The 115277-nt window shown below is 51.1% G+C and overlaps 5 protein-coding genes across 13 annotated transcripts; 1 reads left to right on the plus strand and 4 right to left on the minus strand.

Annotated features, from left to right (window-relative positions):
- The first annotated feature begins 727 nt into the window (after positions 1–727).
- Bin3 (bridging integrator 3) lies at positions 728–41413 on the plus strand. The gene is made up of 9 exons (XM_036199231.1): positions 728–827; positions 23002–23050; positions 28724–28764; positions 29087–29148; positions 32218–32354; positions 32863–32903; positions 38003–38144; positions 38279–38413; positions 40604–41413. Exons 1-9 carry the CDS (start codon positions 820–822, stop codon positions 40748–40750), a joined length of 762 nt encoding a protein of 253 aa, XP_036055124.1. The 5' UTR covers positions 728–819; the 3' UTR covers positions 40751–41413.
- Positions 41414–41641: 228 nt separating this feature from the next.
- On the minus strand, positions 41642–57012 carry Ccar2 (cell cycle and apoptosis regulator 2). 3 transcript variants are annotated; one of them, XM_036199199.1, is made up of 21 exons: positions 56831–57012; positions 55895–55985; positions 55613–55704; positions 55109–55200; positions 54796–54910; positions 54500–54629; positions 54224–54320; positions 49556–49675; positions 47228–47450; positions 47036–47149; positions 46566–46729; positions 46022–46193; positions 45576–45803; positions 45263–45481; positions 44540–44684; positions 43934–44016; positions 43455–43601; positions 43233–43344; positions 42957–43145; positions 42636–42841; positions 41642–42424 (listed from the first exon to the last, which is right to left on the minus strand). In XM_036199199.1, the coding sequence occupies exons 2-21, from the start codon at positions 55950–55952 to the stop codon at positions 42380–42382; spliced, it is 2751 nt and encodes a 916-aa protein (XP_036055092.1). In that variant the 5' UTR covers positions 55953–55985; positions 56831–57012; the 3' UTR covers positions 41642–42379. The 3 variants fall into 3 exon arrangements, with proteins under 3 accessions (XP_036055092.1, XP_036055091.1, XP_036055090.1); XM_036199198.1 differs by lacking the exon at positions 56831–57012 and adding an exon at positions 56279–56802 and having other exon boundaries at positions 41678–42424; positions 43934–44013; XM_036199197.1 differs by lacking the exon at positions 56831–57012 and adding an exon at positions 56279–56802 and having other exon boundaries at positions 41678–42424.
- A 605-nt stretch (positions 57013–57617) lies between these two features.
- C9H8orf58 (chromosome 9 C8orf58 homolog) lies at positions 57618–63598 on the minus strand. Of its 2 annotated transcripts, none has more exons than XM_036198600.1 (7): positions 62453–63598; positions 60474–60922; positions 59979–60119; positions 59740–59836; positions 59481–59593; positions 59163–59269; positions 57618–58500 (listed from the first exon to the last, which is right to left on the minus strand). In XM_036198600.1, the coding sequence occupies exons 1-7, from the start codon at positions 62709–62711 to the stop codon at positions 58392–58394; spliced, it is 1275 nt and encodes a 424-aa protein (XP_036054493.1). In that variant the 5' UTR covers positions 62712–63598; the 3' UTR covers positions 57618–58391. The 2 variants fall into 2 exon arrangements, with proteins under 2 accessions (XP_036054493.1, XP_036054494.1); XM_036198601.1 differs by having other exon boundaries at positions 59163–59266; positions 62453–63597.
- A 3165-nt stretch (positions 63599–66763) lies between these two features.
- On the minus strand, positions 66764–78835 carry Pdlim2 (PDZ and LIM domain 2). The gene is made up of 10 exons (XM_036200078.1): positions 78684–78835; positions 77201–77295; positions 76314–76465; positions 74210–74279; positions 73958–74109; positions 73714–73792; positions 70373–70455; positions 70071–70198; positions 68471–68588; positions 66764–67307 (listed from the first exon to the last, which is right to left on the minus strand). The coding sequence occupies exons 2-10, from the start codon at positions 77291–77293 to the stop codon at positions 67130–67132; spliced, it is 1053 nt and encodes a 350-aa protein (XP_036055971.1). The 5' UTR covers positions 77294–77295; positions 78684–78835; the 3' UTR covers positions 66764–67129.
- Positions 78836–82853: 4018 nt separating this feature from the next.
- On the minus strand, positions 82854–110535 carry Sorbs3 (sorbin and SH3 domain containing 3). Of its 6 annotated transcripts, none has more exons than XM_036199063.1 (21): positions 110391–110535; positions 106076–106220; positions 105729–105846; positions 104088–104281; positions 101459–101522; positions 97941–97979; positions 97381–97474; positions 95440–95530; positions 95136–95222; positions 94981–95034; positions 94023–94109; positions 93505–93566; positions 92849–92991; positions 92553–92608; positions 92409–92455; positions 92128–92242; positions 88346–88471; positions 85927–86235; positions 85075–85178; positions 84744–84850; positions 82854–83631 (listed from the first exon to the last, which is right to left on the minus strand). In XM_036199063.1, exons 1-21 carry the CDS (start codon positions 110495–110497, stop codon positions 83570–83572), a joined length of 2211 nt encoding a protein of 736 aa, XP_036054956.1. In that variant the 5' UTR covers positions 110498–110535; the 3' UTR covers positions 82854–83569. The 6 variants fall into 6 exon arrangements, with proteins under 6 accessions (XP_036054956.1, XP_036054955.1, XP_036054959.1 ...); XM_036199062.1 differs by having other exon boundaries at positions 94023–94124; positions 110391–110512; XM_036199066.1 differs by lacking the exon at positions 110391–110535 and adding an exon at positions 108587–108886.
- Between the last annotated feature and the right edge of the window lie 4742 nt (positions 110536–115277).

The raw sequence follows: 115277 nt of genomic DNA on the forward strand, positions 1-115277 counted from the left end.
CTTTTGCAAGGTTGTATCCCCCAGGTTAGCACCGTAACTGGCACATTTTTGTTAAATGAAGAAATAGAATTTGGGGTCTTTTCTAACATTGTTGCAGTTCTCCATACACCCTCCTCTTTTGTTGTTGTTGTTTTGTTTGGTGGGTTTTGGTGTATTGTTTTGTCTTGAGACAGGGACTGATTATGAAGTCCAGATAGGCCTTGCATTTGCTACATAGCCAAGACTAGCCTCGAACTTATGACTCCCCTCTGCCACAACCTCCAGAGTGTTGTGATTCCAGGTACATGTCATCACACCGATGCTCTCTTCCCTCTTGAATAGCTGCACAGAATATTCTACCCTGAAAAGCACCTACTCTGCTTCCATTTGAGCCCTAAACCACTTTGAAAGGCGGAGTGTGGGGGGGGGGGAACGACACGGGACACCCTCCTGTTGTTACAGGTGATGCATGTGAGACATGCAGTATTTTATAGATATTTATAGTATAGAGTAAACCCAAGCTTCTCTTCCACTGCGTCTCCTCTAGCTCCTTCCCCACGACAGTTGCTACTTCTGTCCCCATATCAGACAGAGAAACTGCGGTGACTAGCCCGTGAAGGGCTCTGTGTAGACAGCCTCACTGCCCGATCTTGCAAAGGAAACTCCTCCTCAAACAGCAAGCGAACAAAGAGTTAACGCGTAGACCCGCCTCCTTCCCGCCCCTTCCGGGTAGAGGGGGCGGGTCCTGCATCACTTCCTGGAGACTGACCGAATCCGGAAGTGATCCTCGAGAACCAACTTTCTGCAGAGGACCCCGGTAGCAGGCGTGGGTTTGGGACCATGAGCTGGTGAGTGAGGCCGGGTGGCGTCGGCTGGAGCCAAGGGCAGCCCGACAGCCCCGCTCCTTAGTGGTTCCGGGAACCTCCTCGGTGCCTCCCGGAGGCTCCATCTCTCGGCCGGACTCCCGGGAAGGCAGGCTGGCTGGAGGATCCCCTAGCCTGGGACCCTGCTCCTCCTGCTCCTGTTGCCTGCTCTCTCTCCCAACTCGTGTCTTTCCAGCTCCTTGGTGTGAGGACTCTCTCTTCCCTCTTCTCTCAAGTATCCATTGAGGTGGAGTCAGTGTCTTCCTTCGCTGTCGTGGGCATCTCTCCGCCGCGCCCGTCCGCTCCGGAGCTGTGTCCCTCACTGAGGCAGTCTAGGCACAGTTCTCTGTTCAAAAAATCCATCTGCTTTCAGACAACTGAAATAGTACCACCCAGACAGTCCTCAAAAGACAAAATTGTTTTTAAAAATTTAAAAGTTGATTCTCACATGGAAGGGGCCAGAGTCACACCGCACACACCCTTTTAATGTGTGACTGGACCGTTTGACTCTTTCCAGGGCTATGAACCAATGCCCGCCCTCTAAAATAGACATAGTTTGCTCAAATTTTAGGGGATTCGTCAAACCAAGAAGCCCTAGAGCTGGAGTGTCGCAGTTGCAAGTGGTGAGGAGCTCACGGTGGACACTTCCTAATGTTTGTGTTTAGCTTGTTGTGGAAGGTTCGCTTTTCCCCAAAGCCTTATTTATTCATTGCTCTGAATTTTTTTTTTTTTTTATGTTCACAAGAAAAAAGCTATGAATTTTCTGCCTTCCCAGGGCTTCTTTAAAGGCTGTCCATGTCAAGGACTTTACTGTTAGGCCCAAGAGCCTGTATGCCCACAGTACCCCGCCTCACAAACTCCAGCTGTTTATAATGCATTTGTGTGAATATATTGGCTCCCAGAGAGGTACCAGATGAACCAGCCCTCTTTAGAGCCCAAGGTCTATTAATATAGGGGCCATCCTTGCTCAGAGTTCCTAGCCTGTTACGCAAAATAAGTACATGGTGGTCAGCTATGAAGGAATGAAATTAGCTTGTCACCCTCTGGGAAGGCTTTCACGCTTGACCACCAGTGGAGACCAAGCTTTGGCCACAAGCAGCTCATGTCAGTCAATGTCAGGGGTAGCTCTCTCATGTATGGTCTAAACCATTTCTGCCCCTCCACCAGCTTCTCGGACTGAGATTAACTTGTGGCCAGATGTCAGGCAGCTGGAGAAGCAGTGAAGGGACACCCCCACGATGCTCTGATAAGCCCCAGTTTCCCTGTTCAGTTCCCCTCAACCTTTCCTTCCAAGAACTCAACAAAGGGCCGGAACCCCCAAAAGCTAACTTCCCCATCTTTTTATAGCTTAGCTCCTGACAGGGCAGGTGGTGCTTTCGCAATTCCCTCTCCTAAAGGAACTGCTTCTTGGAAACCTCAGTCTGGGTCTCCCAGCCTTATGAACTCGTCTTGTGTTGTACACCTTGAATCTTTAAATCTCTCTTGCTTTTTTTTTTTTTTTGAAGTAGAAAGCAGAAAATACATGTGCTTTTTTTGTTTAGACTAGCATTTATACTTTTAAAAAATGGAATGTTTTTTTTTTTTTTCTTCCTCTTTACTAATTGGGAAGAGAGTACAACAGAGGTATGGATTCTCTGGATGAGCTGGCACAAGTTGTTTTCATCTGTCTTTCAGAATGTTTCTTTTTCTGAAAAACTAGCGACCCATTTCCTGAAGCCCATCAGGTTGGAGAGAATTAAAATTGGCAGCAACTAACAGGAGCTGAGGTTTTTACCAGTACGGGCATATCTTAGTACCTCCTCAGATTGAGGGTCACGACCAAAAGGGTGGCTTTGTCCCTGAACGCTGAGATTCTTTTCTCTTCCTGTTTAGAGGGCTTCTACGTCATCTCTTGCGTGGACCCTGACCCTCTCTCCCAGAGAGGAGACCCACACCAGCGCCTGGGTACACAATCACACTCAGTTCCCAGCTCAATGGCTGGCAAAGGAGCGAGGGTTGGGTCCTTCTGATTCACTTCTAGCGTGGTTTTCCTGCTCCCACAATGAATCCTTCCATTCATCTGGGACTGGAATTTTCGCTAGGGGAAGAGACCAGAGTGACGTAGAGCCATCATGGGAGGCTGATGCCCAAGGTCAAGTTCACCAAGTACATGGACTATGCCAAGCATCGTTAAATAAGGCCTAAGGCTACCATGGTCCGTGGTGCCCAAAGGGTATCCATTGTTCTGGGCTAGGCTGTACTTTCAAAATGTCACAGTGAGAAATGTCTAATATTGATGCCCTTTGCATACTGTGGACTTTGCGTGAAGAGTAAGAGGTCTTTGTTTTCTGCTTCCTCTGTGCAGGCAGCCTGCCTACCCCCTGTTTATTTAGTGAGTACCTGCACTACCACCCACCCACCCATTAGCTTCCCATCAAGGCTTTTATGACCAGTGATCTGCCTATTAGGAAGAAAGCATTGGATATTTGCCTCTCAGAGCACTAACTCCCTTCTTGGCTCCAAATCAAATGCCAGCCCCCACTTCTTCCCTATCCCTGCTCCACCAGTTTCTGCATAAGTGTGTTCAGTATGGCACAGAGAGAAAATTAAGTACAATTAAGAGTAGTTACCAGGTGTGGTGGCATACACCTTTAATCCAAGCACAAGGGAAGCAGAGGCAGGTGGATCTTTGTGAGTTTGAGGCCAGTCTGGTCAGCATTGTAAGTTCCAAGCCAATTAGGAATACATAGTGAGACCCGGTATCCAAAACAAACAAATATAGTGACTTTAATCAATTGTCTCCAGGAACTGTAGCTTTCCCTAGATCTACGTATCTCGATAATCTGAGGTTTAGCTGATGAGAGCTGAGAGCGGAGGGATGCTGAAGGTGTCTAGTCATTTGAGAAGGAAGGAAATTCAAAGTGTAGAGGTAAGTTGGACTAGGGAGTTGAGTACTGTGTTCAAGTCCAGGTTTTGCTGCTCACAGGGTGGCTGGTCAGCCTTTCCAGGTTTGTTTTCTCCCTCTGTAACGTGGAATAGATAATCCCAGAAGATACTCTCCCACAGGAATCTTCTGGTAAGCATGAAGAGTGTGTGCAGAAGGACATTCAGGCTTCTATCATCCACCTTCCTCTCAGATACTGCTAGTCCTCAGACTCAGTCTGCAGTGTTTGGAAGGGGAACAACTGACGTTCCACAGGCTGTGTCTGGGAGGTTAGGTGTCAGTAAATGCCTTGCCCTCCTAAGACCTGTGTAAGTTCTGATGGGTTTATGGAGCTATGTAGTGTGATACATGCAGATGGTACTCAACCGATATGTGTTGATTAAATGCTGGTAAACATTGACAGTATACAAGGGTGCTAAATGTTGAGGGACATTTGGAAGGCTGTAAGAGTCAATACTTCCCTTTAATGAGTGCCTGGAAAGTACTAGCGAGCACACGTCAGGATGATGTCAAGAGCGATTCCAAGCAGATTTTAATTGAACTTTGACCTAGCAAGTGCCTACTGTTTCCATGGGGACCTGAAAAACAGATCCAGGTGAAGAGTGTGGGAAAGGTGGTTGGCGAGGGTGCATGGGGGAGTATTTGGTAGCGACTGTCAGGAGGGAGGCCAATACAGTAAAGAGTGGCTGGTCAGAGGCTTCCCTGGTGGGAATTGGCACTCTAGTTTGGAGTCACTTCTTGTACTCCTCTTGTGCCCTGCTGAGGAATTGAAATTGAGCCTGGCCTTTGGAAAATGGAAGGCTTTTAAGCAGGGAGGTAGGAGAGTGAAAGCAGTGATTCCTATTATTGTGGCTATGGCCTGCAGGATAGCTCAGAAATGAGAAAGAATGAAGTCTTGAAAGGCTTCTTGTGTGATATCTTCCCAACAATTTTATATTTATAGCTAGAAACACACACACACACACACACACTCCATATGTGTATAGAGTGTGTGTGTGTGTGTGTGTGTGTTGGCCAGAGGTCACTCTTGTATGTTGTTCCTCAGGTGCCCCTCACCTTGTTCTTTGAGACAAAAACTCTCACTGGCCTGGCAGTCCCTGCTAGGGCAAGGCTGACTGGCCAGCACCTCCACCTGTCTGCATTGCACTGCATCCCAGGCACTGGCCACCTTACCTGACCTTTTACATGTGTGCTGGGATTTAAGCTCAGGTCCACATGCTTGCAGAGCAAATACTTAACCAACTGAGCCATCGCCTGCGCCCTAGAAATATCTTTGACCCCCCCCCTCTCTCTCATACACACACACACACACACACACACACACACACACACATACACACATAAACACACACATTCTCACACATGCACACATGTGTGCACACACGTTCGTGAGCAATAAAAGTTTCACATAATATATATATATATGTGATATATATATGTGTGTGTGTATATATGTGTATATATATATATACATATATATATTCCAACATCTTCTGTTATTTTCTCTTTCATGTTTTAAAGAATGAGTCATCTCCATTGATTTTTGTGGCTACTTTATATATATGTGTGTGTATGTATATGTATATATATACACACATATACATATATATAGTGTGTATGTGTATATGTTGTGAAACATACATAGTTTGATCTGCATGCCCTGGATTAGAAACATAAACATAAATTGATCTGTGTGCCCTGGAACCAAGCACCCCAGAAAGAAATTTGATAGGTTTTTCCATGGATTCCAGTTTGAAAAATAAACTGTGCAGGAATATGGTCACAAATATTCAGACTACAAACTAGCACTGGTGACTTCAGCAACCTAAATATAGGTGTTTATTTGGCTGGTTTTGCTTGCTTATAAGACCTTGACTAAAAATAACATTCTTGAAGGGAGTAGGCTGGGGATGTAAATTAGTGGTAGAGCACTTGCTCAGCATGCCAAAGGCTCTCAGTTCAATCCCCAAAACCAAAAAAGAGACAGAGACAGAGGAAGGAGGGGGAGAGAGGAAGGGAAGGGGAAAGAGAAGAGAGGAGAAATCCCGAGAAAGAAAAGGGAGCCTATGGAAATGCTCGGCCTTGCCAGATTCCAGGCAAACAGATTCGACCACCCGTGCCATCTCACAGCCTTCAGGGGGGCAAAAAGGATCTGAGGGAGAGGAGTAGAGGGAACTCACTTGGGAGTTGGGGGCTGGAGGGGTAAATTGGACTCTGGTTCCCACTACAATGGGAGGAGCCACAGCAGCCTGAACCCCAGATGACACATATGCCAGAAGCCAGCTTTGTCACTGTAGATAGAGGTCCAGCAACTGTAATACATGTACATAGTGAAGTGGTATGTTACATGAGCCAGGTAGCCAGGCACAGTGGCACACGTGTGTAATCCCAGCACTTGGAATGCTGAGGCAGGAGCATCATGAGTTTGAAGCCAGTCTGGGATACAGATTGAGAGCAAGGTATAAGTCTATATAAGAACATGGATGAATGGGGTTGGGGATTTAGCTCAGTGGTAGAGTGCTTGCCTAGCAAGCACAAGGCCCTGGGTTCAGTCCTCAGCTCCGGAAAAAAAAAAAAAAAAAGAGCATGGATGAGTCTCAGAAGTGTATACCACTGAGTGTAAAAGCTGGCATCTAAATGGCATTTGCTATTTCCATAAAGTTTAGACCAAGAAAATGATACTAGGTTTTGCTTATGGACACATGTAGTTAAAATGTGAGAAAGGAGGTAAGAAATCCTGGATTCAGAATAGTGATTACTCCAGGGTAACAAAAAAGACAGCAGTGAGGCAGGATCCTGGGGGAGCTCCAGCGTGTCTGGACAGTTGGGCACCCTCCCTTTCCTACCCTCGTGTCTTACCAATTAGAATGAGAGGAGATAATGGCCTGTCTGTCAAACACTCCAAGTTCCTTAGAGCACCGTCACCAAACACCTTGAATTTTCTGTCTTCTCTTTTCTTGGCCTTCAAGCATGTGTCAGCTTCTTAGACCGCTAGCACAAATCCTCCCACACTGTTTAAGGAGAAGTCCCCCCACACTGGGCTAGGCCGAGGGATACCTTGGCCCTGGTTGTGGTACAGTCTGCTACAGGACAGCTGCTTGCCTCAAGAACAACACACAATTTCCAGCTTTCTGACCCCTCCCTGGGTGTTTTTGTTTCTGTCACTTTGTGCAGCCCTCCCTCTAGGCCTCAGTTGGATCTTCACCACAGTAGCTCAGCCACCACCACCCCAGCAAATGTCTCCACACCACTGGCTACATGTCAGGAGCTGTTTCAGGCATTAAACTCACTTAGCTCCCTCAGCAGCCTTGTGGGATAAGTAGATGCTTGCCCTATTTTATAGTTAGGGGAACTGAGGAAGTTGAAGTGACTTGTGTGAATGTCATAGCTGCTGGGCACCGCCAGGATTTGAACCCCAGTATTCTGATGCCAGGCCTCCTCCAGTACTGCCCCTGTGAAGCACAGGAACAGAGCGCTTCCTGTAAGTTGCTGTATCAGAAGCACCTAGAATCTGGCTACAGTAGATGCTTAATAAATGCTCACTTTAATGAGGTGGCGTCCTTGCTTACATGATCTAACACCATGTGACTCATTCTGTCTCCTCTTCAGTGGGCAGCTTGGGGAGCACCGGGAAGCGGGGATCACAGCTGAGCTACTGGATTGTCCTGGTCCCACTTACAAGTCAGCCAAGTCACAGTCATGGCTTTTATTTTGAATTGTGCACACACCCTCTTCAAATGACTAGCAGGCCAGGGGTCCTGTCCCACGTCCTCTAGTTTGGGATGCAGCTAATTCGTGTCAAGCATATCAAGGTCATATAGGCACTGAGGTGGAGGATTTTAGCCCAGGTTGTTACCCTCTGAGGGAGACTGCCCTGCCCTTTCTCAGGCTGACCTTTCTCTGGCCTTCAGCAGAGCAACTAGAAAAGACAGATCCACTGAGCACCTGTTCTAACAGTGCCGCATGACTTGATAAGCCCTGCCTGGCCTTGACCCAGGCCCTGAGCCTCTACTTTTCTGATTGTTAAGGTGGTGATGGTGGCCTTGTGGGCCTCAAACCAGAGCAGGCAGGACTCCAGGACTCTCTAAAGGCTGGGAACAGGGACAGGGCCTGGAGAAGCTGCTGCCTCACGCCCACCTTCCTCTCTCACTGAGACAGTGACTCAGGCCCAGACCACTCCCTGGGGAGCCAGGGTTTCAGCCACTATCAACCACCGCCCACTCCTGCTCACTGCTCCTCTCTTCTCACCCCCACCCCCAGCTCTGTGTGTCCGTGTGTCTCTTGCCCAGCTGGTCATATCAAAAGGTACAGCATGGGTAAGCCTGAATCGTTCTCTCCACCCACAAGCCTAGATTCCCATTTACTAGAAACAAATTTTGGAAAGCCAGGGGAAGCCAAGAGAGTGCATGAAGGTTTGAACTCCCAGCTTGCATATGATGAGCACAGGGGATGCTCCCAAGAAGGCAGGAATTGAGTGATGTGCTGGGGTGACCCAGGGGATCCCCACCCAGCCACCATCTGGGTCAGCCTGTTGTCTCTGCCTGCCCCTGCAGTAGAGGCGGGTGAGGAAACCAAAGATTGAGTAACCTACCAAATGGAGAATGCAAAAGAGCCGTTTTGTAAATAGATGTTGTTACACAAGAGCAGGAACTTTTTTGGAAGGTTTCACCGAGACAGACAGAATTAGCCAACTGGCATCATGCTGCTAATAGAGATATTTACTGTTTGGAAGAAGTATATTTGTAGCTTTGGAGAACATCCTGTTGACTTTTCTTTATTGTGAAAAAAAAAAAAGAAGAAGAAGAAGAAGAGGAGTCCTTTCCCTCTGTACACACACAGAACCTGGTTTTTTTTTTTTGTTGTTGTTGTTTGTTTGTTTTTTGTTTTCTTTCTGAGGTGAGGCATGTGAGAGGTTGAGGACTATTTTCTCCATTTTGTTAGTGAGACCAAAATATCCCTTCCCCTGGCCTCTGGTGCTTGTGTTTATAGGGTGCCAGCAGAGCTGAGGAGTGACTCCCATTCCAGAGAGAACCACAAACCTCTTGATTTCTCCCAGAACACAGAGATAGATTCTCTAGGGAGCAAGCCTTACTTTCTCTCTGGGCTACTGCTTGCCCCACTGGTCCAGCAAGAAAACTGGGCCAAGAGGAAGAAACCCCATTGGCCATCTTGTCCTTGAGAGCACAAGCCTCCTGTGGCCCAGCTGCACCCTGGCTGTCACCCATGCATGCCACCACCCCCGAGAGCAGCTGCTTCTCCTAGCCCGACTGTGCCATGGGGATGGAGAGGCAGAGAGCCTGGCACAGTGGCTGGTAGAGGCAGTGGCTGGGCTAGAGTCTCTTCTGTCCCTCCTTGTCATCTCCCACTGTGCATTGGGAGTGTGCCCCGTGTCAGTGCCAGGGGCAGCCCATCTGCCCCCCCCCCCCGTTTCTAGCCTTTTCCTGGGCACAATGGGGTTATATATCCAATAACCTAGGAGACTCCTCTCCCTTTGTAGTATCCTCAAAAGCTCTTTAGAATACCTTGCCTGGGGGACTGGAGAGATGGCTCAGTGGTTAAGAGCAGTTGCTGCTCTTGCAGAGGACCTGAGTTCAATTCCCAGCACTTAAATGGTGCCTGACCACAATCTGTGACTCCACTTCCAGGGATCTGATACCTTCTTCTGGCTTCTGCAGGCACATGGTATACATGCATACATGCAGGCATAACACTCATACACATAAAATAATAATAATATATACATATATACACTTGACTCAGGCTCTGGAAACTTCTCCAGGCCTTGCTTCTGAGGCCAAAGGCCAACTCTGGTCTGTCACTGGCTAGTGTCATACCTTTTCCATTTAGTTTGATCCCACATCAGATTGGAAGCCCAAAGGCTGTTCCCTGTTTGGTTGTTTATAGATCCTTGTCTAAGAGTGCTTGTGTCAGCCGAGGGGTGGTTTGTGTGTTTTTCAGGAACCCTAAATCACAATGTAGTATTTCGCAGGACCCAAGCTTGGGACCGTGCATTCCTTTTGCTCACTCATTTAATCATTCATCACTGTGGGATGAAATAAAAGCTCCGTGAGGTCATGGCATGGGTTTTCCTTATTCATCCTGATGTCCCCAGAACCTAGCATAGCACTTGGCACAAAAGGTGACCCTTAATAATGATGCATTAAACATTCACCAAAAGGCTGAGACCATTGCACTATGCCTAAAATAGCCCCTGCCAGGGCTGCAATGAAAAAAGCATTCAGTCCCTGTCTTTGATAAGCTATGTGTCATGATTGGAAAGCAAGTTATAGACACATGGAGGTTAATTAGCCTGTGCCCTTTACCAAGCATAACACTTCAGTAATGACAGGATGGTTCAGTATTCGGAACCAGATTGATCATTTTATTACAGTGGTACATCTTAGGAGAGTAAACTGCTCACTCAGATGCATGCTGCCAAGACATTGGCTTGCCAAAAATGCAATCTTTGTGCCTTCTAGTAATCTAGCAACAGAAAACGATTTCTTTCCTCTGCAGGCTTTCTGGCTGAAGTCAGTGGCTCCCTTCATATTTCATAGTGAAAGATCAAATGTAAAACCATCTTATTCTTACAAAAAAAAAAAAAAGCCACTTCTAGCTAACACAATCACTAGACAAGAAGTAGGTATAAGTATTGGTAAAGAAAGGGAACATTTATCATTATTTTCCTGTATCTATTTGGAAAACGTAGTTTCCCCTTCCACAGTTGAATTTCTTTATTTTTTTTTTAAATAAATGCATTTCTTTTTTTTTTTTTTTTAAGATTTATTTATTATGTATGCAGCATGTATGACTGCAGGCCAGAAGAGGGCACCAGATCTCATTACAAATGGTTGTGAGGCACCATGTGGTTGCTGGGAATTGAACTCAGGACCTCTGGAAGAGCAGTCAGTGCTCTTAACCTCTGAGCCATCTCTCTAGCCCCAAAGTTGAATTTCTTAGGCTATATGTTAAGTATGTGGGTATGGTGAGTGATTGCAAGATAAATTATCGAGCAAGATAAAATGAAAAAGACTCCCATTTCCCTGGGGGCAGGGAACATTAACCACCATGAAACCTATCTAAGACATATAGAGCTAGAAGTTTCACATTTAAATACTACTTTGGGCTCTTAATGGCCAATGAAATAAATGTAAAAGCCCTATTCAAGAAAGAAAGGGAGGGGAGGGGAGACAGAGAAAGAGAAGAAAGGAAAAGAAGCAAAGAATGAAGTCTTAAGGCTGAGGGGCATAATAAAAAGACTTGAATGAAGCCGGCCCTTGGCAGACCTTTAATCCCAGTGCTTAGGAGGCAGAGACATGTGGATCTCTGTGAGTTCCAGGCCAGTCTGGTCTATAGAGTGAGTTCTAGGACAGCCATGACTGTTACACAGAGAAACCCTGTCTTGAGAAATTAAAAAAAAAAAAAAAAAGATTTGAATGAGCAGATGGAACTGTTGCTCCCTGAGTGTAAACTCCTGTGTCTGTGGGTGTGGGTCCTTCACCACTTCAGTCCTAGGAGTGCGATGCATTTCTGATGATACTCAATGTATTTATAGGGTTTTAGTGTGGAGGGAGGACATAGCAGATGATTCATCTTGAATAATAAAACAAAAATGCTCTAAATATTACCTGGGAAAGATGTGCAATGAGAAGGAATCACTTTTACTTGATGTTGAGGTTTTTGTAATCCTAAATAGTTAAGTCCATGTTATTTGTCTGTGATATGGAACAGCAGAAAGATTTAACACCAATGTCTGATTTTTTTCAAAGACATTTTTAAGTCATGCATGCTGGTGCATGCCTGTAATCCCAGCACTTAGGAGGCTGAAGCAGGAGGATTGCTGTGAATGTAATGTCAGCTTGTGCTATGGAATGAGTTCCAAGCTGTTGTGGGCTACAGAGTAAGAACCTATCTGAAAAAAATCATAGCAACACATGCCAAAAAAAGATTATATAGTACATGTTTGAAAGTGTGTCAGGGCCAGAAACAACCCCAGCTGTTGTCTCCAGGTGCTGTGCGTCTTGTCTTCTCTCCGGCCTGGAACTCCAAGTAAGCTGAGCGGATTGGCCAGCAAGCCCCAGGGCTCTGCCTGCCTCCATCTCTGGGGTTATAAATTGTTAAGTGTGTGCCAGCATACCCAGCTTTGTAAAAAAGATAAATTTTAATCCCTGTTACAGCAACTGTCCAGTCACACACTTAAAATAAATTCTAAATGGATACAAGATTTAAGAGTGAAAAATAAACCACTAAAATGCATGTGGAAAGAAAGGGGACACAGAATAATCAAACTACCCCTGAGGAGAGTAAAGGTGGAAGGCTCCCAGCTCCAGAGCTTACTCCAGAGCTGCTGGAAGATGGGCGCGCCCGGCATGCAGGCTAATGGAGTGAAACGGAGGGTCCAGAATATACCTTTGCGTTTGTGACCAGTTGGCATTTCTCAAACGTGTCAAGACAACCCAAAGATCAGGCTTCTCAACAAACTGCTGAGATAAAAGACAGCGTTTGCAGAGCAATGAGCTGCACCACAGCATATACAAAAATTAATTCAAAATTGATCAAAGACCTATAATGTGAGAACCCAACTATAAAACTCTCAGAAGAAAACATAGGGATTAATCCATACAGTACTGACTTTGGCATAGATTCTTAGACAGGACGCCAAAGAAGCATCAACATCAGAAGAAGAAAAAAGTCAGGTAAATTGAACTTGTCAAAAGTTTAAACTTTAATACTTGAAAACATTTACTCAGTTACTTTTTTGAAAAAAAGAAATCCATAGATGAGAGGAAAAGTCATGTATCTGATTAGGAACTTAGACCCAGAGTGTAAATAGGCTTCTCACAACTCAACAGAACGAAAGAAAGCCCCGTGTTTCTCCAGTGGTACATATTAGTCAGTGAACACACAAAGATGTCTGGCATCTTGAGGGAGATGTAAAGCAAAGCCACAAGGAAATACTACCTCACACCCACCTGTGTGGGAGGAAGAACCTGAAACTGGCATTGGGCAATACCAAGAACCATGCCACTCTCCATTCCAGAACCCCAGCAGCTCGGGACCTGGTCGCTCTAAACACCTCCAGAGTGGGGTGAAGCTGGGCTCAAGGCCAGGATTGGATGAAATGTAGAGTCCAGCCATCTTCCTCCTTTCCACTACTCTGTCCTGACAGAAGGATGAAAGCTCCGCCTCCCACAGAGAGCGCTACACTAGGGGACATAGAGGTGGCTTTACTCTGTAACTAACAAAACCTCACTTCAGGAAACCTCACTTGCATGAACTTTGTCCAGCCCCTCTAGGAGGAGCTCTGCACTTGTGGTCATGTGGTCCTGTTTTTCTAAACTGAAAGCATTTCTACCATAATTAATTTTTATTGTTTTTTTAAACTTCTGACTTCTCTTTTTTTTACGATTACCCTTCATGCCACTCAGCTTTGGCATGTCTGTGCCTTTCTCAGGGTGGGACTGAGGGGTGAGTTGAGATTATAGTGTTTTTCCCACCATTTATAAAGGCAGTTTGGGACACTTTTGAGACAGGGTTTCTCTGTGTAGCTTTGGTGCCTGTCCTGGATCTCGCTCTGTAGACCAGGCTGGCCTTGAACTCACAGAGATCCACCTGGCTCTGCCTCCCGAGTGCTGGGAGATGTGCACCACCACTGCCCCGGCGATATTTTTAATAAAACAAATGAGAAATGACTAGCTCTGGCTTAGAAGTATACAATAAATATCTTTGAAATCACCTTTAAATTTATTTTTAAATTAAAGGAGAAACTGAGGATCATAGCTCACTGGTAGAATGCTTGCCTGGTAGGCTTGGGTTCGATTCCCAGCATTACAAAAAATGAGAGGAAATTGGATTTTAAAATGATAAAGGTTAAGGTGAGCAATTACATCAATGGAAGTCAAACAATACAACAAAGTATTTTCAGTTTGTACCCAAAACTAGTCATCAGTAAGGGAACAATATCGATTTTAAATATTAATGGTAATTGTTTGAGAATGCATTTAATGAACAGGAGCAATTCAAATGAACACATAGGAATTTCTGGTGGATTTAATGTGAAAGACACAACAAAGGTAACAGAACTCATGATGTGTCACCTACAAGGACATCAATGACAAAATGTTGCTGTCACTAACTCAGAGTTGAGATTAATCATTGTACAAGAAATCTTGAACTGTGCCCTGAAGTCTTAGTTTACTTATAAAAGAAATATGAGATTTTCCTAAATCTTACATCAATCTTAAAATTTATACTTATGCTTTACCAGTTAGCAGGGAAATGTGATTTCTTCCCAAATTGTGAGTAGGTAGAAAACAAATTTCAGTGATCTCTACTAGAGAAAAGACTGAGTTCTCATTTTCCTTTGAGAAAATGATACGGACTGTCATGTGAAAAGACAAAGACCATGCAGTCAGAACAGTAGGAATAAAAATACAGAGGTCTATCAAGCTGCATGATTATTCTTGATATCACATATCCTACATAGCAGATGTTTACATTATGATTCATAGCAGTAGTGAAATTACAGTTAGGAAGTTGCAATGAAATAATTGTATGGTTGGGGTCACCACACCATGAGGAACTGTATGTATTAAAGGGTCCCAGCATTAGGAAGGCTGAGAACCACTGGTTACATGATCAACCAACGTCCTGTGTGCCTCAGTTTTCCTTCGTTCCCAAGTCACATATGCAGGGAGGGCACTGAAGCCAATGCGTGAAGACTAGAAAGAGAGACGTGAAGACTAGAGAGAGAGACGTGAAGACTAGAGAGAGATGTGAAGACTAGAGAGAGAGACGTGAAGACTAGAGAGACGTGAAGACTAGAGAGAGACGTGAAGACTAGAGAGAGAGACGTGAAGACTAGAGAGACGTGAAGACTAGAGAGAGACGTGAAGACTAGAGAGAGACGTGAAGACTAGAAAGAGAGACGTGAAGACTAGAAAGAGAGACGTGAAGACTAGAGAGAGACGTGAAGACTAGAGAGAGATGTGAAGACTAGAGAGAGACGTGAAGACTAGAGAGAGACGTGAAGACTAGAGAGACGTGAAGACTAGAGAGAGATGTGAAGACTAGAGAGACGTGAAGACTAGAGAGAGACGTGAAGACTAGAGAGAGACGTGAAGACTAGAGAGAGAGACGTGAAGACTAGAGAGACGTGAAGACTACAGAGAGAGACGTGAAGACTAGAGAGAGAGACGTGAAGACTAGAGAGAGAGAGACGTGAAGACTAGAGAGAGACGTGAAGACTAGAGAGACGTGAAGACTAGAGAGACGTGAAGACTACAGAGAGAGACGTGAAGACTAGAGAGAGACGTGAAGACTAGAGAGAGACGTGAAGACTAGAAAGAGAGACGTGAAGACTAGAGAGAGACGTGAAGACTAGAGAGACGTGAAGACTACAGAGAGAGACGTGAAGACTAGAGAGAGACGTGAAGACTACAGAGAGACGTGAAGACTACAGAGAGAGACGTGAAGACTAGAGAGAGACATGAAGACTAGAGAGAGACGTGAAGACTAGAGAGAGACGTGAAGACTAGAGAGAGACGTGAAGACTAGAGAGACGTGAAGACTAGAGAGAGACGTGAAGACTAGAGAGAGAGACGTGAAGACTAGAGAGAGACGTGAAGACTAGAGAGAGACGTGAAGACTAGAGAGAGAGACGTGAAGACTAGAGAGAGAGAGACGTGAAGACTAGAGAGAGAGACGTGAAGACTAGAGAGAGAGACGTGAAGACTAGAGAGAGAGACGTGAAGACTACAGAGAGAGACGTGAAGACTACAGAGAGAGACGTGAAGACTAGAGAGAGAGACGTGAAGACTAGAGAGAGAGACGTGAAGACTAGAGAGAGAGACGTGAAGACTAGAGAGAGAGACGTGAAGACTAGAGAGAGAGACGTGAAGACTAGAGAGAGACGTGAAGACTAGAGAGAGACGTGAAGACTAGAGAGACGTGAAGACTAGAGAGAGAGACGTGAAGACTAGAGAGAGAGACGTGAAGACTAGAGAGAGAGACGTGAAGACTACAGAGAGAGACGTGAAGACTAGAGAGAGAGACGTGAAGACTAGAGAGAGAGACGTGAAGACTAGAGAGACGTGAAGACTAGAGAGAGACATGAAGACTAGAGAGAGAGACGTGAAGACTAGAGAGAGACGTGAAGACTAGAGAGAGAGACGTGAAGACTAGAGAGAGACGTGAAGACTAGAGAGACGTGAAGACTAGAGAGACGTGAAGACTAGAGAGAGAGAGACGTGAAGACTAGAGAGAGACGTGAAGACTAGAGAGAGACGTGAAGACTAGAGAGACGTGAAGACTAGAGAGAGAGAGACGTGAAGACTAGAGAGAGAGAGACGTGAAGACTAGAGAGACGTGAAGACTAGAGAGACGTGAAGACTAGAGAGACGTGAAGACTAGAGAGAGAGAGACGTGAAGACTAGAGAGACGTGAAGACTAGAGAGAGAGAGACGTGAAGACTAGAGAGAGAGACGTGAAGACTAGAGAGAGAGACGTGAAGACTAGAGAGAGACGTGAAGACTAGAGAGAGAGACGTGAAGACTAGAGAGAGACGTGAAGACTAGAGAGAGAGACGTGAAGACTAGAGAGAGACGTGAAGACTAGAGAGAGACGTGAAGACTAGAGAGAGACGTGAAGACTAGAGAGAGACGTGAAGACTAGAGAGAGACGTGAAGACTAGAGAGAGAGACGTGAAGACTAGAGAGAGAGACGTGAAGACTAGAGAGAGACGTGAAGACTAGAGAGAGAGACGTGAAGACTAGAGAGAGAGACGTGAAGACTAGAGAGAGAGACGTGAAGACTAGAGAGAGAGACGTGAAGACTAGAGAGAGAGACTGCCAAGGGAGAAGGGAAGTTAGGCTGTCCTTACGCTCCCCAGCTCCCCAGAGAGGAGACAGTGGGGATCAAAACAGCACCACAGAGGGCAGCCCAGAAAGGCATGCCCTGAAATCCAAAGCAAATAGAACAGAAGGAAAATCCGGCTTCAGCCTCAGCCTGTAGTGCTTTGAGGTGGAGTGACCAGGTGCTTTTAAAGTCATTATTAACTATTGAACTTCCTTTGCAAAATGTACTAAATTAAAACCATCTCATTGGGATTAAAGTCATGAAATTTAAGAAAAACCTGATAGCAGAAATGCAAAAAAAAAAAAAAAAAAAAAAAAAAAACCTCTCTACAAGTATTAGAAGATAAAATTAAGCCAGATGTAGTGGCTCACGCCTTTAATCCCAGCACTCAGGAAGCAGAGGTAGATAGACCTCTGAGTTTGGGGCCAGCCTGGTCTACAGAGTGAGTTCCAGGGCTGTTACACAGAGAAAACCTGTCTCAAAAAACCAAAACCAAACCAAACAACAAGATAAAATTTTTTAAAATGTTGAAAAGCAGAGAAATCGGAGACCTAGAGGGATGGATCAGCAGCGGCAGAAGACAGGACACGAGCAGAGTCAGCCTGATCAAATCGGAGATTCCCAGACTGAAACTTCGCAGTGAGAAGTCAGCACAGTGGATGGAAACAGATCCAGGAGGTAGACTGATGAAACACCCAGACAGCCTACCATCCTTTGGACTTGCACAAAGAAAATGAAAAATGGACCACATGAAAAGGGTAGAAATCGGGCTGGAGAGATGGCTCAGCGGTTAAGAGCACTGACTGCTCTTCCAGAGGACAGGGGTTCAATTCCCAGCACCCACATGGCAGCTGACAACTATCTGTAACTCCAAGATCTGACACCTTCACATAGATATATACATGCAGGCAAAAGCACCAATGCAAATAAAATAAAAATAAATAAGTAAAAATAAGTCAATGAAAATTAATACCTTTAAAAAAAAAAGGGTAGAAATCAAGGTGGCTTCAGACTTCATGGAGACTTCATACTGGGACATTGGAAGACAAAAAAAAGTAATGCCTTTGAAATTCAGAAGGAAATTATGGCCATGGTCGTGACATATGCCTGTAATCAAAGCCCCAGAGGGTGAGGCAAGAGGCTCATACTTGGGAACATAGAGAAACTGTGACTTAAAACAATCCGCTCTGCTGACATGACTCAGCGACAAAGGCCCTTAGCTCCTATACCTGACAACCTGAGTTCAGTCGCTGGGACCCACACAGTAGAAAGGGAACTGACTTCAGCAAGTTGTCCTCTGACCTCCACACAGGTACCAGAGCATGCACATGTGTACACATACACAATAAATAAATGTATAACATTTTTAAAAACAAAAACTGATGATGAAAACCGTATTGGCATATTGCATGAAAATGAATAATAATAAATGCTGGTGAGAATGTGGGGGAGGGGAACCTGTGTTCTCTGCTGATGGGGGTGTAAATGTGTCCCACCACGGTGGAAATGAGGATGAAGGCTCCTCAACATACTGAAAACAGAACCAGCATGTGAGCCGCTATCCCTCTCTTGGGTCAGTGTGCCAAATCGATACCTGCAGTCCACGTGAATAGCTGTACTAGTCACAAAAACCAGGAAATGTAGCCAGCCTATGATTCTGTCAACAAACAAATGGATAATGAGAATGCGGGACATAGACGCAAAGGAATTTTTTGCAGCCATAAGGAAAAATGAAGTCGTGACATTTGCAGGCAAAAGGGGTGGGGGTGGGGTTGCAACTGGAAGTCATTATGTTAAGCAAAAATAAGCCAGTCTCCAAAAGACAAATCCCATGTGTGTGTTTTCCCCGTGTAGAAGCTAAATCTGAAAGGGTGTGTGCTTGTGTATGTATCACAGAATTAGAGAAGGGATCATAAGAAGAAAAGATCTTAAGGGAAGTGAGTGCTGGAATCCATGGAACAGGAGAGCTGAAGCAAGGCTAGGTGAGGAAGGACAGTGGGAGATGTGAGCAAGTAAGACCGAAGTGTCATGCCACAAATGCGCGAAGATGCTGCAGTGAAGCCCATTACTCTGTCTACTAACGTAATGGTTTTTAAATACGAGGTTAAAGACTGTGTTGACATATGAAGACATTCATGTTACATATTTCCTTTATTTTAAAAGGTTATATCAATGCGTATGTACATATATACATATACGGTTAAAGGAAGTACTGCATAACATGTATAGACATATACATATGTGTGCAGATGCATACCCATGTGGTAATTCAGCATCTCACTGCTTCTTTTTGCCTTTGCGGTGTGTATGCATTCAGGTGTTCTTCATCGTTTGTGTTTTCCATGTCTTCCAAGTTTCTAACACTAATCAGGAGCTATTTTTGTAATTAGGAAAAAACTGAAGGGTTGGTTTTGGTTTGTTTGGTTGGTTGGTTGGTTGTTTGGTTGTTTGGTTGCTCTTTTTCCCCCCCTTGGTTTATTTGAAGAATTACAGCAGGCACAAAGAGGAAAACAGTAACCACATCCTCACACCCAGGGCTGAGGCTGCCAGCACTTGCTATTTGCCTCACCTGTTTTTCTGTCAGTCCATGTAAATATATATATTTATTTAACACCACTGAAATATTGGTCATCTTTAAGACAGAGATAATGGCTGGCAGGGGAATCTTCTTCCCTTCTCTCTCACCCTTTCTTGAATTTTCAATGAAAGCTTTCTAAGTAAGCAAAGCTGTAGATTTAAGAGCTCCTCATAGTAAGCTAAGAAGTGGGAGAGCTCCATTTGGTTGGTGTGGCTGTGGACCCATTTCTTGGTATGATCCAACAGCATAATCCCCCCGTCTGGGACAGGAAATAAGGAGTATAGACTCAGAATAACTAAGAGAGAGACATGTGTTGGCTATGTAGGAAAGAAGACCAAAGAAAAATCAAGGTCACATTATCGGGGCACATTGGAATGGAAGTTTCTCCTCCAAAACAGGACCTAGAGCAGGAAAGGTGAGCCAGACTGTCATATAGCTAAAGGAAGTACCACACAGCCCAGGCATGTGCTCACACACTGATGGGAACATGTCAGAGCATCATATAGCTAAAGGAAGTACCACACAGCCCAGGCATGTGCTCACACACTGATGGGAATATGTCAGAGCGTCATATAGCTAAAGGAAGTACCACACAGCCCAGGCATGTGCTCACACACTGATGGGAACATGTCAGAGTGTCATATAGCTAAAGGAAGTACCACACAGCCCAGGCATGTGCTCACACACTGATGGGAACATGTCAGAGTGTCATATAGCTAAAGGAAGTACCACACAGCCCAGGCATGTGCTCACACACTGATGGGAATATGTCAGAGGGCCACAGAAACTAACTGCTAAGCTGTCAGTGGCCAGACTGAAGCAGTTCTTAGTATCAGAGTAAAGCAGTATTGGATTGTGACCCTGAGTATAAAATACCCACGAGTCTATGCTGATATGAATGTCAGACCAGAGGAGTAAAGTAAATGGTGGCTCCATAGTGGAAAGGGGGGGGGCACAGTGAGGAGCCTTTGAAACACAAACTTCCTCAGCCTGTGGCTCAGTTGGGCGCAGCAGGGGTGTATCATGTCTGCAGTAGCTCTGTGAGGAGAATGACTGTCTCCCTTTTTTAAGATTTATTTATGTTATGTCTGTGTGAATGTATGCCACATGTGTGTGTGGGTGTCTGCCAGGGCCAGAGGAAGGCCTCAGATCCCCTCGAGCTGGAGTTGTAGGTGGCAGCCAGCCGCCCCACGTGGGTGATGGGAACTGCACTCTGGTCCTCTGAAAGAGCAATCAGTACTCTTAACCCACCAAGCCATCTCTCCAGCCCCCAAATCCCAAGGAGTATGGGGGACGCATTCTAGCTATAAAACGCCTGACCAGGGCCCCTTAAAAAAGGGGCCTCAAAGCCAAGAGAAGTCTTGACATGGTCACACCGAGAGGCAGTTAAGGAGTAAATGTAGTGTGCTAACCTGCATGGGATCCTGGTTCTGCAAAGGTCATTAGGCAGAGACTAAGGTGGCTGAATAAAGCAGACTTTAATATGTCACTCCAGGGACATTAATCATGACTCACGGACCGTAATAATATAAGATGTTCATAAGAGAGAACAGGACAGGAGACACAGTAATTATGATACTTCACAATTTTTCAGAAAATCTAGAATAAAAGTCTATTTTATTTAAAAGGTGTTGTAACGGGTGCACATGTGTTTGGAGCTGGCAAGCTGAAAAATAATGGTCTGATGAAATCCTGTCTGTTCATTACTGTCAACAGTAACTACAGTGGAGCCTGGCTCTGTCTGCGTATAAATGGTTTCCCTTGTGCTAAAACACCCAGTTCCACAAGGCTCTCCTTCATTTGTAGGCTCTTAGCTATCAGCCCCAACTGATCCCACAGACTCTGAGACTGAGCATCAAGTACCTAGAACAGTTCATGAGAAGGACACTGAACTGTGAGTGGCAGAGAGAAGCAGGGACCCCAGTGAAGTGACGCAGTGACTCTGGGCCCATCATTGAGTCTTTCAGGAACTTTTCCTTCCTGCAGCACGGGTGGGTTAAAGTGGGAAAAACTCTGATACCATGCTGCTCTAAAAGGCCTGTGACTCTAAGGTGAGGTTTGCAGAGGCCATGACCCTGCAGATGACAGCCACCAACTCGAGCTTCCTTGCCTGTGGTCTATTGTTCCAGACTCTGAGGCCACTCAGGGTTCTTCAGGATCCTCTGCACACTCCTCACATTCCTGGGGTGTAGTTCCCTTGTAGATAAGCAAGAGAGCCAGCTAGCCCAGCAGGCTTCCTAGTAGAAGAAACTGAGTTTCAGAGAGACTCACTCTTTCAGTGGTAAAACCAGTGGGGCAGAGATTGGACCTGCTTCCTGGTTCTCGCTTGTCCCTCTGCAACTTCTTCCCCACAGAACCCAGGTGTGTGTGGCCTCCAGAGTGGCACTGGGGGACTTGTTCATCTGCCAGCAACTCCAGTTCCCAATCTTAGGAAAATTGATGGGGACTGGGACAGAGAACCCAGCTCCCCACTGAGCGTTTTCCCCTTTAGGTCTGAAAAACTGACAGCTCCCCCACCACCACCCTTTCAGTTCCACAGCAAGCCTTTTCCCGTCTGATGATGACACAGCCCAAGACACTTCGTTTTCAGCCAGACCCCAAAGGGTTAACTCTCCCAAATTATGGGGCTGGGTTAACAATAAACAGGATGTCCTCCAGAAATTAAATTTAAACCACCGTGACTCAGGCCAGCCCATCCCCTCAACCAGATCGCTGTCTGGGGGTTATTATCGGTGGTTAATTATACCGTTGGGGTTAGCGGCAGTGTTGGTCAGCTTGGGCCAGGTGGAGGCGGGCGCGGGAGAATGAGTGAAAGGAAGGATGGGAACGGAGCCTTAGGGTTGGTCAGAACGGCACTGGCACCATCGGCCCAGGAGCGAGGAGAGTAAGGGGAGGCTGTTGGGGGGCTTCTAACCAGAGCTGGTCCCTAAGTCACTTCCGGCCTAGGGACAGGCCAGTTAGGGGAGACACATTACCGTTTCTTTCACACTGGGACGAACCGTGTCCGTGTTCTCACCTGGCCACCAGCACAGACTAACAGCGTCCCTGTCCTGTCCTCAGGACCTGGACGAGATCTCTCAGTTGCCTGTGTCAATCTGCTCACTCCTGAGAGCAAGAAAGGGCCCCAGGGCAGCCGCTAGAGGCATAGAGCAGCCTGCTGGAGTAGATGGAAGCTGGCCTGAGGCTCCACTCCTGAGCCCCAGCCCCATGATCTCCTTTATGTGAGGTCTAGCCTCTTCCAAATTAACATGGGAACCTGGTAAGCAAGCTTCTTAGCAAGTTCAAGGCAGGCTTGGGCAGATTCTTTACCAAGTCTGCCACATTTCATCCTGTCCAGTTTTTAGCCACTTATAAATGCTCCTTGATTTATCCTCTCTCCTTAGCATCCCCAGAAACCCTACAAGATACATTGTAGCCCCTGTGGGGACGCTGAATCCGCCTTACAGACGATGAGGGATGTTGTTTGTGGCGTTTTTTGAGGACATGTTTTCAAGAATGATAGCTGTTACAGGGAGCCATGTTTCTCACTCACTAGCTCCTCAAAGCAAGGGTTGCAGAGCCTCAAGATGTCTCCCTCCCCCACTTTCCCAGTGTGTTCAAGTGACAGACTGCTAATGGGAATGACCAAGAAAGCTGGCATGGAGCATGATCTGTCCCAGAATCAAACTGGGTACTGTTGGCTCACATGCCCCATGAGGATGGGGGGGGGGGGAGACACCAAGTGTTAATCCCTTCCATGCACCCTTCCTGCCATCCAGCCTTCCCCATGTCTCACGGCGTCCCTCTGTCTCTCCCTCTTACAGGATCCCATTTAAGATCGGGCAGCCCAAGAAACAGATTGTCCCCAAAACAGTGAGTAACGCAGTTCTTATGCCCTGGGATTCAGTTGTGCCTCACATCACCTCTGCATGGAACCTCCGCCTTCTGGGTTTTTCTCTCTCAGGACTGGAGATTGTGAACTAGGCCTTGGGCATGCTAGGCAAGTACTCTGTCAGTGAGCTAATTCCCAGGCCAGACCCCGAGCACTGACAATGCACCTTTGGGAGCTGGAAGGTCAGCACCCTGGGTCTTGTTCCCAGTCATACGGTTCTAGAACCAGAGTCCTTGTTGGTTGCTTCCCCGACTTTGGAGCTGTTCTGTTCCTCGGAGAACTCTGGAGCACACACTACTCCCTGAATATTCATACCATGATAGTACCCAAAGCCTTTCTTTGTCCCACCTCAACTACCTAAAAGACCAGGCAGCTTCTGCAGGTGGCCCACACCTTTCTGTTTGCACAGATTGGTATATCTGCCATGATTCAGTCACTCTGTGCAATGGTAACACCTACCCACCTTTGAACCCATGGTGTTTATTCCTGTTTTCTGTCTAAAATGGGAGGGGAAGAGCCACGGATCCTGGAACGTTAGCGCTAAAAGCCCATGGACCTCATCTGGCCCCACTGTCGGTTTTTCCATAGAGTGGTGAAGGTGGTGTCAGATCTGAAAATCCCCCCTGGAGAGCTGCAGTTAGCATCCGGGTCTGTGGCTCTGGTCACTCTTCCTCTATGCTCTGGGCTGCTCCTGCAATGCAGCCGTCTGTCCCGAGTGACCTCTGCAGCCACTTACACACAAGTGAGGCCTTGGGGTCTTTTGGGTTTTTTTTTTTCCTTTTCTTTTTAAGATTTATTTTATGTGCATTGGTGTTTTACCTGCATGTATGTCTATGTGAGGGTGTCAGGTCCCCCAGAACTAGAGTTATAGTCGTGAGCTGCCATGTCGGTGCTGGGGATTGAACCTGGGTCCTCTGGAAGAGCAGCCGGTGCTCTTGACCCCTGAGCCGTCTCTCCAGCCCCCATACTCTGTCCTGATAGCTCAAGGTCCAGGACTGCCTCTGCAGTAGAGGCCCCTGTGCCCATCCCCTGAGCTCCAATGGCTACCCTCTTTGTCTCTCCCCTCCTCTCCTCAGCTCCTCCGCAGAGCTAGAGAAAAGAGCCCGCGTTGGTTTGGCAGGAAGTCCAGCTCATGTGACCAATGCCTCTATCTTCAGGAAGTCCAAAGCTGGGTCACAGGGAAGGAGCTGGGCTCAACTTAAAAGAGTCGCCCTCTGCCTCATGCAAAGGCCAGTTGTAACAGACTCGGTGTCGCCTCCATGACTGACCATCTGTGGAGCCTCCCAGCTAAACCCTGGAAGTCTGGGTGTGCAAATGCTGGGCTCCAAGTGGAGGGTGTGGCTGTGAGCCTCCAGAGAGTAATCCCAGCAGACCCAAAAGAGAAGTGGTTTTGAAAAGTGTCTTTTTTTTTCCCCCAACTTTGTTCACCACCGCAAACAAGAAAACAAAAATCCCTCCCTCCACCAAGACTTTCATCTTTCCTCGATGGAGCTTTGATCCCCACAGAGCAGGATGGACCACAGTGCACTTCCCAGCTCCTTGCCAGAGAATGTTGGTGGAAAAGTCTTGGTTCCTGGGGGAAGGGGGCTAAAAGGGAGGAATTGTTTATTTTGGCTTATGGTTCCAGGGATGTCAATCCATCATGGTAGGGGATCCTAGATCCTTTACTTTGAGGAATAGCAAAGATTCCCAGGAAAGAACAGGACCCTCCCCCACCCCATAGCTTCCCTTGACCCTTCCCTATGCTGTCTGTGTTCTTGCTGGGGACTTGTCATCCTTTAGTCTGTGCTGTCCCCTCCCCCAAATGGAGCAAGTGTCCAGTTAAGGAGCTAGGTTAGAGACTGACTTCCTGGATTCCTACCTCTGTGTTATCTGTGACTTTTGGCACATGCCTTGGCCTCTCCGAGCCTTAGCTTTCTCGTGTACAAGGTAAAGGTAACCCCAGTTCCTTGGCCACATAGGAAGAGTCTCACACAAGCCAATGCATATAAGACACTTAGTCCAGGGTCTGGACTGTAAGGAGCTGTAAGGAGCTCCCCCGACAGCTGGTCTGGCTTTCTCCAAAGCCATCAAGGACTCAGCCTGTCCCAGCAGCTCCACTCCGAGGTGCAGTGAAGTTGTGGGCTAGGCCTTTGATCTTTCACCAACAATGAAAGCTGAGGGATGGCTTAGAATGGAGTTTTCATCTGCTCAGCCTATTCTCCTCAGCTCCCAGGTGCTTCAGCATAGGTAGCAAGATCCTGCCTTTTCTGGATTGGTTCTTGCTCACCTCTCTAACCCTAGCACAGGCCTGGCTGTGCAGATGTCTCCAAATCTCTGGCAGCTGTCCCTGGACGCTGGTGACGCACTATGGGATAGGAACAGATGTAGCTGCCCAGGTTATTAGAAGTTATGGCACCCCTGTCATGGGAAGAAATGTTCATGTTATCTTGAGGGAGTTTTGGGAGGTTTTTGGCTCAGAGTACCCAGCTGCCAGCCACAAAGAGAACATTGTCTTTGCTCTTACTCCCTGCCTGTGTTCAGGTTCCCAACATGCATTCCATGATTGTTGAGGCTGGGGCAGGAATGGCGTGTTCTTTGCTAACCATTGACACTGTGACAAGGACCATAGCTCCTACCTCCTGATCCAACTTCTGTTAGTCCCCTCTGGAGCCTCAGAGTGTCTTAGCATGGAGAAAGAACACAAACCCAGAAACACACACATACATATACACTTACAGCATGCATACATACTCACCACAGACACTATACATACATACACACACACACACACACACACACACACACACACACACACACACCACATACATATACATCACATGCACATACATACCACCACACATACATACACCCACACGCCACATACACACACACACACACACACACACACACACACCCTCTCATGGAGGACAAGGGAGCTCTTGGAGACAGTTTCCCATGCCCTCCAAACAAGGGTTCCCTGGGTCTTGTGCACATAGAAAGACACAAGCCAAGGTTCCTAGCCAGGCAGATGCATTGCAAAACCGGGGCAAAGACAAGTAGCCACACTGAGCCTGTCCAGTGGGGGAAGATTCCAGACTTCAGCCTCTCTAATTCCTGTTAGCCCTGGAGCGTTTGTCCACCCATAACATCCTCGTGTGGCTCTCAGACTGCTTTCTCTGCCTCACTTTGACCTGACACACCTTAGCCTTGGCATCCAGCATCCCAGGCCTGCCCGCGGCCTCCTTTTCCCCTTTACCAGGAATTCGAGTTTGGAAGGAACTCAGCTTGTTCCCTCACTTAGCAAATGCCGAGCTCTTGCTGGGCAGGCTAGCCTAGGCATTGCCCTTGCACCCTGGACCCAGGAGAATGCAGGGAGCATCATCTGGGGCTTGGTGCTCCCTCGGCTGCCCTTCAGCAGCCCGACCCAGCCCCAGCCCCTGACAATCCCTGCACATGTTTTTACACTTGCATTGTTGACTGGCCTCCAGCTGCCTTTTGGCAAAGGTACCAAGCATTCAAAAATGTTCAGATCTTTTCCACTTGGCTCTTAGAAGACCTGCAGCTCGGAATGTAACTCCATTGTGTCCTTTATTCTATCAGCCGTAATCTGAGGGCCTTGAATTCTGGTCCTACCCCAAGTGGTTCTGTCTTCTGGGGAGAAAGATGAGGGACCCATGAGCTGCACCATGGCTCCTGGAATCAGGAGAGGTAGTGTTTCCAAGCTCCTGTGAGGTGGCCTGGATTGGCATCAAGCAGAAAGAGCATGTGGCCACCCCGACAAGCTTCTGTTCCCAGAGACTGGGAGCTTCTGCTCCCCCTGAACAACCCCACCTGGCTGGGAGCTTGAAGGCCCCTTTGTACAAGCCCAAGCAGTCCCCAGCCAGGCAAACCAGGTGCTCTCTGACATCCCACACACATCAGCACGCTCAGGCATTGCAAAAGAGAAGGCTGGGAGCCAAAGGCAGCATTGCGGGGCTCAGCCCCCACCACCCCAAAAGAGCAAGGGCCTACTGTGTCTCCAGGAGAGTTTGGTTCTGGCCAAGAAACACTTAGTTTTCATTTTATCCTTTTGGAAGTAATGCTAATATGAAGAAAAATAAGACACTCAGCAGCCACATCCTCTGGGCTATGAAGGCCACAGCTATGCCGTACTGCCTAGCATGAGGTTCCATACTTAGCCACATCGGCTGCCATTTCTCAAGTCCTTTTGGCTGCTACTCTGTGCATCCCGGTCTGCATCTCCAGGCTGCTGTGGCCTTCCCATGCCCAGCGAACGAGACGAGAACATGGATGTGCGTTCTGTAATCACCGCTGTGGGCTGGGCACCTAGCCATGTATTACCTTCCCCCGAGCAAGTGAGACAGCAAGGCTATAGCAGTGGCAAGTGCTCAGATGACCAATGAGCAGTGAGCACACAGCTCAAAGGTACCAGACTGTCCATTTCCAAGTCCGTCTCCCAGCTGCCTCTGTTCCCTCCTCTCTACTGCCTTCCTGTACCACATGCTGGGGAGAGAGAACTAGGCTAGGTCAACCTTTTGATCTCATGACATGGCATTGTCATCTGCAAAGTTCACTTTCAAAAACCACACACTTAAATCACTGCTCCCCACGTAAAGTGCAGGCCAGCGCGGTGGCTCTGTAGGTAAAAGCACGTGCTCTGTAGGCTTAAGAGCCTCTTATCACCAGAACCCACCGGGCAAAGAGAACCAGTTCTTAAAAGTTGTCCTCGACCTCCATGGGTACACTATGCCTACATTCACATATACATCATAAACACAACAATGATAGTAATAATGAATTGGGGGGGGGGCGGATTGTTTGTTTGTCTGAGTCTGTGTAGCCCTGGCTGTCCTGGAACTTGCTTTGTAGACCAAGCTGGCCTTGAACTCACAGAGATCTGCTTGCCTCTGCCTCTCTGGTGCTGAGATGAAAGGCGTGTGCTACCACTGCTAAATTTTTTTAATTACAAAAATATTCATAACTTCATAAGCTTACAATTTTGTGCCAGGCTACATTCTTATCTAGCCTTGCATGTGGGCCACAGGTTGGACACTCCCAGAAATGCACACCTTGAAGGCTCAGGTGCAGGGCCCCTTCATTCTGAAACAGGCTCCCACCAGATGTCCTACACAAGATCTTTTTCGATGTGCCTGAGGTCCAACAGCAGATTGTCTGTTGGACAGTCTGTGAGATTGTCTGTGGGTCTATGAGAAAGCTCTGGCTAAGAAGGGAAGTCACTTGCTCAGGCCTCACAGCTAACACGTGACAGAACCCCCGCTACTCCAGACTTGCCTCTTCCTTGGTGCCCTGCTGACTCCTAGGTGGGGTCTCGTCTTGTCAATCACCTTGATGGCCATCCGAGTTGGGATGAGGAAAGGGCACTAACAGTACCTTCACTCTGGGGTGACAGAGCCAAGGCACAGTCCGCTGAGACTTGCCAGCTTGCCTGCTTGGCCCCTCTGGGAGGAGAGGCCTTCTCCCTAAGTCAAACACTTCATTAGTTTGGGAACACAGGGACACTGTTGCTAATGATCCGCTGGAGCGTGTAGGGACTGGACAGTGCGGTTGCTGCAGGCTGCGGGGGAGGGCGTGGAGCGAGTTTCAGTGAGCTGGGAGATTTTTTCCGTCATGCTGTCATTACCCCACTGGTTGAGCTATCTCTCTCCTTACAGGTGGAGAGAGACTTTGAACGGGAGTATGGAAAAGTGCAGCAGTGAGTAAACCCCACAAGGGTGAGATGGGAGGTTGCTGGGGCACACGCTTCTTGCCAGGCCTACCTGCCCTGCCCCCACCTGGCCAGGTCAGGCTCAGCCAGGGAGCCTCTGTACCCTTTGTCCATTTGCAGCTAGGAACCGAAGACAGCTCTGTAGGAGCCTGGCTCTGGGAAGGTCGTTAGTGCAGAGGCTCTGGGTGATGGGCCTCTGTGGCAGACACTGCACAGAGAGCGGCTTCCCTCCCTGCTAGGCTCACCTGTGGCAGAGGAGTGAGGCCCTAGCGCGGGGAGGCTAGGTACCCACGTGCTCCTTGCCTTTCAGGCTGGAGGAGCAAACCAAGCGCCTGCAGAAGGACATGAAGAAAAGCACAGACGCCGACCTGGGTAAGCGGCCCTGCCTTGCATCTGCCGAGGCCGGTGGAGCAGAGGATGCCCTGTTTCCTCAGACCCTCGGGGCCAGCTCACAAGTCACTGTGCTCAGAAAACACCACACCTAAGAAGAAGCCGGAGAGAGGTCTTTCTCTCTAATTCACCCCTGCTTGGTTGGGCATGGGAGCAGATGCTCCAGGGTCCTGTTAGGATGGTATTACAGCCAGCAGAAGCTGCTATGGCAAGTCCCTTCCCTGCCCCGGTGGCAGGGACGGAGAGAAAAGGCAGCATGACCTTCCTGGCAGAAGTGGGCAGTGTGGCTCTCCCACGGCAACAGCAGGGGCTGAGCCGCAGAGTCGCCAGGGAAAGCCAGACAAACTTCAGGACCATTCCGTCACGACAGAGGGCACAGAAAGGCCTGGGTGAGGGGCCAGCAGGGGCCAGCAAACACTCAGGACTAGGGAGGGCTCTTGGCTGAGGAGACTTGTTCAGGAAGAGCTAGGCCCAAGGGCCCAGTGACTGAGGCTCTGTCACTGAGTGTCCCCTTACTGTCCTCGCCAAGCACAGGCCCAACAGTCCCTAAGCCAACACTGCCCCTAACCTCACGGTGCCTTGTCTGGGAAATACCCTCATTGCTGGTGTCGGCCCCGTGGCTTGTGGTGATGGTGCAGTTGTGTGTTTGGTATAAAGCTCTGACTGGGAGCAGCATGATCACTGGTACTAGGCCTCAGCTGGTTGCTTACACCGTCTTTATTCCTTCAATAGACACTTTGAACAGCTTCAGATCAGAGAGAGAAATAAATGTCTTCCTGGGGAGCAGCTGCTACTGCCAAAGGCCTTGCAGAAACTGCCCTCCCATGCTCAGAAGGCCAGCCTTCTTGGTCTGTTCCCCAAAGCTTCCCTGCCAACACCAAGGTTATGGGCTGGGCTGAACATGACTCCCACCTCACTTTCTGGATCCCCCTGTCTCCAGAGTAGGCCTGTCCTGAGCCAGGGGTCAGGTTTGGGAGCTGGTCTGTTAGATGTATTTTGGGTCTGACTTACATGGAGGGCCTTTGCGTCACTCCCCACTGCCTTCCAGCAAGGGAGTGACAGGACCTGCTCCCCAGACAGCTGAGTATTAGAGTAGAAATGGAGTGCAGGATTTGGTTTCATAGTGAGACATGACAACCAAGTAGACGCGGTCTGCATTCAGGGTCTGTCACATGGATGACAGCAGTGTCGCCAATGGGCTGGTGATGGCACAGGATATCCAGGCCTGGCCTTAGCATTCTGAAGCCCAGAACAAGGCCTGGAAATGTGTCTCCACTGAACTGTGACTCTGGTACAGTAAGACTAGGAACATACTTAGAGCCACCGACCCAACAGCTGAGGAAAATGAGCTATGCCTTTTGTGACCTCAGATTCTCCCAAGCCCCAGGACAGGCTCTGAAAAGAGAATCTTCCATTTAGAAAAATTATATGACTTCCAGAGTTTTCAGAGTGATTGGTTTCTGAGGACTTTTGGGGGCTTCATCTGAAAGCTGTATTGGGACCTCAGAAACACAAGAGAAGGTCTTAAGATTTTTCCCTAAAATTCAAAGACTGCTGATCTCAGGAGCTGCCATATGGGCCACGGACCCAGCACCACCCAGTCTGCAGGGGAGAAAGGCTGTTACCTGGAACAGGGACCAAGAACGGGTGTATGGGATTAGATTTCAGACCTAGCTATGCCCAGGGCAGTGGCCTAAGCACATACAGCGCATTGGCTTCGTGTGGTTTCAGAAATGTTTGCAGTTCTGTGCAGATCTTTACTGTCTTCTGACTATGCTGCTTGTGATCACTTCATAAATGTTTCTTCTTCCTCCATTGAGTCAACGTTTCTGGCAAGTTCACCTTTCCCCTTTGCTTGGTGACTAACCCCTACCAGCTTCTATGGCATTCTGGGCAGCCCAGTAGGCACAGCCTCTTATGGGAGGGCCCGGGTGTGACAGGCACCTCTGGCAGGGTCTGGGCTTCTCTCCCACATTAGAGTGTCAAGGCCCTCCCAGAGAGCTGCCACTGGGCATGAGCTGCCTGTTCACTGCTGGGATGGCAAAGAAGGCCCCACTTGTAACCAGCTGGGAGATGGCTCCCCTTTCATGTGCTCTAAGACCCTCCTTCAGTTGAATGTCCTTGAGACCACAGTTCTCAAGGTTGGCATCTTCTTTTTTTTCTTTCTTAGTGGTTCATACAGTATCCGTGTGCCTTAAAATCAATAGCATCTCAAGTGCTGTGGCACTCAAGTGATAATAAACAAAATAAACTCCAGCCAAGTGTGGTAGGGCATGCCTGGAATCCCACCACTGAGGAGGCTGAGGCAGAGGTCACTGCAGATTGGAGGCCATCTGGGCTGCAGTGAGGCCAGCCTAGGCTACAGCACACAGCACAGTGTAAAACTACAGTAACAAAACTCTGTCTTCTGCCGCTCCTCGGCCTTTGGACTGAGATCACGTGCAGAATTGTCTTCTGCTCTGGTACTCAGAAACTGGTGTGGACAGTGTTGAGCCAGCCTGGTCCTTCTCTAGGCCCTCGACCTACCCCTCTACAATTTCATGTGCACATAGGGGAAAGCTAAAAGCAAGCCCAAGATCCAGAGCCTCAAGGCTAGCAGTGGGTCTCCATTCTCCTCAGTGTTGCCTGTGACTTCCAGACAGCCCACAGCATCTCAGGTGGTCACCCTCTGCCCAGTCCTGATGAGTGGACTGGCCCTGGTGTACAGGAGAGGACAGGAGAGGGTCCACCTACAATACAGGTTCTTGTAGTCTGGGACTATTGAGTTAGCGTCTTTGGAGCAGAAATGTGTTATACAGCTTCCAGCCACCTGGTCCTGGAACAGCCTAGGAGTTTTTGCTATCCAGTGATAGTGTTTCATGGCTAGGAGTTGTGGGAAACACTGAGGAACATGTCACATGGCTTTCTGGAACCTCAATGTTCTGGTAGCCGTGGCATAGGAAGAGGTGACCAGGTCAGACCTCTAGGCCATAGGAGGTCAAGGAAGGCCAAGGAGACCTTGAAACCCGGCCCTCTGGGAACTCACAGAGCTTGCTTCCACCTCTTTAACAGCCATGTCTAAATCTGCTGTGAAGATATCCCTGGACCTCCTCTCCAACCCGCTGTGCGAGCAGGACCAGGACTTTCTGAACATGGTGTCAGCCCTAGACACAGCTATGAAGCGGATGGACGCCTTCAACCAGGAGAAGGTGACCAGATCTTGTGGCCTGTGGCCAGTGCTCAGCCCTTCCTCTTGGCTCTACCTAGATGCAGTGCCCATGGGTCATAAGCAGTGCTGGGGTTTCCCCAAGCCCAGCTCTTCCCAAACCAGGCTGGTCAGTTGCCCATGTCTCCTGTGAGGCATGTCACTGAGGAGCCACAGTGAAGCCAGGAGGTGCTTACAGCAGCCACGCTCTGTAGGGCAGCTCTGCCCACCCAACCCTCCACACTGAGCAAAACCATTACAAACGTGTGCCAGTAGCACTGACAGGAAGAGCATGGCCTGAGACCAGACCCAGCCCTAGATGTGGCCTTCAGGTATCCTGGTTGGCCTCTCCACCCCCTCTGGCTGGAGAATACAGATACTATATTGCCTATCCCACCACATCCCCCTTGTCCGGCTCTCAGGATTCGGACTTCCGAGGAACCTGGAGCCTCCTCTTTTAAGAAGAGTCTCGATAACTCAGTTCGGATACCATTTGATTCTTCTTTCAACAGGTGAACCAGATCCAAAAGACAGTGATTGAACCCCTGAAAAAGTAAGTAAGGTTATCCAAGGAAATGGGCCTCAGGGCACTTGTGGGGAAAGCAGATCAGCTAGCCCCTTGGGAACCAAGGAGCATGTCTAGCAGCATGTCCCCACCTTCCCATGACAAGAAACAACAGGGACACCAGCCATACATCGTGTCCCATGGTTGAAGCTCCTGGTTGCTCCAGAGCACCAGCACGGCCTAGTCGGTGTGTAGGGGAAGGGATCTGCCAATGTCCATGGTGCCAGACACTGCCCCGGTGGTCTTTAGGCTCCTTCCCCTTTGCCTTTGGTTGGGCCCCGTGAGGCCCAATGCTGGCTGATTTCAGCTAGCAGAGAGCCTGGCCAGCACTCAGCAGACATGATCAAGGCCTTTCATCTCACAGCCGGCCTGGGATGCAGCTGCCTGCAGCACTCTGGAAACATGGGGGTGGCCACACATGGGGAAGGGCACAGCAGCAGCAGCAGCAGCAGCCACCGCATCCTGCTTGGGAAGGTCCTCTCACTCGTGACCTGCGGGAGCAAGGAGTTCTGTGAGAGTCTGCCTTTGGTCCTGCAGGCCCTGGTCAAGGATCAGACAGGCTTGTCCTGTGGGTCCCCAGGGGAGGAGGCTGGCCCAAGCCTTGCCTTGAAGCTCCTGAGTGCTTCCTCTCCCAGCCTCTCCCAGCCTGCTCTGACCCAGAAAGGCTCCCGCTCTGCGCCAGCAGCTGCACTTTATTACCTCTTCTGTGGTGGTCCCTGGCAGCTGCCTTGCCAGGGCTAAGCAGTGAGCCTCTGCTTCATTATCATTAGGCCAGGATCAAGCTGGAGGGAGATGAAGAGTAGGTTTTGATCGTACAGTCTTGGGGTGTTGGGGAATGCTGTTATTCTCCCCTGTTCGGGCCAGGGGTGGGATTAGGAAGAGCCTCCTAACCTCGTCCGTGCTTCTTCCCAACACTGGGCCTGCAGAGTACCTGCAGCTGCCCTGAGGCCACGCCTGGCCCATGCCCACCACCCCAGCCTCATCAGCTTGGGCTCTCGGACCCCTGCCTCATGGTCAGAGCTCATCCCCAAACCACAGGACCTGCATGGGGCCCTGAGTACAGAAGGAGCTGTTCACTTGGTCTGCTCTCCAAGACAGGTTCAGAGCTGGGTGGAAGGATTTCAGAGACAGAGAGAAGATCTCTGGCACGGAGAAGTCTGCTGTGCCAGAGATGCAGGGGGCCCAGCCACAGGCACCCAGAGTTGGCAGAGTCTAGCAGGACTGCCAGCTCAGAGAAGTAGGGGGCTGACTACCTTCTCGATTTCACAACCAACGAGGCGGCATTGAAATCGGATCCCTGGCTTCTGCAGCCAAGTAGAGAAGAGAAACCCCGGCTGCTTCCCACCATGCTAGCAGCCCACCACCTGCCAGGAAGGTGGGGGCGTGGCAGAGGGGGCGGCCACCATCTCCGCCATGGATCCGCTGACCTCTGTGTGAGCCTCAGGCCTGGCTGGCTTGTGCAGCCCACAGCCAGAATACAATCCCCCATGACCACATAAACCACCACTGCCTGTTCCCTCCTCCCCACTTGCTGCCTTGTGCCAGAAGAGACGCTCCCAGGGACCCCAGCACCGGAAACAGGAAACTGCAGCTTTCCTGTCCTCTAATGAAGATCATGGCCACCCTGTCGCCCCCAGTATCCCCCGCAAAGGGGGCTTGGTCTCTAATCCCCCAGTCCCTGGGTTGTTCACATGTCGGATGGGGATGCTTTCAATTTCCCTTTCCTGGTGGGTGGAAGATCCCGGCTGTGTGGGCACAGATGAGGAATGGCAGGCATTCCCCACCAGGCCGGCTGCTCCCAACCCACCTCCCAGCCGGCCTCTCTTTCTCCCCACTCTCTCCTCACCCCACGCTTTACCTCCCTGGGGAGCAAGCCTGGTGTTGAACCCTGTGCCAGGCAAGAAATGGGTACCTCCTAGGTTGAGCTCCCCGAAGCCCTGGTGTAGACCTAGCGCCCCCCCCCCCCATCTTTGAAGATCAATGTGCATCAGTCTTAGGCACTTACAGACAGGGGACTCAGGCAACTGAGCCCAGGCGTGTGTACTGCCATATTGAGCAGGGACAATGTCCCAGCCACTCCCATGGCCTAAGTCCGTCTGGTCCCTTAGTGTGGTAGAGTTGGTACCTAGAAGCAGTGTTAGTGTGCTTGAGGATGTATGATTTGAGCAGGGCCAGGAAACAGAATACGGCCTGTCTCTTTCCACTAATTTGTCAAGGGGCAGCAGAGGATCTGGCTTCTCTACTGTGTGTCTTTGGAGCAGGCCAGTAGAAATGGAAGCTTTGTGCCTTGAGGAGAGCTGAGCCCATGCATCATCGTTGCCAGGAGGTCAGCAGGAACCCTATTAGGTCCCATTAGCATGCTGGGAAAGCCCACCACAGGGGACCAGCCTGGAGCTGTCCTCACTTCTGCACCAGCACCCAAATTAGTCCACATCTGGAGTGGATCCTGCTATCAGGTAACTGGCAACATTGGTCCAAGGCTGAAAAGTAGAAAATACAAAATTGAGGCTTGGTGGGACAGTGAGCAGGAGTTCTGCCCTCCATCACCTTAGGATAGGCACTCTTCCTATGACATTAGTAGCCCCCTGAGATGAAAAGAACATGACACCTGTCCCTTGTCTCAGGGACTCCCAGTCCTAGGCCCAAAGCTACCCAGATTTCCCTCTGTGAGCAATTCATCTACAGGAGCCTAGGCTACTAACCAAGCTCAGATCTCGGGCAGATCTTTGTTCGATTGGTGAGTACTGCTGGAGGAGACAGATATGAGGAAGACATGTGAGTTCCCAAAGAGCCAGGATTCTCCAGCAGGACAGCAGGACCATTTGCACCTGCACACGGTGGTGGTCTTGATTCCTGCAGGCTCCTAAGCAGGAATCCGTGCTTTTAGGTAGTGAATGATGTGTAAAGACCACATGCCCCAAGGCTGTCACCCCTGGTCTGTGGTGGCCGTGGTCTCCCAGCTCTGCACTTTGACCTGTGCTGCCATTGTGGGTCCTTCATGAGCTGGCCAGGTCATGAACTAGTAGTGTTACTGTTCCTGGTAGGTGTGACTTGGTCTTGAAGATGACAACCATGGAAAGGGACTGGGACCATGGGCCAATGTCCAGGTTGTGCTGAGACTAGCTAGCATTGCACCAAGGTCATTTCACACCTGCAGGATCCCAGTCACACATTGCTTTGTTTCTTGTGATGCCCACCCCACCCCTGTCTCCCTTGTCCCCAGAGGTGAGTTCCAATGAGCAAAAAGAGTGTGTGGCCTGGGCAGGAAAGTACTTCACCTCTGCCTCTTGCCTGTCTCTCTTTCTTGGCCCTGAGGCCACCCAAGCAGCAGGCATCAAGGATGCCAACTTGACAACAGGATCAAGCTGCTGGGACCCTTTGTTCTCTTGGGATAGAGGGAGGGGCGGGGTGGTAGGTTCTCAGGCCCAAGGCACCTGTTCCCTTGAGCCACACACTGCTCAGCTGCCCAGGAAGGGACAGGGGCTCCAGAGCAGCTGAATGGCCAGGCACAGCTGCCTTGACGTGGGCAATGTGACTGGCTCCTCCCAGTGTCACCTGGTGGTGCCTGCTCCCCACATCCATTTTGCACAGAGCCACACGGGTTCACATCTTCTCCCTGTTAAAAGCACCTCATCAAGTCTTGATTACTATACAGAAGGTCCTGTGGCTGAGGCTTCAGAGAAATTCTGATAGTCTTGGACTATTAGCATTTTCAGGAAAATGATGCGCCTGCTTAGAAGGTTAAGTTACAGGAACCGGTTTTAGTGACCTTTGAGACAAAGCCCTTGGTTCCACCCGGATCTGCTCCCTGAGTCTGTTGCATGTTTGGGTGCCCTGATGCCTGGCTGAGTTTACACTCTGTTCTCTAGCAGGAGTATGCTTTACTCTCATCTGTGTGTCCCTGACTTACTGGAAGCTTTTAAGTACCGAATTCATAATCATTTCCTATAAGGAGGAGAGGTTGGGAGTAGTTCCTCCTGTGGTGTCAGAACCTACCCTGACATTCAGATGTTCTCTAAGCGCTGGTGTGTGTGGAAGGCTTGCCTCAGGCACTGACTGGGGGCCCAGTGACAAGATCCCATCCCCCTGGCTTCTGTTTGCCTGGGCTCTTCCTGGATTAGCTGACTCTTCTAGTCCCAGGTCACCAACAGTGTCTCTCCTCCTGAGTGACCAGAGGCATTGAATCCATATCGTACCAGGCTGTCAGAGCTCCTGGCTGGCACAGTGGGCACCTCATGGTGTGGTAGGAAAGCCTTGTACAGCACCACGGTCAGCTACAGCCCCTCAAGGCTTTGCATACCCCATTTTCTCACTGCCAGAAGCGCTGCTTACAGGGTGGCCTCGCCCGCACCCTTCATCTGTGTCAAGAAGAATGTTTACTCTTGCCTGGGCCCCCGAAAAGTGGCTCTCCCCTTGACTGTCTAAGATACAGTGGCCCTCCATGGGGAAAAGGTGGCTCTGGTGATGATAGTTACACTCAATTGCCAAAACATTTCAAATGCAGCCCTCTCCAAATGGCCTCTGAGTGTCATGCTCCTTTTTAGGCATGTTGGGAAGAGGGGCTAGGGCTGTCTTCCTAAAGTGTGGTTTTTCCTTTGTTCTTTTAGTGGGAAGACCAAAGCATTTGTGTTTCTGCAGTGTGAAGGGACCCTTAGCCAGACTCTAATTCTTTTTTCTCACCTGTCAGTGGCACTGTGATGTGGTAGGATAGGTGCTGGCAAACTTGGACACTCGGGCCTTCTGGACCATTACTACCTGATTGTGGCCTTGGCCTTCCCTTTTTGTTTGGTTTGGTTTGTTCTTTAGTATATTCAGGAGTATCCCAGGCCTGCCGTTCTCTGTGATGGGGCTCAGGGTGTGTAGGGAGACAGCCACAAGACAAAGAGCACCCTTCTTCTTCACAGCCCACCACTGGGGTCAGTACTGTCTGCTGCTCCCCATAGCGTCTACCAGCACGAGGCCCAGAGCTTCCAGGCCTAGTGGCTCTGGCACATAGTAGGTCTGTCATGCACATTCCTAAGTAAGTAGTGACTGTCAGATAGACCTCCACATGACAAGCCTGTTTCCAACCAGGCTGTGCCCAACAGGTTTGGCAGCGTATTCCCGAGCCTCAACATGGCAGTGAAGCGGCGGGAGCAGGCCTTGCAAGACTACAGGAGGCTGCAGGCCAAGATGGAGAAGTATGAGGAAAAGGAGAAGACTGGCCCAGTGCTGGCCAAGCTCCACCAGGTACCGAGGGAGAAGGCAGGAGGGTAACAGAACCACCATTGCCACGAGGGCCTCGCTTGGGGACCAGCAGACCCTGGACACTAGCTGTCCCCACACCCTGCCCTCTTCAGTGACACCAGGGTCTTGTTCCCCAGGCCCGAGAAGAGCTGCGGCCTGTACGGGAAGACTTTGAAGCCAAGAACAAGCAGCTCCTGGATGAGATGCCGCGGTTCTACAGCAGCCGACTTGACTACTTCCAGCCCAGCTTCGAGGCCCTGATCCGGGCACAGGTGAGGCAAGGCTCTTCCCTTGGAAATGATCTTTGTAGGAACCCATTAGATGTAGCTGTGCTCTGCACAGACAGCAGCACCTCCCCGGCCCAGGCACTATGAGAATTCATGTCAGCCCTGGTGCCCAGCACTGATGTTGTGCTGGAGTTTCTCTTGGGCGTCCTCCATTGCCAAATCCACTTAATCCCAGCCCTATGATGGACAAAGTTCCTTCTTGTTTAACCCTTTACCCCTTGAGTTCTTCCTACATTCAAGCAGCAAGACCCCAGGCTGCATCTTTAGCCACCCTTTAACTGGGCAGGTCTTTTGCAGAGGTGTTTGGGGGGCCAGTAGAGTGAATGCCTGAGGACACAACGGGAGACCTCCATTAGCAGGAGACCCTAACTCCATTAGTAGGAACCCTAACTGAGCTTCCCAGGGAGGAGTCCTGGACCAGCTCTGAGATTCTGGCCACTAGGTATAATGCTCCCCCTAGTGGAAAGACAGTGGAGTGCAGGCTAGTATGGGAGTGGCCGCCCGAGAGAAGACACGGCCCAGTGTCTCCTCCACTGGGGTGGAGGGCCCAAACGGGATGCTGTGCTGCTCCTGCTCCCTCCCCATTCATCTTCAGGCAAACTTTAGCTAGGATTGTTCTCCCCACTGGCGTGGTGGGAGAGCCAGTGGTACCAGAGTGAGGAGCAGGTCTCCACGTGGACTCCCGCAACAGGTCACAGGTGCTGGCTCAGGACCCCAACACTAACTGGTTCCCAAGCTAAAGGTTTCCTGTCCCCAAGCTCTGCCTGCCCTGCTTGTCTTGCCTGGACCTCTGGTGCCCTCCAGTGGACACCATCATTTCCTTGTTGCTCCCTTGGTCACAAAGGCCTGAAAGGTCAGAAAAGCCTGATTCCCACTTCCCAGCCTTCACTTTTGGGTGACACCCAAAGCCATGGGCTAGAATGCTTGACATCAAGAAGTCCAAGCAAGGTTTCCTGGAGCCTAGACTTGCTAGTGACCCCTGTTTCCAGTCCGGTGCTCTCTAGGGAGTGAGGCTGAGACAGAAAGGGGCTGCTGTCCCTGCAGACAAGGGCCACCCTCCAGCTGCCGCACCTTTGTTTGGATGAAGAGTGGATTTAGAGGGGAGATGTTGGCCTGCCCTCTTTTGCCATGACACCTACCTCTGCTTCCAGTGACCTTTGTCCACCATCCCCACCCCAGACCCTTAGAGGAAGCCAAGCAGCAGGGTAGCCAGTGTTGTTTACCACTTTCCCTGTGCCAGCGTCCTCCTCAGGCGCGGCTGCGGCGGCGGCTGCTATTAGTCATTGGAGAAGTGAGCATCCCAGTGACTCACCAGGCAAGGAATTGGGGGCCCCCAGCTGCGGTTTCTGGGGAGACTTCCTAGGACACCTCTCCCACCCTCTGGTCACCATCCTCCAGTTTCTCAAATGGAGGACGACCCTGGAGACAGTCTCAAAGTTGAGGTGCTTGAAGAATAGAACGTGGGACACTTTGATGAGTGTGTGCTGTCATGTCAGGGAGTGGAAACTGAGGCAGAAATGGCCTCTGACCTCTGTAGAAGTCATCATCTACCATCTGGAGAAAGCCCTCCACTCTTGGACCTGTCACTCACACCCCCTCACTGGGGCTTTTCATCTAGGCAGCTTAACCTGGATGCGATCAGGAGCGAAAGCAGGGAGAGGTGGAGTCTGGGAAGCTGTCACCTCCCTTGACTTGACTTCCAGAACCAGCTCTCAAGGCTTGGGGAACTGTGTCTGCCATGTTCTTTTTCCATGACAAATAACCCCTGGCTCCTTCTAGCTTAGGAAAGGCAGTAAACCCAGGCCTGCCCTCGGCCACCTTCAGATGCATAGTCCCCTTTCCATACTAGCTGTTTTGGGGAGCCAGGAGTTTAAAGGGCCATGCTTCCATCACAATCCCACCCCCCAAGGAACTACTGACTCCCCTACTGTAAACCTTTCTCTGCAGTACACGTTCCCAAAAGCCTCAGCTGTGGTTCACCCATCCCCAGGCTGGCGGGTGATAGAGTGAGATCTGGGAGGTGGTGATGGAACAAGGGAGAGCCCCCAACCCGCTTCAACAAGAAGCAACCCATAGCCCCAGACTCCGGCCCTGCTTGTACTCCGGCTGCTTCAGAGTGGGTGCTGTGGAGAACCGAAGTCCAGTGCCTACCCACAACTCTGTCTTCTTCCCCAGGTGGTGTACTACTCAGAAATGCATAAGATCTTCGGAGACCTCACCCAGCAGCTTGACCAGCCAGGCCACTCAGACGAGCAGCGGGAGCGGGAAAATGAGGCCAAACTAAGTGAGCTCCGAGCCCTCTCCATCGTGGCTGATGACTGAGCCCGTCCCTCAGGAGTCCTCAGACTCCTTGGAACACAGATGACGTCTCTATACTCTTTGCTGTTAGCAGGCATGGACTCATGGACCTCCCGATGGTCTGCCAGTTGGAGACAGGTGGCCACTATTCTACCTTGCCAGTCCTTCGACTTAAATGTCTCCATTTCTTTGAGCCTGATATTGGGAGCCTCACAGGCTGCTGTTACCCACTGCCCAACGCTGATAAGCTATGTAGAAAAAACCCCAGGGGCCTGTTTACTTCCAGAACCGTCCAGAATGTGCTATCCTGTCTGGCCAGCAGGAGCTTCAGCCTTTAGAAGGGTCTGTGCTTCCTGTGTAACTTGGGGGCCTTAGCTCTACCTCCAGAGGACCTACTCTAGGGAACCCACCATCCCCTCCCCTCGTGACGGGACGCTTCCCCTGGGGAGCAGAACTCTGGTCCCTCTGCTGCGGTAGGCCCCTCATGCCAACATAACCCAAGCTGGTCCCCTGCAGGTCCAGCTAGGGACAAGCCCTGGGTGTTTAGCTTTCCCTGGTACACGGACTTTGTTTCTAGCTGTCTACTACACAGAATGTCATACGTTAATCCACAGGCCTCAAAGCAAGGCTTGTCTTACCTGTGTTGTTGGAATTTTATTTTCAAGTAAAGTTTCCAGTAAAACATTAGTGTGCTATAACTGATGCCATGGGGGAGCTGCCACAGCTTTGCCAGAGCCCTGCCAACTTGGCAGAGGGCCTTCATTCAGTCACAACCCGTGGCAGCTCACTGCCTGCCTGCCTGCCTTCTAGAGCCTTCTGGAGCCTTCTGGAGAGAACTGAGGATTGGCAAGCAGGGAGAGCACAGGCAGCTTGGAAAGAGAGGAAAGCCACAAGGACACACTTGGTTTGTTTTTGACTTTGGTTTATTTAAAAAACAAAAAGCCAAAAAAAAAAAGAAAAGAAAAAAAAAAAACAACAAACAACTTTATATACAAAGTCAAACTGAAACCACGGATTATGGAAAGAGGCAAGAATTATGGGAAACGGAAGAGGGCTGGGCCAGAGCCAATACCACATTCTGAACACAAGAGCTAGAGAAGAAGTGCTGGTTCTTCTGGCAAGTTGGGGGGGTGGCTGGAACACAGTGTTCTGTTGGCAACCTTGACCCAACACCAAGTGCTTCCTAGCATGGGCTCCATCACCTACGGATGCTGGAGCCTACAGGACTCGGGGCGTCGAGAGGAAGGACATTCTGGGCTGTGCCAGGCTCTACACCCGTTCCTTCCATTTATTGGCATCAGACCTATTCCAGGCTGGAAATGCCTTTTCCTCCCATCTTGCTCTAAAGTGGACGAGGACAGGAGACAGCACAAGACTACAAGGGCCCTGGAGAAATTCCGAGGTTGAGGGCAAAATGACAGTCTAGGGGTGCAAAAGATGTTGTATTTAGTTGTAGCTGGAACTGAGGTTCCGTACACATCCATCCACATAGCACAAACCCCATTCTGATAGCTTGATCACCCCTGCAGAGGCTGAGCACAAACTCAGCCACCTCTGCTGTGGCTCCCAGGCTCTGCTCCAGCTGCTTTCTGGTACCCAAGAGGCTCTAATGTATGTCATCCGGCTCCATCGCAGACCTCACTAGACAGCCACTCAGTTGCTGGGTGCTGGCTCCTCTTTCTCTACCCAGCTGTCAGCCTGTGTGAGCACACGTAACAATGGTGAGGATGAGGCTTCTGCCCGTGTCCTACACTAGAGCACAGAGCACTGGGAGCAGCTGAGTCCCCTAAGATCCCGGGGAACGGAGGACCAGTATGGCAAGGAAGGGCTAGCGCTCTCCCAGACCTCTCCAAACAGACACTAGCTCTACTCTGAAGTTCTTGAGGCGGCCACCCTTCAGCCATCCTACCTTTTCAACCATCCGCTGCATCTCAAGGTGCAGCGGGGTCAGGCGTCTGCGGAAGTCCTGCAGCTGCCGCTGAAGCTGGTTCTTCTGTCGTTCCGCTGTCCGGGCCGTCTCCTCCGCCTCTACCAGCCGGGCCCGCAACTCCTGCACCTCTGCTGCCAATGTCTTATTTGTTACTTCAGTGGCTGAGAAGCGGTTATGGCTCTCCTCTGAAAGGGGAGGACATGGCCGAAAGGCTCTGCTCAGTCCACTGGAGCACTAGCCAAGAGCCCGAGGCCTAAGGAGTGGTGTCCCTGAGTCCCTGTGACATCTGCACTCACTCACCAAGCTTCAGTTCCAGTGTGTGAATCTTGTTCTCCAGGTACAGGCGGCCACTGTCTTGCTGCTCTGCACGCTGTAACAGACTCCCCACGTTGATGAGGCTGCCGTTGTGTGGCACCAGGCCTTTGTGCTCTGTGGGGGCAGCACCTGGCTTGGTGGTCTTCCCTGAAGGGGGCAGTAGATCCAGGTTTCCTAGAGGAGACATGCATGACCTTAGGAGGAGAGAGTAAGCCACCATGGAGGGCCCACTCCCTACAGGCCACAGAACTCAAGACGTACCAAAGAGCACCTCTTCCGGAAGCCCGTCACCCAGCACCTCGGCACGGCTATACTGAAGACTCCGGTACTGGCAGATGTTCTGAGTTACTACCCGACTAACCAGCTGCTTGGCCTGTAGAAAACACAGCAGGACACCTACTGGCCACACACTTGCCTCCCGGGGACCGGAAGCCAGCCAGAGCTCTGGAAAGGCCCTCCAGAAGGACAGGTGGACAGAACTACCTGCTCAGCACTGAGCTGGATGCCCAGTGTGAGGAGGACCCGCTCCAAGTCCCGCCGGTGCAAGTAGCCACACCAGTTGGCATCAAAAAACACAAAAGCCAGAAGGCAGTCCAGGGGGAGCACAGCTGAGGGGTCCAGCTCCTTTGGCTGCAGAGAGCAGAGAAACAGGCTTTACAGACGGTTCTCAAGGCCGCAGGGAGCAGCACATGCACAGCCGCTCACAGCCGGGCCTGGGCTGACAGCAACAGGCAGACCTCCCACGAGGCTTAGGCTGGGGCTTCTGTGGGCACATTCCCAGAATGCAGTGTGTTCCCTAGTCAGATCCCTCTCCGATCCACCCTCACAGGGAGAATGAAGTCTCCACGAGTCAAGAACCACAGTCAGTCTCTGTTGTAGGGAGGAAGTCAATGGTAGGCATCGCTCACCTGGGAAAGGCCACATTTCCCACCACCAAGGCAGAGAAAGAGACAGGGTCTCACCATGTCCTGAAGAGAAGAATATTCCATCTCTGACTGGTTTGAGGCGACAGAACGAACCTCCGTTTCCTCCAGCTTTGCTCCTGCTACAGAAACCCCAAGCTTAACATGTAGCAAGGATGATGGTCTATACGCCTAAGAGCAGTGGTTCTCAACCTGTGGGTCGCAACCCCCTTGGGGGGGGGGATCATATGACCCTTTCACAGAGATCGCCTAAGATCATTGAAAAACAGATTTTTCTTTTTCTTTTCTTTTTTTTTTGTTTTGTTTTGTTTTTTGTTGTTGTTTTGTTTTGTTTTGTTTTTCAAGACAGGATTTCTCTGAGTAGTTTTGGTGGCTGTCCTGGAACTCACTCTGTAGCCCAGGCTGGCCTCGAACTCAGAGATCCGCCTGCCTCCGTCTCCCAAGTGCTGGGATTAAAAGCGTGTGCCGCCATCACCCAGCAGAAAACAGATATTTATGATTCATAACAGTAGCAAAATTAGTTATGAAGTAGCAATGAAAATAATTTTATGGTTGGGATCACCACAGTATGAGGAAGGTTGAGAACCACTGCCTAAGACGAAACTACCACAGCCAGTCCCAGAGAGTCACTACCCCAAGACACACCAAACTCCTCCTCTCCATCATCTCTCAGAAGCAGCAGGTCTGGGTCCAAGGCCATCTCACAGAGGTCCTCAGCTGCCTCACCCCGAGGCTTCTCCTCCTCTTCTCCCCCTGAAGGGGGCCGTTTGGGCAGAAGCCCATCCTCCTTCTGGAGAAGCAGACCAAGGTGGTGAGGATGAGCGGGACTCTTGTGACGCTAATAGTAACAGTTGCTAACACTCAGGTTTCAGCTGTGTGCCGGGTACTGTGTGATCCGCCATGTGCTAATGGGAATTGAGCCATACCAGGACTCAGATCACGGGCAGTTCTAGACCCCTGGGGTATTTCTCAGGAATCAGTCTTAGTTCTAGAAGCACATATGTGTACATGACAATATTTAGACAAGAAGCCAAGGTCCATTCTAGAAATGGCTAAAGACCAGTTTGTCCACCTAACCATCAGGAAATCCCAACTCCTAAGCAGTCTGACTGGCATTTCTATGCTGTATGGTTTAGCCACACTTCCTTCCCTCTTCTGGGCCACTTTCTAGCTGTGTGGCCTCATGCAGGGTTTCATCTTCCCGGGGCCTCAGCCATCCCCAACTTTCAAAGAATAGGTAACACAAGGAGCGATGCATCTGGACATGCAGAGCACCTAGAACAGTGCCTGACACACAAGGAACACGACTCACATTAAACGTTATAATGTGTGGACCTCAGGCCACCCAGGGCTGAGAACGGTACTCACCAGTGGGTTGTCTGACTCGGCAGCTGTGCCCTCATTCTGTACCTCATCCTTGGACACCTTCACCACCTCCTCTTTGACCACATCCTCCTTGGCTGCCTCCTCCTTCTCAGGTTCAGGGGGAGATACAACTTTTTCTGGAAGGCTCAGCAGCATCTTATAAATCCTATAGCCAAAATCCCTCTGCAGCATCTCTAGAAACAGCTCGGCCAGCACCACTACCTGTTAGAAGAGATGCGGGGACCACAGCATCAGGGAGTTGGACAAGGACGCCCATACCCCTTCATCACACTCATGGGCTCTCTCCTGCACTTGCCTCAAAAGAGATCCTTTCTTTTGGCCTCCGATCTTCCACAATCCCATGGAGAGACAGGTTGACACAGCCAGGATGTGCCATCACAGCAGGTTCTAGAGGAGGCGGAGGGGCCTCTGGGAGATCAGTGTCCACATCTTGCTGTGTGGTGGCCTCTGAAGTCTCCGTGTTCTGTTTAGGCACGTCTGCTTGCTCTGATGCATCAGGGGCCTGTTCAGTAGACTCTGCCTCCTATGACAATAACTCAGGTGTGACCTTCTGGGCCCTGAGATCAGGGCACCTACTTTTGAGATAGGGGCTCATGTAGCCTAGGCTAACCTCAAATTCACTATGAAGATGAGAACAACCTTGAACTGTGGATCTTCCTGCCTCCACCTCCCCAGTGCTAGAGTTAGAGGCTTGTGCCACCATGTCCGGCTTCCCTGTGTTTTCCTAAGGCCCAGCCTTACCCCCAATGCCTCCTGGGGTTGGGGAGCTGCCTCTGTGGCTTTCTGCTGGCACAGTGCCTCCCACTCCTCCAAAGTGGGCATGATGGTCCACACGTCTGGCAGGTATACCACTACCGTGTGTAACTGCCGGGGTGGCCCTGGCTGTAAGTATTGAAACTCGGCAAATCGCCACCTGTTCGCAGCAAAAGGAAAAGACATATTCACAGGTGTCCCACTCACAGACAAGTACCTCTCTTCCAATCAGCACTCCATGCGCACATGCTGCATGCCAGGAGTACAAACATAAAGCCACACGCCCAAGCCTCAGTGCCTAGGCAACAGGGAGATGCAGTAAACAGACAGCACAGAGAAGCACTAGGGCATTCAGGAGTATTGGGCGTGGCCTGGGGGTCAGCTGCCATCAGCGCTCTCAGCCATGGGCTCTCAGTCATCTATGAGCAGTTAGGGGTGGGCAGACATGAGCTATGGCAGGAGAGAACCCAGAGGGCAGAAGCCAGACTCCTGACCCCCACAGCGAGCTGGCCACATGGGAAAGGCCACTCACCACTTGGTGCAGGCGCTCAAGTCAATGCCGGTCTGGGCTTGTGCACAGCGGATGGCTGTGCGCACCAGCACCTGCGGGTCTGCCTGGGGGTCGAGGCCATCCAGGGAAGGAGACCACTCACCCCCAACCAGCACCGCCTCTTCTTCTTTCCGGCCCAGCAAAAACTGCAGAGAGATTGGGGATAACGAAACATGGCCTGCATCTCCCAGAATGAGGCAAGGCTACTGTGCATCAGGAACTGAGATGGCACAGAGTATTTAAGGCACCACCTGGGGCTCCAAAGCCATTCACTCAAACCAGCCACCTGACTCCTTCAGAGGGAGCATCTCTGAACTCCACTGTCCTCCTGTATAAAGTGAGGGGCCCTTCAGCTCTGAAACACCAAGTTTCTGTGTTAATGCTCAGGAGCTGCTTAAAACATGGCAGACTGACCAGGCAGCCTATCTCGCCTCCTGTAAGCCAGCTCTCACCTTCAGCTGCTTCAGAGGATGCTCCGGCGTCTCCCTTGGCTCAGCCATGTCATCCACAAACAGCGTGCAGCAACGGTAGAACTCCTCCAGGCCCGGGGAGGAGAGCAGCAGTACCTATGCAGAGGGAGGACAAGGGGCTCAGCCACATTCTGCCCCAGCAAGGGGACGGTCCCAGGAGCCCGGGCAACTGACCTTGGAACTGTAAGTGGGGTCACTGTCCACAGGGCTGGGCTCAGCACCAGCGTCTGGAGCTACCTCCTTCTCTGAAGAGACCTGAATCCGACTTGGGTGGTGGAGGGAAAAGGGCTGGCTCAGAGGGAAGGCTGACAGCCAACTCAAGTGCACAGAAAGGAAATCCGAGGGGACTAGGAGGCTGCGGTAACGCCGCTGGAGTTCTAGGAAGTCACAGACGGGACTGCAGGAAGACAGCAAGGGACTCCACTGAGCATACACTTGAGCGTTCAAGAAAGACAGCTCAGAGGTCGGGAGCACAGCACATGCTGCTCCAACAGAGGATCTGGGTTTGGCTCCCAGAACCTACATGGCAGCTCACAGCTGTGACTTCAGTTCCACAGGATCTGACGCCCTCCTCTGACCTCCATGAGCACTAAGCACACATGACACTTAATGTACATGTAGGCAAAACACTCATATACATAAAATAAACATTTTTTAAAAAAACTTTCTAACAAAACTGCAGGGCCAGCAAGATGCTTATAGTGGATAAAGGTGGTATCCTCTGACTCATGTGCACCGGCTGGCATGTGTGCCACCCCATCATACGACACACTAAATGAATGAATGAACAAACAAAACTGCATATAATAGCATTTCATTCTGTTTGAGAAATAAAGGCTCTAATAAAGCACCTCCCAGGGGTAAGGATAGACCCATTTGACCACTTGATTTATAAATTGCCTATAGCAAAAAAGTCAAACTGGGAAAAGAAGAAAAAAAAATCACAATACATGACACAGAGATGGTCTTTTACTTTTTTAAGATTTATTTTAATTATGTGTATCTGTACATGGGTACGTGCACATCTGTGCAGGCTACCACAGAGGCCAGAGGCATCAGATTCCTCTAGAGCTGGAGGGACAGGCAGCTATGAGCTGCCTCATGTGGATGCTGGGAACTAAACTCATGTCCTCCGGGAGAAGAGTAACCACTGAGCCATCTCTCCAGGCCCAGAGATGGTCATGGTCTTACTAAACAACTCACTAGTCAGTAACAAAAAGTTCAGCTGCCTAGGAGAAACTATGAAACCTGACAAGTCCTTCCCAGAAAAATAAACACACACAACATAAAAGCTTGCCCTGCAGATGGCTGGGCAGGGAAAGACATGAAGTCTGCCACCTGAGTTCAGTCTCTCGACCCCACATGGTAGAAAGAAAGAACCAACTCCTGAAAGTTGCCCTCTGGCCTCTACACAGGAGCCCACACAAATGAACACACACACAGGAAAAGGGATAAATGTAAAATATTTTTTTAAAGAGTGTCAAATTCGCTTCCAATTAGAAATGCAAATCAAAGCCAGGCAGTAGTGGCGCACACCTTTAATCCCAGCACTTGGGAGGTAGAAGCAGATAGATCTCTGAGTTTGAGGCCAGCCTGGTCTATAAGAGCATTCCAGAACAGCCAGGGCTGCACAGAGAAACCCTTTCTCAAAACAAAACAAAACAAAAAAAACAAAGAAAAAGAAATGCAAATCAGAACAGTACTTTTTATCAGCGAAATTATAAGGACAAGGTATATGAAGGCTGGGCTGTGGTGGCATACACCCTTGATCTCAGCTCTTGGGAGGCAGAGGCAAGAAGATCTCTGAGTTCAAGGCCAGCCTGGTCTACATAGTGAGTTCCAGGACAGGCAGGGCTACACAGAGAAACCCTGTCTTCAAAAACAAAAACAACAACAAAAGAATAAGAAAAGGTATATGAAAACAGTGTTGGCAAAGGCACAGGAAGCAAGGATTCTGCCCCCTATTGGTGACAGTGTAAGCGGACACAGCCTCTGAAACAGAAGTGGTAATAGCTATCAAAGCTGAAAACCAGGCCAGGTGTGGTGGCATGTGCCTTTAATTAAAAAACAAAACAAAAAAAAAAAAAAAAAAACTTGCTGGTACGGTGGCTCATGTCTGCAGTGCCAGGGAAGAGGTGGAGACAGGCAGCTCTGGACAGCTGAACCTGCCCACCTGTGTCCAAAGCAAAAAGCTAGATAGCGCCTGAGTAGTGATATCTGAAGATGTCCTCTGGCTTCCACCATGCACCCAAACACGTATATGCACCCCACACACACATGAACAAATGTGCATACACACGTGAACAAGACTGATTAATATGCATAACGCAGAATCTGCTCAAAGATACACAAAGTGAAAAGCAGAGCAGCGAGCCACTGGCAGCAGGTTCCCCTGGGTGGGTCGGTTAGTTTTAGAAGAGGCCACCAGACTACACATATTCTCATTTGCACTAGAAACCATTGTTTGTGCAAGTCGAAGGCCCTTCCCCAGCCTCCACTCACCTGTCCACAGTATAAGGAGTGAGATGAACCCGGTAAGGAGGCAGGTCATGTCGAGGTTTCTTAGCACCCCAGGGCTCTCCACCAGCCCTCTGTTTGCGTTTCTTTGAGTCATAGTCATCACTGGAGGTTGATCCATCACCAGAAATAAGAAACCATATTGTTACACATGCATTCAGTACATAAAGAGCTAGAAAATACCTGAATCCTCAACGTTAAGAAATGAACACCAGTAGTGTAAAGCTCAGTGACAGAACACTTGTGTAACCTGTGGAGGCCCTGGGTTTAAGTCCAGCCCTACACATACATATAAGGAGAAGCCAAGCTAACAAATATGTGACAGATTATTAGAGACATTAAAATAGATATGAAAAGGATACAATTTTAAGAAAAAAAAAAACAGCTTTAAAATAATGAGAGGCAAGCCAATGAGATGGTTCAATAGGTAAAGGCACTTGCCAGAGAGCTTGGTGACCTAAATTTGATCCCAGAACCCCTGTGGTGGAAGGGAAGACCCAATCTCTGCAAGTTGTCTCATTTCCACATATATATGCTCAAAATAAATAATAGATTAGATAGATAGATGATAGATAGATAGATAGATAGATAGATGAATGAATGAATGAATGAATGAATGAATGGAATTTTTTTTTAGTTTAAATCCTGGGGCTAGAGACATGCTCCAGAACCTTTACCTGCTGAGCATCCTGGAGGCTCTGTGTTTTAGGATTCTTATTACTACGCATGTGCACACACAAGCATGCCACAGTATACATGTGAAAATTGGTTCTCTCCTTCAACGATTTGCGTCCCAGGGATTAAACTTAGGTCATCAGGTTCAGTGGCAGGTGGGTTTCCCTGCATAGCCATCTCTCCAACCCAAGTTTTAGGATTTTTAAGACAGTCCCCTACTCTGTAGCCCAGGCTGGTCTCAAACTTACTATGTAGCCCAGGCTAGCCTTGAACTCATGGCCATCAATCCTCTAGCCTCTGCCTCCCAGGTGTTGGGAATAAAGGTGTACACCACTACACCTTGCTTAAAATAATTTTTATTTTATTTTATTTTGGTTTTTCAACACAAGGTTTCTCTGTGTAGCCCTGTCTGTCCTGAAACTTACTTTGTAGACCAAGCTGGCCTCAAACTCAAAAATCCACTTGCCTCTGCCTCCCAAGTGCTAGAATTAAAGGAATGCACCTCTGCACCCAACTCTAATTTTTTTAAGTAATAAAGGTAAGTATTTTTAATTGGATAAAAAGAAGTGGGGGGGGGGGCGCCGTGGCTGAGACCCACCTTCTTCTCTAGTAATTCAAGCCTTGAAAAACTATCCCAAGAAAGTTGGGGGCAGGGGTGCAGTATAATGCAAAAATAGCAAAACATATAATGGAGTAAATGTGTCCCCACCGACAACTGAATTTAGTGGCTACAATAATGATTCAATCACTAAGGCAGTCACCAAGATGATGCTTCAAGAGTTCTCGTTCTCAATGGGGTAGGCACTGAGAAGCTGCCTTGCTCAAGTGAACAACCCCACCCACATCAGGTAAGCAACCCTGAGTAGTGTAGTAAGCCAAAGAAAGCTACAAAAGTAGAACCAAGATAGGGAGCTCTTTTCTGTGGGGGTGAAGCTCCCCAGTAGGATGCCCATGCTACAGTGGATGGCCCCACACCCGTAGGCATGCAGGTAGCATTACTTAAACTCTCGGTTAAAAAAATAAAAAATAAATAAATAAATAAAAAACATGAAGGCAAGAAGGGGTACTGGTAGGGAGATGGAGAGGGGGAAATTGGAGTATTATGATGAAGATACATTATATGTATGTATGAAACTGGCAGAGGAAATTTAGAAAATTCAGAGGAGGGAAAAAAGAGGTAGACGGAAAAGAAAAGGTTCAGGGGAGGGAGATGTGAGAAGCTAATGGGGATGTAATCCAAGTGCATTTTAGCTACGAGAGTGCGAAAGAAGAACCTCTTAAAGAAGACCATGCTACAATATGGGAAGCTAAACACATACAAACACCTTGAACTCTAAGATGAAAACCCCAGACCATGCACTTATGTGCAGAAAAAAAATAGAAAGGTCACAGGGAAAGTGACCAGGAACCCTTTTCCCATGCAAAAATCACTTCCCAAACTCCTGAATACCTTCCTAGCAACAGTAGGAAGGCTTCAAAGGAGGCCAGAACTGAACCTTTCAGTGTTACTAGTCTATGTTTCGTCTGTTTTGAGACAAGATCTTAAGCAGCTGTAGTTGGCCTTGCACCTCTAACCATCTGTGACCCCAGAGGCAGCAAGAAACATGTTAGCAGAGGAAGCTGCAGAATCCTGGCCTGTCTGAAGCACTCAGTTGCTCACGAGAGCAACCCCATGGCAACATTATCCCCTGCATCCCAGAGCTGGGAGTGTCGCATAAAGCTGAGCTTCTGGGCAAACCACCCATTTGGTCAAAGCCTTTCTAAATTGGCAGTTTTCCTCAGTGACTAATTCCTGCTGCCCCTCTTCCTACTTGGCACATTCTCACTTCTAACAGGCTAAGGTAGGTTCCCCTTCTTCTCCAAAAGCTGTAACCCTGAATCACCTTGGCCAAAGTAAGACACTGCAGGTGTTGTACAGGACCTGGCCATCAAGTGCCATGGCCAGCACAAGGCTGGAATTTAAACTCAGAGTGGCAAGCCCACAGTCACTGGTTTCCAAGGTCACATAAACCCTCAAAGTACTTGCTACGGTTCTGTGCCCAAGGCTTTCACAAGCTCATAGAATGGTGAAGAAGGTCCTTGCAGACTAAAGACCAGGAAGATGCACAGACAAGCGGTATAGGTGCAAGCCACGTACACATCTAAGAATGGAGAAGGGAACAAAGGGGTTCAGTAGTGGAGACGATCCTGGAAAAATCTGCATAGGATTCACAGCAGCCTTTCCCAGAGAACAAATGCTAGCTTCTGCATGGGGACTGGCTACATCACCCCTCACCGCCCAGCTTTCCTCAGAGTTACACCATGCTCATTCCAAGTGTTTGTCCCTTGACTGCTTTCAGCTCATACCAGCATGTGGGAGACAGGGTGGTACCCTTCCTGTACAGTTAGTTCAAAGAAAATCACAGTATGAGGGAACTTTCCACAGTGATTTTACTAGGGTCAGGGTGCAAGGAGGTCAAAAATGTGTAGTTAAATTCTGGGCGGTGTTGGTGCCTTTAATACCAGCACTCAGGAGGCAGAAGCAGGCAGATCTCTGTGAGTTCGAGGCCAGCCTGGTCTACAGAGTGAGTTCCAGGACAACAAGGGCTATAGACAGAGAAACCTTGTCTCAAAAACAAACAAAAAAAAAAATTGTCAAGATTCTGACATTTCAATCAAAGTCAGTTTCACTTTATGATTTTCATCAAAAATCAAAACAAGGCAACAAGGAGATAAAGGTAGACTAGAAATAAAAGAGTGAAAGGCAGATAATTCTACTTGTTGAAATCAGGTGATGGCTTGAAGATTCATTTTATCTCCGCTTCCTTTGCATAGGTTGGATTTTCTATTACAAGAAGCTGAGCAGTAAAACACAAAGAAGATGAGAACTTAAGACACACTGAGCATGCTCCTGGAAACTCCCAAAAGGTGCAGATGATAAAGGACCACAGGATGTCTCAAGTGCCTGAATCAACCATGCTTGCTCTACAATAAGGCCAAGAAAGCTATGTGCACAGGCCAAAGCCTGTGCTTCGGAATATACTGCAGCCTGTGTATTGTAACACTGTTACGCAAAATATACTTGAGAGAAGCCATGTTAAATTAGGAGCTACAACATTCTGCAACATTCCTTTCTTCGATGTTACTGTTTTCTTGTGACAATTCTTGGATCTCTATGTTAAAGACTGAAAACAGAACAGAAATGATTTATCTAAGTATCTGGTGCTGAGGAGAAGGCTCAGTGGGTCAAGTTGCTTGCTACACTGGGATCCCCAGAACCATGTCAAAGCTGGGTATGGTGACACAGCTGTCATTCCAACACTGGAAGGGACTGACAGGAGAATCCCCATACCTCGCTGGCCAGTCAACCTAGCCAGCATGGCAAGCTCCAGGGAGATGGTCTCTAACACAAACAAACAAAAACCAATAGAGCTCACTGACCATCAGCCTCCTGGCTCCACAGACGCCTGCACACACCTCCATACAAATTTATAGAAAACACACACACCAAGTATCTCAAAACCGAAACACTAAAAAAATGAATGATGGCATAAGCAAGCTAGGTGGTACACACCTGCAAACCCAGCACACGGGAAGTAGAAGGACGAGCATCAGGAGTTCAGGGTCATCCTTGGCTATATACTGAGTTCAAGGCCAGGCGAGCTACATAAGACCCGTTTCAAAATAAAGTATCTCTGCTGGGCAGGTGTGGGCAAACAGCCCTATAATGCCAGCACTAGGCAGGCAAAACGAGAAAAACTCTCAATGTGATGTTTTAAAATATGAACTGTAGTAAATCTCAGCTTTGCTGAGGTAGTGTATAAAGTTGTTGCTATATGTATATGTATGTTTCGGTGTGTCTGCCTTCCAGAGAAAAGGGATTATAAGGCTCTGTCTATTCACAGAAAAAGATGTTGGTGCCAACAGTTGTCAAAGGTAGGGCATGGTTCCCAGAGGGAAATGAAGTGGAGCCTCTACCCCGCCTGTTCATCCTCTTACCTTCGGCTCTGCTCCAGCCTTCCATGGGGACCCCGAGCAGGAAATCTGTTCAGGTGGCTCAGGTGAAGTGTGTGGGATGTCTGGAAGAGACTCAGAGCTGAAGAAAGGAAATGGCCAGTGACAAAATAGCCCTGAAACCCCGTCCAGCTTCCTCTTCCTCTTCCTGTGTACAGAAGTGCCCCTCTGTTCTGAGAGCATCTATAGTAAAGTAACAAGTCCTCTCCTCAGAAGTACCCCATAAAGCCACACTCCAACACGCGTGCCACTAGTACTCACGCTTCTGAGGGAAAAGTGGGGGAATTCGGTGAGGCTGAAAGATCAACTGGGGCTGAGCTCCCAGGATTCCTTGCTTCTGGCCCAGAGCTGCCACATGCAGAAGTGGGGGTGCTGGAGACTTCAGTAAGGGCTGAAGAAAAAAAATCATGAAGTTCAGGGGATCTCAGCCTTGATACCGTGGGAAGACAGCCACCCTACCCCCTCAACAAAGGGAAGGATTATGCCCAAAAGTTGGGGCACAGGGCTTCCTCCCCTCCTTCCCGTTTTCAGTGCACACACTAAAGAGAGATACATACCTGGTTGGAGAGCGTCTGCACCTTGACAGCATTCCAGGGCACTGCCTGGCCTGGGTTATATGCAGCTTTCACCAGCACCTTCTCACCCAGCTGGGGTAGTCGGCCTTTCACCACACTGCCAGGACACAAACCAGGCGACCCCATCAGGAAGCCCTGGGACAAACTGTCCTGACTGCCCCCAAGAAGCCCTTCCCATCAAGATTTCTCACCTTGCAGTAAAAGAGCAAAGCAATGGCTTTAAAGAGCGAACCCACCAGCATGGAGACAGACATGAATCCAATAACCATTCCCAAAGGGTGAGCCTCAAGCCTACCTTAGCTGAAAAAAGACTTCTTCGTCTACCACCCCAAAGTAGTCATGCAAGCTGGTAACAATGCCCGTGAAGACCCGCTGCTTCTCCCCGCCCTGCAAGAGAAGACACTAGGTCAAAAGCAAAGGAAGCCACATGAACAAAACCATGCTCTGCCACTAGGGCCTTTCTCTAGCCACAGGGCACCGGTTCATGGGTTACAGGAAACGCCACATGGAAAGCAACATAGTCTATGAAGAGGGGAGAAGCTAATTCTTCACTTTCATGCAGCTTAGATTCTCAGTTCTTTAATCCCAAAGATCTCTCCGGTGCCAGATACTAAAAACTCTCCAGTCTAAAAGATGCCTAAGTTCCCCAACACAGGTAGGTCCACTACCAGGACCCAAAACAAAACAAACAAACAAAAAGATGTTGATCAGTGTAACACAAGAAACAACACACACCAGACATCCAAACACACTAGAGTAGCCCCAACGAGAAACTCACTAGAAAGGGCATCCAACATACCTGAAGGTGCCTGGCATTTTGGGACAGGTCTGTGGCCACAGGAGGGGTAAGCAAACCAGGAGGAGGGCCCAAAAGAGATGTTGAAGCCGCGCCTACGGGGACAGAGAAGCAACCTCCAGAAACTGCAGCCTTCCACCCTCAGCACTAGAGACAGCCAGAGGATCTTGGAAACCCAGAGGTCAAAGTGGCTCCAACCAGGTCCTCAGACACTCCGGGAAACAACCAAGAACCATACTTTTGGAAACTGGGTCCAGAGTACGGCCAGGTAAGGAAGGTAAGCACCTGAGAAGTTTCGTCCTCCTGGAAGTGGGTTGATCCTCTGGCGCTTAAACTGGGACATTGGGAATGTTGTCCTTTCAAGGTCTTGGGAAACCTTCAATCAAAAAGGAAAGATGTTAACAGCTCAAATGGAAAACTTCCATCTATTACCTGGAAAATCTTAATGAAGTACACAACTTTTAAGGTGAGGAGGTGGGTCCTAAAATGGAGGAATGGAGAGGATGTAGAGGAAATGAAACAGGTAACTATGTTACTCCAGTTTGATCTCACAGTAACCTAGTGGTGGGTGCTACTGACATGCTGGTTTACAGGCAAGGAAACTGGAGCTTTGCGATCAGGAGACTTGCCCAAGGCTACAAAACCAGGTAGTGACAGAGCAGGACTCACACCCAAGTCTCCCAACAACTCAGCACTCCTTTCACTATGCCACTGGCACCCTGGCGGAGTGAGAGAATGGAAGAGCTCTGATGACATTCATTCATTCAAAAACATCCGCCAAAACACTCCACGCAGGGCCCGGAAAAAATGGAGGTGCGAGTAGCGGGGGAGATGATGCGGGCCCTCTCCCCGGAAGGCCGCCCGTCGTTCTCTCCGACCGGCTGGTGGGAAGGGAGCTGTCCAGCCGGGCCTCGCCAAGCGGCCTGCAAGCCGCTCCCTCCTCCTAGGTCCCGACCCTCGGCTCCGGCCTCCACAGCCGCCTGCACGGAGCCTTCCGGGCCGGGCCACCAAGAGGCCACCGTGGGAGGACCACGGCGCGAGGTTTCTCCTCCTCCCGCCCGCCCCCAGGGCCGAGGCCGTTGCCAGGGAGACGGAGCTTGCAGTCTGGAGGGGGGCTCGGCTCTTTCGGCGACTGGCACATCCTCACCGATTGGACCCCCGCAGCCTCGCCACCCGAGAGAGACGGAGAGGCAGAGGCGCAGCGGGAGGCTCCCAACCCACCTGCGGGCCAGGGCCACGACACCAGGGGGACAAAGACACCCGGAACCACCGCAGCCGCTGCTGCCACCACCACCGGAAACGCCTCTCCGGAAGAGCGACCACTGGTCGGAAGCTGCCACTTTCCCGGATATGGTACCTCCCTCTTCTCCATCGACCTCTCCCTTCCCCCACGCCAGCCAGCCATCCCGCTCAACTGTGGAACGGAAGTGCGCCTTGGAGATCTGATAATGCATTCGGAAGCCGAGCTCGGTGGTGTCCTCGCTCAAGTGTCCCACTAGAAAAGTAGGCTTCAGAGCATTGGTTCCTGGTTCCAAGGGCTTCTGGAACTGGAGCCCTCCACCAAATACAAGAAAGAGAAAACTACTTATATAGCTGCTGTACTCTACCCCCCCCCAAAAAAAACTACAGCAGCAGAAGAGGCAGCACCTCTATTGACTGGAGCAAGACCACTCTGGCTATTTTCAGAGGGCATTCTTCTGTCTGACTTAAGCCAATGACCCCCATCCCTATCCCTGCCCTTCTATTGACAGCACCACCAGCAAGGGGTAACCCCGTATCAAAAATCCATGCCCAAATTTTCAATATGAAATGTACTAGATCTCAGTAAAATGACTTACCCAAACATGCCAGAAATCTGCCCATTTTCACATCAACTAACAGTTGTCACCCTCCCTTAACCTCTGACCTCCCTCCCATCATCCCACTCCCATCTACCCCCAGCGCACACCCTTTCCTATTTGGTTAACAGTCACAGCACACACTGAGAGAGTTCAATGTTACTTTATCCTCCTAACAAGCTTCTGAGGTAGGTAAGGCTGTGAATCATCCCAAGCAGGGAGCTGTGGCTCACAAATTAAGAGATGCTGCCATGGTCTAAACTCCAGGATAGAACACAGCAACTTAGAATTGACCTTGAGAGTTATTTGGTAGTCTTCACATTGTGCTTGATTTCCCCCCCAGCTCCCACCCACGCACCCGTTGCTCATTCAGTCCTCAGAGGCTGTGCTCCAGGGCCATGACTCAGTACAAAGTTGCCCAAGGCAGTATTGTTCTCTGTCCAGGGGCTGCAGTCTCAGGTATGAGGAAGAAATTTGGAATCCACACGTTAGTACTGTCCATTGTGGAATGAAGGTCAGTGCCGTCCTTCCACAGTTACACCCAAAGCACCAACCCTTTGGATGCATGATTCTGTCAGATGATTGGATCCGGGCTGTTGATAGTCCAACAAAGACCGCAGAAATATACATCTGCAACATGCTGGCACATTACCATACTAACCACGCTCTGTGAGTGCCTGATAACTAAGTCAGTTCACATTGTCTGAGCCCAGAGATTTCTGACAAGGTGGAAGAACCCTGGAAGATGGCCAGAACTACACTTGAGAGTCTCTCAGGGAACCAGGGCTCCTTGGCCATGCTTCTTAGGGAAGGACTCGGCCCCCACCTTGAAGAGGAGCAAACACAAAGCTTTTCCTGGCAGTGCAGAGACACAGCAGTAAGCCAAAAGGTAAGGGACTCCATGGCAATCTCCTCCATCCAAGATCACCAGGCACACCCAGAGATCATACAGAAAGGTTTTTTGCTCGTGGTTTCTTAACCACCAAGGTTGGAATAAAGGTCTTCCGGTGTGTGTGGCACCCAGTCCTTTCAGAGAGGTTCCTGAACGCCATCCTACAAAAAAAGCAAAGAAGTCTCGAAGACAAAAAGAAAGAAACCAGGACTATAAAGCATTGCTTATTTTCTGAGAAGATAGGATTGTTCAAGTGCTGCTGCTTCTCCCTAAAGAATAAGCCCCCATGGGGCTGGAGAGGTGGCTCAGAGGTTAAGAGCATTAACTGCTCTTCCAGAGGTCCCAAGTTCAATTCCCAGCAACCACATAGCGGCTCATAATTTGATGCCCTCTTCTGGTGTGCATGTAAACATGAAGACAGAACACTGTATACATAATAAATAAATAAATCTTTAAAAAAAACAAGCTTCCAAACATGACAGACTTCACCCACAGTAAAATAACTTCCCTCTGTATCTACCTCACCACCCCCTAAATTTCAGTGTTAAGGAGTAAGAGCTTGGCAGGTGAAGATAAAGATATCACCCATAATCTGGCTTTGGCTTTGAGAAAGCTACTGTCCCTAATCTCATCCAGTCTTCGGTCTTCTCACCCACAAATGGGGCGCCCTGACTACTTGTGTTATCTGGAGCATCGTCTCTAACACTTAGTCTCACAAATTCCATAGGGACCAGGATGAGAACGGGCAGGGCAGAACAGTGTCAACATCCTGGCCCGTCAGTCTCTCCCCACTTCCTTAACCGGGACCAGGCACAGGACTAACCTGGGACCCGAACCATCAGGAGGAGCAGGAGGCTCAGGGAGTCGAGGGCTCCTCCATCGGATCCGATTGAGCAGGACCTTGACTCTGTCCCAGTGGGAGAGATCCTGCTGAACCGAGAATAGGGGTCATCATACAAAGCATCTCAATACTACATATCCCTAATGAAGCTCCCAGGGACTTCCCTGCCAGAGCAAGTCACCTGCTCCAAACAGGAGTCCTGTCATTTTCCTGAAGTTCTGACCTGGGGCACTGACACATCCCCATGCTCCTCCACCCTGCACCCATTCAACCATGGGCTCCAAATATTTCCAGCACTACCTTGTGTCCCTGGGAGGATGGAAGGATGTGGGTCGATTCCAGCAAGGCCTCCGGCAGCCTGCGAGGGTTGGCAGTGAGCACCCCCACCTCTGGGAGTGAAGCTGCCTCTACACCTTTAGAAAGAGAAGCCTATCATCTGGGGCCAGAAACAGACAGGAAGCAATCCGGCCAGGCTATAGTTCAGGGGGTCTGCTGATGGGACTCTGCGCAGGCACACGGGCTGGCAGAATACAGAGGAAGACACAGTTATAGCCCTTACCTGCATCCCTTGTCCACCTTAGCTGCTCTCTGTGTCCTTCCACTCTATTGTCTAGGGTATGTGAAGATGAGAGAGCCAATGCTTCCTCCTCGGGATCCTGAGACAGGAGAGACGGGACAACCAGAGAGGAAAGCTGGGGCTGTTCAGAAGGTATTCATGCCTCCAGGAGTCCCCCCCTTCCCCTTCCCCCCACCTCCCTCGCTATCTGTCCTGGCCACCTGTACCTGTCCATCACTCACCCTACAGGGTCTCTGGGTCTGCAGCTGCAGGTACAGCTGCTGGAGCCTTGCCATCTGCTCCAGCACAAGGCACAGGTGTTCCAGGTAACGTAAACCCTGCCCTGGAAGGCAGGTCAATGCTCCAGACTCCATATGGCCCACCTGTGGGACATGTTAAGACAGGAAGACTTCACGATTCAGCCAAGACTCCCATTCCGGATAGTCAGGCTAAGCTGAACCAACAAAATGGGACACAGCAGGCAAGCCGAGGAAAACACACCTGGCTGGCTTCCCTGGTGCCCAGTTAAGCATGGCACCCATACCTGTCTACTTCCTCTGTGGGGGTGGCTACATACCGCTGGGTTCAGGATGAAGCAAGAAGCGGTGACCCAACCATCAATTAGGGGCAAAGAATGCCCCACCCCGAGAGAGCTCCAGGGGAAATGGGGGAGGGTCCCCACAAGCCCCACGGCAGAGCTTTCTCTGCCTCAGTCTTCAGCCAAGATGAATACTCACCACCTTTGGTTCTTCCAGACCAGCGTCTAGCTCAGCGTCTGCCTCAGTGGACTCTAGTTCCCCTGCAAAGATGGGCACCCCACCTACAGGCTTGCTCAGCAGCTGCAGGGAGCTGTGCCGTCCAGACAAGCTGGGAAACTCTCGAGACCTCTCCAGCACCTGTTCCAGCTTCTGTCGGGCCAGCAGCCGGTCTAGCTGGGCAGAAGGCAACTCAGGGCTCCCCATGGGCTCGAGGTTCAAAGAATCTTGAGAAAGTCCTGATAAGGTAGCCAAAGGGCTGTCCCCAACCACCATCTCCATGCCTGAGTCCTGGGAAGCCAGTTTCAGAAGTGGCATCTGTCCCTCCCCGAAGTCCCATGAACATCCATGAGTTTGATCTGGTATCCGTCTGTAGGTGCAGGTGACGCCTGGCACCACACAACCTTGTGCCAGGTCCTCGAAGGCCCCATCTGTAAGGAGAGTCGGTATCAAGCTGGGCAGGCTGCCCTCAATGCCCCCAGCATTCCTAGCTGTTGTGGAGATGTGTCCTGTACCAGTGGTGAGCAAGAACACAGACCATCCACAGTCCCATGGAGATAAGGTTCTACCCCTGCTTGCAAGATGTCTAGATGGGGTTCTCCTTCTAACAGTTGTTGTCAACAGGCAGGAACCTACACTTGGGGCATGCGGTAGGCAAAGCCCTGGTGAGTCACGACAATCAGCATTGCAGATGACTTAAGAGACTAGGATCTACCTGAAATGTTCAAGACTAAGTGGAGAGGACTGGAGAGATGGCTCGGAGGTTAAGAGCACTGACTGTTCTTCCAGAGGTCCTGAGTTCAATTCCCAGCAACCACATGGTGGCTCACAACCATCTGTAATGAGATCTGGTGCCCTCTTCTGTATACATAATAAATAAATCATTAAAAAAGAAATTTGGGGCCAAACAGTGCTATCTGGACACATCAAGAAGCAGGATGAGGTATCCTGGAGTTTATGGGGACAGTGATAAAAAAGGACAGCGGCTAGGGCTGGGACGTGACACACTGAGAGCTTTCAAAGCATGCACAAGGCACTGGTTCCATCCCTACACTGCGAATCAGAAACAACAACAAACTGGCAGCAACTATAATCGTTTGGGGCTTTGGGCTTTTTAAGAAGGACTGATCACGTGGGAGTTGAATCGATGGTTCAGTATTTTAAAAGCACTGCTTTTTTTCAGAAGATAGGTGCTGGATTCCCAGCACCGACATGGACCTTCACAACTCTAGTTCCAAGGGATCTGGCTCCCTCTTCTCATCTTCCTGGCTAGTCCACGCAGGTGAAACACACAAAATAAAAGTTGAAATTCTTTAAGAAAAAAAAAAAAACTTTTAAAATATAAATTAAGTAAAACAAGGAAGCTGACTTTTGTTTTTGAAACAGTATTTTACTCTGTAGCCCAAGCTGCCCTGAAACTCCCAATATCCCTCCTGCCTCAGTCTCCCAAGTGCTAGGATTATAGGCATGAACCTCCACACTCCTCTGACTAGCATCCATTTATCTGCATCTCTATGCCAGGCCTTATTGTGCTCTGGGTGGTCTACTGGAATCGGGCAGAAGCTAGGGGCTGCTTTGGCGGGAAGAGGATGCCAGCCTGTCCCCTCTGGCTCAGGAAGTGGACAAGGAAGTCTATGCCCTGCAACCTTCCCCGGGAAATGGGTTTCTGGCCGCCGAGGGCTTCCAGGACTGCTGGCTGCGGCCAGGGTATCGGTGTCATCCAACCTCGGGCAGAGGAGGTCTCCACACTGGGAATTAGGGGAAAAGGAGCCCACGGACCACTAGGATTCAGGTGATTAACCTGCAGATCCGGAGGATCTGTACTGTGCAAGGCGTCCCCAGCCTATTCACTGGCTGGACTCCTTCAAAGCACGGAAGCGAGGGGGCGCGGCCGGTGGGCACCGCCCGCGCGAGGCAGGAGAACGGGAGGCGACCCCAAGGTGGGAGGCAACTCGACTCACCCCGGCTACCTAGTCGCTCCACCGCAAAGACGCGGCGCCGGCTCAGCATGGCGCGTTCCCGACTAGATGTGGCAACTGCTGCAGCATCTAAGCAATCCCGGGCGTCCCCAAGTCCCCAGTAGAGCCGGAGCGTCTCAGCCCGCGGTTCCCCGCCCAGTTGGGCGAGGCCGCGGGACACTCCCCTCGGGGGCGGGCCAGGGCGGAGCGCGGCATGCAGGTGGAGGGCGCTGACCCCGTCTGCTTCAGTCCCGGGACTCATCACGTCCCCAGCCCTGGCTGAAGAAGTACCCCAACCCAGTGCCCTTAGAGGAGCCCGTCCCCACTCGAGGATGCTAGAGGGCTGGCTGCGCGGGGTCACCCATCCCCCCACCCCCGCGCGCTGCTCCTGCCGGCCAGCTGCGTTTCTGCTGCAGCTTGAAACCTGCTAATGCGGGAGCTGCACTGCACAACAGCCCGGAAGGAAATGGAACCCCACAGTGCTGGCGGAGGGAAGAAGGCAGACTAGGACTGCATCCGGCCTCCCAGCTGTGTGACTTGAGGGCAGGTCCCTCAGCCTGTCAGAAAGGGGGAAGGGTTCTGAGCCCTGGGAAAATCTACGGAGCACTCACTGCAAGGCGCTCTGCGCCCAGAGCTACTTATGAGCCCGCCTACTTAGCCCAAGCTTCTGTCTTATCCGGGTGCTGCTGCAAAGTTGCAGGGGTGTGATGGCTGGGTCTGCAGAGTGTGGGCAAGAGGTGAGCCAGCAGCCCGGAGCTGCCTGGAGGCTGAGCAGAAGTTTAAATGTTTCCCTGACCCTAGCAGCCATCACCCTTGGCCCCGTCCCATTCCACCGCAACCCCATTTTAAAAGGAACCCAAGCATCAGCTGATGCTCAACAACTACCAGGTGACCAGATGGGGGCTTCTAGGGAAACACCGCCTTTTTCAGAAGCCAAAAAGGGTTAGAAAATCTCAGCTGGCTTCAAATCGCTCTCGGAGGAGAGGCTAGAGCCGGAGCCAGGGGAAGTCTGCGGCCCCTCTCCAGGCGTCTTCCTAGACCCCATCCTCTAACGCTCTCCACTGGTTCCTTCATCCGAGAGCCACGAACAATCGAAGTTCAGTACTATAAAGTCGGGAAACTGAGGCACCCAGCATGCAAGATGACAGCCCGAATTGCAGTTCTCTGCCATCCTCAGACCTTGATGTTTAGGCCAAGCCCTTTTCCTGCGGCAGGAGTTCCCAGAGCGGCCGGCTGCCCCACCCCACCCCACCCCCCACCCCTGTCCTTCAAACATAACGAGGGAAACAGGATGCTGAGCCAGGCAGTCCTGCTTTCTCCAAGTCCAAGAAGAGCTTGCCAAGCCAGGTGACTTCCTCCTCCAAGGTAAAAACCGTGGGGTAAGTAAAGAGGGAGACGCTTTGCCTGATCTCGCCCTGGATTTGGAAAATGTGAGGCCCAGATTCCAAGCAGTCTCCGTGGTGACTAGGACAGGAATGCATCTAGAAACAGGAAGCCAAGCCAGCAGGAATGCAGTGTCTCAGCACAAAGAGCCCACACACACCCCACTAAGTACACTCCCCAACAAATACTCCCCTCCCAAATAGGGCCCCACCCCCTTGTGCAAGGCTGGGCCAGGTCTGAGCAGTCACAGCCTTCATGGGAACTGGGCCTGAGGTGGTGGCCTAGACTTCCTTCTGCATCTAATGTCCTGGCCGTAGCTCCTCAAACTCAGAACCCTGCCAGTCCTTTGGTACCCCAAAAGGTTGTGCATCCCCCTGCATGACCTGCCTCTGTCTGCGTCTCTTTTCTCTGCCAGCTCCACCTGGAAAATCATGTCCCTTAGAGTGAATCGCAAGAAGCATCAGAGCTCAACTGCCTGTGGTAGATGAGACGGGCCATCAATGGCCTTGGTCCTTCGGCCTCCGGTGGGGAAGGCCCGATTTCAGGAAGCAGACTTCCTAAAAACTCAGCACTGAGCTAGACACAGGGGACAAGTGAAGCCAAGGACCCCAAGGACAAGCTCTGGTTTGGTTCCTTTCCTGACCCCGTCCCCTTCCCACATTCAAGCAACAGGTGACAGAGATACTGGTCTCTGCGCTGTGAGAATGAGGTCACACACTTTGAGTAGGCTTAGCACATCCACTCTAGAGCAGTGGTTCTCAGCCTTTGGTCACACCCTCTCCATCCTTCCAACGATCTTCTCATAGAGGTCGCATTCCAGATATCCTGCGTATCAGGTGTTTTCATGACGATTCATAAAAGTAGCAAAATTATAGCTATGAAGTAATTGTATGGTTGGGGGGTCCCCACAACATGAGGAACTGTAGTAAAGGGTTGCAGCATTAGGAAGGTTGAGAACCGCTGCTCTAGAGTCTTAGCCATTATTATCCAACTGTGTGACTTTGGACTTCGATGGCTCTCCCAGCTCTGTTTGAAGGGAGGCCTTTAGATGCTTGGGCCACACCTAACAAATCTGTCATTTTTGAACTTAGTCTCCAAAATGCAGGAAGAAATATGGAGTAAGTTGTGCCAAAGGGGTGTGTGGATGGGAGAGAATGAGAACTCGCCACTAGTTGGCTTAGGGTGAGGATGAGAGATGGGGTAAACACCAGAGCCTGCCCCCGGCCCTCCTTCACTCCTTGTGGTACATTTTGGCCCACACTGGTTTGTTGCAGGTGGAGATATAACTGCATCAGTAATCCAACTCACCCTTCTCAACCTGTCACTTACTCATTTTAACATCTTCCAAGTGTCCCCAGAGTCTCAAGGTGAAGTTCCTATCACGTCTGGAATTCAGACTCTCTTGATCTTCCTGCAGGTTCCCCAGCAGCCACTGCTCGAAGCTGAGCATTCTGCTGGCGGTCACCCATCTCTCAACACATGGATCAGTCCTTTTTTCAGATGGCGATAGCTTTGAATATATAGCAGCCCCCTGTGTGTTCCAAGACATCCTTAGCAGCTACTGTACTTTATGATGCCAGCTCCATAGCTGCTGCTTCAACATTGTCTCCAGGAAAGTGAAAAAAAGTGTTTAATCTTCTGCTTGCCCACTGTGCCAAAGCCCAAATTCTAAGGAATTCCTCTTCTGTGAGCACTTTCTTGCTGTGGGATCATTGAACACTAGATGGCGCCAAAGAGACTACCACCGTTCTAACCAGTAGCTGAGTTTGGGGGACTCCGCCAGCTTGCCAGCCTTGATCTTTCCTATAAAAATACAGGCTCATCTTCAGGCAGCCATCCAGGCAAAAGGTGAGATGATTATATCAAGGTATAAATTATATCCACAGGTGTCTGAGAAGGCAACACAGTCTCTGCCAAGATTCCTTTCCCAAAGAGCCAGATAGCAAAGACCGCCATCAAGACCTCACCCTCCACAGCTAGCTTTGATCCCCTTTGAAAAAGATTTAGATGCCTCCCCTCCCCAGGCTGACAGCGGGCATGGCTGGAACACACAACAACACCTGAAGATGTTCTGAAATGTCCTCTGAGATTAAAACTAAGAGTGGCTGATAGTTCAGACCACTGCCCCCTACCCTCCTCTCTGCTCACATGCACCCCACACAGGGCAGGATGTTGTGCTCCAGCTGCACCCATGGTATTTTCTTCATCAGTGAAGCCAGCAGAAAGGGTGCAGGTAGGAGCTCTTGGGTGATGGGTAGTACCTTGGAGTGAGTACTCCATTGGATTGTCTCAGGCCACAGCCCTTCCTGAGCAAGGCCACCCCAGGGCCCTGGTCTGAGGATATCCTTGGCTGATGGTTCACTGGTCCAAATGGAACAAACAGCCTAAAGCATCAAGCTCCTCCACCCACCTACACACCACCCCCGGGTCCCGCTTCCTGCCTGTCCTGCTCATCTGTGTACACTGGTAGTCAGTGAGGCTGGTGGTAGCTACACAAAGTGAAGATCCCAGTCCAGCGCCGCCCACAGCTGAGTGTGTGGAGTGTTTGTCTAGCCAAGAAGCCCTTCCCTGGTTCTCTGGTTCTCTGCTGTTATGTCTCTCCTAGCTTCAGAGAAGAAACCCCTTCGCTCCAAGCATGAGCAACCATCTTTAAAAAAAAAAATAGTTAAGGAAGTGTATACCCCCAATTTCAAGGAGCAGTCCACTGAGTGCGGTGGAGTATATACTGTAGTCTCAGTCCAGTCCTGCTGGGAGAGATGTAAGTCTGACGTACCTGGAATACTGTCTCAAAGGTACAAAAAAGAAAAAAAAAGAAGCAGGCCTCTGTGATGGGGTATGTGGGGGCGGGGCTTAAGGAGGGGAAATAAGAGGGTACCCATAAGTAAAAACTTTCTTCCCTGGAACAGGGAAAAAAAGGAGAAAAGGACACTATTTGGGTTTTATCCACATGTATATAGAGTTCATACGTCAAAAACTTTACACCGTAGATATCATTAACCTCAGGCCCATCTTGCCCTTCTAGATACTTCCATATGTGCGCAACCCTATACACACACCTGTCGAATGGAGTGGCCATTGCAGAGTGCAGGAAGAAAGGCCGGAGAGAGTGGAGACTGTCCTCAGCACTTGCAGTCTGAGACTAGTCCCAAGCCTTGGCTTCACCCAGCAAGGACAAAGGGGTCTCCCAACCTTAGTTCACGGAAGAGCCATCACCTGCCATCACCCCCTCCCTGCTTGCTCTCGGTATGGTCCTGTCTGCAGAGCCTGAGAACACAGACAGGCTGAGCGCCTTGAGGCTCAGGCCCGAGAGCTGAGAGTGCCAGGCACTGAGTAGCGCTGGCGGGCATGCTTCTCACAGTACAACTCATCGCCCACCCAGAAGTGACCGCGCATCTTCAGGTTCAGCCCGCAGTCTGCACAGGTGTAGCAGCCAGGGTGTCGGTACCTCCCCTCCTGGATGCGGACAGCCTGGTTCCTGCAAAAAGGGAGAGCCATTAGATTCGGGAGAGAGGCAAGATAGTTAGGAGGACCTGGCATGAGGCCACCATTCCCAGGAAACCTGTTCCCCAGCCAGTCAGACACTCAGACACAAACACCTCAGGCACTTGACTCCCAAGCCTCTCTCAGGAATTTCACTTTACCAACCCCCAACAGAAGCACAAACACCCTCTTAGGATCTCCTAATCAAGAACAACAAAAAAGGGCCAGACTTATGGCTCATCAGGTGGAAAACACTTGCCACAGAAGCCTGGCAACCTGAGTGTTATCCATGGTGGCATGAGAGAACCAGCTCCCAAAAGCTGTCTTCTGAGCTTGACATCTATGCCATGGTTACTTCCACACTCATACATACATTAATAAGTAAATTTTAATTAAAAAGAACATGAGCTAGGCATGCGAGCGCATGCCTATGATCACAGCATTAAGTCGGCAGGAGTGTACAGTTTGAGGCAGCCCCTAGTTCACAGACTGACAAATTCCCCCACGGCCCCTGGGCAGTGGCTCTCGGAAAGTGACCCTGGATCCAGAACTCATGGCGTCAGCATTACAAGGCAGTGAAATCAGAACTGATACCCTGGGGCTGCTTGTGTGCTGCTTCACAAGCCCTCCAGGGACAGAGATGCAGGCTTCTGGGGGAGCCTCTCTACACACCAGCTTCCCACCTACTTTCTCAGAGTACAGGACACCATCCTGGCATGCAAATGAGAAAGCTGCAGCCAGGGAAGGTCAAGGAATTGCCCAAAGTAAGTCACCTGACTCAGTGCTGGCATTTATAGGGGAGGGGTACCAGCTTTTTTTTTAAGCAGAGAGAAGGGCTACATTATAATGCCACCCACTGAGAAATGAACCCAGGGGCAGGAAAGGGAGAGCTTTTCCAAGAGGAGGGATGTGTCTCATCGGGGGCAGATCTCCAGAGGTTTGGGGAATATGTAGGAAAAACCAAAAGTGGAAATATTTTTCATTCCTTTGGGGAGAGAGGAGAAAGTGAGGGTGGGCAGGAAACAGCCAAGCATTCACTCTGAACATGAAGCCACTTGGCCATGCCCCCCTCTATGGTCCCTGACTGACAGCCCAGCTTTGTCTGAAAGCCCCCGTGCTCCCCAGGGCATGCTCATCACCCAGCCCTCCAGCACTCACGAGATGTTGACACTGCACTTCTCACAGGTGTGGAGCTTGGGTGGGGTGGCCGAGGCCTTGGAGGTGGGCAAGGCGGCCTGGGGACTCAGCGAGCTGGGCACAAAGGCAGGTGTGCCACCTGGGAGGGGCAGGAGACAGAGAGACGCATGAGAGCTGCTTGTCCACCTGCAGAGGTGCCCAGCTGTACTTAATGGCATTTATGACACCCTTCAGATCCTCCCCAGGACACTCCCACACTTGTTGCAAAAGGCGTACTTTCACATGGACCTCTAAAGTACCAGTGGGAACACAAACAGGTAAAGGAGGAAGGTGACTGGGGCAGACCCCTGGCATAAGGCTGCTGGGGAGTGGGGGGGGGGGTATGAACCCTGTCCTTCTAAAGCAACCTGGGGACATCCATGCCTAGTGTTTGTTGTAGACAAGTAGGTGCTCTCTTTCTGTGAGCCAATCATGATGATTAAACAGTCCTAGGTCGTAACAACATCACAGTGTCTTTGTACAGCCCTTTCAAAGGCCTTTCTATGCATCATTGCATCTGAGCCAGCCAAAACACCCAGATGAAGCACAGAGGCATTGGGCAGCTGTTGTCCAAGCTGAGAGTCCGAGGCACCCATGAAGTGACCTTCTGTTTGTACTCTCCACCCACCCACCCATCACGACTACCAATCTCCCTATGGCCCCTCCCTTAGTCTGTAGTGACCTCAGAGTCAGGATGGGTGGGATCTGTTCCAAAACCTTCTCTCTTAGCCCCCGTATGTTCCAGCGAACAGCCGTGTGAGTACTACACACTGGAGTTGGAACCAGCCACCAGGAACTGGCCATTCTGTAGCTCTAAGCTCTGTTCTGCCAGACTCATGTTCCCCATCCTCCCTGTGGACAAGACAGTGCTCCTGTCTGCCAATATAAAGAGCATCGTTCCTGATTTGCTGGAGGACAGCATGCATCCCACTTCTTAGCCACTCCCATGGGAACTTCCCAGGACCATACCCCCGATAATTGGAGCTCCTCAGGGGCTGAAGTCAGGTTATGCCTCAACACATCTGCTCCGCCGGATAAACACATCAGTGTATTTCCAATGAGTACATGGGCAGCTGGCGGGAGCCTGCATCGTGTTGCTCACATGCTTGGTAGGATAGCTTATGGCAGAGCATTCTTTGTTCTGGCTCCCAAGGCCCTTGCCTCAGCAACTTGCTCTCCACGACACCCTCCCATGCTGCCAGGCCAAGCCACTTTCTCTGGTTGCTGGCCTCCACATTCCATAGTGCTCCCAGCCAGGCCACTGTCTTAAGGTTGCTGGAGTCTTGGATCTTGTTTCAAGGCCAAATCAAATGCCTCTTCTTCCAAAAGGCCGGCCCTGGAGTCCCCCTGTTTTTATCACTTCCTTGTTGTCCTGGTTCTGGCTGGTACCATATAACCATCTTCTAGGGGTACGTTGTACACCCCAACCAGAAAATCAACTTCTTGAAAGCAACTGGGGCCTGACATCTGCTCCCTTAATCCCTGGTTCTGCTATGGGACCTTAAACTACTTCCTCCGTCCGTTTGGGCTGGCTCCAGGGAGTCCAGCAGCCTTACTTCATGCCCGAGCCTAGAGGCCTCACCTCTCTCCTCAGCCTCCAGGGCTTCCTGTAAGAGCAGAAAAGAGCTGGACTGTCTTGGGGCGCCTCGTCCCTGGCGGTTCTCTTGCAGCATCTTGAATACCTCTGAGTCCTCTTCCAGGTCCAAGTTGCTGTGGACGAGACAGCTAGGAATGAGGAGGACCCTGTGCCCAAGTACTGGGACACACCCCAGTGCTCAAGAGTATGGACGGATTAAGGGGCGGAGACTCCCATCCCTCTCAAGGAAACAAGTCCCCTCCCAGACCCTCCAGGAGCTCACCCAACTCTGAAAGACCTGCTGGTACCTGAACCTGGGGCTGGAGGACCGAGGTCCTGGGGGATGTAGCAGCACCCTCACTGCCGAGTCGCTGGGGCTGCTGTGTCCGGCCTGTGGGAGGAGAGCAGAGGGGAGGAGTCAGGCCCAACCCCAGTGGCCGGCACGCTCCCTATGCATTACCAGATGCTGCTCCCCAAAATCAACGCGAGGGGGCGCCTGGCCTCCAATGACCTGCTGGTGAAAGGTACCCTGTCCCTTGCCCTCGGAAGCCAAGACATCAGAGAGGATGGAATCCCATTAGGGGAGAGAGGCCAGCGCCGGAATGCAGAGATGCTTCAAGGAGATCCTGGAGATCCCACAAGGACAGAACGAGGACATCAGGTGGGGGACTCCACACAGACACCCTTTAGATACGTTCCTCACACTTAGAGATGTGGCCAGCCTCCTATTCCATAGAAGAAACAGAAAAAGAAGCAAGCAAGCCTGGAAGCCAATTCTTTTACCAACAGGCCATGGAAACATAAATGTGGAGAGGGTTAAGCCCTCCTGGAGCCAGGATGGGGCTGCGCAGATTCTCAGTGCCTTTCACACAGCTCTCCTAACAGGGTCAGGCTCTGAGCTGCCCCTTCCTCCTACCATTTGAGGCCTGGACCTGCCCTACCCCACCACCACCTCCCAAGCATTATGAGCAGCTGCACTCTGCAAATAATCTCATTTTGTGCATTTGCTCTTGGACACTGAAACCCAGGCTTCTACTTCACTGTCGATTCTGGAAGCCTGTTGCCAGCGTGCACCTGGGTACACTCTTTCCACTGTGATCCCCCAATGGGATCTGGAGGAGTCAGAGAGGGGACCATTAGCAGCCAATGAAGCTGAGAAACCTGGGGGGTGGGGGGTAGAGATCCTGAAATGTTCTTCCAACTGAAATATATCCCCAGCCTTTTGGGGTTCCTTTGCTACCATGCTCTAGGGTACAGTGGCTGGCCCAAGCTTCCTGTGGGTCTGAGGCAGGATTCCATACCAGGCTCCTAGATGGTTTTTCAGGGTTAAACAAGGTCTGCAATAACTTTCTCAGGACCTCAAGAGCAATGCCATATCTCCAAGCAGGCCAGCATATGCCCTGTATTAGACAACAGTCTAGGGGGAAAGGGAGGACTGAATCCTTCCGGCCTAGGCTCCTTCAGGGGCCAAGTTTTCATTCCCAGCAAGAGAAGAGGTGTGGTTTTCACATGATGAACCTGCACCTTCCAGAATGACAACACCCGAGAGGGTATCCTACATCCCAGCTCTCTAGCCTCAGCCAGCCAAGAGCCCATGACAAAATCGGAGTATCTCTGCTCCCTCCGGCCCACAGATCTTTCTGGGCAGCCAATGCCATCACCTGAAGAGGCCTGCCTTTGCCTCCCATCTCTCCCAGACATGTGAGGACTTTCACAGAAGGGACATTTCCTCCCCAAATCCAGCAAACTACTTCCCCATCATCTGACCTTCATAGGCATGCCGGTAGTAAACCCCTCCAAAATGTGCTGCTATCAGGCAGATGGAGATGTTCATGGTGAGTACCAGAGGTGGGCCAGAGAACCAGGAGAAATTCCGTAGGGACCTAATCAGACCTAATGTGCTTCTTCCCTGTGGAACCTCTAAGAAACTAAACTGTAGTGTGACTCAAGAAGGAAGTGTGGACCCATGACTCCTGCACCTATCAGCACAACCTGAGGGGTTAGGAGGTCTGGCTTTTTTCCATGAAAGCATCCCTAAGGGCCCAGAGGGTGCTTCACAAGAAGCAGCTGGCTGAGAGAGTTCCTTAGGGTCAATCTCGCCTGACTCTGAGGACCAGAGAGGAGGAGGGTCTTGCTCTGAGTAACACAGCAGCAATGGGACCAGCCAGGGCCTGCCTACCACCTGACCCCAGCTCCTTGTTTTAGCATATAAGCTTGTCAAAACACAAGTTCCTGTTCTGAACCCCCATTCCCATTTTGCAGCAGGTCCAGACTGGGGAACTGCATTTTCCCATAGAAATCCTCAGGGGCTGCTGCTGACTTGAAACTTACCTCCTGGACCACCAACCTACATCCCGTTTTGCCTCAGTGGGACACTCCAGGAGGATCTGCCCTTGGGCGCCCACAGGCTGCTGAGACAAGAGCCCCTAGGAAATTCTGTGGCCAGAAAGGAAGCTTCCACTAGCTCCAGCCCAAGCTCCTTCCCAGCTTGGCTCAAAACCTGCCAGATCTTGCTGGTCTCCCCTTCTCCTAGGATTTCAGGAGAAATCACTACATCACTCTCCAATCGAAACCCTACCCCCAACCTCCCTCCACTGTCCAGAGAAATTCCTAGCGGAGCCTTCCCAGGCCACCCAACCTACTTTGCTCTCTCCCCTTCCAGAATGCCTCCTGCTTTTGTAATTAATCCCACACTGTTTCATACTTAATTGTTTCAAAATTGTTTGGCATGTTTGTCTTATCTCAACAGCCACATCTTAAATTCTTTAAAGATGGATCTGTGGCCGCCACAGCACCCACCCAGCTGGCCCTGGCTGGGGTAGGCACATGGCCCTATCACCACAAATGCTGCCCCTTCCTTCTCCAGACATCCCCCACCCCCCGCCACACACACACACACACACACACACACACACACACACACACACTTCCTTGTCCTCTCCTCCTAAAACCCCCAAAGGACCCTGCTCTTTGGAATGCAGAACAACCCAGAAGTAAGATTCCAGCAGCTGGGTCTTGTTCCATTCACCCCAAAGGCCAGACGTGCCCCCAGCCACTCTGCCCCCAGCAGCTGAGGGCCAGGACTATTGTCCTTCTCCATGTTTCATCACCACGTCCCTGCCCCTGGGGAGGAGAAATACCACCTGGGGCTTAAGCTGTCAGCCAGGTCACAGAGATGTTGGGGACGGGGTGGGGGAGGGGTCCTGCAGAGGAAGGCCCAGACAGAAAACTGGCCAAGGGCAGCATAGACAGAACCACAGTCCCTCAGAGGCTCTCTGGGCTGAGTAGAAGGAGATCAAGAGCTGGGGGTGGGAGTTGGGGGCTTGTGACAGGGAGGAATGTCTTTTGGAGGCGCAGCCAGCACGGAGAGGGACTCATCCCAACAACAGCAGCAAAACTATTTCAGCCACAGCCCAAGAGAAACACACAGAGAAGGGAGATGGCTGGCGGGATGGAGGGGGCCGGAGCACAGGAGTACGGGATGCATAGTGGTCCCAGAGCTAGCCAGCCTCTCTGGCTCAGGGGTGTCATGTACCTGTCACAGGGGAATGGTCCCACCAGCTGTTCAGGTATTGCCAGCCGCTGTTAGTATCAGAGGCACCAATGGCAGCCAGGAGCATGGGAGACATCTTCCCTCAAGAAGCCTCACCTGTTGGCTGGTGGGGTGGCCCGGGTGGGACAGGCGGTGAGTAGCAGCAAGGCCTGGAGAATGTGTCAGACTCTGGAAACTGAAATTGGAGGGGGGCGGGGGGTGGGTGCAGAGCCCACACAGCCTGCCCCCAGGGAGGAAGGAGGGGTGTCCAGGGTTCCCTACACATAACAACTGAGACTCTGAGGGGTCAGGCCTGGATTTGGTGGCCCACTTGGCCATGGCACCCAGTCACTGAGCTCACCTACAGCCAATTACATCCTCTCCAGAAACAGCAAGTGGGCTGGTTGGGGGCGGAGTGGAGAAAGGACTGCCTGGCCTGGGACTGAGGGAGGCTGGGCTGAAATAGGCAGGTCTCCAGGAGGACTGGCTGTCATGGCGTGTCCTCAGGGAGCCCTGTGGAGAAGGGCCAAGAGAGAATTGGCATGACCCTGCTGGCTGCACCCCTCAGGGTACTTGGGGGTGCTGTAGCTCATGGCTGGAAGGACCAGCTTACCTGGAATCTAGCTGCCAGCACTTCCAAGGAGCCCTCCCCATTGGTCTGCCCAGGAGAGGCAGGTTGGGACCTGAGGGACAAGAGAGAGAGAGAAGATGTCTGTCACAAGGTCCTAGACATCCCCATCCTGAACACTGTTCCCAGGCTGGGTTCTCCAGACCAGCCAAAGATCCAGGACACTTGGACATTGGACTCTTAACTTCGTTGAGTCCAAAACAAATGACTCCCATCAACCACGGCCATCATCCCCTCAGTTCAGCACCATAACAGGAAGGACAGTTTCAGCAGAATGCTTAATAAATTCAACTGATCAGAAGTTCCTCCCATGACCCACATCCCTATTTTCTTCCATCCCATCCAATCACCAGACACTGTCTGCCTGAGATCAATTTTGAGGAAGATGGCTAATTCTATATAAATAACCCTTTGTCTTTTAAACTGTGGAGAAATGAAAGTCACAGAAGGAAAATGAGTCGTCCCAAGTCCTAAAGCCCATTGTTGGCCGAACCAGACACCTACCTTTCCCCATTGATAGGCTTGTCTCTAGTAATGGCCAGAATGTCTCTGGGAAGGTCATTTGGAATCCCTGCCTCATACTCCTCCCCAGCAAAAAAAAGGGACAGGCTTCCTTCCCTTCCCTTCCCTTCCCTTCCCTTCCCTTCCCTTCCCTTCCCTTCCCTTCCCTTCCCTTCCCTTCCCTTCCCTTCCCTTCCTGACAGGCATCTGGAGGACTTGGAGATTGAGGCTATAAGAAAGCTCAGCATCCAACCTACAACCAACAGCAGCTAGCCAGAGAGGCTCCTCTGACCCAAATGGAACTGGCAAGAGCCTGAAGATCGGGAGCTCATTGGAGATCAGAGGTAAAGGTGAGGAGAGGAGCTGTTCATCATTACTACATTCCTGGGCCTCTGGTCCCTTCTAGCAAGGTCGGCTAGCAGGAGCCTTTGTCTCCCAGGATCAGGGGTAGTGGTACAAGGTCAGGTTGAGGGGAGTGCCTGCCTCAGAACTTCTGATTGCCTCCTGGAGAAGAGGGAGGAGGATTGAGGAGGGGTCTTGGACAAAGAATAAAGACACTCTGAGCCTTGGCTTGCCTGGTGTTGAGCTGGCCAGGCCCACATCCCCCGTGGCCAGGTTCCTCTGAGAAGGACCTAACTGCAAGCGGCGGGCGGCGTCAGCAGATTTTCTCCTGATTGCAGCCTCCTGTGGATTTTGGTCCCATTCCCAGATGCCATGAGGCCCCCTCCACCCTCCTCCTCCTCTAGGTCTCTCTCCTGTAAACACTAGGGGACACAATGGCATGAAGAGGGCCAATACCATGGGAGCCTGCCTCTTCGATATTACCTATCAGTGGGGCCCATGGGTGAGGGAGAGTGAAGAGGCCAAAAGAAAGCCAGGTAGTGGGACAGAGGCAGAGAGAGAAGCAGAAGATATCCAGCTCCTTTCCAGGCCTGCCCAGAGAGCCTTTGGACCAAGGAATCTCCCGGCATTCCTGAACTATGACTCACTGTGATGTTCTACCCTGAGTAGCCACCTGTTCCCACCACCACCCCACACACACACAACACTCATGAGTGCAAGGACCCATGTTCAATGGCAAAGCCCGAAACAGTGATGGGAAGGGACAATAAGCTCTGTGAGTTATGAGTCCCCAATTCCCACCTCCACCTGGATCTACAAAAAAAAAAAAAAAAAAAAAAAAAAAGCCATCTCTCAGAGACAAGGGCACTGGAGGCTCAGCCTAGGGTACACCTTGCCCCTGAAGTTTCCTCTCTTCAACCACTTCATGCCCACACCCTGCACCATTCACACTCCTGGGAACCAGTCAAACCCGGGCTTCAGGTAGCTGGTGCCAGCTTGCCCCACCTCGCCTGTGGCTGCACGCCCAGCCTGGCGCCCACCTTTACCCAGATAGTCACCGGGACACCTTCCTTTTCACTACCACAGGCCCAGAGCTGAGGACTTCCCACATGCCCAAAGAGCCTTGGAAGACTGGGATGGGGCTGCACTGGGGCCCTAGGCAGGGCTAAGGGCGGCTGCCTGGCTGGCAATGGAGAGCTGGAGGAGGGGAGGTAGCAGGACCAGCCAGTGGAGACGGAAGGCCTACCTGTCCAGCCGCAGTCGTAGGGGTGAGGCGCTCTGTCGGATCTTGCTCTGAGCTTCAGCATGTAGCATACTCTCTGCACTCTCTCCATTGATGGCCACAATGATGTCGCCAGGCCGGAGATCTGCTGCCTCAGCCTTGCTCCGCTCTGTTACCTATAGGGATGAGAAACCAAATGCTGGCTGGTGAGTCTTTGGTACCTGATACCCACCCTGGATAGGGGTATACTTGAGAAGGCTTGGAGCAGAAGGGACCCCCTTCTGCTGCCCAAGAAATGCAGAAGCAGGACTGGACTTCTACCACCTCTTTCTCTTCCTTTCCCTGTCTGCCAGCTTGCCAGCTAATCCCTCACAGGCTTGAGTGGCACCCCTACTCCCAACAACAACAACAACAACAACACACACACACACACACACACACACACACACACACACACACACACACACTGGCATTCAAACAAGGGCCTCCCAAGGAATGTGGCGGCAGAATGTTAGGAACTGAGCTTGGGAATTTTCTGGACAGAGAACCCTGTCCGTGCAAATCACAGCTTGCAGGTGGCTGATCAAATACTGCCATGGCTATGAATGCACTCCAGCCAGGACCCGGGTCTATTTGTCCTATAGAACCACCTGCCATGGCCACCAATAGGTGTGAGTGTCAAGATTGTGGCGCAAAAGGCTGGGTCTGTCCTTCTTCCTTCACTTCCTAATGGCCTTCCTGAAGGAGACCTCATATACCCATGGCAACAGAGCACAGCTGTCCCCCTGGCCAACACTGCCCAGAGCAAGCCTCGGGCTCCAGAACAAATTGGGGGAAGCACCTGAGGGGAACAAGACACCCCTCATTTTCAGGGGCTAGCTAGCTCCTTATCGCCTAAAAACAGTCCTTACCTTGGTCACGATGATGGGTGTGTGGAAATCTCTGCCTCCACTAATGCGGAAGCCCCAAGGGGCTGGCCCCACCACATCCACAGTCAGCGCCATGCCTGAGGAAAGGAAGAGCAGGAGGTGGGACCCACTCCCACAACACACCCCAAAGAAAAGGGAGAAGATGGGTGACAGGTCTCAGAGCTGCCCAGCAGGGCCTGGGCCTGGGTGGTGATGGTAGAGGAAGTGACTAAGTCCCTCCCCCTCTGGAGAGTTTCACTTCCCCCCACCCTGGGAGGCCTTGACTCTGAGTTCCCCCTTCTAGGGTCTTGGGCCTAGCAGATCTCCTAAGAGAAGCAGTAGTCCCACTGGCAAGCTGCCAGACTTCCCTACAAATGTGTGGCATGGCGGAAAAAAACAGTGAGAAGGAATTAGCAGGTGGTAGGAGTTATCTGCACCCCACCCCACCCCCTTCGGTACCTCAAGGGCTTGTTTCCTGTCCCCCAAACTAAGAGCGCCTGCGAGATACTTCCTGCACGCTCTGTGTAGAGTGGAGCTTTCCACACAGGAGGACAGCAAGCCTTGGGGTGGCCCCACCAGACAGCAAGAAGTTAGCCAGGCCTGGGGACTGGCAGGTAGGTATCAGACCAAGGACTTCAGAGGAGCAACTTGGCTACCCCGCCCAGCCCTGACGAGTGGGTTCAGATGAGCAAGAGGAAGCTTTATTACCTTCTCTAGGGGCCTGCTGCCCTCTGAACAGCTTGAGCAAGGAGGCCAAAGCTCATCTGCCAAGGGAGGCACACCCACCCTGGTGCTGGCCAGCAGGGCAAGTTCATGTGCTGCCAGTTCGGCCACACGCTTTCCCATCTGCAGCCCCCTCTGCCCCACAAGGGAGTGCCTTTGTGGTCCAGGCCCTCCTAGGATTTCCTGAGCTTCTAGGTCTGGAGCCAGGAGTCAACCCAGTCAGGAAGCTGCAATGCCAGGCTGAGCACCACCCAGCCCAGCACCCATCCTGAGACTGTCCCTGAGGGAGGTACGGAGTCAGCAAGTACTGTCCAATATCTCAAGAACATCGAGGCCTAGGGGAGGGGGTTGGCCAGACCAGCAGTTCCACTGTCATGTCCCCAGGCAAATGGCTTTCTTTTTCACCCCGGCCCAGCCACCGTGCGTGCCTCTGGCTGATCGCTGAAAGTCTGCAAACGCCCTGAGATTCTCAGACCTTTGAGCCGGCCAGTGGACTCAGTGCAGCGAGTAGTTCGGGAATTGCCTAGCGCTGTCTGTCCCCAGCACCAGCTCTCAAGCCACTTTCCCACCAAGGCCAAAGTACCCCGGAGGCCCCAGACTAGAGGACCAGTTTCCCGGGGCCAACGGCCAATCCAAACCACCCGGTACCCAGGCCGAAGAGAGGCTTCAGGGAAGAGGGGCTTTGGGCCAAGGCTAGGCTCCGGGGAGGTGGCGATCCCCGAGGGCGGTGGCCCGCGGAGGGTGCAGGTGGGCGCGCGCTCACCTGGCTGCCGCCCGCCTGTCCCGCTGGACGGCCAGGCCCGCCGGGAAAGGGAAGGAGGGAGGGAAGGACCGAGGGAGTGAGGACCAGGAGGAGCCGCCGCCGCCGCCGCCGCCGTTCCACCGCAGCCGTCTGTCCGACTCTAGGGAGAGCTCGCCCGGGGCTCCGGGACCTGCCTCCGCCCATGTGATCCCGGGGCCGCCCCTGCCGCCGCCCCTGGCCCGGGAAGCCGCCTCCTCTGCGCTGCGAGCCGAGCCGGGGCGCCGCCACCTGGCCCGCGCCTTGCGGGGGAGCTGGGAGTGGGCGTGGGGGCGGGGGAAGCAGACTCTCCCGGAGCCGCCTCTAGGCTTGAGACCCTTCCGAGGCGCCCGCATCCTCCGGACTACCCCTGAGTACAGGGGAGCGGTTCAAATGACAGACCCTCCCCAACCGTGCGCAGCCTACGGAGACTTCATACCACCCCACAATAGGTAAAGGGACCGCGACATCATCCAGGCCTCTATCAGGCAACTGATGATGGCTCAGTGGACTTGTCCGTGGTCTGCCCGACTCCTCTGGCCACTCTTGGCTCCGATGTGGGCGCAGCTGCGGTCTCGATACCCACAAAGCCCAAACCTGAACCATTCCTCCATCCTCCTATCTGTTCCGGGGCAGACGCCCCACTGATGGCTCCGTGCTGCCAGAGCAGTGACTTAGCCTCGGATACCCGCAAGCCAAGCCTACCCTGAGCAGGAAGGCATGCCCAGACCCAGAGGAGATGGAGAGCGCTTGGCAGGGTCACCAGGCACCTCCTCTCCCAGCTAGCCTGCCTGGCATGGGCCAGCTCCAACCATCCATCACCAAGGACCCCGAGTCTGCCCCATCCCTTCCCAGGCTCCAGGGCTCAGGCCAACTGGACAAAGGAGGGTGGGGTGGGCAGGTGCATGCCCAGGAAGGAGGGAGCCATGTGACTGGAGGGTCCCCCAGAGCTATACCTGGCAACCCTTGCCCTGGGGAGTTCAAGGCCCACGCAGCTGCCTTCTGCCTCTTCAGTTGCTCTTACAACTTGGCACACACCGAGGAGCACACCTGTGGATACAGCTGTAACCTGCCTGCCTCAGGTGTGAGTCATTCCCTCCGAGTTCCCCAAGAGGATTGCCCTCGCCACCCTCACCATCCTCCTCACCCATAAAGAGCTGGTGTGGTTCCTAATCCCTGGCACTTCCCATTCAGCCAGCCTGCTTCTAGTCACCTCCCTGGCCCCACCTCCCACAACTACCACTCGGCCAGGTAAATGGCCCCACCACTGACTAATGCAGGGGGCCATTCCTCTGCTGCACCTGCTCTCCCTGTCCGGCTAGACTGGAAGCCTCTAAAGTTTGCCTTGGTGCTGGGGATTGAACCTGAGGCCCTAGACCTGGATGTACCTCTCTTTAAGCTCCACCCTCAGCCTGCTGGGAACCTCTTGAGCAGGGCAAGCACTGCCTTGGGGTTACAGTGCCTTACCCTTAAGTGTCTCAGCTGCCTTTAACTGTGTGCTGTTGGGCAGTGTGCTGCTGAGTTTTGGTCAATTTGACTAAACTGGAGTTATCTGGGAAGAGAGAACCCCAACTGAGGAACTGCTTCCCTCAGACTGTCCTGTGAGCATGTCTGTGGGGGCATTTTCTTGATGGCTGATGGATGCAGGAGGGCCCAGCCCAGTGTGGGTGGTTCCATACCTGAGCAGGTAGTCCCGGGTGGTGTAAGTAAAGCGGGCTGTGCGAGCCATAAAGAGCAAACCGTCAAGCAGTGTTTCTTCACGGCTTCTGCTTCAGTTCCCGCCTTGTGTTCCTTGGACTGTGATGTGGAACTGTAAGCTGAAATAAACCCTTTTCTCCCCTAAGTTGCTTTTGATCATGTTCTATCTCAGCCGTAGAAAGCCTGGTGAGGGGCTGGAGAGATGGCTCAGCAGTTAAGAGCACTGACTGCTCTTCCAGAGGGTTCAATTCCCAGCACCCACATGGCAGCTCACGACTGTTTGTAACTCCAGGGTCCAACACCCTCACACAGATATACATGCAGGCAAAAACACCAATGCACATAAAAAAGAAAATAAAGAAAGAAAGAAAGAAAGGAAGGAAGGAAGGAAGGAAGGAAGGAAGGAAGGAAGGAAGGAAGAACCCCTGGTGATGGTGTTTCATCACAGCAGCAGAGAAGGACACCAGGACAGGCAGTTTCCACAGCTCTTTGGAGCCCCAGTTTCTCCATGTCATAATGCCCATTTTACCCTCCTGCTATGCAGATGATTTCCCACCAAAGTTCAAGGATTACAAAACATAAAAGTTAAGGGATGTGGTAAGGAGAGAAGGCAACAGAAAAGAATTCATTTCACCCGATCAGTGATTCAAACAATATCCATGAACAAGTCTTTACTGAGCACCCACTGTCTGCCCGGAACTATGCAGTGCTGTCTTTGGGGACCCTCCAGGGTACCTCAGACAGGCTCTGAAAACACACACAGGTTAGTCTGCAGGCCTCCCTGCTCCGGGTGGAGTATTCACAAACCCCACTACAAAGTCAACTGACCAAGGGCATGACTCTGACATGCAGAAAGGACCTGTCCTGCTCTAAATGATTCTGGGTACTGGGTGCAAGTCATATCCTTCACCTGTCTGAGGGGTGGGCCACCCCAGCAGCCTTGGACTTTCTTCACCAGGCCAAGGTGTCAAAGCGGCCATCTCACAGGCCTGCCTGGCGGCTGTGGGAGAGGTTCTGGAGGCTTGTCAAAGAGAAGGGAAAAAGTTTCAACCCTGAGATGTTTCATGAGGTCACCACGGGACATAAAACAAGCTTGGATGAAGGATCAAAAGCAGGCCAGCAGGGCCCTTGCGACTCATCCTTTCTGGGCAATGGGAGGGCCTGGCCAATCTAGAACCAGAGCAAGATGAGCACTGAATGGAGGAGGGCACAAGGGCACACAGGTCTCGTTCTGCAAGCAGCAGAACCTGGCTGGGGTCCAAGCCACACCCAGGCTCAAGGAACCAGCTAGGGCCAGGTCACCGCTCTGCATGTCAGTCACCAACTCTATCCACTTGCCCCGGTTAAGGACACCTTAGGTGACAGGCCCAGGAGACAGAAGTACCAGGAAGAACATAGAAGCAGCCCAACCCTAGGCCACCACCAAGTCAGCCCTAAGTGACTGGCCTCTGGACAGGGACTGTCAGGGCACTTGATAGATGGGATGGGATGAGGTTGAGCTGGCTGCAGCCTCCAATAAGGATGTGGCCTCTGAATTTCTGAGCTCCTCTCCCGTCTGGCAGGTGTACTGTTTAGGTTGGTGACACACAGGCTTACTGCCTGCTCACGGGCCAGCAACAGCCCAAGAGTGCAGCTGCCGATCTGTGGGTGTGGTAGCTGTAGTGGAGGCCTAAACAGGAGATTTACCTCCAATTCCAGGCCAACCTGGGTCTTGGAGTCAGACTCTGACTCAGCGACAAAGAGAATTCCTTTTCTGGAGGAAAGGCCGGGGCCCAGGATGTGCTAATGTCCCCAGAGGCCACCAAGCCCTGGGGAGAGAAGAGCTGCTTTGGTTACCTCTGCCCCGCCCACTCCCAGCTTCTCTTAAGCCCAATGCTCAAAATGGTGAGCCCAGAGAAGAAAAACACTAGAGTTTGGTGTGGAGATGGAGCATTAGTGGAGAGTGTTAAGTGGGCAACAGTTAGAAATGTCATCAAGTTCAGCCTCCGCATGGTAACAGTTCCAGAGTGAAGAAGACACATCCGTCCCCAGCTCTGGATTCTCCTTCCCATCAGGCCCCACCCTGTCTCCCCTGACGCTAGTTCTCAGCACCTCTGACTATCTGGTCCTTGGGGCTGGTCCATTCTGCCTGCCACGCCTGAGACAGGAGTCAAGGGTGATTGACTCCCCTCCTCCATACAGTTGGCCCACCTACCCAAGCCACTGCCCATGACAGAAAGAAATCCCGCCAGCCGGTGGTGGCGCACACCTTTAATCCCAGGCAGGCGGATCTCTGTGAGTTCGAGCCCAGCCTGGGCTACCAAGTGAGTTCCAGGAAAGGCGCAAAGCTACACAGAGAGACCCTGTCTCGAAAACCCAAAAAGAAAAGAAAAAGAAAAAGAAATCCCACAATCCTAAATGGACACAGTTCTCCCCACCCTGCTACACCCACCCAAAGGAAAATGATGCAGACGTGTATGTCCCTGGTATCCATTTTTATTGTACATTCTCTTCCAGAGGGGACCTAGATACTGGGAAGACCTGGGGATTAGGGCAGCAAGCATGTCTCCCTGTAAATCTGTCTTCTGATCGATAGGTTAGGGCAGCTGTGGGCCTTAGTCGGAGGGCTCAGAGTATATGTGGAGGTCCTCAGGGGATCAGTAGCCTCTGGGAAGAGGAAGACTTGAGGCAAGGTCTCTCACTGGGCCTTGAAGGCTGACAAGGTGTTCCCCACCTTGCCTGAGGCCCATCTGGAGGCCAGAAGTGACATGGTGGCAAGCAAGCTGGTGAGAAATGGCAGGAGTCCTTTGGTCTCTACCAGGGTGGGAGGCTGGTCCTTATTAGAGGAACCCCATGGGGGTGAATGAGAGCCAGTCCCCATTAGGGGAAACGCTGGGGGGATGGGGGCCTGGGGGTCTGGTCTCAATAAGGCCTGGAGACAGTCTCCACATCAGAGCAGACGTCTGTATTTTGAGGGGTGGTGAGGGGGAGCTGTCAAAGGAATGCCTGTGGTTCACGGGTGGGAATCAGTCCAGGGGACTTCCAGGGGGCTTGGAGGGAAGGTTGCTGGGGTCTCTGCAGATGCTGGGAGCACAGGTCCTGGGGGAAGGAGGATGTGGGGGGCCTCTCTCCCTCCCATAGTGCTACTGCTCCCCACCCCATCCTCGTTGGCTCCAAATTGCCATGGAGACCACTCACACCGGGGCTACATAATTTCCAGGGAATGTCCCAAATTTCTGAGTTCTCCGGGAAACACCTGAAAAAGGAAAGGCAGGTTACCGCGGGCTAGGGCGCGCCCTCCGCTGACAGTGCCTGGAACTGCAAGTGGAATCAGGTTGTCAGGGAAAGGACTTGATCTCCTCTGCTCATTCCTGCCCCCTAGCGGCTCAAGCTTAGATACGCAAAGCTGCAACCGTGAAGCAACCGGCGAAGACAACTTGGCACACCCGCACTAAGTCCACACTTCTTTGAGAAAACCAAGAATTGGGAAGATGAATCACAGACCGTCTATGGGGCGAAACCCATAGTAGAACACCTTTATTTCAGAGATGGGCACTGGGCTGCCTAGGGGTAGAGCTGGGATGGTATGCCAGGCTTCTTGGCTTGCTAAGACCCCTGGAGACACATGTGTCCTGGGGTGAGGGGGGAATGTACTTGAAATGTGCTAGGACGACGACGACAGGCCTTTCATTTTCTTTCTTTTTAACTAATGGATACATAAGTGGCCATGCGTGGCTACTGGATACTATTATACCAGACAGCACAGGTCCAAGTCATTCCCTACAGCATTATGGCTTCTGCTATAGAAAGGGTGCTTTCCTCCCTTGTTTATACAAGTCCACAAAACTTCATGCATGGTATAAAAGAAATTCAAAAGCAGATGTGTACGAGTGGAAGGAGGGGCAAGGACCGCTAACCTCTGTGGTCGGATAAGCCACCAAGAATCCTATCAGAATTGGGGAGTCTAGTGGGTGGGTCACTCGGCACCAGACAAGAGCAACGTGAGGCTTTGGGTCTTAGGCCTTGACGTGTAATGTCTTGGGCCAGTAGTGAAGGACTGAGATAGTCTATCGTCTCCCTGGTTGTGGGAGCGGGTGGGGGCGGGGTAGAAGACCCTGCTTGAGGAAGCCGGTGGTATGTACAGAGTGAAGGAGCAGGGCTCTGGAAGTCAGGAAGCCTGTCCCAAATGTGACTCTATCACTGAGCACATGCTGAGACAGTTTCCCCGGGCCTTGCCTCTCTTTGGGACAGCAGGTAGGTAGGGGTGTTGGCTATGAATCTTAACCGATTCAGCACCGCTGCTCAAGTCTCCAGGGAGACCCTGAGATCCCTCTTTATGGCCTGCCCTTCCCTCCACAGGCCACATACCCACAAACCAGCCATCATCACATTGCTGCATGACATCCACTCGGTCCCCCTCTCGAAGTTCCAGCTCATCCTCATTCTGGGGCCTGTACTGGTACATAGCTCGGTACCTGTGGGAAATGGCAGCCAGAGGCCTTGGGCTCCTTCCCAGACCTGCTGACAGTTCTCCCAAGAGTGATCACTCCGGGTCCCCTCTCCCCATCACCTAAGCGCCAAAAGTCGAGCTCTACTTAGGAGTTTCCCCAACCTATAGGTGGAGGGGGGGTAGGACCTGGGGTTACTATCGCCTGTCGGCAGCTGGCACCCAGAGCAGGCATCCTCGGCTGGTACTCACGGAGTCCAGTGTATGGCTGTGGTGCTTGGGGAGGAGGTCCCCAGATCTACGGGACGGCTGGTGCCTCGTGGATGGGACAGGGCTGCTCCAGGAGTGCTGAGACTCTGGGGGTTCATGGGAAGAAAGGAGGGTCACACAGAGGAGGTGTGAGGGAGAAGGGATAGTTTGGAGTCCCACGGACCCTGACAAGCAGTTTTCCTGCTCCTCATTAAACCCTCAGGCCCAGGAGGGTGGGCTCTGACTAGCTCACTTCAGAGGGACTTGGCTGTGGGCCCAGGCCCCAGGCTGAGTGAGTGGCTGGACTCCTGAGCCCCAGCAGGACCAAACAGGCCCAAGGAGGAGCCAGGAGCAGCTGTACCTGCTCAGAGAGGCGTGGTGTGAACGTGTGAACCCAGGGCCAAGGGCACGGTGAAGGGCTGGTAAACATCTTTGCTCAGACCTACCCATCAGTCTCCTCCAGTGGGAACGGTTAGCTTTTCTACACAGGGTGACTCAAACCCAGAGAGTAGATTAAACCACTTGCTTGTGGGCCACACAGCAAGCAAGCACCAGAGTCCTGATCCCTAGCACTACTTAGCAAAGACGTGCACTGAAAAGTGGCATCTTGGAGGCTCAGGAGGTCTAGCCCGTCGCCCTAGTTGGTCCACACAGAGCTAGGCCCTGCCCATGCCTCTCTGAGATGGAGGACCAGAGATCAGGAACCACCTCAAGAGGATTAGGACCAAATCAAGATGGGGCCGTGCTAGGCTCTGCCCAGCCCCTCGCTTCTTCGTCCCGAGGCTGTCCAGGAAGGGTTACTAGTGTGAACCAGTGAGAGGATCGGAAGGCAGTGTGAGAAGCAGGCCACCTCACCTGGGTTTGGGGTCTGGACTCCTGGAGGGTGATGGGGAAGGGGAAGCCAGAGCGGCGAGGGGAGGTCCGGCCTCCCCAGTCAGTGGGGTCCACTTGTACTGAGGGGGAGCCGGGGTGACAGGCGACATGAGCAGTGGCTGTCAGGTGAGGTGATGTAGGGAGCTGGGGGCTATCATCGCAGATTCGGACCCGGGGCTCCCGGTTTATCTGCACGTAGCTGGCCGGGAAGATGCCTTGGCGTCCTGTGCCGGTGATACGTCCCTCGTACCAATGTTCATTCACCTTGCGGATCAGGCAGATGCGTTCCCCCTGGGGGTTAGAGAGGAAGTTTGTATCAGCAGGGGTTTCTTGGGCATCACACACCTGAGGGTGGCTTACCTGGGTCATCTCATTCAGACCTAACACTTTACATGCTTGAGGGAATTAGTCCCAGAAAGGATCAGCAGGTTATCCAAGGGCACACAGCTAAAGATGGAGGAGTCAGGAACAAATGGGAGATGAAACTCTGCCCATAGCAGGCAGGGCTGGGTTTTGATCAGGTCCTACCCCTGGCAGGCTCATAACGATATCAATCCCTACACCCAGTCATAGTGGGACTGTGGCTAATTACCTAGGTGCACACCCCCAAAGCCAAGTCCCAGCTCTGTGGCCTTGGGCAGGCTGCTCTGACCCTCTGAGCTTGGTTCCTCATGTATTAAGTGGGGTAACCTACCATTGTTGTTGCTATGAGACACAAAATCCAGGGTGGCCTTAGAAGCGGCACTGGACAGATCTTAGCATGCCACCACCACTCAGTCGTGCCCCTGACTCACACGTCCTGTGACCCCTCCCAGGGCAGAAGGCATTCTCAGGACCACGTGTGCTTGGAGGTTGGAGTAAATCTGCCACCCTCTCAGCAGGCGACTCTCAGGAGTATGTTCCCACCCTCACTGCCCAGTCCTCTCCTGCCCAGCCACCGCGCCCACCTCCATCCCCAGCTGCCTCTGGGGCCAGCTTTTCTTGGAGGAACATCTGTAGGCTTTGCCCCCAAATTCAACCAAAGGAAGGTCAGTTCCTCATCTCACAGAAACCTCACTTTCTTCACCAGAACCTAGCACAAAACATACATGTCAGTGACATCCCAGGAGCCACAAACACAAATGTACGTGCCACAAAAGGGCCTGGTGTTTGACACAGTGTCCTTTACACAAAATTTCTTTCTATTCCTTTAAAAATGTAGATTATGATCCTTATGGCCAGCCAGCCTGCAGTTAATAAAAACACACGATGGAATCCTCGTATTTGGGCAGCTGAGGCAGGAGGACTACAGTGAGTTCCATGCTAGCCTGGTAGGCCAGCCTGGATAACAGAGTGAGACACTGCCTGTAACATTTTTTTTTTTTTTTCAAAAACAGAATAAACCAGGCGGCAGTGGTGGCGCACGCCTTTAATCCCAGCACTCGGGAGGCAGAGCCAGGCGGATCTCTGTGAGTTTGAGGCCAGCCTGAGCTACAGAGAGAGATCCAGGACAGGCACCAAAACTACACAGAGAAACAAAACAAAAACAAAAACAAAAACAAAAACAAACAAACAAAAAGGAATAAATTGGCTAAGCCATGGCACAGGCCTACAATCCCAGCTACTGGGAAGGCAAGAATATCAAAAGCTCAAGGCCTTGCGGCTAGAGATTTGCTCAGTGGTTAAGAGTATCTGATGTTCTTGCAGAGGACTGGAATTCCATTCCCAGCACCCACATAGTGGCTCACAGCCATCTGTTACTCTGGTTTCAGGGGATGTGGTGCTTGCTTCTAGCCTGCATGGGCATTGCACACATGATACACACGCACATGCAGGCAAACCACTCATACAGAGAGAAAAAAAAAGTTCAAGGCCTGCCTAGGCTAAAGAGTGAGTTCAAGACTAGCCCGGGCTATAGAGTAAGTTCAAGGCCAACCTGAGCTATAGAGTGAGTTCAAGGCCAGCCTGGGCAATTTAGCAAGACCTGTCTCAAAATTAAAAGTAAAATGAAGGGTAGGCAGTGGTGGCACACACCTTTAATCCCAGCACTTGGGAGGCAGAGGCAGGCGGATCTCTGTGAGTTCAAGGCCGGCCTGGTCTACAGAGTGAGTTCCAGCACAGGCTCCAAAATTATAAAACTCTGTCTGGAAAAACAAAAAAACAAAAAAACAAAACAAAAATAAACTATTCAAGAGATTAGAAAACCCAAAATTCTAGGTAGAGTTGACATTTTAAAAAATGTTCGGTGGTGGTGCACACTTTTAATCTTTTTACTCAGGAGGCAGAGGCAGACAGAGCTCTCTGAGTCCATGACAGCCAGGACTACACAGAGAAACCCTGTCTTGGAAAAAAAAAAGTGTATTTCTTTCTGCAGGATCACCTGTTTTCCCGTGTCCACTGTATCACGTCCCCCTGCCCTCACCTTTCGGAAGGACAGCTCCACCTCCAGTTCTCCCTTGAAGGTATACTGGGCCACAGCGTCTCCGTACTCCAGCACCTGGTATGTGGGCGGCTTGATGGGCTTGGGGATCTCATCCGCAGGCAGCACCTGCCGGGAGGTCAGGAGAAGAGTTGAGAACAAATATTAACCGGGTATACATGACGGGGGCAAAGACAGAAGCCAGTCCAACGCCGCCTTAAGCGGGGCCACGGAAGCAAATGGAGGTGATACAGTGTGGTGGTCTTGAGTAAGAACGGCCCCCACAGCCACCAGGGAGAGGCTCCATTTGAAAAGATTAGAAGGATTAGATGGTGTGGCCTTGCTGGGGGAAGTGTGCCACCAGGGGTGGGCTTTGAGGTTTCAAAAGCCCAAGCCAGGCCCAGTGATTTTCTCTTTCTCTCCTCTCTCTCCCTCTCCTTTCTCTCTCTCCCTCTCTCTCCTCTCCCTCTCTCTCCTCTCCCTCCCTCTCTCTCCTCTCCCTCCCTCTCTCTCCTCTCTCTCTCCTCTCTCTCCCTCTCCTTTCTCTCTCTCCCTCTCTCTCTCCCTCCCTCTCTCTCCTCTCCCTCCCTCTCTCTCCTCTCCCTCCCTCTCTCTGCCCGTGGTTCAGGATGTAGTTCTCCACTGCTGCTCCAGCACCTTATACACCACCATGCTCCCTGCCATGACGATAGTGAACTAAGACTCTAAAATTGTAAGCAAGACCCCAGTGCTTTCTTTCATAAAAGTTGCCTTGGTTGTGGTGTCTCTTCCCAACAAGGGAACAGTGACTAAGACGCGCAGTCTAGGGGTCTTGGTCAGATTCATTTTCTCTGCCCTGTTAAAGAATTAAAAGGCAGGAAACATCTTGAGGGCAACAGGCGGCAGCAGGGAACTCTCAAGCACACAGACAGAATCAGCAGTGGGGTGAGAATTGGGGGTGAGGACACCCACACATGCAGCCGCACACAGAGAAAAAGACCCTCTGCACAGGGGGACTCTGGAAGCTGGAAAATCCAGTCTCTTCTGAGGGTTGGGTTTTTAAAGCCTCGGAAGGCTCTTCCTCCCGATTCAGGGTTGGTCTGTTACAAGAAAGGATGGGTGACTGGCCCCACAATTGTTATATAGCACACTTCCTAATCAGGCACCGACTTGTTGAGCCAGTCCATCAGTGGGGGGGGGGGGGGGCTGGTGGGACACAAGAGCTTATGGGGCCTTTGTTTGAAGCTGCCAGGCTTTTGCCTCAAGTCAGGAGGATGAGGAAGAAGCTGCCCATCTTGGAAATTGACCACAATTATTACCTAGTCATGGCCCTTCTCCCTGTCTGCTGCTGACCAGGGAAACTGTCTAACTCCCTAGGATCTCAAAGAGTTCTGAGCTGCAGAGTAACTTGCTCTAAAACCCAAACTTTGTTTAGTCGTGTATTTATTTTTTTACTTATTTATTTACAAAACAGGGTCTCTCTGTGTAGTTTTGGTGCCTGTCCTGGATCTCGCTCTGTAGACCAGGCTGGCCTCGAACTCACAGAGATCCACCTGGCTCTGCCTCCCGAGTGCTGGGATTAAAGGCGTACACCACCACCGCCTGGCATATTTATTTATTATTATTGTTATTTGTTTTGTTTTCTCAAGACAGGGTCTCACTATATAGCGCTGGCTGTTCTTGAGCTAACTATATAGACCAGGATGGTGTCAAACTCACAGAGTTCCACTTGCTTCTGCCTCCCAAGTGCTAGGATTAAAGGGATGTGCTACTAAGCCTGGCTCAATTTGTTGCATCTCTTACTACTGCTGAGTGCCAAGTGGCCCTTGGTTCAAGTGTCTTAGTCCCTCCTCCCCTTTGGACCCACCAGAGCTCTGAATCCTCATGTTTTCTTGGTTGACCTATTCATAAAAATTAATAGGCTAGGCCCAGGGGTGGTGGTGCATGCCTCTAATCCTAGCACTTGGAGGCAGAGGCAGGCGGATCTCTGTGAGTTCGAGGCCAGCCTGCTCTACAGAGCAAGATCCAGGACAGGCTCCAAAACTACACAGAGAAACTGTCTTGAAAAACAAAACAAAACAAAACAAAAAGTCAATAAGCTAATCGACCATTTCACACTGAGCTGTAGATGACCGATGAACTAGATGTCTATATATACTTAGTAAAACTTTAGTGAAAACAGAGAGATTAATGGATGGGTGGGTAGACTCTGTCAAGCCTGTGAAAGTGACAGCCTGAATTACAAGTCTACCCAGGTATCAAAGAGAAATCAGAAAGGAAATGAAAAAACAGTAAGTTAAACAACAACAAATAATAATAATAATAATAACCACCACTATTTGGTCAGGCCTGGTGGCACACATCTTTGATCCCAAATACTTGGGAGGCAGAGGCAGGCAGATCTCTGTGAGTTCAAGACCAGCCTGGTCTACACAGTGAGTTCCATACCATAATAAGATCCTGGCTCAAAGGAAACCAAACCAAAAAAAAAAAAAAAAAAAAAATTACAATTCGTGGAATGCAGCTAAAACAGTGTTTCAATGGAAATTCATAGTATAAAATACTATTATTATCAATCACTAGCATGAATCTGGAGGCTCATCATGAATTGGAGGCCAGCCTGGGCTACCTAGGGAGTTCCAGGCCAGCCTGGGCTGCTGTGCAACTCTCATCAAAGGAAAAGAGAAGAAAGAAGACAGGTGAAACTTTTCACTCTGACACACACACACACACACACACACACACACACACACACACAAATGAAAGAATAAAGATGACATTGAAAACAAAAATAATAGAGAAAAATTGATCAAATCAAAAGTAAGCTATTTGGAGAGACTGAGGAAATCGATCTGCAGCCAGAATAAAAAAGACACAATCCCAGGGTGAGAGGTCAATGATTGTGGACATTAGTAAGGCTAAAGAGAGCACGGGGCCAGGGAGAAGGCTCAGGGAGCGTGAGCAGAAGCCTAGCGACCTGAGTGTAGATTCCCCAGAACCCATGTAAAAGCCAGAGGCTGAGCAATCAGGAGACCCAGCTTCAGGGTGGGAGGTGAGAACTGACACATCAGGTTTGACCCCTGACCTCCAGATGTGTGCCACAGCAGGTTTGTGCTTTCACATACAAGCGCATTCACACGCATACAAGAATAACTTCTTTTGTTTCTTTGTTCTTGTTTTATTTTTCGAGACAGGGTTTCTCTGTGCAGCCCTGGCTGGAACTCACTCTGCAGACCAGACTGGCCTCAAACTCAGAGACCCACCTGCCTCTGCCTCCTGAGTGCAAGAATAAATATTTTTAAAATATAAGGGGATATTATGGACAACTTTATGCCCGAGGCTTAGTTTGATACAACTTCGGACACAGGTACTAAATAGAAACAACCTATAGGTCTTGGCCTGCATTTAGACTATGATTCTCTACTTAACAGATTCTCCGGCTATAAAGTGAGATCATTATCACTCCCGGGGGCAGCAACAAACAGGTCACATACCCCGGAAGGAAGTGACATATTTACAGGGGAACTGTCACACACTCTGGTTAGTTGAGATCAGGATAGAAAGATGGGCTCTGATTGTTAAAACCTGGGGCACTAATAGGATGGTGGCTTCTGGGTAAGGGACTCTACATCTTCCCCAGAGCTGGGAGACAGACTGAATCCTGGACCAGGCGATGGGCAGGCCAAAGACACTCCAGAGAGACAGCCCGGACCCCTCAGAGTTTTCCAAGAAACCTGGGGTCCATCATCTAAGTCTCTCCCAACCCTTGGAGCCTCCCAGCCTGCTTGCTCATCTCTCCCACTCACCTCCACATAATTAGCTGGAAAGATGCCCAGGCGGCCATGATGCTCTCCCTCCAGCCAGTTCTTGTCCACTTCTTTGTGGATGTAGACAATGTCACCCTTCTGCAGAGTCAGCTCCCTGCAGGTGAGAGCTGTGTACTGGCTACCTGAGCCTTCCTTCTTCAGACGCTGCCCTGCACGCCACCGCCCCCTCCAGCCTTCGGCCCACTAAAGCCCTACCCTTCCCTACCCTCACAGTGCAGACTACCCAGGCTGGGAGGGGAAGGGCAGAGAAGGCCACTTACTTGGGGGACTGGGCCTGGAAGTCAAACTTGAGCCGGGCAGCCTTCCTCTGGGAAAGGGGAGAGGTCAGGGCAGAGCGGGCTACCTCAGCCAGACAGGGTCCTGCACAGACAGCCCCTGACCCCTGACCCTGGGGACTCTCTTACCTTCTTCTCCTCCTTCCTCGGCGCAGGGCTGCTGCCCCTTTCAGAGGCACTAGGCTCTGTGGAGAAGCACCACCTCAGCTTGAGGAGGTCACGTCTAGGGGGATCGGGTTGGGATGGGTTATGCTCCCCCCTCCCCCCACCCAGGTCAGGCACAGGGAAGCAAGGGCTCTGTGACCTTCCTGGCCCCCACCCTCCCTTTCCTGGGGCACCACATAGCTGTGAGATGGCCATTCTCTACCGCAGCGCAGCGCACGTAGATGGCCATTCAGTGCCAACAACAACAGGATTTGTCTTACCTCGGGCTGAGGAAGGGTAGACAAAATCTCTACGTCCCAGGAAGGGGCTTCCTCCTCCATCTGCCATTCTGTGGGGGCTCAGGGGTCGGGAAGAACCGAAGTAAGGTGCATGCGGGGAGCTGGGCCTCCAGGCTGAGGCCGGGCTGCAGGGACAGAGGCAGTGAGTCACCTGCCTGGAACTTCACATCCCTCAGGGCTAGTCCTCATACCTTACTGACCTCCCAGGACCTACCTCCCACTACCCCCAGTCCTGGCCCCTGCCTCCTAAGGCGTCTTCCCAGGTCCGGGACTCTCAACAGGATGCCCTACTTCCCGTGCAGGAGAGGGCCGGGAAGGGTGAGGCCTTGGGTTAGGAGAGGAGGAGGCCGCCCGAGGGAACGCGGGAAGTGTTGGGGCTCAGGTCCCACTCCCCGTCGCCGCCACCACCGCCACCGCCACCGCCACCGGTGTCCACGGCTTGGGGCAGGAGTGGACAAGCCCCTACAGAGCTGCGGTTGGGACGCCCCTGGGCCACTTTTCCGATCTTCAGGCTCCTCCTCTGAGGCTCGCCCGTCCCCCATCGTGGGCAGGGCCATCGCCCCCTCGCCGGCCCGCGCCACGTCCCCTCCGCTGGGAACAGACCCTCTGCTCCCTCCGGCGGCGATTCTGCCACTCACCGGGCCGAGGGCCGCTGCTCTGGGGCGGGCTGCTCAGGGGACCGTCGTGGCGCCTGCGAGTTCTGCGCGGGGGGACACCGGACGCGATCAGAGCTTGGGACCCCGGGGCCAGGGCAGCTGAGGCCAGTGCCGCCACCTCCTCCGGAAAAGTTCGCGGCTCCGGAGGGAAGGAGGCCGGGGAGGGGCGGGACGCGGGGTCCTAGAGGCGGCCGCGAGCCTTGGTGCAGGGAGGAGGCGCGGAGGAAGGAGGCTGGCCAGGGAAGCCGGGGCCGGGTCGGGTCTGGGGGTCCCTGGGGCTGCAATCAGGGGTGGGACCCGGCGGGGAGGGGTATGGACTGAACCGGAGTTGGCCGGGAAGGGTTCTTAGGGGTCACTTAGAAAGTCGACGCCCAGTGTTTGGACGATCGGACGAGGCTGAAGTCCGCCCAAGGTCGCCAGTTTCTAGGTCTGCTTGCTCCCTCAGTGCCCTGCTGCTATGGCTAAAGCCTTTCCTCTTGAAGCCCTCTGGAGGCTGGTACCTTAGGGGAGGGCAGGCGGGTCTCAATGGCCCGCAGGTCCTTGTCCAGCTCTGCGCTCAGCTTGGCCAGTTCTCTCTCTAGCAGGACCTGGGGGATAAGATTCTTTTGGGAAGGGCACTGTGTTGGAGGCTGGTCAGAGGTCAGAAGTGAGAGGCTGGTCTGGGCAGGCCTGGAGGGAGGAAACCAAGAGAGGTTTCCATGCCTACAGGCATGCTTCAAGGGTAGGGAAGGTGTCACGTCCTCTCAGTCACCAGCCCCCAACTCAGGACTCCAGGATGTCAAGAGTGCCTTAGTCTTTCCTGGCCTTTTTAATTTTGAGGGAACGGAGTGGTGTTGGTGGTAGTGGGTGTGTGTGTGTGTGTGTGTGTGTGTGTGTGTGTGTGTGTGTGTGTGTGTAGGGGGTGGTTATGTTTTGTTTAGGAATCTGAAGGCTTGCCAAATTCCTTTCTATTGGCCTCTATGGCCTTCCATGGCCTGGCTTCACTGCACCCACCCATCATCACACTGCTCATTACACACACACACACACACACACACACACACACACACACACACACGCGCGTGCGTGCGTGTGTGTGTGTGTGTGTGTGTGTGTGTGTATACACTCAGGTACACATTCCCCCAATCTCTTCTTACTTTTTCCTGGAGGGGCTGTCTCTCTGCCTGGCCAAACTCAGCTCCATTTCATGAGTACCTTTGATAACTCCAGTTCACACTGACTAGTCTCTTTCTGCTCTTATTATATATATATATGATTCTGTGTGTGTTTACTAATCATCTACTGCATAAAGGCACTGTCCTTGGTGCTAGAGATAGTGATGAAAATGTACAGGACCGGGGCCCAGTTAGAGTCTTGGGGCCATGGCCTGGGTCCACAGCTAAGACCACAATACCAAGAGTCATCCTTGTTTACTGCTGACCCTGGTGACTTTCCCTCATCCCATCCAGCAGCACTCACCTCAATGGGCTGTGCAGGTTTCTCAACAGGGTCATCCACTAGTGGTTTCTTGGGCTGCAGGGTGCAAAGGGTACATCAAAGAGGATGAACTCACTTGGGACAGGCTCCTGCTGAGGGGTGTGTCCAGCCCTAGAGGATCTTGCCAATACTCTCACCTTATGCCCAGTTTCTATTTCTTGCAGAAACTGGTTCCAAGAGTCTTCTGTCCAGACATTCTCCACTTTCTCTCGACGTCTGGGCACCTGCATGGATGTGAGTGGCCATCGGCTTGAGTGAAGGGACATTAACTAGGGTTGGGTCTACAGTCTAAAGGCAGACCTTGTCTTCCCCTGATATGCCCACTGGTCCCTTCCTTAGTATGCAAGTCCAAATCAGGGAATTATCTGCTTCAATGTCAGCAGATGGGTATGGCTGGAGAGCATGCAGCCGGGGATGGTGTTTGTGAGCAGGGTGGTCTACCTGATTTGGGGGTTGGAGCCCCGAAGAGGATGGTCTGAAATTATAGTTAAAGGTGTTTCTAGATGTCTCTTCAGAGTGGTTCCAGTGTCTTCTGAAGAAAGAGAAAATACCACTTCAGCTTCCTTCTAGAAAACTAAGGCATAGGTGAAGAATTTAACCAAAGGAGAAGGGGCTGTAGCCCTCTCCTCTACCACTGTCTCCATTCCCACAGAAGGAATCAACCTGGCCCCCTTACTGTGGAATTAGTGTCATAGAGCAGGCAGTGTGTGAATTTCAGGTTTACCTCCAGCCCCATCACCTAGTATCTATGTAACCTAGGAGCTATTACAAGCCGTATGGAGCCTTGAGCTCAACACCAGTAAAACAGGAGTGACATGCAGGAGGGGGTGCTAGGTGCCCAGCAGAAGGCCTATACAAACATCGCTTCGTGGGTGGCCAGGACCTCTCTTGTAGCCTTGGCAAAAGTATCTGGTATTTGTGTTTGGTGTGTTGTGTACCAGTACAGCTGGCTTTCCATAGCCAAGTGGTATTATAAATCATTGCTATGGAATCATACACTGTGAAGATGTGTTGCTCTCATTGTTAATAAAAAGCTGATTGGCCAATGGCTAGGCAGGATTTGGGGGGCAGAGAGAATGCTGGGAAGAAGAAGGGAGGAATCTCAGTAGTAGAGAGGAAACATGGAGAGAAACAAAATGAACTTGGCTGTGTTGAAAAAGGTACCACCACATAGCAGAGCGTAGATAAGAAATATGGATTAATTTAAAATGTAAGAGCTAGTTAGTAACAAGCCTGAGGTATTGGCCAAGCATTTGTAATTAATAAGTCTCTGTGTGGTTATTTGGGAATTTACTGGCAGGCCAGAGAAGTCCACCTACAAACCATAGCCCAGGATGTAAGACTATACACAAAACCTGTGGGCATCTCTGGGCAATTATTTTGGGTCTCTGGGACTCAAGTTATGGAGCCTAGATTTAGCAATAAAACCTATGTGGCCACCTCAGTCACTGAAATGTCTTGCCGCCTCTGCTCTCCTCTGGGGTTTCTTTCCTGGCTGGCTTTCCTGTCCCAGCCTCTAGTTTTAGTCTGAAAGTTACCCATGGAACAAGTGAGTAGAGCTTATCAAATGATGGCATGTCTGACCACAGGGTGAGGATTCATTGCCTATAATTATGACTCTGTTCTCATTTTGATAATAAAAAGGTGATCACAAGAATGGAATGTGCTGTTTGCAGGAGAAGGAAGCGCTCATCATACGGGAACCTGTGTGTTAGGATGTTTGCAGACCTGCTCTATGCCAACCACAATGCAAGGTGCATGCCCTGGCTCACTCAGCCCTCACACTCTCCCCCACCATTCACACTTCAAGATGGAGACATGAGGCTCAAGGTCAAATGGCTAGCGGCAGTTGGCTGACTTGGACCTCAACTCTGGGTCCAATAAGGACCTCCTCTCACCACTTCACTGATGACAAAGACCACAGGTCAGGGCTGGCTATGCCAGTGAACTGAATTCTACCCTGTAAAGGCACACACGCCTAGTGTACTTAACCAGAGAGCAGAGTTCCTGCAGCGCCTGAGCACTCAGTCCAGGGGAAGGAATTTCTTCCTTTCCCTCTCTGGAGGGCTCCTCTCAGCCACAATCTGGTGGAAACCTGGGTTCACCTATGTTATCGGAGTTTCTTTCAGGTTTTAAAGTGGGAGGCCACATGACCAAGCTGCTCTTAACTGCTTCCATGCCCAGTGTCCTGGACACACACACACACATCACTCATGGTCTCTGGTTCTATGAGGGTCTGGTTCCTGATGCACAATAGGAGCAGAAACCCTCTGAGCCCCTGGAGAATCAATGGAGAAACAGACCTTTCCTTGTCTGTTCCACATTGTGCCAGCTTTGGCCACAAGAGGACACTAGTCTCTACGTTGCTTGCCCACAGCTCACCCGTTAGAAGTCACTGCTGTGCCAGGCCTGGAGGCAGGTCTTTGCTGGGGCCCTAGATGCCTTGGGTCTGCAGAAGAGGCACGTGAGGACACCCCTAGAGGTGAAAGAAGACAGACAAGGACTAGGGTTGGGCGACTCTTTAAGGCTGTGGTACCCACCTCCATCCTAACACCTGGGTTACTGGCTCACAGGGACAGAGAGGGGCTCCTGGTTAGTACATGGGCTTTGTACAAAGAGCTTTATGATACAAACTCTTCAAAACAGTTTGGGGCAGGTAGTATACCCATTCCACAGATACAAAAAGAGAGGCCCAGGGAAGTCTGGTCAGCAGATGGCAAAATAAATAAATAAATAAATAAATAAATAAATAAATAAATAAATAAATAAAAGACTTTCTGGGCAGTGAAGGAAGTCTTAGTCACCTCCTACCAGGGGATTTAGTGTTCCCAAAAGTGGCCTTTAAAATCTTCTTGTGTGGAACCACACCACCTGGGAAGCCCTCAAGCCCAGGCCACAAGTCACCAGACCCAGACCCAGACCAGTGAACTCATATCTCTCACCTTTGGGTGGGTCTTCCAAGGTCCAGTCCAGCTGCAGGTCTGGAGAATGGAAAGGACTGGGTCACCAATGGGACACAGAGTAAGGACAGGGCCCTCCAGGAACCTGCCTATCTGCTCCCAGACTCCCTTCTGCCTGGAGCAGACAGTGAGGGCTGAGTCAGGGCCTGAAGAATGTCCCGAGGGAGGGAAGGAATTAGGAGGGCAGCCTTTGGGAGGGCTTGAAATGCCTGCTTCTGGCAGACTTTGAGCCTGGGAGAGCCAAATGGGCGGTACCCACACCCTCCTGATTTATTCCCACACACACCCTCTCCTGACCTCTGGAGGCTTGTCCTGGCCATGCCAGCTTGTGGAAGCTGTGCTTCCTATTTCCCTTCCCCACCTGCACCTCCTTCTTACTTACTTCTCCGCCCAGAACCACACCTCCCAGTGTTCAGGACTTTCAGGGGGTTGGGGTGAGGGCGGTGTCGGGTAAGCGGTTCTAAAACCCAAATACCTTTCTCAGGAGCCTGCCTTCACCTCCCTCTGCTGCTGGGGTGTCCGAGTTTCCTCATAGCGACCATCACCACATCTCCAGTCCTCATTCCTCCTTCCCAGCAGGCATGCTGCTACCACCCCTGACTCAAGCACTCTGACCAAGGGCTCAGGACCTCCATGGTACCCAGTCTTATGATCCGCTCCAAAGCCATCTAACATTTATCACAGCTCTTCCTTCTGGAACTCCTTTCCTCATGTGACTGCAGGAGACTGTTGGTCTCTCCTTCTCCGTCTCTGGAAGCACCTCCAGGCTCTAGGTTGCTTTCCTCTCTTCTCTGAGGCCTTTCAGAACCCACATGCCTAGGGGGCTCAGTCTTAAGGCTATCTCTTCATCTCCCTATGTGATCTTGGCTAGTCTTAAAGCTTTTCAAACACATTGTTTCCATGGATTCAACCAGGCCCACTTTGAAAATATAACCACATCTGTGTGGCACGTGCACATGGACTTATTTCTTGTCATTGTCCCCTAAACAACACAGTATAGTGTATGTATAGCTACAGATGCAACAGCATTTACTTTGTATCACATATAAGTAATCTGGAGGTATTTCAAGGTCAATGAGAGGATATATGCAGATAGATGCAAATATGAATACTTACACCTACATTTTATTGTTTTTTATTTACTTTATATTTGTATGTATATCTGTGAACCACCTGTGTGTCTGGTTCCCCCATGGGGACCAAAAGAGGGTACCAGATCCCCCTCGAAGTGGAGTTACAGAGTTGTGAGCTGCCATGTAAGTTCTAGGAATTGAACCCCGGGTCTTTTAGGAGACCAGCCACTTAACCAATGAACTATCTCTCCAGCCCCTTCAGAGTTTTGTTTGTTTGTTTTTCTTAGAAAGATTTGCATGTGTATGTGTGGACACATGCATGCCACAGCATGTGTGTGAGGGTCAGAGGGTCAGAGGGTCAGGGTCGGTTCTCTCCTTCTACTCTGTGGGTTTCGAGGACTGTCAGGCGTGGAAGCCTTTACGCACTGCGTCATCTTGCCAGCCCATTTTTAGTTTTTCTTTGAGATAGGACCTCATAGCATCGCCTAGGTTGACCTACACCTCATGACAGTCTTTCTGCCTCAGCTTGCTGAGTGAGCCACCATAGACTCCTATATCCATAGCTTTGGATATGGCACTTTATACAAAGGGCTTGTTCTTGCAGGGGTCTCAACATCTGGAGGGGTTGGGGAACCAATCCCCTTTGGATACTAAAGAATAAGAATGGTGGGATCTAGTTCCACAATTCTAGTTTATAGCTAAGCTAAGACTATAGATTAGAATTGCCCTGAGAAGTGGATCTCACCATCTCTCTTGAGAGTCCGGGGTATTTCCATGTGCAGCTCAGACCTTGCCCTTGAACTACCCTTGGACATTCCTCTGCCTACTCCACTTAAGTGTGACATGCCTCGAAAACAAAAAGCCTCAATTTTTTGTTTTCTGAGACAAGGACTCATTGTGTAGTTCTGGCTGTCCTGGAACTCACTGTATAGACCAGGCTATCTTCGAACTCACAGAGATCCTCCTGCCTCTGTCTCCTGAGTGATGGGACTAAAGCCATGTGCCACCACACCAAGCTTCAGATGTCTCTTAAACCTGCTCCCTCTGCAGTCTTTCCTTTTTCTTAACACACACACACACACACACACACACACAAGCATAGGCAAGCCTCAGCTACATCGCGAGCCCAAGGCCAGCCTGGAATACACAAGACCCTGTCTGAAAAAATAAGAAGGAAGCCAAACAGCAGCTTCATCCTTCAATGTGCTCAGGTTTACATTCACTCTTGAGGCTGTCCTTTCAAGCCCTGTCCAGTCATCTGCAAATTCCAAGACTCCGCCTGGAATTCCCTGGATTTCCCACCCCATCCCACTGCCCACTACCCTGGTCTGCGTCCCTGCTAGGTGTAGACTGGACCATAGCTGTTTCCATGATGGCCTTTCTCCTCCCAGTCTTGCCAATCAGGGGAACCGGTCCCCTGGTTCCCACCCTCTCTTCTGTGTCTGGCAGTGGGCCCTGGAACGGAGATCCTTCCAACCCCCATCATCAGAACAGTCACTCTGCTGCTCGGAACTGCCCACGGGTTCCAGGTTTCTTGTCTGGTAAAAGCCAAAGTCCTCCTAGGGATACTCCAAGCCTTACAAGACCTGATCCTGTCACCTCTAATGGTGTCTCCTACCCAAGTTCCCTGTCACTCCAGTCCAGGAACGGGCCAGATGTGCTTTTCCCTCTGGGTCTTTGGAGCATCCTCTGCTGCCACATTCCTCTCTACCCTTTCTGGGCTTAGCTCAAGGGCCTCTTCCCTGCCTGTCCTGGGTGAGGTCTCAGCCGAGCTGCACTGGCTGCTCCCCAGCCTTCTTTCTTTTTATTTTAGCCCTTTCCACTGTCTGCTTATTGTGCCTCTTCCTAGAACAGTGTTCAGTAAGTCCTGAGAGACAGGCAAGGATTGACCCAGTGCACAGAGAGCCTGTGGAGAGCTCATATGCAGCTCAGGGCTGGCTGCATTCAGACTTTCAGAAGACACCAGTGTTTCATGTGGAGGAAGGACCACCGCACTGTCACTGCAGCCTAATCAGACACTCAGAGGGATCTCAGGAAGCCCCCAGAGGACATCAGGAGACTTTAGCTAGTTATTGTCCACCCAAGGATGCTCTGGAGGCCACTGTTGGCCTCAGGCATTGGTGAAACAGAAACTACCTCCCTCTCCCTCTTCTCCCCCTGCCCCATTTCTTTTTTAGATTTTTGTAGCCTAAGCTGGCCTCAAATCTGTGATCCCCCTGCCTTTGCCTCCTTGATTGCTGGGGTTACAGGCAGCAACTTATTTAGGGGGTGTATGTGTGGATATTTCAGGACTACTCACCTTAGAGCTTGGAGAGAGAAGCATCTCATAATTCAGAAGAATCTCATAAGCAAAGAAACCCTTCTTTCTATTCCTCCCACAAATTCCATACTGTTGGAACTCCATTAGGTTCTGGGAGGGTGTCTAACCTGGCATTTTCCGGTGAATTTGCTGGAACATTCTCCGATACCAGTCTCTGGGGCTGTCAACACTCTAAGATCAGAAAATCAAAATCAGGCCTCCCTGCTCACCCACCATTCTCAGGCCTCCCTGGTCACCCATCCTTCCCAAGGACAAGCCATGAGAACTTCCCAATAAGACCTTTCTCTGGGCACCTCGAAATCCATATAGATGGCTGGGGTCTGGAGAATGTCTCTGGTGGTGGTGTGCATGTGCCTGTGTGTATGTGTGTGTGTGTGTGTGTGTGTGTGTGTGTGTGTGTGTACACACGCATGTGAGTAGATACCCCTGTGCATACGGATGTGGAAGAGGCTGAGGTCTATTGCTTTCCCTCATATTTTTTTTTTTATATTTCTTTCATTTATTACTGGGAGTGGGATCTGCACATGCCACACCCACATGTGGAGACCAGAGGACAATTTATAGGAATAGATTCTCTCCTGCTATTATCCGAGTCTAGGAATCAAGTATAGGTTGTCAGGAATGATGGCAAATGCCTTTATCCACTTTATCCATTTCACTAGCTCTCTACCTAATTTATTTTTATTCATTTATTTTTTTAAAGGTTTTTGTTTGTTTGTTTGTTTTGTTTGTTTTTTTTTAAATGTATGAGTCTTTTACTTGCCTCCTCAGAGGTCAGAAGAGAGTGTTGGATTCCCCGTAACCGGAGTTATGGCCAGTCGTGAACTATACCATGTGGGTACTGGGAATCAAACCCATGTTCTCTGCAAGAGCAAGTGTTCTTAACCCCTGAGCCATCTCTTCAGCCATCTCCCCTTATTTTTATTTTATTTTATTTTTGAGACAATATTTCATTAGGTAGCCTTTGGCTGGCCTAGACTCACTCTGTAGACCAGGCTGGCCTTCAGCTCACAGAGATCCTCCTGCCTCTGTCTCCTGAGAGCTGGGATTAAAGGCGGCACCACTCCTTACTTTTTGAGACAGGGTCTCTCACTGAACTTGGAGTTCATTGTTTCTGCTAGCCTGGCTAGCCAGGAAGCCACTGGGATCTTCTGGTCGCCTCCACCCCCAGCTTTGGGACTGTAGACATATATTAGCACCTAGCTTTAATAGAGCTTCGTGGTAAGCATTTCACCTACAGGGCTTTCTCTCCAGCGCCTTCTGTGGCAGCTTCATGTGGCATGAGGTATATGGAAGAACTCTCCTCAGTGTATAGGATGATGACTCTCCTTTGTGAGGCAGAATGGTTAATTTTTTTTTTTTATTTTTATTTTTTTGGTTTTTGGTTTTTGGTTTTTGTTTTTTTCGAGACAGGGTTTCTGTAGCTTTGGAGCCTGTCCTGGATTAGCTCTGTAGAGCAGGCTGGCCTCGAACTCACTGAGATCCGCCTGCCTCTGCCTCCCGAGTGCTGAGATTACAGGCGTGCACCACCACCACCCGGCATGATTTACATTTTTATTCTTTATGCTTTTACATATCTGTGTGTGCGTGCACAGTGCACGCACATGAGTACATGTTTGTGTGGGTGTAGGTGTGGTTGTATGTGTGTGAATTGCATGTGGAGGCCAGAGGTCAACCTCAGGTATTATTTCTCAGGCACTATACACTTGTTTATTTTGTTTTTGAGACAAGATCTCTGTGTAGCCCTGGCTGGAACTCACTCTGTAGACCAGGCTGGCCTTGAACTCAGAGATTTGCCCACCTCTGCCTCTCATGTGCTGGGATTAAAGATGTGCACCACTATGACCAGCTTGTCCACTTGGATTTTTGAGACAGTCTCTCTCAATGGCCTGGAACTCACCAAGTATGCTAAAGTGGTTAGCTAGCCAGTGAGCCCCAGACATCCTCCTGTCTCCCCTTCCCAGTGCTGGGATTATAAGCATGTATTACCATGCCCACCTTTAAAAATTTTTTTTGTAATTTACTTTAATTTAAAAATTTTTAATTTTGATAAAAAATTTAATTTAAAATAATTTAATCTTAAATTATTTTAATAATAATAATAAATATTATTATAAGTAATAAAATATTTAAATTTTAAATAATTTAATATTAATTTTGTTGTTGTTCCAGGGACTAGAGTTCAGGTCCTCAAGCTTGTGTGACAAGCATTGTACTGGCTGAACTATCTCCTCAGCCTTGTTTCTACATTCCCAACACTTCTACAACGATCCTTTCTACATGAGGAAACAACTGTAGGGAGAGAGGGTATTTCACCTAAGCCACCACATCTGGACCTTACAAAGCATTCCTGAGTATGTGACTGAGAAAATATGGCTGGCCTCAAGAAGGTAATGGAAGATCAGGCCCCCAGGAGTCCTGGTGGAATACAGGATCCTTCCCTGCCTGCCACAGCATGAGGGGCAATCGCTCAGGACCCACTCACTCAGCCAGTCAGTGGGCAGCTGTCCTGTGGGTGCTACGCCAGGCCACTGGGATGTAAAACTAAGAGGCATCCCTGCTAGGCTCAGCCCTTACAGTGGTAGCTTGCCAGTGCTGAGATCTGTACCATGTAACGCTGGACTCAGACACACAAGGTGTGGGTATCGCCTTCATGTCACCCCTGTTATAGTCATAGACGGAGAACTTAGGAGGGTCTCTGGGCCCCCTCTCTGTGACCCCCAGCCCTGGACTCACAGATCGGGGGGCAATGGGCATGCCGCTCTCATCCACGGGCCCGATTCCCTCGTACTTCACCCAGCGCTTGTCCCGTCTCTTGCTGTCCTTGCTCCATGTGGCTGACCAGTTCTGGGCATGCTGGGAGGCAGGTGGCTTCGGGCTCGCAGAGGGCCGGCTCCCAGGGCCTGGCCAGGTCTGATACCATGCTGGGTCTGTGAGAGGTGTGTAGGGCCATTAGCTGAAAGGCAGGGGTCCCCACCTGACCTTGGTTGTCTCCTCAGGACATCGATCCCTGTGAGTTCAGTTTCAACCCCTCCTTTTCTGGCTGTGTGATGTGGACTCCACAAAGCTCCCCATCCCCAGCAGCGCCCCACGCTTCCACTTTTAGTGAATTTTAAAAGGATTTTGTTTGGGGCAATCTGTATCTATCCCCACCCAATTATGTTTTCCTAGGACTGTCCTAAGAGTTTGCAAAAGGAGGGATGGGAATCTTCACTTGCAATAAATGCTGGGGACATCCCACCTAGGGTGTGGCAAGACAATGATTCTGGGCTGCAGGCGGGTTGGTGGGGGATGGGATTGGACGGAACTCAGCCCTAAAGTCTGACTCCGGCTCTGCCAACTGCCGGCTGCTTAAGTTTAGGCCCATCAGTCATCCTCCTGGTACCTCAGTTTCTACTTGTGGAAAAGGAGAGAGTGATTTCAGCAAAGATGGGGTGACTTCTAGTCTGTGTCCCTGTACCCAGCACATATGGACAATGACCCTCAGAGAGTCAGAAACTCATTCCCGAGGCATGTATTCTGTGTCCCCAACTCCCCGCCTCCCCAGAACATTTCATTTTTAAGTACTTTCGCCTAATGGCATAAGTGCTTCAAGGCCAGATGGTCAAGGGTGTGGGTCTCAATGCAACCTCATCTACTCCGAGCGAGCATCTCTGAGACTGGATCCCCACTGGGAAGATGCCCATAATCGACTGGGACCTTGCTTGGATGCAGATGTGCACACTGTGCAAAGGACTTCGGCCATTTAACAAGTGATTATTGAACACTTAAGCAGGGCAACATTGTACAGACATTTCACAAGCCTCACCTCATCTAATCCATCTGCATCCAAGCAAGGTCCCAGTCGATTACGGGCATCTTCCCAGTGGGGATCCAGTCTCAGAGATGTGACTCAGGGGCATGAACGCTCAATAAAGGATGCCATCTCTCTCAGGACTGGTTGTACTGAGGAGTTCCCAGCAGCTTAGAGACCTTAGTGCCAAGATGGCAGGCTCAAAAGCTGCATCCCCCGTGTGTCCTTTTGGGTTGCATGAGAGTCCTGAGTGTCTGGGGTGGGGAAGTGGGCAGTCCCTGTTCATTCTTAGGCTAGCACATCTCACGCTCCCATTTGAATCACTGGCCCTGTTACAGTTCCCTTGACCCCTAAGGCCATGGCTCCCTGTACACGTCCTTCCCTTGTCAAGAGGGAGGGAAGGGCTGTGTCAGCCTGTTCTCTCTTCAAGGTTCCTTTCTCAGGATAAGCATGATCACCCAGAGCACCCTAAGCTGAATTCACAGTTCCCTGGGGGACTTTCTCATGGCCTTGAAAGATCTATTTTCCATCTGGCATGGGGTATTTACCCCATCCCCTGCACAATGTTCCTAGAGCAGACCCACCTGGATGCTGGGAACCATCTCTCCTGGGTGGAGCATAGCCATTGCACACAGTCCTGGGTGCAGGGTCATGGAACTGGAAATTAAGGGTGTTGGAACCACCATTCCGGATCACGGGCACCTGTGGAGAGGGGCCAGGAGCGGCAAGCTTAGGGCCCAGAGGTTCCCCTGGAGTGGGAAGGGATGGCAAGCTGGGACACAGCCACAGTCTGGCCTCCTGGGGAAGCCCTGGAGGCTCTCTGGCTCTTTCTTCCTTCCCCTCTCTGTCCCCTGCTCCCTCACCTGGCCTGCTAGTGTCCCCCATCAACTGCTGGCCCACCAGGGTACCCTTTTCCTTGCTGTTCACTCACCCTGGTCCCCCGGGAGGATGGGCCTATATGGGCTCGGAGGTGGCCAGGAATGAAATCGTCCAGGCTGGGCCCAGCAGGGAGGCCTTGCATGCTTGGGTCAAGTTTGGAGGACGCAGGATGTGCCAGCTGCTCCTTCGTGTGTATTCTGTAGGGAAGGAGGAAGGAAGAGAAAGCCTTGCTGAGCTGGACTGCCTGGGCCCTCTTGACTCAACCCACGGGTGGGGGAGGAAGGTAGGTTGTGGGAGGGGATTATGGCCAGCTGGGTGGGAGCTCAAGGGCCCAGGAAACAGGCAGCTTTGGGCACCCGCCTGCAGGCTGCCAGTGCGGACTCCCAGAGACACAATGGACTGCTTGTTAGGCCTAGGGCAAGAGCGCTGGGTGGGAGTGGGGGAGGGGAAGCCAGGCAAGGAGGAGGATAGGGAGGCTGGCAAGGAGCAGGCCTGCAGCCTGTTGACCACCCCTCTGGAGCTCTCTGTGCCAGGATAGCCAGCTCCCCTAGAGGGAAGGCACCAGGGAACTGGGGCTGGTGGCCGAGAGGACCCAGGCACACAGGACTTCGTTTCTATTCTTCTGCCCCCTTCACGCCCTGAGTAGCATCTGCTTGCCCACAGGCACAAGGGCAGCCAATATCAAGGCCACCTATCTGCTGACCAGCAATGTCCTCATCCCTAGCAGGGCCAAGGAGAGCCTGGGGAGCATTGCCAGGCAGGGCAGCCACTCCTGGGATCAAGGGAATGCGGGGCTACCTGCTGGCCTCCTGTGCAGATCACAGCTCCAGAACTCCCAGGGCCAGTGTTGGGTGGATAGAAAGCCAGGCCACAGATGACCACACAGGAGGACCTGCTCCTGCCCTGGGAGTGGTGCTGAGATCTGGAAGCTGCTCTCTTGCACACACACACACACACACACACACACACACACACACACACACACACTCCCGTAGCCATCCTCCCCGGCTGAAAGCACCATGCCTGGCAAGCCAGTAGATTGCTCTGCCTCACTCAAGGGTCAGCAAAAGGGAGCACAGAGCACCTGGAAGATGGAGGCGAGCAAAGGGAGGACCCAGAGATGGGTACAAGAGGACAAAGAGGTCATGGTTCAAGGGCACACAAGAGCTTTGGTGCCCAGAGAGCTGGGGTACAGAATCTGTGCCTCTTCGTCTTCATGGCTGGATGGGGCCCCAGTGGGATAAACTTACACCACCTTTTGGACTAGGCCAAATCAGGCTTGTATGTGCCTGTGGAGTTTGTGGCGGTTCCAAGCAAGGACACCAGATACCTCAGGAGGTGTCCTGTGCGGGGCAGAATATATTCAGCGCCATGACTATGACTTGGGGGGTGGGGTGGGGAGCAGGGTGGATCATGTGAGCAGCATGAGAGTTAAGATGAAAAGAATGTCAGCAGGAGTGTGTGCAGCAAGCAGTCATATGAACGGCATGAGAGTTGTGGGGGACCGAGGGGATGAAGCCGTACCACAGTGGACTGTGCTTCCTTGTCGTCCATACTCAGTTCCTGCTCAGGCATTGGCAAGGATACAAAGGAGGCTAGGGGTCTCTGGTCTGCATCTGTGGGGGTTTCTTCTGGCATCTGAGCAGCCTATTGGGGACCCAGCCAACCCCGGAGTTTGTAGGGAGGGGAGGTTGAGTCTGGAGGAGGCGCAGCCCACCAGCTGGATCCAATTAGAGCTCTTACCAAAAGCCAAACGTGCAAACACACCCCAGTTCAGGTTGTTTAGCCTTCCTCCAAGGGAAAGTGAGGCAAGGCAGGATTGAAGAGCTATCTACACTGCCCTGCTTGGCTGATGGCTTGAGGCCAAGATGCCCCGAGCATCAGCAGTTGCACCCATCAGCTGACAGGACTTCTTCCTTCCCTAACGTTAGCGTCCCACCCAGTGTCCTCTCAGGGAAGAGGGTTCAAACCCCCATCACCACCTGTTTTCAGGCTTTGTAGACCCTGGGACACCTCGGTCTGCTCCTCTCCCACTCAGCTCCATGTAAAAGCACGCCTGAGAATACACAGGGGTAGGATGGGGCCGGAAGATGGTCCCGGTTTCCCCCCCCCCCCCCCCCCCGCAGTGGGCCTGCCTGGAGACATTAGGCAGACCCTAAGGAAGACAGAGGCCTCCTGGAGAACTGGTATCTATCTAGCATAGAACAGGTGTGCGGACACCTCTGGTGACTTCCCAGAATTCCGGCGGCCCCTGCACCCAAGCAGCCCTCTCCAAAGGGCTGGAAGAATGAAGTACTTCTAGGTTTGGTAGACTCCTTCCCACCTCAGAGTGAGGCCCTGGGATGGTGGGGACTTTGTCCTCTGCTTTTCCAGGTCTTTCCAAACTACAGCTCCCCACAGACAAGGTCAGGATTTTCAAGTTCACCTTTTCTGGATTGCGGGTATTGGGACTTCATACAACCTCAGAGCTTGGGACCCCGGGGGCGGAGCCCTACGCCTTCTCTCCTGTCCATCCCAAGCTGTGTCTTGCCTCCTTCCTGCCCCTTTGCGTTCCCGCACCTACCTTCCCCGGGTGAGCAGGTCGGGGGGGCTTGGGGCCGCCCAGGAGGGCAGGAGCATCCCAGCCGGCTCCTGCCTGGCGCAGCCGCGGAGAGCCCTCGGGGCAAGAGGGCAGGGACAAGTGCGGGCGGTCGCGGCCCTCGTGACCCGTCAGGACGCCGGGCCAGGCTGGGCGCCCAACTGAGGAAGAGGGAGGCCGAGGGGGAGCGCTGGGAGGCAGGACCCTGAGAGTAGTGAGGCGGGAGGAGTTTGGGGCTCGGATCTGGACTGTGAGCCCGGACTGTGCTGCGGTGGAGTGGTGGGGCCGGCTACTCCCTCCCTCCCTCCCTCCCTCCCGCGAGTGCCCTCTGTCCGGCAGGCGCGCCACGGGGACGCTGTGGCCCCTTGCCCAAGGGGCCGGGCCGGCCAGGAGGCGGCGCCGGGAGGGGCCACCGAGGGTCCCAAGGGAGCCTGCTGGGTTTCCCAGATGCCTTCCCGAGCCCCCACCGCAAAGCTGGCGTCGGAAGGGGGCGGGCGGGCTGGTGGGGGCCACTCAGAGTTTCCAGCGACATTTCCAGGGTGTGGGAATCGAGCTGTTGTGCAGAGCCAGGACAGAGGGCAGGAGTGATAGTGCCAGAGGCCGGGTGGAGCCAGCGTTAGATACGCAGCCCTCAGCCCGGGAGAGGCAGGAGACAGGCCCGGAGGCAGACAGGCTGGGACCGAGATAAGGGAGCCCCACGGGCAGGGTGGCCTCGGAGCGAAGGCAGTGCCCACTTGGAGGGAGTTTGTGCCCGTCTAAGCGCGCGGCCAGACGTTTTCGAACAGACACGCGTGTACTGGCAAACGTGGAGATGCTCACACACGTGCAAAGTTTAGGGAAGGAAACTGTCTTAAGAGAGCCGGCGGCACCCTGGACGTGCCGCAGGACTGGAGGATAAGGGTGGGGTCCCTTGGGCGGGGATGAGGTTAGGAGGGTCTTGGTGTTCCCATTCACCGAATTTGTTTTGATCCTGCTTTTCCGCTGTTCCTGCTGTGCTGACGCGAATCCCAAGGACACCGCCCACTGGCTGCCCTTCTCTCTGGCCCTCCCCTCCTCCAGTCTCTTGGCTGGCAAGTGCCGCGGCAAATGTTTACTGACAATGGAAACCCTGCAGTACTTCGAGCCCGTGACTCACTTCTGGGATACCCAAGTCCCCAACAAACCAACCAGTACAAATGGTTTCTGATCCACTTCAGCTAGGTGTTGTGTATGGTCGGTGATACCAACTGCAGTTTGATTGGTGCCTGAGCCTCCTGAGTTTTAGTCGTTTTCAAGCACATCACAGCCCCAAGCACCCTCACCTCTTATTACCTTCACATTTCCCCAGTGGCGCGGAAAGAGCTGTTTGTGCTGCCCTCAAAAAAGATCCCCTGGAAAACTTAGGCCAAGGAACAGCTTAAGAGAAGCACGTGCCAGGGTTCCCATGGGTGCGAGTCTTACGGAAGAAGTTTGGCAGGCTTCCACGATGTAAACCTTCTAACGGGGCTCCAGTCCCCAGTGGTGAGGTATTTTAACAAAGGCAGGTATCGCACAGTTCAGGAGGGCTAAAGCAGATGTCCTATGAGGTCTCTTTAGAGACCTGCCTTTTTAAGAAAGCTGAAGGCAGAGGGGTCGAGTGGGTTACAAGACCCACAGAAGGAGTGGAGGAGCTCTGAGACCCTCTCTGAGGTCAGACAGCAGTATGCTGCTCCTCTGAAGCTGGAATTGTCCATCCATCCCTGGGAAGCAGCCTCTTTCCTCCCTGTGGGAGGAAAAGAACTACCCATTTTCCTCTTTCAAGTTCTCCCACCTGTCAGGGTCCTTGGGACTAAGAAGGGCCACGTCACTTTCATTGTCTTCCTTGTTCTCCAGAGATGACGAAGCTGAAGATCTTCCAACTCCAGGAATCCTGGCCATCCCCCTCAGCAGTATCGAACTTCTTAGGCTCTAGGGCTCTGACCTGGGCTCCAAGATAAATATTTAATGTAGAGGGTGCAGCTGAGCTGCCAAAGGTCCCAGCTTCCTGTTTCTCACAAGAGAAGGAACAGCCATGGGCTAGGAGCTTGAGGACTGGCTACCAGTCCCATCTCTATGGGAATGAGGTGTCCAGTAAACGGTCTTAGAGGACGCAAGTGGGGAGGAAGAGGGGTGTGCACTGGAGAGTTGAGCGTTTTGCTTAGCTTTGCCTGGCTTTGCCTGGCTACTCAGGCTTGCTGGGCTGGCTCAGCACCTCTCTGGCTGGAGCCCACTATGTTCTCTGGTATCTGGATGGCCTCACACAACACAGAATGCAAGACTGCTAGGACCACAGGTCAGAGAAATTCAAGGAAACTTGAGTAATTCCCCCTTTCCTGTCCATATTTAGGGAGAATTCCTCCTGTTTTAAGATTAATGAGAAAAATGTAGCAAGGTTCCGAGACTGGACTAAGAGCCAGGTGTCTGATTTCCTGACTCCTCCCCCTAGCTCCGGCTCCTTGCTGCCCGCCTGACTCACAGCTGGGCAGCTTCCAGTAGCGTTCAAGAGCCAGGTAACAGGGGTCCGTTCAGTATGTCATCCTCTGTCTCCTGCATGCCCTCCTGTCAAAGAGGGACCTCCTTCCCTACTAGTCAGCTGCCTGCATACCTCTAGCGTGGCCTTGGGTCTCAGGGACTACGGTGGCCTCCACAACCAGCTGAGCTCACGTAAACACAGTTACGTAACTGCTCTGTTTTCCGAGCTATCTGATTCCAGTCACCAGGAGCCCCACCCAGCCCCAGACAGCCAATTCTGCTTGATACACATTCTCCTCCTTTCTCCCCTCTTCTCTGCCTCCCCCTCCCCCAGTACTCTGTCCTCTGCCACCAATTCAAAGCACCATTAGTCAAGTGAACACCAATTAGTGCTGAGGAGAGTCTACCGTTTGGATGAACTGACATCTCCGCTGCAAGCCTCTGTCCCCCACAGAAAGGCACCTGCTAGTTCCTTCCCTGGGACAACCTTCAGTCCATCCTTCAGGTAGACTTTCACATTCCTTTTGATTTGTGCTCTAGAAGAGTATTTCTTTCTATGGGCCAGATGGGAGTAGCCAAGGATATGCAGCCTGCTCTAGAAAGGACCACAAGTAACCCAACAGCAAGAACTGGAGCCAAGTCACCATGGATATACTAGCACAGATCTGGACTCTGTTTCATCCCTGGGGCCATCTCCTGACTCCAGCTCCTACAGTGCTGCCAACTAAGCTCTATCAATGGCCCCACATATGCCAACCACTCATGGGAACAGGGGCAAACAAGGCAGGAAAGTGAAGTGACCTACTTTGGGGCTCCAAGGGCCCTCTTGCACACTGGCCTATCTATCTGGAAGTCTGGGGCTTTTGATTCAGTCACTGCGACTGAACAAAACAAATGAACAACAAAAAATACAGTGCAGGTCAAGGATGGTCAATGTCAGGCCTGGCAGCCAGGTCAGGTATGTAAAAGCCAAGGGAATAAGAGGAGGCTGAGGATTTCAGGCCTGCCTTGCACAAATATTTTCATAGCACAAATATAATAGGCAACTCATGGCTCTCAACATCTAGACCCAAGGCTGTGGAAAGAATCAGTCCTTGCCCAGTTTATCCAGCCTGTCCTCTTGGAGGCCTGGACACTGACTGACATCACATCCACCATGTGTTCCATTTTCATGGGTGAACAAACAGATGTCATGGGCAGACAGGATGCCTCTGAGAAAGACCAACTAGACAGACTCCCTTCAGTTCTTACAAAGGACCAAAAGAACAAGTTGTCAGCTCTTGAGAAAGCAGACTTTACAGAGAAGGATAAATAAGCGATGACCTCAGAGGGGACACAAGCCAAGTCAGCTCAGCCACAGACAAGGGCACAGAACCAGGGGCTGGAAAATTAGGTCTGCCTCAGCCTTCCTTTTCAGCTCAGGTAAACTGAGATAAGGGAGACAGAGGGCCGATTGGCTGGCCGGAGGGTACCAGGAGTTAGAACGCTGGTCTCCAAACAAAGGCTCACCTGTCTTTCTGCCTCCTAGAATTCTATGATGAACTGTCTCCACTGCATCAGCATTAAGACTTAATTCACCCCTAAGTGAGCAACCCACTGTCGAGTAAGCAGATTTTTAATAAAATCTTAAGAGTTGCCATCTTTGAAAAAGTAAAAGAAGGAAGAAGAAAGAAGGGAGGAGGAGGAGGAGGAGAAGGGGGAAAGCAAGGCCATCTAACTACCCATAATGGACAAAAAAGTAGGGATTAGATTCTGATCTAGTAGGGGTCAGTGTGACTCAGTGTTTCGTCCTTCTTTCCTACGCTCTTAAGCAGCTTCCCACGACTCTGTAAATAAGGGCAAACATTACCTCATCTCACTGGAGCTTTAGCTAAGGGATAAGGCCACTGTTAGCTCAGGATGTCACTGGGGTAACAGAACATAAAATGCTCATTTGGCTTTTGTGCAGTTAAAAATCTGGGCTCATTTTTCTGAAAATTGCACACTATGGCTGTATTTGATGTCAACGTTGCAATCTGGGTCCAGCAGACCTACATTTAGCCTTTCCACCTCTGTTGTCATAATCTGTCCAAGTCCCTCTCCAGGGCCCCACCATTTCCCTGTCTCCAGCCCCAAGCTGTACAGTGATGCTTATCTGTTCTCATGCACTCACAGCCCCTTGGGATTGATCTACTTTTCAGAGGATTCCAAAGCTGGTCTGGTCCTTCTAAGCTTGGTATTACAACTCTTTGTCAACTCCCTGTGGCTTCTGACTTTTCCCAGGATGGAATCCACCCATGTCTATGGTTAAGATCATATTGTAAACTTATTAAATGACTATTGCAAAACATATTTTTTTGTGCTTTATAAAGACTATGTTTTCTGGGTTATTTTTCTTTTTCAAACTTCAAGGTGGGGTCTCTGCTGGAGAGGCCACAGAAGGATTAGGGACTAGAGCAGGAGTTAGTGGTGGGCATAATTCCAGGAGGGGACAAGAGGCAAAGAAAAGGGGTTTATGTGGAGTAAAGCAGAAACTCAGAAGAGGCCATTGGAGCACTATGTCTGGGGGTGGAGTATTCTCTGGGGGGGGGGTGTCCTCTCTTGAGAAGGGACTTCATTGGCATTGTTAGAAACCAGACCAGATATCAGAAAGCAGGCTTTCCCTCGCCTCTGGAATTATTACCTGGGTCAGAGCCAAGTGATAAGTCCCTCTACTAAGAAATCAAGGAAATAAACACACAGGGAGTCAATGAAGTTATCCTTCAATTTTAAGGGCATTTTCTTCTTTTAATCTTAAAGATGACTTCCAATGTACAGTAAGAAGTTCTTAACAAAACTTTTATTATTCACAAAGACTTATTAATGTCTCCTGTTGATAAGTAACATTTCCACCACTGTCTTTAACGTAACAGAAAGCAAGAGAATGCAAGTAACCTGTAAGCACAAGCAAATAGCCCATCGTTCAAGAGAGCCACCAGCTAGATCGACATGTGTGACTGCCTCATCACCTAGGCAGCAAGACCAGGAACCGACCCTGGAGAAGGTCGGGTGATACTATCAGGAAGAAGAGCTACGGGTTCAAACCGCACTGTGAGGAAGGAACATGAGGAGCTCCCGAAGGCATCTCTACAAAAGTTCTGGGACAGATGAAAACACATTTTCTTTTTCTCTTGTTTTAACTGCAGGTTTTCATGATGTGGTCCTAGCTAGCCTAGAATTCATTGTGAGAACAGGCTGGCCTCAGATTTGCAGTGATCCTCTTCCTTCATCATGTGCTCAGCCCAAATCACATCTTATCACTATAAATCATAATCTCTGGTTGCCTGCTTCTGGTCATGTGCACTTTACTTTGATATGCCCCTCCCAAACCAAAAGGACATGGGAGTGGGGGTGAGGCGGTGGCACTTAGAAAACTGTGAAAGAGGAGCAAAGGGAATGTGTCAGGGACTTACAGGCAGGCACAGTGCTCGGCTCTACTTCAGAGCTGCACAGAGGGATGGTCCATGTCCACGTCCTCGCTGCTTGATCTGAAACCACCTAGACTTGGCATAAAAGTGTTGACGATGCATAACCCTGGCTCAAACAAAGGTGTTATTTAGCACGTCTTGCCACAGTTGCCTAGGCGTGAGGCCAAAGCCTCCCAGGAGGGAATATGCTCCCAGTATCATCTTCACCTTTGTGACTGCATAGATGAAGGCAGCTAACGCTGACCCCAATCACTTTGGCTGGCTAGATAGAGGCAGGACAGCTCCCAAGTCCCAATGTCATGTAGTTTCCCTCTCTCAAACTCAATGGCACAGAGCCCTATTGTTAACACAGCTCACTGCTGGCATCCAAGATGAGAGCATTGCCCCTGTCCTTTGGCTGACCAGCTTTCTTCTCTACACACGTCTGTTCTTTCTTGCGCCTTTCCTATGAGCTTCTGACCATGGCAAGAACTGAAAGGGATTCCTCCGTGTGACCCAAACCCTGCTCTTCAGTGTCTCACTGGCCCATCCTGGCTGTTCTTTACACCAGTCTAACAGACTACAGGAGAGATGGGATGGATGTCAGATGAGGTCAAACCCCATGGTTAAACCACAAACAATCTAGCAAACTAGAGCCTCATACCCAACACTGAGCTCTACATCCACTCTTCCTCTGGAATTTCTGTCTGTCTGGGTAGGGAAAACTGAAAGCAAGACACTTGGGTTCCAACGTTACCACAGCAGCTAGTTTAAATACTGGG

The sequence above is a fragment of the Onychomys torridus genome, chromosome 9 (assembly GCF_903995425.1).
Source record: "Onychomys torridus chromosome 9, mOncTor1.1, whole genome shotgun sequence".
Classification (NCBI taxonomy): domain Eukaryota; kingdom Metazoa; phylum Chordata; class Mammalia; order Rodentia; family Cricetidae; genus Onychomys; species Onychomys torridus.

Bases quoted from the DNA above. Each gene is read 5' to 3' on its own strand.
- Ccar2 (XM_036199197.1), bottom strand. From the start codon at position 56,365: ATGTCATCAGAGCTCTTCCATTCTCTCACTCCGCCAGGGTGCCAGTGG. The intron at 47,451-49,555 runs GTGAGTGGAGGC...GTCTTCCTGCAG, and splicing joins ACTCCTTATACTGTGGACAG to TCCCGTCTGTGACTTCCTAG. The intron at 44,685-45,262 runs GTGAGTACCGTT...CTGCTTCTCCAG, and splicing joins CCGAGTCAGACAACCCACTG to AAGGAGGATGGGCTTCTGCC.
- Sorbs3 (XM_036199062.1), bottom strand. From the start codon at position 110,497: ATGGCCAGGATTCCTGGAGTTGGAAGATCTTCAGCTTCGTCATCTCTG. The intron at 95,223-95,439 runs GTAGACCACCCT...ACATCCATGCAG, and splicing joins GGCTCCAACCCCCAAATCAG to GTGCCCAGACGTCGAGAGAA. The intron at 92,243-92,408 runs GTAAGTGGCCTT...TCTCACCTGCAG, and splicing joins TTCCAGGCCCAGTCCCCCAA to GGAGCTGACTCTGCAGAAGG.
- C9H8orf58 (XM_036198600.1), bottom strand. From the start codon at position 62,711: ATGAGTCCCGGGACTGAAGCAGACGGGGTCAGCGCCCTCCACCTGCAT. The intron at 60,120-60,473 runs GTGAGTATTCAT...CATGTCCCACAG, and splicing joins GTCTGGAAGAACCAAAGGTG to GTGGGCCATATGGAGTCTGG. The intron at 59,270-59,480 runs GTAGTGCTGGAA...TTCTCGGTTCAG, and splicing joins CATCCTCCCAGGGACACAAG to CAGGATCTCTCCCACTGGGA.
- Pdlim2 (XM_036200078.1), bottom strand. From the start codon at position 77,293: ATGGCGCTGACTGTGGATGTGGTGGGGCCAGCCCCTTGGGGCTTCCGC. The intron at 73,793-73,957 runs GTGAGCTCAGTG...CTCCAATTTCAG, and splicing joins GAGGATGTAATTGGCTGTAG to TTTCCAGAGTCTGACACATT. The intron at 68,589-70,070 runs GTGAGGCCTCTA...TGCCCCTCCCAG, and splicing joins CCTGGAGGCTGAGGAGAGAG to GTGGCACACCTGCCTTTGTG.
- Bin3 (XM_036199231.1), top strand. The intron at 29,149-32,217 runs GTAAGCGGCCCT...CCTCTTTAACAG, and splicing joins AAGCACAGACGCCGACCTGG to CCATGTCTAAATCTGCTGTG. The intron at 38,145-38,278 runs GTACCGAGGGAG...CTTGTTCCCCAG, and splicing joins TGCTGGCCAAGCTCCACCAG to GCCCGAGAAGAGCTGCGGCC.